Raw genomic sequence first — 121,896 nt, 5'->3', positions numbered from 1 at the left:
GGGTATCGAAAGCGGCTTTGTAGGTATTGATTTGTCCTTTGCGGGTCTTTTCCAGTATTTGGCGCAGTGTGAATATCTTGTCTAGGGTGGATTTACCAGGTCTAAAACCGCATTGATAGGGCCCAATTATCTCATTGACGTTAGATTGTAATCTTTCACACAGTGCGCTCGAGAGTATCTTGTATGCGATGAGGAGGAGACGTATTCCTCTGTAGTTGGTACATTCCGTCTTGTCTCGTTTCTTATGTACTGGACATAGTATGCTGAAGTTCCAAACATCGCTTATGCGTTTTCTAGCTGAAGCATATTCCTTATCAGCATGCCGCCTCCGGTCTTCAGTCAGGTCACTGCTACTTGGTCCTCATTCTGACTAGGAGGTGAACATTCTCACCATCATCAGGGATTGGTTCTGCGGTATCCTCTTCATCGCCATCGTCGGACACTAGCAGTTGGGTAAAATGTACTTTCCATTTTTCCATGATTTGCCACTGCACCATTATATCATCGGAATAAGGAGTGCTTTCAGCAAGCAGTTGGGCCAGCCGAGTGGAGTATACCGTATGTATAAATCTATCAGCCTCAACCCATTACCGGACGTTATCTCGTGGAGGCTAAACTTTCCGACTGTTAAACCAAAGATGTCTTCCTTCCCAATCTTCGCATTGAAATCTTCCAGAACGATTTTAATATCATGGGCGGGGCAGCGGTCATATTCACTCTCTAGGCTCTCGTAGAAAATATCCTTGGTCTGCTCGTCCTTGTCTTCCGTCGGGGCATGAGCACAAATAAGGCTGATGTTAAAGAATTTGGTTTTTATGCGGATTGTGGCCAGCCTATCATCCACCGGAACAAAGCTTGAGACAAGATGTTTCAGTCTCCGACTAACCACAAATCCACAGCCAAATTAATGCCTCGCGTTTTGTTAGCTATAGTATAGTTCGTCACCGTTTTGGTGTTGTAGTGACGCCATTTCCAGTCCATCGCTCTTCCTGTAAGACGGTAATATCTGTCTTGTACTTCTCTAATACATCCGCCAGCGCGTATACTGCACCTTCTCTATAAAGAGTTCGGATATTCCAGGTGCAGATGAGCAAATTATGGTCCTTTTTTCGTTCCATTTTTACTATTCCTCATAGTTTTCCGAGGGCGGGATACTGGCCAAGCGCTACAACCGCATGGGTTTTGTGAGATCGCACAAGTATAACTCGCTGTCGCGAGCCGCTTGCTCCACAATCCGATGTTCGCCTCCAGCCGCCCCTAACCTGGGAACAGACGTTGATGTTGGCCATTGAATATTGGAAGGGCCCGTAATTCGCCTTGTCATCTCGAGTATCAGTATTGGCACTCAGTATTTAATTAAGCACCAGTGCCACATGACTTTTCACTGAGACTCTCCTTTCGAAATCGCTGACTGTCCGCCGCCACATTGGCAGCTACTCGGCATAAAACGAAGCTTTCCACTATCCGCAACCTGTGGACGTGTCTGGTAGCTTTTAACAAAGCTTTCCGTGATAACGATGGACACCATTCAAGTCGGAGCTCAATGTTTCGACTTATAGAAGCTGCTCAAAGTCTAGTCGGCTTTAAAAGCTTCTTTTATTCCTTCGAATGTCCTGTTTTGATTGAATCAATCCAGCATGATACATACATTCAATTTCTATCGATTTCTTCGTTTAGGCAAAATTTCGGGTTTTTGCGTATTCAGAGACAAATACAAATTGCAAATTTTGCCCATGAACATTCCATAAAGGAACAGGGGTTAACTTCTCAGTCCGATTCAAGTTTAAGCTCAATGATAAGGGGTCTCGCCAGGATTCGAACCCAGGTGTTCAGCGTCATAGGCGGACATGCTAACCTCGTATTCAGAGACATATAGAAGAAATTTTTGGCAAAGAATATTGCAGAATAATTAGATCAGCCACAAAACTTTTTTGAAAGTGGGCCTAAAATACCCTATCATTAACTCGATAGAAGGTTCAAGTGTGAAAAACTGCAAACGATACAAATTATCGTAAGCCGAGTATTTACAAACATTTTTTGAAGGGAAGAACTTCATTCCGTTGTTGACTTTGGCGTAGCGTCATTTCGCCCTAAACATTTTCGCCCAAAACGACAAATGACATATTGCTCAAAAGATGTCACAAAGCCCAAAAACGATTTTTTGGAATGACAGAAAGCCCAAATGAAATTTTAGATTTGGATGTTGTGACATTTTAAGATTCCAATTTGTTATGATATCCAAAAACATCTGTTTCACCAATCCAACTTTATTTATGCCATAACACCCAAATTACGAAAATATCATAACACCCAAAAGTTATCCCTTGAATTTTTCGGGCTTTATGACATTTTCTTGAATATAAAGTTTGTTACAAAATTCAGAAAATCTTAAGCCCGGTCGAAGGCTATTTAAATTCCTCCTCTTTAAAGTGCACAGATCATTTTTATATAGAAAAATTTTGACTTTATTTTACTGATGGACCTATGAGAGAGGAGATAACTTTAAGCCCGGCCGAAGGCATTGGTCAACATTTATACTAAACAGAAATGATCTTTGCAAAAAAGGGGGAAATTATCCAAAAGTAAAATAAACTCAACATTGTATTAAATAAGAATGCCTTATGCCTTTTTTTTTAATAAGGAAAAATTCAGCGGCCTTTGACTGAGCTTAAAATTTTGTGTTATGTTATATTTGCATTTTTTTTTAGAAAATACATTAAAAACGTGCCTTACAACCCAAATTATATTGGGTTTAATTTCATTTACTAGTATTCATTTGGGTTTTATGACATTGGGTCTTTGTTAGGTTGGATAGTATGTCATACTATTTTCATTAAAGGTCCAAAATCATTTTCAAAAAATGTCATTGTGCCCAAATCGCCCAAAAGTGTGCAAAAACAACTAAAATTGGCATCGTTTGTGCGATATGGCATTTGTCGTTTTTGGCGAAATGACGCTACACCGTAAACTCTCAAAACGCCAACAGATTAGTTTTCTCTTTATGCCTCTAGTTTTCTCTCGCAGTGTTCATATAAACCAATCTCCCAATTATACTTCTTTAACCTCTAGAGGGCTCAATTCTTTTCGATTTGGTTTAAAGTTGGCACAATGACTTCATAACATCATGTCAAATATGGCTCGAATCGATCCATAGCCACATATCTCAAATTGGTTTCTTGAGCATTTACAGAAAAAAATTCTTATCCAAACATATAAATTTTTTTTTTCATTTTCCTTTTTTTTTGATTTTGCCTTTAAAGAAGATCGTGAAAAGAACTTCTCAAATACGATCGATGGTGGAGAACATATATTATTCGACCGGGCCGAACTTCCCTCGATTACTTGTTTTATAATCTGTTCAGATTCTTCTGTTGTCATTTTGTAATTCCATTTGCAACACATCGAAATATCCATTTCCGACCCTATAAAGTAAATATATTCTTGATCGCCGTAAAAATCTAAGACGATCTAGCCTTAGTCTTTAAAAATAGAGATATTGAGCCGAAACTTTGCACTGATTCTTTTTTTGTCCATAAGCAGGTTAAGTTCGAAGATGGGCTTTATCGGACTATATCTTGATATAACTGTCATATAGACCGATCCGTCGATTTAAGGTGTTAGCCCCATAAAAGCCACATTTATTATCCGATTTTGCTGAAATTTGGGACAATGCGTTGTGTTAAGCCACTCGATATCCTTCTTCAATTTGGCTTGATCGGTTCAGATTTGGATATAGCTGCCATATAGACCGATCTCTCGATTTAAGGTTTTGGGCCCATAAAATCTCTCGATTGAAAGTCTTGGCCCCCTAAAAGGCACATTTATAATCCGATTTCGCTCAAATTTGACATAGTGAATTATGTAAGGCTTTTCGGTATACGTGTCGTATGTGGTTTAGATCGGTCTATATTTGGATATGGCTACCTAAAGACCAATTTTTTTTCTACAAAATTTAACAATGACTTGTACTTATAAGACCACTTAATGCCTGTGTCGAATTTGGTCCAAGTCGGACCATATTTTGATATAGCTGCTATGGGGGCATACGTTTTGCATTTTTCACCGGATTAGGAAGAAAGGTTGTTTACATATACACCCGAGGTGGTGGGTATCCAAAGTTCGTCTGAACTTAAAGTATTTTTACTTGTTTTTTGTTGTGTTTCACATTGTTCTTATTAGTGTTGCCATGTCGTGTCCTTACACCTATCTGCTGAAATCTCGATAGCTGTAGAACAAACCTCGCTATCCGTTTGAAATTTTACAACAATACTTCTTAGATTTGTTAGTTGTTGGGGATTATGTATGGTCCACTTAGGGATATAGTTGCCAAGATAAATACCTAAATAGTCGTTAAAGAACCTTAATTGATTCTACTGGGGTTCTGAATATATAACGATTAGGCGGAATCAGCTAAAGTTAATGTTTATAGTGGACTTAAGGCCTGTAAAACCCATTCTCAATACGGTCGAGATGAACCCATGAATTAGTATAAATCGTTTCATATAAACCGATGCTTCGATTTGTCTTTTTGTATCTATAATAAAATATAGCTCTACTGTAAACTGATCTTCTTATTTCAAAAAGTCAGTCAAATGCGATCCATGATCCATATGTATATAAGATTCGATCCGACTGCCCTTTACGCACCTTTATTTATTTATTACACTGGTCAACATGACATTTGTTTCCTCTGTGTTGTTTGTTTTTACATATTACAAATTGGGGCATTATTTTCTATTCCGACAACAGATTTTCTCCAACAGCTTTTGCTTTAGAGATATAGCTTAGTTTGCCCCTGAACATTCCATCAAGGTATTGGGGCAATGAGTGTTGTACGATTCAAGTTTTAAGCTCAATGATAAGGAACCTCCTGTTTATGGCCGAGCATGAACGGCTTGTCGCTGTCGGACACCTTTTTGGTGAGAAGTTTTACATGGCATAGTACCTCAAAAATGTCGGGATAACCACCGCTGAACATCTTTTTGATGTTCTCGCTTGATCCAAATAATTGTTTCTATTATATTGATCCAAATAGTTGTTTCTATTGTGGTAAATAAATCGGCGGCGTTGATATTTCTTTCTTAGTTTGGAGATATTGAGATGTAAGTTTATTCCACCGTAGCGCAGAGGTTAGCATGTCCGCCTATTACGCCTTGGTTCGAATCCTAGCAAGAATATCCGAAACAATTTTCAGCGGTGGTTATCCCCTCTTTATGCTGGCAACATTTGTGAGGTACCATGTCATGTTAAAACTTCATATTTTTCCACACGCAAGTTCTTAAACGGGTAAAATCGGATGACATTGGGATATAGCTGATTTATAGACTGGCCCTGATTTATTGCCTTAAGCCCATAAAATGTTAGTTTTCGACCCGCACTCAGAAAATGGTCACCATAAAATAAAGTAAAACACTTATTCTAAATAAGTTAGCAAATTTTGATTAAAAAAAGCAAATTTTTTAGTAAGTTTTACTCATCTGTAATTAGTGCCAAATAGTTCACTAACTTGAAATTGGGAAGTTATTTTACTGAATCAAGTATCTTCTCAACGAGTTAAATATTCCTATAGCAAACAGCGTTTTTATTTACCCAATATAAATATATTGTTATGATGAGTTCAACGTTTGCTACATACAAACTCTTTTACTTCAATTTGAATAAATATTCGTTAAAAAAGTTTACGAATTTCTTAAGTTTGAGAACTATTAAAAAAATTTAATTCAACTACAAGTTTTCAATTAAAATTTGGTTTAACTTAGATTGACAGATTCTGTAACAGAGATTAATAAATCCATTAACTTCTTAGTAATACCAAACATAGCTTTAATGCAATAATGTTTGTTTGAAGGAACTTTTTAAAATTGAAATGCGATTATTCTATGACACTTATTACTTCTATGCCACTTATTTGGAAATTTTCAAAGCCATTCAAAACTAAAAGTGTGAACGTTTTTATTTTAATTGTTAATATATACAAAATTTATATTAGCAATGTGTGAATTTGAAATCTATTTGTAGAATATAACAAAGGATTAATATGAGAATAAATAATACATCTACAATTAAATGAATTATTTCATGCACATTGGTTAAAACTGAACGGAATAGAAGCCGAGATTTTGCCAAAATTTTTTTCTGATGTATAACCACATAGTAAATATTTCAAATAATTTATTTAATCAATTTTGTTGATTTCAGTTCAAAATATCTTTCATGATTATTCAACATATGCACTGTATAAAGAATAATTTTGTTCCATTTAGTTAAATACATCTACATTAACCAAAAAACGAATACAAATGTTTTTAGCGCTATATAACTCACCATGGGGTCACTTTTTTTAGCGTGATTTAGACAACATTTGGAACAATGAGTTGCATTAAACTCTCGAAATTCTTGTTGAATGTTGGTATGCCTCTAGCGGCATGTAAGCTAAGTTTTCAGGACCAGGCCCAAAAAACAAGGAATGATAGATGGTCTACCGTCAAGTCTTCTAGACTTGAAAAGGTCTACCGCTTTGCTGCCGCTATCTACAACAGACGTCATTGTATCCTTCATAACAGGTCACTGTCGGATGCAAAAACGTGCTGACAGACTGAAAGTTGCCAGTAACGATTTCTCGTCAGATATGGCCCAGTTTAGACCGTGTTTCGATATAGCTGCCATACAGATGGGTCTACCAATGAAAGATCCTTCACCCATTAAAGGCTTATTTATTCCCTGATTTCATAGGGAGTTATAATTGACACAGGACTTGGCGCATATGATCTGTATCGGGACACATTTGAATATTGCTACCATATGACACATCTCCCGATTTAAATTCTTGGGACTTAAACATGTGTATATCCGAGTATGCAAAGTTAGGCGCTACAGAACTTAATTGGTGTTTACGATTTTGTAAGAAAAATCCAAATTGTTTCTTAATGAAAACTTATTAAAATGAATATATTTACATTGGTTAAATTCAAATAACGATTCTTTACATTGAAGGTGGAATTAAAAATAATGTTTATTCTATCCTATATTGGGACATAAAATTCTAAAATGGTCAACAAATTTGGATGTGGAACAAAACAGCAATTAATTTTTTTTAGAAAATGGGCTATAAACGTCCATTTCTAGGTGAAAAAGTTTTAGAAAATGGGGGGAAGTTTTTTGAAATGAATGAATGGTAACGTAAATTTACAACCATGCTTTTCGGCCCAGTTTTTTGAACAATCGAGGGTCCAACTTGAAGTTCGTTTATCTCAATTGCAAAAAATGGCGTATGGAACAAGATAACATTAGGCCGACGAAATATTAAATAAATAAAGAAACCCTGAATCGGATTTAATCAGCAGTACTTTAAAACTGACCATTCATTGGTTCCTCGTTACATTATGAGATGAGAACTGCACAAAGTCAAACACTCATGGTTGCTTGATTTGCAGTTTTTGGCCAATAGCTCTTGTTTTTTAATCCAACAAGGCGCGCCAAAGTGCGACACCTCTTTGGGGTGAAGTTTTTACATACAGGGTGGCTGATGAAAGCCGCTACCAAAAAAAAATGTAATAACTTTTTTTCTATTTAATAATAATAATTTAATAATTAATTTAATTAATTAATTAATTAATTTAATTAATAATAATTTAATAATTAATTTAATAATTTAATTTAACATGAATAAAAGAAAAATGTATTCCATACACCGAAAAAAAAATGTAGCAATATTCATCATTGTAGCAATATTCATCAGCCACCCTGTAGCTGCCATATGCATAGTTCCTCACAAATGTCGCCAGCATAAGCAGGCGATAACTACCGCTGAAAATTGTTTCTGATATTCTCGCCAGGATTTCAACCCAGGCATTTAGTATCATAGGCGAACTCTTTCTGTACCCACAAGACTTTCATTATGAACGTCAAATACAAATAGAGCGTGCTCTTATCGGCATGTATTCTCTTATGTATTGTAATTTTTTGTAGACATGTCTCTAAATGCATGTTCGCTGAAATAAAAGCTCTGCTTAATGGAGGAGAATTGCATATTTATTCCAAAATTCATTTTTATACCCACCGCCGAAGGATGGGGGTATATTCATTTTGTAATTCCGTTTGCAACACATCGACATATATATATATATATATATATTCTTGATCAGCGTAAAAATCTAAGACGATGTAGCCATGTCCGTCCGTATGTCCGTCTGTCTGTTGAAATCACGCTACAGTTTTTAAAAATAGAAATATTGAACTGAAATTTTGCATCGGACTATATCTTGATATAGCCCTCATATAGACCGATCCGCCGATTTAGGGTCTTAGGCTCATAAAAGCCACATTTATTATCCGATTTTGCTGAAATTTGGGACAGTAAGTTACGTTAGGCCCTTCTATATTCTTCCTCAATTTGGCTCATATCGGTCCAGATTTGAATATAGCTGCCATATAGACCGATCCGACGATTTAGGCCCATAAAAGCCACATTTATTATCCGATTTTGTTAAAATTTGGGACAGTGGGTTGTGTTAGGCCGATTTCGCCGAAATTTGGGACAGTAAGTTGTGTTAGAGTCTTCGATATTTTTCTGGAACTTGGCTCAAATCGGTCCATATTTGGATAAAGGTGTCATATAGACCGAAAACTTGATTTAAAGTCGTGGCCCAATAAAAAGCGCATTTATAATCCGATTTCACTGAAATTTGACACAGTGATTTATATTAGGCTTTTCGACATCCGTGTCGTATATGGTTCAGATCGGTTTATTTTTAGATATAGTTACTTAAACGACCAATATTTTGTTGTACACAATTGAACGATGACTTGTACTTATAAGTATTTGGTCCAAATCGGAACATATTTCGATAAGCTGCTATGAGCATAAGGTATGCATTTTTTACCGGATTTTGACGAAAGGTGGTTTACATGTATACCCGAGGTGGTGGGTATCCAAAGTTCGGCCCGGTCGAACTTAACGTTTTTTTACTTGTTCATATTAAATTGTTCGTACGTATCACACATTTAGCATGTATTTTAATATGAAACATAAGCGAATGAGTTGGCGTATGAAAGCGGACATTGTATCGAAAAGGAATCATACGCACCCAGAATCAATTAATATAATAAATAAATTATTAGTGGTTAAGTGGTTGATGCTGTAACTGAGACACCTCTTTCCAGTATTAGAAGAGGATAATCAACGCTGAACCACTGATGAACCATCGCTCTGGGCTACACATACACACCACCATAGGATGGAGGTATACTAATCTTGTCATTCCGTTTGTAACGCCTCGAAATATTCGTCTAAGACCCCATAAAGAATATATATTCTTGATCGTCTCAACGGTCTGAGTCGATCTAGCCATGTCCGTCTGTCGAAATCATGATAGCGAGAGGACGCGTAAAGCAGGCCGCTTGAAATTTTGCACAGATACTTAATATTGATGTAGGTCGTCGGAGATTGCAAATGGGCTATTTCGGTTCAGATTTAAATATAGCTCCCATATAGTCCGATTTGGCTGAAATTTTGCATGTAGTGTTCTGTTATGACTTCCAACAACTGTGCCTACTACTCACCATGGTGGTGGGTTCCCAAGATTCGGCCCGGCCGAAGTTAGCGCGCTTTTACTTGTTCTAGCATATATTCGTCACATAGTATATTCGCCATGTATTGGGTTGCCCAAAAAGTAATTGCGGATTTTGTAAAAGAAAGTAAATGCATTTTTAATAAAACTTAGAATGAACTTTAATCAAATATACTTTTTTTACACTTTTTTTCTAAAGCAAGCTAAAGGTAACAGCTGATAACTGATAGAAGAAAGAATGCAATTACAGAGTCACAAGCTGTGAAAAAATTTGTCAACGCCGACTATATGAAAAATCTGCAATTACTTTTTGGGCAACCCTATATATGGCATCGATAAATCGGTCCATATGGCAGCCATATCCAAATCTGGACCAAATTGAAGAGGGATGTCGAAGGGCTTGACACAACTGACTTTCCCAAATTTCGGAGACATCGGACAATAAATGCGCCTTTATGTGCCCAAAACATTAAACCAAGAGATCGGTATATGGGCAGCTATATCCAAATCTAGACCGATCTTGGCCAAATTGCAGAAAGGTCTCAAAGATCCTAACACAACTCACTGTCCCAAATTTTCGGCGAAATCGAACAATAAATGCTCCTTTTATGGACCCAAAGCTTAAATCGAGAGATCGGTCTATATGGCAGCTATATACAAATCTGAACCGATCTGGACCAAATTGTAGAAGAATGTCGAAAGGCCTTACACAACTCACTGTCTCAAATTTTGGCGAGATTGGACAATAGAAGCGCCTTTTATGGGCCCAAAACCTTCTTAAATCGAGAGATCGGTCTGTATGGCAGCTATATCCAAATCTAGACCGATCTTGGCCAAATTGCAGAAAGGCGTCGAAGATCCAAACACAACTCATTGTCCCAAATTTCGGCGACATCGAACAATAAATGCACCTTTTATGGGCCCGAAACCTTAAATCGAGAGATCGGTCTATATGCCAGCTATATCCAAATTTGAACCGATCCGGGCCAAATTGAAGAGGGGTGTCGAAGGGCCTAACCCAACTCATGGCTTAAATTAGTGAAAAAAAAAACAAAAAACAAGTAAAAAAAAAACAAAAAACAAGTAAAAAAAAACTAAGTTCGGCCGGTCCAAATCTGGGTTACCCACCACCATTGATTCCGCTAAAAATCTATCCTATTATCTTTTGTATTTGAATTATTTTGGTCTCAAAAAATCATATCGGGGCCTTTATTGCTTGAAAAACTTAAAATGGCCATATCTCCTAAACTAAGCGTCCTACAGCAAAACCAGTGTTTTTATTCGTGATCACTTCCAAAAGTTCAAAATTTTTATAAAAACCGGCTGAAAATGGCGATTTTCAGTTGGAAAACTTAAAATGGCTTTATCACTTCGTGACCACTTCCAAAAATTCAAAATTTTTAGTTGAACTTCAAATGGTCATATCTCCTAAACGAATCCTACAGCAAAACTAAGTTTAATTCGTGATCACTTCTAAAAGTTTGAAATTTTTATGAAAATCCGCTGAAAATTGCGATTTTCAGTTGGAAAACTTAAAATGACCATATCTTCTAAACTAAACGTGCTACAGCAAAACTAAGGTTAATTAGTGGTCACTTGCAAAATATGTAAACTTTATCTAACTCGGCACCGCCGTAACCGAAACGAATGACACCAGTTTTGAAATAAAGCGCAACATAATACTGACAAACAGATGTTACTTTGGATTGAGCAAACAGTTTAGAACAAGGCCACCTCTCGACAGACGAAGATTACGCTATATAAGATATTGATACTACCCGTATTGTTATATGGATCTGAGACATGGGTACTTGTGAAAGCAGACGAAGCAATGGTTGGAGTGTTTGAGAGAAGTATTCTTCGTTAAATATATAGAACAGTTTGCGTTAATGGAGAATGTAGGCGACGTATGAATCACGAGGTGTATGAGCTGTAATAAAACGGCTGGCTAGGTCATTGTGTCAGAATAGATAAAAAAGCAAAGAAGTCTTTTGAAGGCAAACACAGTGGGATTGGCAAACCGGAACGACCAAAAGCCCGATGGAAATATAAAGTGGTGGGAGACACTTTGAAGTTTGGTGTCAAAGATTATATTGGGTTGCCCAAAAAGTAATTGTCAGTAATATATTAGGTTGCCCAAAAAGTAATTGCGGATTTTTCATAGTCGGCGTTGACTAATTTTTTCATAGCTTGTGACTCTGTAATTGCATTCTTTCTTCTGTCAGTTATCAGCTGTTACTTTTAGCTTGCTTTAGAAAAAAAGTTTAAAAAAAGTATATTTGATTAAAGTTCATTCTAAGTTTTATTAGAAATGCATTTACTTTCTTTTTAACAACCGCAATGACTTTTTGGGCAACCCAATAGTAGTAATATAGTCGGCGTTGACAAATTTTTTCACCGGCTTGTGACTCTGTAATTGCATTCTTTCTTCTGTCAGTTATCAGCTGTTACTTTTAGCTTGCTTTAGAAAAAAGTGCGCGAAATTTTGTTTACATTTGTTTGTTTGGCGTCAATTTTAATATGGGTGCCACATGTATTGAAAGAAATTCATTTAACAAACCGAATCAACGCTTGTGATATGCACCTTAAACGCAATGAATTCGATCCGTTTTTAAAACGAATCATAACTGGAGATGAAAAATGGATTGTTTACAACAACGTTAGTCGAAAACGATCATGGTCCAAGCATGGTGAACCAGCTCAAACCACTTCAAAGGCTGATATCCACCAAAAGAAGGTTATGCTGTCTGTTTGGTGGGATTGGAAGGGTGTGGTATATTTGAGCTGCTTCCAAGGAACCAAATGATTAATTCGGATGTTTACTGTCAACAATTGGAAAATTGAATACTGCCATCAAGGAGAAGCGACCAGAATTGGTCAATCGTAAAGGTGTCATATTCCACCAGGACCACGCTAGACCGCACACATCTTTGGTCACTCGCCAAAACTGAGGGAGCTTGGCTGGGAACTTTTGATGCATCCACCATATAGCCCTGACCTTGCACCATCAGACTACCATTTATTTCGATCTTTGCAGAACTCCTTAAATGGTAAACTTTCGGAAATGATGAGGCTATAAAATCGCACTTGGTTCAGTTTTTTGCAGATAAAGGCCAGAAGTTCTATGAGCGTGGAATACTAAATTTGCCAGGAAGATGGCAAAAGGTTATCGAACAAAATGGCAATTATATATTTGATTAAAGTTCATTCTATGTTTTATTAAAAATGCATTTACTTTCTTTTAAAAAATCCGCAATTACTTTTTAGGCAACCCAATAGTAAAAATATTGGATAAAGCTATAACATATTTGTAGTATCTAAAATCTAGGTAAAACTACAAATTGTGCTTAGGATATATCACACATACAGTTCAGCTGATACGAAGTGTTGCATACAAATACAAACGACCACAAGTTTTGTGTGAAGATATCTTTGTATTGATTCAAATGACAAAAATGTGTGGAAAGAATCTAAATTTCAGAATCCGTTCTCTTTTGCGATACGACCACATTTTGCCTTAAAAATCGGCCAAAAAACGGGTAGCAAGCTGCCCGAATGTAATTTGGCCCACTCCCGTACTACGGCTTTCATCAACGCCTCCATACTGGCATATTTTGCAGTCCTTACGTTGCTATCTAAAATGGTCTAAATAGAAAAATCCATATGATTGGCACTTGGCGTATCCACTGCTCCGAAGCAGCTTCAAAAATGATTTCGGGATAATGAGCTGCATTTACTTTAACTCAGGGCTCAGTAAAAACTGTTGAAGAGCGGCCATCGGCGGTAACATATCATCCCTTAAAATGGAAAATTTACTTGGGTGGCCCTCAGTAAGCACAAATTCTCGGTTAAGCAAAGACGATCACTTTCAGAGTTTACGAATTGCCTAATTGGGAAATTTTTCCCGGCAGAGAACACGATGTTCGGAAATTCACCATGTTCGTGCAAGGGCGGCAACTCGTTTGCTCTTTCGGGAGTAACTCTTTTGCTTTAGTGTAGGTAAGATTATTAGAGTGCGGATGTTCGTCAGTCAAGCCAGTGTGTCTTTTGCAAATTGGAAGGCTTTACCTTAAGCTCGTTTTTCATTATTCACGAGATATTTTCAGATCTTTAGCCATTTTATCGAATATTCATTAGCCTAACCATTTCTGGGTTGTTGTAGTTTTTTATATTTAAAGAACAATTTTGGATTATAATGACACTGTTTTATGTTTTAGTTTCCTTTGCCTTTGGTATGCAACTTCGCCATCTATTTTTATACCCACCACCATAGGATAGGGGGTTTATTTATTTAGTCATTCCGTTTGCAACACATAGAAATATAAATTTCCGACCCTACAAATATATATATTTCGGAAAGTCGTAAAAATCTAAGACGATTTAACGATGTCCGTGTGCCTGTCCGTCCGTCTGTTGTTATCACTCTACAGCCTTTAAACATTGAGATATTGAGCTGAAATTCGGCACAGATACGTCTTTTTGATGTACGCTTGTTAAGTTATTGAACGGACCAAATCTTCCGATCTGGGAGAAACGGGTTTAATGCCGATAAATGCTTTATTTATTACCCGATTTGGCTGATTTATGCCACACGCCATCTGACTCAAATATGGTAAAATATGATCGGACTGTATTTAAATATAAATATAACTATTATATAGACCGATATGAGGATTACAAGTCTGAAGCTCATGACAGCTTTATTTATTAGCCGATTCCGTTTGAAATCGAAATAGTCCGACATCCGACCCAAATATAAATCAGATCAGACTATATAGATATAGCTGTCATATAGACCGATCTTCATATTTAGGGCCTTAATTCCATAAAATCTCGGCCCTATAAAAAGTGCATTTATTATCCGATTTCGTTGAAATTTGACGCAGTGGCTTATGTTAGGCTTTTCGACATCCATATCCTTTATGGTTTATATTTGGATATAGCTGCCAAAAAATATTTTGTTCTACGAAATTGAACAGTGATATTTATTTATTAGACCACTCAATGTCCGTGCCGAATTTGGATGCATAAGTGCACGAAAGGGGATTAACATATATAGGTAGTACCTTTTTACTTGTTTATGTTTGCTTGCTCATGCTTATTTTAAGCCCATAAAAATTAGTCTGCTGATATCAGCAAACACTGTCTGCTGAAATTAAATTATAATTTTTAAACTTTTGAATAATTCCATTCAAAATTTTTTAACTTCTAAACATCGACTGAGGCATTTGCTATATATAAATTAAAACTTTGCCAATCTAGCTGTTATTATTTTGTTTTAGAACATATATACATAATGTTAGTAGTTATTTTGTTCGCTGTTATTTAAATTCGATTAAAAAGTATAACATTTTAAAAATTTTACCTAATATGCTTGTAAAACTGAAAGATAAGATGGAATAAAAAAAATTTAGAAATACAGCAGAAAATGTTTACATTTTGCGCAACAAATTACTACTATCACATTTTCAGCAGACTTTCTGCTATTACAGCTAACATTTTTGCTGTTTTTACTAACATATTTCTCTGAGTGAGTATGTCTAAATCAAAATTCTTTTATATTATAGGCTTCTTTAACATGATTTTCCCCGATTTCACATTTGTAAATTTGAGTACAAATATATAAGGACATCACTCCAATTGCTCCAATGTCCTTATCAATGTCACCCACTGTATGATGGACGTCAACCACACAAGCAACCACTTACTCACAGCATTCCAGAAAGTATTACTTTTTAGTATAGAGTGCACAGCTACGGCTCAGCCAACCAATCGACCGAATTCACTCCCCCCATAGTGTGAGTATTGTGGGAACACTGAACGAACAATCAAATTCACGGACAACGTACGAACTGAACCAAAAAGCCAGTAGAACCAACCGATGAACACGAAATGTAATATCCTGCCACTGACGCTTTGCCACTTGATTTCGCCATAAAATACTTTCAGTCTTTTCGAGCAGTTACACGAGAACACAACGCCGCCGAAAGTAGCCGACAAAATTCACCATCCAACCTATCTATTCGGACCGATTGGAAACGAAAGCACACACTTACACACGCTCATACAAAACCTCTCTTTGCCAAAGAAACGAAAAAGTGTAGAAAAATACTTACTTAATATTTTTTGTGGCATAAATCGTTCGGGAGTTTTAAGTGCTTTTACCCACATAAGGAAAATTAATAAATAATTCTTAATAAATGCGTCCAAAAAGAGGGCTTAAATTTGAGTAACGCATTAAAAACACTCCCTGACACACTTACACGCACGGCCTAACACCTTGCAAGTCAAACAGATGTGTTCGTATGTGCGACACGAGTTGTAGGAGACGAGGTAGAAGTGTTTTTGTAATTAACTTTTTTCGGGGGGGACATTCTTCTCTTTGGCACCACCAGTGCCAACGTAAATAACTCTCACTCTCGTGGTCTATCGTAGGCAAAAGAGCTGAAGCTGGAGTCACTTACTGACAACTCACATGTCTACATTGTTAACGTTCGTTCATCACACAACAACAGAAAGTGAAAACATCCTGTGATGCGTTTAATTATAAATAGAACAATAACAAAAACATCGACTACGACTACGACAACACAAACACCAACACCAAAGGCCGTAAAAGCAGCAACAACAGATCTCCTTAACCACAACATCAGACCGGCAGCGCATTTTTAAGGCGATTATTATTAAGTGATTTAAGCTCGAAAAGTAATACCTTTCTTTTAATTCTAAATTAATTTCACATCACATGCACGTTGAAGAAGAACGCTTCAAAATATAAGACAAAGAATGAGTAGCGGTAGCGAAATGTGCTGACTGAGCAATTCGGCAAGTGTAAGAACATCGAAAATAAAACCAACCAAACCGAAAGGAAACGAAACGAAAGTTCCATATCTTAAAAAAAGAATATCTATAAAAAGCCGTCCAAAAGTGTTTTTCGGAAGGGCATTCATTATACGCGCGGTTAAGTGCGAACGGTGTGTTCTTGTTCTTCTACGACGCAACAACAATAGTGGTAATATAAATAACGACGTTACTGAATATCAAATCTCCTGAGGTTTTCCGCAACAGCAAAAGTTTCAAGTAAGTGAATGATTATTCTTAAGGGTCTTTGTGGATTTTCAGTGCAAAAATAGAGAAAAAAATGAACGTTTTCTATCTCCCACCTCCCATTGTAAATAGACAAAAGTGCGTATGACTTTTATGGCGTTGTTGTTTGACTTACTATGTGTGGAGGTAACAACTTCTTAAAATGTTTGTTTTAGATCCCTGAAGAAAAAGGGAGACGATTTTCGCCACCTTAAAAAGATGAAACTGTAAACATATGGCTCTTTTTTCGTTTTACCCATAACACAGTTAGTTGTTGTTGTAGCAGTGTGTTGTACACTGAGGCGGCAGCCCTTGCCAATGAAGAACTTCATCGGGTCAATCCGGTACGTACAACCGGCTGCCATGGGATTGATAACACAGTTAGTAGTTGGTTAAAGTGACAAAACCAGGGAGAATGCAAGGAAATAAATAACCCAGCGGTTAAATACTAGTGAAAAATTACCCTACAACTTCTAGAAACTTGTGTTACAGAAGGCCTTAAACCCCTAGTCATTCTACGACAGCTTCTTAGAGTATGGACAAAAACAATAGATGTAATACATTTATCTCTTTAGTTTGCTATTTATGCCTCAAGATGTTAATCAGAAAATGACATATATGAATTTTAAACCTGCTGTATCTAGCGAATTCCAACATTTATTATATAGTATAGTATATAGATCGGGCCAGATTTACTCTTTAAGTCGATTTTGCCATATCCGCGCATGTCTCTTAATAAATTTTTTATTTCATTTATTATTGAAAAGAGATTGAAAAGAAAGAAGAGAAAGAAGATCGGAAAGGTTGATAAGAGGGTGTGAATATTAATATCACGCCGCACGAACTCGGCATAAAAAAGAGGTCCCTTATCATTGAAGTTAAACTTTAATCGGACTGCACTCATTGATATAATAGAAGTATCACCTGTTTCTTAATGGAATGTTCATGGGAAATTTAGTATTTAGTAAGGGAAGAAGGCTTTTGAAATTGGAAAAGTTAAAAACAGCAGATTTCAATATAGCTCAAATAACTTTACAATCTTATGCACATTTGTATACTTATCTCAGCAAAATATAACCTTATCAATTAAGTCTGTGGAAATTAGTTCATATTTAAATACAATTTCCTTATATTTGTATTGTCCGATTTCCACCCATATTTTGCCATAATATAAACACTTTTGAAAGGAGTTTAAAAGTCCAATAAACAACAAAAACAAAACATGGACATTTTGTCGTTAGAGACAATTAACTTCAAATTTCATTTTTAGAGAAATTCACACACCTTTTTCTTTAGGCCAATTTTAACCACTAAGGTTTATTTGGAAATGTTCTGCAAAAAGACTAGCTGGGCCTGCTTTTTAATGTCGTCCATTCTAAATATTTGGTTTCTTTTTTACCGCTGTTTTGCTTTGACACGTTTCAGTTCATCTTCATCTTCGACTTTTTCCTTATTCCAAAATATAGAAGAAGAATCTGTAAAAAATGTTGTGCAAACGACAACATTAAGTGCGGGGATGCATTCTAGATGTGGGCTGAAGCATATGGTATATATATATTCTTGAGAAATGCAAAATTACAATGCCACCGTAGCGCAAAGGTTAGCATGTCCGCCTATGACGCTGAACGCCTGGGTTCGAATCCTGGCGAGACCATAAAAAAAAATAATTTCAGCGGTGGTTTTTCCCTCCTAATGCTGGCAACATTTGTGAAGTACTATGCCATGTAAAACTTCTCTCCAAAGAGGTGTCGCACTGCGGCCCTCCGTTGGGACTCGGCTATAAAAAGGAGGCCCCTTATCATTGAGCTTAAATTTGAATCGGATTGCACTCATTGATATGTGAGAAGTTTGCCCCTGTTTCTTAGTGGAATGTTCATGAGCAAAATTTGCATTTTGCATTTACAATGCTTTTTTAACGTCCTAGACACGACTATGCCAAATTTAAAAAAAATACTATGAATCTGTTTGTAGTTTTGTAATCTTCTCCCAATGACTTTTTAATATAGTCCCAAATTATCCCTACCATTGAAGAAGAGTTTTCATAGGTGAGGTGACCCTGTTTCACCCGGTCATTCGCCTAGCCCATTTGGGAGTAGGACAGGCACCCGACATTTGGCGCCAATTTTGGATATCAGATTTGTACTCCATTCCCAAAGAAGTTTTATTTATTTGACCCACATGTGCGTTTGGAGGTCGGCTGTCCTCGAGTCACTTACGCTCAATTTGGTTACCAGGTTCGTACTTTACTTAAAAAGCCTTTCATGCAATACCCACATTGTCAAGATCATGTCAGGGACATGATCCCAAATTTTAATTTTCTCAGGGCCTAACACAATATTATCCGAAAATTTGACAAAAACGTAATTAAAAACCAATCATATATGTTTCTATACCCACCACCATAGGATAGGAGGTATATTCATTTAGTTCTTCCATTGCCAAAACATTGGAAAATCCATTTCTGACCCCATAACGATATATATTTTTACTCGTCTTTAAATTCTAAGACGATTTATTGAGCTGAAATACCCTGCATCTTTAAATCAAGAGAATGACTGGACTGAATAACATTTATTTGATTGGATTGATAAGGCTATTGGGCCACTGGTTGATATTTCGTTCCCCTATTATAGTAAAGCCTATGCGGAGATGCGTTTCAGATAAGAATTGTTCTACAAACGCTGTCTGCGATATAGGACAGCAGTAAAACATACAACTGGAGGAACTAGTATACAAGAGAATCGAATAAAGCATTGAACCAGGTTGGTTAAAGAGAAGTAGCAACTAGAACGCCAACAAGAACAAATTTCTCAAAGTGTGTGAAAAATACATAAAAATATCTTAACTATCATAATCGAAAATCCACATTTACTTATTTAGTTGACTTAGATTTTTAGCAGCGAATTTCAAAATCTAATGATTGAAGTCGGAGCTCGAAACCAATTAAACATATGGTTAGCTGACATGAATTGTTGCCAAGTTCACACTGGTATAGCTATCTATATCTACATATCTGTCAAACTACAATAGAAATGACAGCTACATGATATTTGTTTTAATGACAGCTCATTATATCATTTACAAGCCACCAAAAGCTTTTGCTTCTGAATTTGTTTAAAACAGAAAGTTTTTCTGGATAGAGTTCATGCGTTTTAGTGTTATATATGCCTAGAAATCACAACTGGCTATTGTTGATGAACCCAAACACTTAAAAGTGGACAAATCGCAAACCATTAAAATTAACCTGGTAGCGTTGCCAAGCGCCTTGGTGGTGGTACCAAAAACCTGCAACAACACCTGCAAAGTTTCGGCGAGTTGCTGCGTTGCACAAGTATGGTGAATTTCCGTTAGCAAAGTCAAAATGGTCGTGCTTACTTAACCAAGCGCACATTCTAAAATGTGAACCTTCAAACGGCCACCGGAAGTAATTTTCCATTTCAGGTGATGACATCGTCTTCATTGAGGCTGCTTTGGAGCAGTGGATATCCAAACATTTCTGTCGTAGACCATGGACGTACCAAAAAGTCTTGTCACCGTCACATGAAGCAATTGTAAACCAGGAATGGCTAATCATGGTTTACAATTGGGGCGCAAAGCTCGACCTTGTGAGAAAGATGGACATCCCACAGCTCACAAAGGTGACGGTCTTCATCAATGATGTGAGCGGCGAAATCGCGACGGAAGGCAAGTCTTAAACAAGCAAAACCAATATTTGGTCCGGGGGAAATGACAGGTTTTCCACAGGGAGGAGAAGGAGGAAGGAAATCTCCTTGTGGTGAGTATTGATCAAGTCTCCGTGACTAGTTTGGCTAAGACTAAACGCATGGTGTACTACGGTGCCCTGGCCGTCGTTTTCAAGATTGGTAAGACAAGGATAGGCAAATATCTTCATATTGAGTCATCTTCCTCTCAATATTGGCAAGACTAAGCAAATATCCTAATACTAAAACATCAGAAAATGTAGGGGCGAGAGACCCAACGCAGTACAACGGACAAGGACCCGACGACGGAACCATCAACGATTTTCTCGAGACTACAAAGACTAGGATGGATAAACATCCTAATGCTGAAACATCAGGCAGGGAGCCGACGATGAGACCATAACCTACACCCAAGAAGCCCATTTACACAAGATTTGGAAGACTAGTATATACAAAGATCCTAATATTGCAATATCAGGCAGTACAGGGACGGTAGACTCAATACAGCCTAATGAACAGGGACCCGATGATGGAACCATTACGGACTTTATTAAGATTTTGAAGATTAGGATATACAAAGATCCTAATAATTAAACATCAGGCAGTAGCCCACTTTGCTGTTGCAGAGCTTCCTGAAGTATTGCATATCTCTTTGAGTGTTGGGAAACTTTACCCTAACTGCAATTGCCACGTCATCAGCATACGCGACCACTTTTACGCCTTTTTCTTCCAGAAAAATGCGTAAATGTTGTTAATGGCTATATTCCAAAGTAGAGGAGACAGTACACCTCCTTGAGGAGTTCCTCTGCCGACCCATCTGTTTAGATCCACAGATCCCAAGCATGCCGTAAGTTGATGCCCATAAACTCCAACTTTTTCATTATTGACGTCGGTTTTACGTTATTGAAAGCACCTTCAATGCCAAGAAATGCTACCATTGTATATTCCTTGATAACGAGGGAACCCTCTATGTAGCCGACTTATTCGTTAAGGGCTGTTTCAATGGATTTTCCTTTACTATATGCTTGCTGCTGCCGCGATAGGCCATCTCCAGGGATCTTTGCCCTAAGATATGTCTCTATCAACCTCTCAAGAGTCTTCAGCAAAAAGGATGATAGGACGAAAACCTATTACCTTCGTGTGGTGAGGTTTTCCTGCTTTCGGAATGAAGATGGCTGCCACGTTGCCCGTTGGAGAATTTCCCGGGAAATGTGTATCAACGAGTCCATACATTCTCTGACTTCTGGATATACCCCACCGTAATAGATCTCGAGGACAGAATCTTCCTTGGCCTAGAGGCCTCGGATGTATCCTCCACGGAGCTGCAGAATTCTACCCAGGATTTGTTCTGAGCCTTCATAAGCTCACCGTTATATTTTCTAAGCTCAGCCTTATGTCCCAATCGAGTGGTGCTCTTGTGACTTTTGCCCTGTTGAAGAGTATTTTGCAGTCCTTTCATAGACCAACCAGCTCTGCAGTATTTTCTCCAAGGCTGATACTAATATACCGATGATCAGTACAGCGTCTCTCTCCAACACTTCCCAGTCGCATATTCTTCTATCTTCTTCCGATACAAAGGTAATATATGGTACCTCCTGCCTGTTCCTGGTAATAAAGGTCGGTTTATCCCCTTTATTACAAATCGACAGATTGCAACTTATATTATATTCAATAAGCAGCTCACCCCTTTCGTTGACATCCGAACTTCCCCATATCTGGTGATGTGTATTACCATCACTTCCTAAAATGAGGATTTCTTTCCTACAGAAGCGGCTTCAACCACCGACTTAAGGTTTGAAGGCGGCATCTCTGAATCGTGTGCCATATATAGGGAAGCTAGCCAGTAATGAGACTTGTTTATTTCAAGGCTACTACTACTACTACTACTACTAAATTTTCAGTGCTTAGTGATGGAAGAAGATAAACATTACGACCACTCTTTGCAAGAATACAGGCTCTGTGTCTCCCAATCCCCGTAACCTTGAGAATTTTAAATCCCGGAATTCTTAGTCCACGAACCATTACTCCACACACCTATGGTTCCTGGATAAGTACCACGTCAAATCCCCCTGCCATCAGGTGCCGTGGAGATTTATCTGTAGAAACCGGACCATAGTCAGGATTCAGAACTTCCACCACTGTTGTGTTAGTCTCGTCTTGGACGATTTTTCCTTAGATGCTTCACTAACTTCTGCTGTCGAAGTACTTTCTGAGTTCTGTGCCTCCCCGCTGACGAACACTTTGAGCCCAGTCCCACTTTGTGACCCACCCACACAGGGCTTATCGGGTCCCATTTCTATGCCATCCCCTCCTGTCTCGATTGTGGCAGGGGAATTTTCAGTCCCCTGCAATCTGCCAGACTTTTGCGATGTGGTTGTTAGTTCTTTAGGCAAGTGTTCAGCAACAACTTCTGAGTCGTCTCCTGATTCCCCAATTCCACCGCTTCTATAGACCTTCAGTTTCAACTTGCTGAATCCGTAGGACACAACCCTTTCAGACTTGTTGAGGTCTGCGAGACAGCCGGAGTTTAGTACGAATACTGCATGTCTCCGGTCACTATCAGCCTCATCCAGTCTTCCAGTCGGTGCTTGAAAGATTGGGATTACATTCCCTCAGTCTTCCAAGTATCGCTTCAGGATCTGAGGGAATCCTTGATATCCAAGCATGCGCCATCGGTCGAGTATCTTCCTTCTTGACTTAATCTAGCGGACAACGATACATTTTAATTGAGCGTTGGTCGCCGAAGGCAATTAGTCTGTATCGGCCTCGTTACCAGCCTGCATCGTCACAAACTGGAGGAGACCCAGGATATTTCGCAGGGACATCGGAGCATATTGATGACAGTCCATTGACTATCCCACTCTAGTTATTCCTAGGTATGCAGCCCTGTTCTTCTCACTTGTCACTTGTTCTTGGACACATCTTACTGTTGTTCGCCCTATTTCTTTTAGGCGTGGGATGCCCTCCAGGTGACCGCAGCCTTTTGGCTGACTGCGGTGCAGTTTCCAAATCTAGATGTGTTGTCTTTGGAGTAGCCTGTGCAGCGAAATCCCGAGCCCAATTTATGGAGTCTCTCTCCCTATTAGTGAGAGTCTTAGGTTCATTTGCACCACGCCTCTCAATAAACCTGAGAGCGATGCGTCTTCTATTATTCCAACCTCTTAAAGAGCATGTTGGTTTACCGGGGAAGGCCGATGGCTTAAGCAAATTATAGGCATGCGAAGAAAGAATAGGTTCGGCCTTATCCTTGAGACTCGAACCAGGTGTCTTCGCCAAAAGCCCCTGCTGACCAGTCGTTTGTCGGCTAGTGCAGCCTGGAGCAGCCGCTGCACCATTCGAGGTTTCAGTAGCAGACAACATGCAACGGCCTGATACCACCGTTGCTGCTGTTGGGCCTTTGAAGTCCATTCTAAGCCTACTCCCGGAAGAAGAAGAATAAACAGAAGAATCCTTCCATGCCAAGACGCGCACATTGGAGGTTTGCATTGACATCGATGGAGCGTTTAAAAATGTGCGGACCGACACATAGATCCAAACCTTAGACTGGTACCGGCTGGACCAGGACATTAGAGACTGGATAAACGATATGCTAAGGAAAAGGTGGATAAATTGCGGGTCCTATGACATATATATCTGAGAAAGTGGCACTGGGCACGCCACAGGTGGGCATTTCATCGCCACTTCTTTAAGTGACCACCATAAATAACCTATTACGGTTGCTGGCCACGATCGGATAAGAATTTCATCCTCCAGGGGTTCAAGAAGTCAAGATCCATGATAGGTTTATATGGCAGCTATATCAGGTTATGGACCGATTTCGACTGTACTCGGCACAGTTGTTGGATGTTGGATAACAAAACACTTCATGCAAAATTTCAGCCAAATCGGATGAGAATTGCGCCCTTTGTAGCTCATAACGTCAAGACCCAAAATCGGTTTATATGACAGCTGCATTAGGTTATGAACCGATTTGTTTCATACTTAGCACAGTTGCTGAAAGTGATACCAAAACGCCACGTGCAAAATCTCAGCCCAATTGGATAAGAATTGCGCCCTCTAGATGCTCAAGAAGTCAAGACTCAAGATCGGTTTATATGGCAGATATATCAAAAGATGGACCGATTTGGACCATTTACAATCCCAACCGGCCTACACTAATAAGAAGTATTTGTGCAAAATTTCAAGCGGCTAGCTTTATTCCTTCGAAAGTTAGCGTGCTGTTCAGGCGGAGAAATTTTACTTTCGAGACGAGCTTGATGGTCGAAGAATTTTTTCGACTCCGACTCTGAATCCAGCAAAATTCCGACCCCGCAAACCAAACGTACTTTCTCCCGTTTTCAGTACTTTTTGCAAATTTTTTCTTTCTACCCTCTAGGTCTATCATATCGCCCTGTGCGAGTTTAAATTTCCTATTCCATTCTATTATGACCAAGCCCAGGTTAGGTTAGGATGATGCCAAGACCTTAGTCGATTAGACATCCACTTTGGCCGAATTAAGGCCAATTGTGATTCCTCATCATTCCTCTTCCCCTTCCGATGAATACACTTCAGAAAGCCAAACGTCCTTTAACTTACATTCTGGAACCACCCAGATGAAAAAGCAAATGCCTTGCTCCTGCACGGATTTACACCTCTCAGTTCTTCTAGTGCCTGATAGAAAAAAGAATCCACTATATTGTTTCTACTTTGACATAGAGCTGGATGTTGACAAAGAAAGTAAAAGCTGTCCTCCGTGGCGTCGATCTCATGACACCACCGACATAAGGCATCATTTCTTATGCAGATACGAGACATGCTAACTTAACTTATTATGTCCTGTTATAATTCCGATAACCATACTCAGATGTGCCTTTTCCATTGACAAGGACTATCTATGTACAATTTCGAGCATTCATCCAACAAAAGCTGCTGAATTCCAGCGATTTAACCATGTTACTCTATAACGCTCCTTAATTCCATGGGCATTTTCCGATAGTGGTGGGTAGACATCCAATATTGACCCAAGAGCAAGGTCTTCTCATGTCCCATAATATTCTTATGTCCAGGAACCCAGTATAAAGCCAGATTTTGATTAGATCCTAGATCCTATACTCGGACCAACTAAAGCCTTCAATGCTGCTTGACTATCACCGCAGATAGAGATGTCAGATTGTTTTATACCTCTGGATAGCACAATCTCCGCCGCCCTAGTTATTGCAAAACCTCCGCCTGGAAAATGCTGCAGTCATCACGCATTCGCAAAGAGACGTTGATGTGAAGTTCACCGCCATATATGCGACAACCGGTCCCGTTCTCCATCTTATATCCATCTGTAAATATATTGACATCCGTAATCAAAATTCGATCCTTCAGCCGTTCTGTCAGAGTCGGTATTCTAATATATAGTCGGCGATATACTATTGTATTTCCGTTCCTACTTGTTAGTCCGTCTGCAGGTCTTTCAATGTGCTGTCCAGTAAACGGGTATGTCTAACTGGAGTGTTCCTAAGCAGGTCAAGCTGTAAAAGTCTAAACAGAGTCCTCTCCGCCGACTTCTTTATAAGCAAATCGATTGGCTGGATTCCCATCATAACATCTTGGAACCTCCGATTAAGCCAACTTCTTACCACCTGCATCGTGGGTACCTCGAACTCCGGAATGCCAAGCCCAACATTCGTACCAAATTGCATGATTATAACATCAGTCAGTCAGCCAGTCTTTTATTCTCTTCTACACTTGTACGTTGTATGCTTCATTTTACATGGCCAGTACGTTCTGTTCCTGTTCTCAAAAGAAACTTTTTTAAAGTGGGTGTTTAAAAAGAGAATATTTCACGATTTGAATTTTGAATGCTATTGTTCAAGGCATTTTGCCCTAAAACAAACTGGTGTCAAACAATTACGTATATGGTTGTGTGTGTGTGCGCGCGCGCGCCCAATGGCATATGGGATGAGGCAAAGACGTCAGTTTAAATGAAGATATCCCACAATTTAGAGTAAGAGTGTAACATGTGGGTCTGGCGTGGATGTTATTCCATTTAGTCAACCTCTATTTATTTTTGGCTTGATATATTCCTGTATGTACGTTTATTAGACTGGTCCTTTTTAAACATACTCTGTATGGAGATGTTTTATATAAAAAATCGTTCAGTCACTATTTGCCACTCAAAGTTAAGAAATTTAAAATTGCAAAGCTAAATTATTACCAAGTAACGTCTTTAACAAGCAAGAGAAGGTAAAAGTCGGGCGGTGTCGAATATAAAATACCCTACACTTACCATATAAGTGGAAATTGAAAGCTATATCTAATTCTGAACCGAATTTGATAGAATTTGATGGAGGTACAATTATTTAAAAACAAAAATTCAATGACATTTTTTCCATATGAACTTTAATGAATTTTTTCTAAAGACTAAACATCGTAATCATCGTAACATTCTCTAATGACAAAACTTCAGCCAGAGCTGGACCCCCTCGAACATATTTTCTTAGAGACAAAACTTCATTACGATTTAGACAACATTTTAATTAAATTCGTCTGTTTGCGCTTTCTTTATTTGGACTCAAAATCTTGAGATTCCATTGCAGGATATTGTCCGGCTTTAGACCATTTGTTTAATGCTTTCAATTCAAAGAATAGTATAGCAAAAACATTTAAAAGTCAGCAAAAAGTGTGTTGTTGCTAGAAGCATTTGACTGGTTTCCTGTATCACGATTTCATTTTCAACCAAGAAAGATCATCAGCAGGATGTGTCAAATGGATCATGGTGCTTTACAACCACTCCAACTAGAGCAAGTTGTAAAGCACACATCTAAATTTGAACAGGGCTCTTTAAGTCGACTTGTTTCATAAGCGCAATAGAAAACAAATCAAATCTTACTTCCCTTATTCAAACCCAACGTATCTAACGATGCTAATAGCAACAAACAAATTTAATTGCTATTTCTTTGCACAGATTCTTTTTTTGTCCTTAAGCAAGTTAAGTTCGAAGATGGGCTATATCGAACTATATCTTGATATAGCCCCCATATAGACCGATCCTCCGATTTAGGGTCTTAGGCCCATAAAAGCCACATTTATTATCCGATTGTGCTGAAATTTGGAACATTGAATTGTGTTAGGATCTTCGACATTCGTCGTCAATTTAGCTCAGATCGGTCCAGATTTGGATATAGCTGCCATATAGACCGATACGCCGATTTAAGGTCTTAGGCCCAAAAAAGCCACATTTATTATTCAATTTTGCTGAAATTTTGGACAGTGAGTTGTGTAAGGCCCTTCGATATCCTTCGTCAATTTGGCCCAGATCGGTTCAGATTTGAATACAGCTGCCATATAGATCGATCCTCCGATTTAACGTCTTAGGCCCATAAAAGCCACATTTATTATCCGATTTTGCTGAAATTTGGGACAGTGAGTTGTGTTAGGCCCTTCGATATCCTTCGTCAATTTGGCCCTGATCGGATCAGATTTGGATATAGCTGCCATATAGACCGATCCTCCGATTTAGGGTCTTAGGCCAATAAAAGCCACATTTATTATTCGATTTAGCTGAAATTTGGGACAGTGAGTTGTGTTATGCCCTTCGCCACCCCTCTTCAATTTGGCCCAGATCGGTTCGGATTTGGATATAGCTGCCATATAGACCGATCCTCCGATTTGGGGTCTTAGGCCCATAAAAGCCACATTTATTATCCAATTTTGCTGAAATTTTGGACAGTGAGTTGTGTTAAGCCCTTTGACATCCTTCGTCAATTTGGCACAGATCGGTTCAGATTTAGATATATCTGCCATATAGACCGATCCTCCGATTTAGGGTCTTAGGCCCATAAAAGCCACATTTATTATCCGATTTTGGTGAAATTTGGGAAAGTAAGTTGTCTTAGGCCATTGGACACTTTTCATCAATTTGGCCTTGATCGGATCAGATTTGGATATAGCTACCATATAGACCGATCCCACGACTTAAGGTTTTGGGCCCATAAAAGGCGCATTTATTGTCCGATGTCGCCGAAATTTGGGACAGTGAGTTAAGTTAAGCCCCTTGATATACTTCTTCAATATGGCAGAGATCGGTCCAGATTTGGATATAGCTGCCATATAGACATAAGGTATGCAATTTTCACCGGATTTTGATGAAAGGTGGTTTACATATATACCCGAGGTGGTGGGGATCCAAAGTTCGGCTCGGCCGAACTTAATGCCTTTTTATTTTTTTCTTGGAATATCAAATCCGAACAATATTCCTCCAAATGCGGCTTAAAAATTTTTCGGAGTACTTGAAGGAAATTACGATTTGTACTTTAATTATTTTCTTTGGTTAAGAGATCTATTATGATTGTGCGACACAAAAAACCGGCCTGTTGGAAAAAACACACAGGATCGTTAACATTTGAGAACAACACGTGTACACCGTTCTTCCTAAGGCTGATGTACGGTCATGTACACATGGAACAAAAGCGTCTGCCCGTAGGCACTCGCATGTTAGATAAGGTTAGGTTGCAAAGAGGTAGTGCGTCGCCATGCCAATATGAATATACACCTAAGCCAGAAATCGGCTTGTTTTGTCTGTAGTCTGAACATTTTACTCTTTTACATCCAACTGTTTTGTTTGTTTTTGGATAAGCAAAGCAAACACAGAGCCTTGCTGGGAGTATCCGAGAATCTAGGCATAGTACCCAATGAAAATGTAACGTATTTTGCAACTATTTTATTTTGTGGCTGTTTGCAAATGCGATAACGATCAACATTGAAAGACTTTTTGTGAGCTTTAATAAAAAAAAGTTTGCCAACAAATTCATTATAGAGAGATAAACATGTGTGAGAATTCCGACTTGCGCTTAAAAAACAATTCAATATAGAAAAGTATTTGTTATAGAGAAATTCGTTATAGAGAGGATATAATAGGTGAAAATGGATGAAAAAGGTTGTGTTTTCAATCTGGATTCATTATAGAGAACAATTTGTTACAGGGGATTTCGCTATAGAGAAATTCGATTGTATATGGGAGCTATAGTATTTTTTCCAATTTCCAAGCTTTGTCTCTTGGCCGAAAAAATGTCTGTACCAAATTTGAAGACGAAATTGCGGATGAAAATTGCTACCTGTCCTCGTACTTTGTACACAAATTAACATGGACAGACAGACAGACGGGCAGATGGAAGCCCAGACAGAAGAGCGTATCGAAATCGAATAAGAAAGTGTTTCTGAACCGATCGGTATACTTATTATTGGGTCTATCTCTCTTCCTTCTGGGTGTTACAAACAAATTCACCATATACACCAGTAGTGGTTTAAGCTGTAAAATATTTCTAATAGACCTTCCTGAGTTTGTACACTAAGCCTCTACCGTGTTGCTTCAATAGTTGGTAGTGGTCATTATATCAGTAATCATTGCTACTGTTATACAATGCGAACACACGATTTGGTATTTCTTGACGTAGCCCTTGACAAATGGTTTAAGGCTGTTCAGGAATGCAGCCACCTCTCCCGGACAAGAATTTCACTAAAGAAGACCTGAGTTTTTATATGTTTCCAAAGCAGACGAACCAGTACTTTGCATGTTTGAGAGAAGGTTTGATAGACGACACACGGTGGTCGTAACGGCAAAAAATTGGAAAAAGTCCACAACTTCTTATCTGTTAATCTGAGCGATACACACACGTTAAAGACAGTTGTAGAGGTGGACATAGGGTTGCAGGCAAATGCTACAAATGTTTTTGGTCCATATCTTTAACACTAGGTCGACCATTTTTGAATTCTCTAACCTTCTGGCAGTATTTAGCTATTTAAAAATGGCAGCGTTTTAAGTACAACAAGTAAAAGCGTGCTAAGTTTGGCCGGTTTCTCTTTTTGGGCAAACATTTGATAAAAGGAAAGAATTACTATAATATTGGAGCTATAATATCAAGTTATCGCGCGATTCGGATCATTATTGAATTGAATGTTTGAGACCATAGTAGAAATCGTTGTGTAAAATTTCAGCCAATTCGAATAAAAATTGCGCCCTTAAGAAGCTCATGGAGTAAAATAGGGAGATCGGTTTATATGGGAGCTGTATCAGCTCATAATTGACACGTATGTTAAAGTTCATAAGATAATTCGTTTTACAAAATTTCAGCCAAAGCGGATAATAATTGCGACCTCTAGATGCTCAAGAAGTCAAGAACCCAGATCGGCTTATATGGCAGCAATATCAGGTTATGGACCAATTAAAACCATATTTGGCACAGTTGTTGGAAGTCATAAAAAACACTTCTTGCAAAAGTTCAGCCAAATCTAATAAGAATTGCGCTCATTAGTGCTTCAAGAAGTCAAGATTCAAGATCGGTTTATATGGCTGCTATATCAGGTTATAGATCGATTTAAACCATACTTACCATAGTTGTTGGAAGTCATAACAAAACACCTCATGCAGAATTTCAATGAAATCGGATAGGATTTGCGCCCTATAGAGGCTGAAGAAGTCAAGAACTCAGATCGGTTTATATGACAGCTATATCAGGTTATAGACCAATTTGAACCACACTTAATACAGTTGCTGGAAACCATAACAAAACACAACATGCAAAATTTCAACCAAATCGGGCAAAAATTGCGCCCTCTAATGACTCAATAAGTCAAGATCGGTTTATAGGGCAGCTATATCAAAAACTGGACCGATATAGCCCATTTACAATCCCTATCGACCTATGCTAATAAGAAGTATTCGTGCAAAATTTTAAACGGCTAGCTTTACTCCTTCGAAAGTTAGCGTGCTTTCGACAGACAAACGGACGGACATGGCCTGGTCGACTTAAATGACATGACGATCAAGAATATATATACCTTGTTGGGTTTTGAGAGGAATATTTCGAGGAGTTACACACAGAATGACGAAATTAGTATACCCCCATCCTATGGTGGAGAGTATAACAAGTAAAAGCGTGATAAGTTCAGCCGGGCCGAATCTTATATACTCTCCACCATAGATCGCATTTGCCAAGTTTTTTTCGCAGCATCTCTTCTTAGGCAAAATAAGAAGTCAAGATCCCAGATCAGTTTATACCGCAGCTATATCAGGTTATGTACCTATTTGCGTCATACTCATGGTAGTTTTTGGAAGTCATATGAAAACACCTCATGCTAAATTTTAGCCAGATTGGATGAGAATTGCGCCCTATAGCGGCTCAATAAGTTAAGATCTAAGATCGGTTTATATGGCACCTATCATCATGGTATCAAAAAACTACGTGCAAAAGTTCAAGTTAAATCGGGCAAGAATTGCGCCCTCTAGAGGTTCAAGAAGTCAAGAACCCAGATCGGTTTATATGACAGCTATATCAGGTTATAGACCAATTTGAACAACACATAATAAAGTTGTTGGAAACCATAACAAAACACCTCATGCAAAATTTTAGTCAAATCGGATAAGAATTGCGCCCTCTAGATGCTCAAGAAGTCAAGACCCAAGCTCGGTTTATATGGCAGCTATGTCAAAACATGGACAGATTTGGACCATTTACAATCCCAACCGACCTACACTAATAAGAAGTATTTGTGCAAAATTTCCAGCGGCTAGCTTTACAGACGGATGGACATGGTTAGATCGACCAAAAATGACATGATGATCAAGAATTTATGTACTTTGTGGGGTCTCAGAGGAATATTCCGAGGAGTTACAAACAGAATGGCGAAATTAGTATACCCCCATCCTATGGAGGTCACCGTTGCGCAGAGGTTAGCATGTTCGTCTATGACGCTGAACGCCTGGGTTCGAATCCATCAAAAAAATTTTTTCAACGGTGGTTTTCCCCTCCTAATGCTGGAAACATTTGTGAGGTGCTATGTCATGAAAAACTTCTCTCGAAAGAGGTGTCGCACTGCGGCACGTCGTTCGGACTCGGCTATAAAAAGGAGTCCCCTTATCTCTGAGCTTAAACTTGAATCGGACTGCACTCATTGATATGTGAGAAGTTTACCCCCGTTCCTTAGTGGAATGTTCATGGGAAAAATTTCCAATTTGCATCCTATGGTGGAGGGTATAAAAATATTTATTTTTTTTTTCAGAAGAGGAACTTTTATTTCTTTCAACTTTCCGTAAACTTTGGCCGTCGAAAATTATTTCTTTCTTTTATCATGAAGTGCAGGTTTTAAGTTTTATAATAAAAATAGCCTCATTGTGATATCAAACCACTTCGTTATGTTAAGTCTAATGTGATCAATTTTTTGACAAAATTTTAAAAGTTTCACACTGGCATCCGAGACCCATCTAATGTCAGTACAACATACATACATAAACCATCGTCACATATACTTACATATGCAAATGTACAACATATTAATATAAGCCTTAAAATGATAACACTCTACAAGAATTTACACTCATAACAAGTCCCATTATTTGCAGGCGAATGGTCTTTTTAGTGTACTTTGTGAATATGGAAATCGCCTATGGCACAGCATTTAGTCTTTAAATCTTAATCCATATTTGTAATGTTAAAGAGTCACAATTTGTCTATCTTTTGTGCAAAACAAAACAAAAATATGTGCTCAACTAACAAACAAGTGTGCCGACAAAGGAAGAGGAAGAGGACTAGCACAAGACGTATGACAGGGCGTAGTGTTTTTTTTTTTTGGATTGGGGTGAGAGAACTTTTTCCGATCAGATTAAGCCACAAAATTAAGTTGTTTTGGGAATTAAAACACAGCCCAAAAATAACTTTTAAATACCAAACATATCGTATTTCCCTCAAAAGAAGAGAAGGAACAAAATCTGTGTGGGAGTGAATTTAACATTTTGAAATCCTGCTGGGAATCCTCTTCTAGTTTTGTATTAAAAATGATTGGTTTTATTGTTGTGTATTCATATGCCTCCAGGGTAAATGGTATACTAAGTGAACATTGATCTTAATGTCATATAAACCTATTATACTAAATCAAAATTTGCCGTATTTGAATAAATTTTGTAAAAAATTTCATGCACAACATATCATACATAAATGTTGTGGGAAAAGCTATATTTCACCTTGTTGAACTTCTTGAACTCTCAGAAGCCGCAATTTGTATATCCTCCACCATAGGATGCGGGTATACTAATTTCGTCATTCTATTTGTAGCACCTCGAAATATTCGTCTAAGAGCCCATAAAGTATATATATTCTTGATCGACATGACATTTATGTCGATCTAGCCATGTCCGTCCGTCCGTCTGTCTGTCGAAAGCACGCTAACTTTCGAAGGAATAAAGCTAGCCGCTTGAAAATTTGCACAAATACTTCTTATTAGTGTAGGTCGGTTGGGATTGTAAATGGTCCAAATCGGTCCATGTTTTGATATAGCTGCCATAAAAACCGGTCTCGGATCTTGACTTCTTGAGCCTCTACAGGGCACAATTCTTACCTGATTTGAAATTTTGCATTTGGTGTTTTTGTATCACTTCCAACAACTGTGCTACGTATATTCTAAATCGGCGCATAACCTGATATGGCTGTCATATAAACCTATCTGGGGTCTTGACTTCTTCAGCTTTTAGGGGGCACAATTCTTATCCGTTTTGGCTGTAATTTAGCACGTATTGTTTTGGTATCACTTCCAACAACAGTGCCGAGTATGATTCAAATCGGTTTATAATCTGGTATAGCTGTCATATAAACCGATCTTGGATCTTGACTTCTTGAGCCAATAGAGCGCGCAATTCTCATCCGATTTGGCTGAAATTTTGCATGAGGTGTTTTGTTATGACTTCCAAAAACTGTGCTAAGTATGGCGCAAATCGGTACATAACCTGATATAGATGCCATATAAACCGATCTGGGATCTCGACTTCTTGAGCCTCTAGAGGGCCCAATTCTCTTCCGATTTGACTAAAATTTTGTACAACGGCTTCTCTCATGACCTTCAACATACATGTCAAATATGGTGTGAATCGATCTATAGCTTGGTACAGCTCCCATATAAACCTATCTCCCGATTTTGCTTTTGCGACCCTATGAGGCGCACTTCTTATCCCAATTAACTGAAGTATTACACAATGACTTCTACAATGTTCAGCATTCATTTTTGGTCTGAATCGGACTATAACTTGATGTAGCTCCAATAGCATAACAGTTCTTATTCAATATTCTTTGTTTTCCAAAAAAGAGATACCGCGCATAGAAATCGACAAATGCGATCCATGGTGGAGGGACATGTACAAATAAGAAATATAGAAAAGGAATAGGGAGAATAGGTGTCCGCTCACACTCACTCAAGTATTCACTAGCAGAGTGCCAAGCACAGGAAATCCTCGTATGTGCATGCATTATGTCATGTTGAAGATTTTATCGCGTCATTCTACGAAACAAATTCGTCTTATCCACGTATCAGAGAAGGTTCCTCAGAGACACATCTGCAAGTTCGCCGAGAGCGAAGAAAAATCGCCTCTCTAAGATGGAAAGCTTGTGCCCACGTAGACCAGAGCATGAGCAGAGCAAATGTTTGATCGTCTTCTCCTCATCCTCATCAAGCGAACGTCATAAGCCAGAAGCCCCTTCAGGGCCTCCAGACACATCGCCACGCACTTCGACATCATCATTGGCGAATTCAAAGCCTTGAGGGCCACTATACTGTGAACATCTTTAGTTTCTATGGTGATAGGTCCATCCTCCGGATCTCTTTGCGGCCAACGTAATGACACAGGCCTCTGCCTGATAAACCTAACACTCGTCTGGCAGTCTAACTGGCATACCGATGTCGAGTGTCTCTGAGTAGACTGTCAATCCCGTCCCTGACTCCATCCTAGAGCCGGCAGTAAAGACCAAGGTCTCATTCAACTCCTCACTTCCGGCAAAGCGAATCCGGAACAACCTTTTTCGAATCGGTCTCGACGACAGGTAGTCGAAAACACTCCTCATCCTGCCACTGCATCCATGGCATGGAGCAGTGGCAGTGTTCCCCTTCTCTTAGCATTACAAGTTCCCTCAGCCTAAGCGCTATCTTAGCTGCTCAACCCCAAATATATTCCTCAACACATTGTAAAATCAGCATCGCCTCCAGACCCGCCTGCGTTGTGGATCATAACACCACAGGCCAGTTTTAGAACCCTTCGAAGTTTCCTGGTTCATATACACTTCTCCTCAGCCTTCCAGCATACTAGTGCTCCATATGCCAGCACTGGCCTCACAACGACCGTGTACATCCAGTATATCATCTTCGGGCTGACTCTCTGCCCACTATCTACCAAACATCCTTCTGCAGCAGTTGAAGATCCTTATCGCCAAACAACAACTTTCCTCTATATTCCTTTTCCAGGACAGTTTCGAATTGAGGACAAGGTCCAGCTATTTCGCCTCCTTTGACAACTGCAGAGTGGTCCCTTCCAAAGACGAGAGTCTGAAATCCAGTATCTTATATCTCCGAGTGAAGAGCACAATAATCGTCGCCAGACGTCGTCCGCCTATGCAATAATTTTCAGCGAAGACGTTCCAGAGAATCAGCGAGAACTCCGCAAGGCCTTCTAACCACACTTTTAACCGCCTTCTAACCACATTTCCTCCCAAGTCCGCATCCTACAGCGAAGCATTTTATGCGTTCACCAGAACGGATAATATGCGGTTCAGGGCGGTGGACTATCGACCCTATCTCCACGTTGTTAGATGCCTCTCAATATCGAGGAAGGCCGCCATCGTATACTACTTCCGTTGGAGAGACATCTTGACCTCTAGTACCCCTTTTATGTAGAAGCGTCTCCAGCGTACTTCCCTAGAGGTATGCATGTTGTGCCCCAAGTTCTACGATGTCAGTCCCTCCCTCACCTTCAGGGATTTGCAGCAGTGCCGGGATGATCCCCTCTGGGCTGGAGGGTGCCAACCGCCCTCACTATCTTCTCCTCGTCAACGTTGTCACTGATGAGATCTTCCATGAATTCAGTCCTTGTGAGTATTACGATGTCCTGATCGTCGTCCTCTACCTGGCTGCCTGGAAAATGTGTCCCCATTAGTAGTTAGACTGTCTCTTGGTTGTTCTCGGTGTGAGTTCCGTCTTCTCTGCTCAGAGAGCTCGACGTTCTTGGATATCACTTTGTAAAATGTATATGCTTCACTAGTGCCTTCTAATTTTTCGCAGAATTTCGCCCGCCTCGTCTCCTTTTTGAACCAGCCCAGTGTCTCAAGATATTCGTCCCAGCCCTCTACCATGTTCTTGGATCGTCTTACGTGACGATACCCGTTCTGGACATGCTTTCCGAGAGGTCTCATTCAGGATCGCGCTAACAAGATCCATTGCGTCCTGTAGTTCCCTTTCGTCCGACAAAGATGTTCCAAGGGACGCAAGCCTCCGCATATGTTTCCTTAAACTATTCTAGTCCGTCCTCTTCGGATGCCTTTTCCTCCTCTCTTGTGCTCAATCTAAAAGCCTATTCTGTAGTGACCCGAAAAGGGGCACTGGGTAGAGACCTTCCAATCTGAGACTTCATCCAAGTCAATGGTCGTTGCAAGTGTTCTGTCTATAACCTTGTCCCTGGTTCGGTTGTAGAACGTTGGTGCAGGGCAAACTGTTGCAGATAACCAAGTTTATGGATAAAATGTTCGTAACCGTGATTTCCCATAGATCGTTTAGTGCGTTTGCTTCGACTCCAAGTATAAGGTCGTGCCCCTTGGCCTCACATGGATGCCATGACCCGTAGTGATTTCTCTGACCACTACAGGGTTACTACCATTAAATCTTCTTTGTTGTAACGAGATATCGGGGTTAGATTTAGATCCCTACGTACTTTCACATAACATCTAAACTTAAAAATAATTTAAAATGATCAAATGTCACGATCTGTATGATTGATGACAAAGCAGATATATACTCTTTGCCCTGCGAAAATATTGAAAGTAGTAGCAAATGATGTCAAAGGTTCGCACAGAATTATCAGGACTGGATAGTCCCCAGATGTTCAAGGTAATTGTTTTCAGAAGAAACCTCTAGCAATTGATGAGTCTCTGTAGCGAATTCCAGCAGCATTTATCTCTTAAGCCCGAGTTCTCAAACCAGCTAATTTCCCAGCGTGTTTTAAATAACGAACACTACCCCAAACAATGCAAGAATGGTAAAAACTAAAACATCAGCATCAGTCAATTGCAAACTCGCAATAGAAATAAAACTCAAATCGGTTCAGTTCTTTCAAAGTCATAGTCTCCAGAAGTTGGAAGAGGTCCAGAGGAACTCTGTCTTTCAGCCTGTTTTCTGAAAGCTTTTCTCTACAAAACTTAGTACTGCTCAGATTAATAGTTAAAAAATGTATGAGTTTAGTGCGTCTTTGACCGTCGAACTTCTGCAGAAAAGAGTTTGAAAACATTTAAACAAAATGTTGCAAAATTTTTTTATAAAATGTTTTTTGGCCTTTTTTTACAACACTTGATAATTGTGGCAAATTTTTTTAACTTTGACAAAAAGTCACTATGAATGAATATGGTGAACACGGGTGTATTTTTTTGTTTGGCAAACTCTCCTCAATAATCGCACATTCAAAACGTATGATGAATATTTCCCGCTTCTATGAATGACGCTGCTTATACGACACCACGGCCACACTAAAGACGGAGATTGAAGGTAATGCAAGCAATTTCACACAACTGAGATTTGTGGAAAACGGTTACCTCATGATCATTATATTTTATGGACTAATCAAATGTAGATTGAACAGTTTCCTCACATCTGATGATAGTAAAGAATGGCCATGGTTAGGAATTTTTGTTAGGAAAACTGAACCCCACACAATACTGTTATCATGTTCTAGGCAAAGAAAAAATACTCGGTTAGAATCACATGTGAGCTGCCAGAGGATATATTATTAACACAATTCACACTATTCTTAAGAAGCATTTCCAGACAAGCATTTGCTTCTTACATAGTCCATACCATACACAGGGTACATTCATACGTACTATGTTACGTGTTTTAGCACCTCAGAAGAAGTCGGCAATAAAATCATGTTTATGGAGCCAAAATAATGGCATGTTGCCCATTGAGAGTACTATCCATGCTTGGCCTAAACATAAAATGCCTTATGTTCAGTACAGTAGCAGCAGCATTAACCAGGCATAATTTGAAAAAACTAATGTTTTATTCATGACAATGATGATGAATTACAAATAAAATGAACGTACGAGCGTTTGTAACAATTTCAGTTGCAAAGTGTTGAGCATAGGATTTCATCAACCGTGCACAGTTGGATATGTATTCCAAAAATTGCAAATTTATGACGATGATAATAAAGGATAAAGCTAACTGCACTTTTAGTAACAGAAGTGTGCAATGCATATTCCAAAGACAATGCCCAGTGCCAAAGGATCAAAATTTCAGCCCACCAACTACAAACCTGGATAGCATACGGCGTAATTCCAAACATTGGCAACCCTAGCTTAGGTTTATGTTTCAGTCTCACTTAGACATACCAACAACTTGCGAATGTTCACATCCTCTCAATCAGACAAGTTCTCAAAGAAAGGAGAACCTAAAATGGAACTCCTTGGCGGATCTTCGTCCCTGAATTCCCTGAAAACGCAGATTGAGCTTTTTTCTGGGTAAGCATTGAGACCCCTAGGTCGAGCCCATTCGTAAGCCATATGCCCCCCTGTGGCGTGCCTTGTGCCACTTTCCCCTTATATTTATTTCAAGGGATTCGCAATTTATCCACTTGTTCCTTAGCATATGGTTTATCCAGTCTCTAATGACCCGGTTCACCCGGTAATGGTCTAAGGATTGGATCAATGTGTCTATCCGCACATTATTAAACGCCCCCTCGATGTCAATGCGAACCGCCAATGTGTATGTCTTGGAATCGCAGGATTCTTCTATTTTATGCGCAACCTCGTGCTGTACAGTCTCCACCGACCTTTCCTTCACATAGGCATGCTGTTTGTATTTGAGCAGTTCGCTGGATGCCCTTCTCTTCATCATGGTATCCACAATGCATTCCATGCTTTCGAGTAGAAAACGTGAGGTTTATAGGCCTGTAGGCCTTTGGCGTCGCATAACTTGCTTTGCCGGGCATAGGTATAAACACCACCCTTGCCTCCTGCCAGGCTTTCGGAGTATAAGCAAGTCTTAGGCACGCTGTGAAAATACAGGCCAGATGGGGCACCAGATAGAAGTAACGCCGACTTAAATAGCTTGAAGCTCCTCAAGGCTTCCTTTATCATAAATTCTGAAATGATAAGCCCTCTATCAACCTCATTATTCCAAAATTCTGGTGTCTCCGTGAGTCCCGTCGTGTCCTGGGGAAAGTGCGTTTTTATCAAAAGCCTCAACTTGTCCTCCGTTGTCTCTGCTCTCATTCCCATGTCGTCTACTAATGTTTTAGTTGGGACATGGGTTTTTGAGAGAAACTTTCTCATCTTGGCGGCCTTATTAACTCAATTGATCTGTTTGCAGAAAAGCTTTCAGCAGACACTTTTCGCCAATCCTTGATCTGTGTGTAATACACATCCCAATAAACTTCCGCTTTTTTACGTTGTGCTCTGTTATAAAGTCTGCAAATCTCTTTCCCAATGTTGCGAATCATCCCGGTCACCCAGGGGTTTTCTTGGGCGCATTTTCTTTCTCGAAGAGGACAACTATCTTAAAAGATGTCAACATTTAAAGGAAACATATCCTTCGGTAAAAGATATTTTATTTGGTATTGGGAAATCTTTATTGTAATTGGATAGATTTTAAATTTTGCATAATCTTTTAATCAACCATCGTTGAAGGTTAGAATATGGTTTTCGGGAAAATGACAACATTTTATAAGGTAGCGGAAACGAAGTGTTATCAACTCAAACGACCAAATGACAAAAATATTTGGAAAAAATATAAATTTCAGAATATATTAACTTTCAGCTCGATATGCCCCCCTTTTGCTTAGACTGAGTTGTTCAAAAAACGAGATGCAATTAGCACGAATTTAATCTGCCTGTATTTTGGCCCATACCCATAGAATGGGTTTCTTCGGTGCATCCACACTGGCATATTTTTTAAGTCCTCTTACCTTACTCTCTAAAATAGAACAAATAGGAAAGTCCGGGTTGGGTTGGCATCTAACAAATTGTACAGGCACTGTGTTGACGAAATGAAGTGCGGAACATGATTTATTAGCCATTCTTGTTTTACTTGTGCTTTGTTTGACGGTGACGAGTCTTGTTGTTACGTTCATGGTCTACAACCGAAATGTTTGCATATCTACGGCTCCAAAACAGCTTCCAAAATGTTTTCCCGATAATATGTCGCACATTTTGTCACTTTGAGGTGTTGGAGTTCTCCAACAAAAGCCAGTAGTGATTTTTCATCCAAATATACCGCAATCAAACAATTCACGAGGAAAAGCTCTCTTTTTAAATAAACTCAGAATTCCAGATTCCAACGCAGTCACGTATGCACTGGGACTGACCTAGATTTGTTCTTAATTTACGGATACAACAACATTTTGACCATAACGTTTTTCTTGGTGCGAACTATTAACCGCCCCATGCTACAATATTATGGACATGCAGCTAATGCAGCAATCGGTTTGTTGTGCGCTGCAAAACTCGAAAAGTAACCCCCGAAGAACTCCATGTCAGTTGGTTCCAATGCTTCAACGTCTCATCATATACCCCACATGCGCTACAACTTTTAACTCTAACAAAATAATATTCAAACCACTGTTTAATAGTAACTCTACATCTCAAGGTGACTGATATAAAATATACAAAAAAAAAAAAAAAAACAAGTAAAAGCGTGCTAAGTTCGGCCGAGCAGAGACTTATGAACCCTCCACCATGGATCGCATTTGTCGAGTTATATTCCCGGTGTCTCTTTTTAGGCAAACAAAGGAAAGGAAAGGGAAGGATAAAAGAAAAGAATTGCTATGCTGCTGGAGCTAAATCAAGTTATGGTCCGATTCGGACCATAATGGAATGAATATTGGAGACCACAGTAGAAGTCATTGTGTAAAATTTCAGCCAAATCGAATAAGGATTTCGCTCTTTAGGGGCTCAAAAAATAAAATAGGGAGATCGTTTCATAGGGGAGATGTATTAAGTTATACCCCGTTTCAGACCATATTTGACACGTATGTTGAAAGGCAAGGGAGAAGCCGTTGTACAAAATTTCACCCAAATCAGATAATAATTGGGTCCTATAGAGGCTCAAGAAGTCAAGATCCCAGATCTGTTTATATGGCAGCTATGTCAGGTTATGCACCGAATTGAACCATACTTTGCACAGTTGTTGAAAGTCATAACGAAACTCGTCGTGCAAAATTTAAGCGAAATCGGATAGGCTTACGAAAGTAAGACCCCAGATCGGTTTCTATGACAGCTATGTCAGGTAATGCATAGATTTCACCCGTACTTGGCACAGTTGTTGGAAATCATACAAAATTTCAGCCAAATCGGATAAAAATTGCGCCTGTAGATGCTCAAGAAGTCAAGATCCAAGATCGGTTTATATGGCAGCTATATCAAAACATGGACCGATATGGCCCAAAATTTCAAGCGGCTAGCTTTACTCCTTCGAAAGTTAGCGTGCTTTCGACAGATGGATGGACATGGCTAGATCGATATAAAATGTCATGACGATCAAGAATTTATATACTTTATGGGGAGACGAATATTTCGAGGAGTTACAAACAGAATGACGAAATTTGTAAACGCCCATCCTATGATAGAGGTTGGATAAGGCGTTAAGTTCGGCCGGCCAGAACTTTGGATATCCACCACCTCGGTTACATACGTAATCCACCTTTCGTCATAATCCGGTGAAAAGTGCATAATTTATGCCACCATAGCAACTTTACCGCAATATGGCCCGATTTGGACCAAATTCGATACGGATATTGAGAGGTCTAATAAGTACAAGTAATTGTTCAATTTTGTAAAACAAAATATTGATCTTTTTAGTAGCCCTATCCAAATATAGACCGATCTGAACCATATACGACACGGATGCCGAAAAGCCTTACATAAGTCACCGTGTCAAGTTTCAGCGAAATCGGATTATAAATGTGCCTTTTATGGGGCCAAGACTTTAAATCGAGAGATCGGTCTATATGGCACCTATATCAAAATCTGAACCAATCTGGACCAAATTGAAGAGGGATGTCGAAGGGAATAACACAACTCAATGTCCCAAATTTCGGCGAAATCGGACAATAAATGCGCCTTTTATGGGCTCAAAATCTTAACTTGAGAGATCGGCCTATATGACAGCTATATCTAAACCTGGACCGATCTGGGCCAAATTGTTGAAAGTTGTCAAAGAGCCTAACGCAACTCATTGTTCCAAATTTCGGCGAAAGCGGACAATAAATCCTCCGAAATCAGGCAATACATGCTTCCTTTATGGCCCCAAGATCTTTTATCGAGAGATCTGTCTATATGGCAGCTATATGCAAATCTGCACCTATCTGTACCATATTCCAGGAAGATGTCGATGGGCCTAATTTAACTCACTATCCCAAATTTTTTGCGAAATCGGACAATAAATGCGCCTTTTATGGGCCGAAAACCTGCAATCGAGAGATCGGTCTGTATGACAGCTATATCCAAATCTGGACCGATCTGGGCCAAATTGAAAAGGATGTCGAAGGGCCTAACACTACTCACTGTCTAAATTTTGGCAAAATCGTACAATAAATGCGCCTTTTATGAGCCCAAGACCTTAAATCGAGAGATCGGTCTATATGGCAGCTATATCCAAATATGAACCGATCTGGGTCAAATTGAAGACGGATGTCGAGTGGTTAACACAACTCACTGTCCCGAATTTCCGCAAAATCTGATAATTAATGTGGCTTTTAGGGGCCTAAGTCCCTAATCGGCGGATCGCTGTATATGGGGGCTATATCAAGATATAGTCCGATACAGCCCATCTTCGGAATTAACCTGCCTATGGACAAAATAAAAAGAATCTGTGCAAAATTTCAGCTCAATATCTCTATTTTTAAAGACTGTAGCGTGATTTCAACAGACGGACGGACATGGCTAGATCGTTTTAGAATTTTGCGCTGATCAAGAATATATATACTTTATGGGGTTGGAAATGGATATTTCGATGTGTTGCAAACGGAATGTCAAAATGAATATACCACCATCCTTCGGTGGTGGGTATAATAAAGCTTCGATGATTTTTTTCGTCAACATAGTGTCTTCAGATATTCCTAAAATAAATTTAGCACAACATTATTATTCAGTAGGCGCCCAGAAATCTATTAAGTTGGTAGAAAACTAGAATTTTAAACGGAGCTTTGATATGTCACACTGTGGTATGACAATGAAAAAATAGTCTTAGTTTATCGATTTCGAACTACCGCAAGAACTTTGTTCTTTTCCCAAATGAACTTGGCGGTTTTTTTATCTCTTACCACTGTTAAAAACAAACGATGGTAGGCCAGTCAATAAAGTCAAAGTCAAATTTGGCAACTTGGTCGCTGAGGGAATGTACCAATCTTTGGCTTTCCTTCTCACTGTCTGCTCATAAGTGGCACATCAATGTGGTTTTATGTGCAATGAAAAGTGTAATTTACAATGCATGAAAGTTAAACGTAATCGATGACCATAACGTCAACGAGCTTCAGCCACAACCACATCCACCACAATTACCACTATGTGGATACAACAAGGACCACAACAAAGTCCTTGGATGTTTTCTTGGTATTTAGCCCAAAACTTATTTCAACAATTTGGCTTAAGTTTGACCATCATCAATCAAGAAACTCTTTAAAAGTGTTTTCTTATTCATATGGAAAACAAATTGCCAACGAAGCCTGTGGGCTGGAATTCCTGGCTACCTGGCATTCCACTCGAGGATATACGCATATTTATACAACATCATTTTGAGAACTCCATATTTTGCCATTGCATTTTGTGATTCCATTAAAAATGAATAATTTGACTAAATGCCTTAGAGGATAGGTAAATATGGCAACAAGAAGATTTCCATAAGGTTATGTGTTGGAATCTACAGGGAGCTGATTTGGCTTTCAACGGTCCATGAAAAATGAGATTAAACGTTAGATGACCTGTTGGCTGTTGAAATTTATATGCCACAAAAAAATCCCATCAATAGGACCAGCCGGGTAACAAACATTACACACGCCAACCAACCGATGCTATGTTATTGGCTTTGAATTGCAATCTGAAGCCTAGTTGATATCGATCCAAAGATAGTCCTCATTGTACTTAACAAGAATTGCGGTGGAACTTTAATAACTTATCACTCCGAAAACATCGAAATTTAATGACAATAAAAAACATTGAAAGATCTGTATACATGGAAGCTAAATTTGCTTCGATGCCGGAGGTTAATTAAACTCGTGTGGAATCATGCCCTTTGTATTCTCATGGAGGTAATTATGCAAAAAACCAAAAATGGTGCCTCCTGACATTCAAATTTGGGATATTTTATAAACATTTGGCACTTTTGCTGATGCTGCATGTTTTTTAAGTAAAGGAATTGGATTTAGGATTAAGGATGACTTTCAAGAAGAAGTAACCTTTAGAGCCAACACATCATACTCCAAAGCCATGATTTTACCTTTACCTTGAGAATTTTCAAAAGGTCACGCAAAAACTTGAAATTTCTTAAAAAGGTTACACAAAGAAACGGTGGGGTTGGCAGTCAGGGGACGGGGAATGGGAGACTAAGAGCATGTATTCTTGCTAAGAAGTGTTGAATGCCACAGATTCTCTGATTGTTTTTAATTAGCTTCAGCCTTCAGGAAAATACCATAGAAGTCATCCCTCGCCCAAACAGAAGAAAGACGGATTGGGATAAATTGCAACACACATTCTGCACGACAAACATCTCTTGACTTGAAAAGGAGAGGAAATTGTGGTGGACATTCATATAATGGTCGCTCGGATCAGGAAGACCCTGAATGACTTGCTTATGTCAGCATGTGCTTGAGCCAAACCAAAGAGCAAACAGCGACCGTCATGGTGGACACAAAACTGGTTTGTCTAAGAAACGGTTGCAGAAAAGTCTTCAACAGTGCGAAAGCCACAAGGGCACCACACGACTGGGGGTCAATGAGGCTGAGCCTAGGGAATATATAAGGCGAGCTGAAAAAAGCCTGCGTGGAATTCTGCAGCTCCGTGGAGGAAACACTAGAACTACTAGCGGACACACATTTCCTGGGAAACTCTCCAACGGACAACGTGGCGTCTTTGTTGTCTTTGTCTTTGTTCTTGAAATTGTGTATGAATCGAAAATCCTTTGGGCGATAAAAAGTTTTTAAGCCGCGTATCATGCTCTGGCTGTATACTGCAGTTGTCAGAACTCAGATAGTATCAGTGTCTTGTATCTTCGTCTGTCGAGAGGTGGCCTTGCTTCTAAATTGCCAACTTCATCCAAAGTAGCATGTGTTTGCCAGTATTATACTTCGCTTTATTTCAAAACTAATGTCGTTCGTTTCGGTTACGGCCTAGGTAGATAAAGTTACTGACTATCTTAAAGTTGTGGTTCCCAACTTTCTCCATTTTCTTTATCTGATCGGTTGTACAAGATGTTTTGGGAGTTGAAACCATCAATTTCGTCTTATCTCCATTTACTGCCAGACACATTTTTACTCACCCTCTTTCGATTCTTTCAAAGGCTGCAGTTACTGTGTTACACGTGTTCTCTTGTGATTAGGGTGTGTCATATCTATTCACATCTGCATCACTTATAATATTCTCCAGCAGGATATTAAAGAGATAACACAATAAGCTATCTGCTTGCCTAAAATCTCGTTTGGTATTGAATGGTTCGGAGAGATTCTTTCCTGTTCTTACTGAGGAACGTGTTTCAGCAATTGTCATCCTACAAAGTCTTACTAATTTAGCAGGGAAACTAAACTCAGACATGGCTTGAAATACCTTTGAACGTATAGGAGTATCGAAGGCAGCTTTGTAGCCAACAAAGAGATGGTAGGTGTGGATATGTCCTTCTCGGGTCTTTTCCAGGATTTGGCTCAGTGTGAATATATGGTTCAGGGTGGATTTACCAGGTCAAAAGCCGCATTCATAGGGCCCAATTATCTCATTGACGTTAGGTTTAAATCTTTCACACAGTACGCTCGAGAGTATCTTGTATGCGATGGGGAGGAGACTTATTCCTCTGTAGTTGGCACATTCCGTCTTGTCTCCTTTCTTGTGTACGGGACATAGTATGCTGAGGTTCCAATCATCGGGTATGCGTTCTTCTAGCCAGATTGCGCAGATAAGCTGATGCATACGCCTTATCAGCGTGTCGCCTCCGGCCTTAAATAGTTCAGCGGGTAACCCGTCGGCTCCTGCTGCCTTCTTGTTCTTTAGTCGGGTCACTGCTACTTGGACCTCATTGACCGGAACCAACCTGGGAATAGACGCTGATGTTGGTTATTGGTTATTTAAATACGCCAATAACTCGCCTTGTCATTTCGAATTTCATTGGCATTCAGTATTTAATTAAGAGTCAGTGCCACCTGAACACCCACTGAGACTCTCTTCTCGAAATCGGCGACTGCCCGCGTCTGCAATTGCAGCTATTCCGTATAAAGTTTTCCATTATCCGCAACCTATGGATGAGCCCGGTAGCTTTAGCTTAGCTTCCCGTGATAACGATGAACATCACACAAGTCGGAGCTCAAACTTCCAGCTTGTGTAGTGCTCCTGCTGCCTTGTTGTTCTTTAGTCGGATCACTGCTACTTGGACCTCATTGACCGGAATTAACCTGGGTACAGACGCTGATGTTGGTTATTGGTTATTTAAATACGCCAATAACTCGTCTTGTCAGTTCGAGTTTCATTGGCACTCAGTATTTAAGTAAGAGTCAGTCGGCGTGTCGGTCGGGCATTTATCTTCTATCCTCTCAATATCTTTTTTAATGACATCCACTATGTATATGTAATTTGCTTGAAACCGGTTCTCTCCTACTAATCAGCTATGTAACTTCTTTTCTAAGTGGCGTTCGGACCCGGCTATTGAAAGGAGGTCGCTGAGGTCATTGAGCTTAAACTTGTATCCGAAAGTACTGATTGATATAAGAAAAGTATGTCCGCTGTTTCTTAATGAAATCTTCATGGGAAAATTTGCATTTTGAGTCGATCTATTGCGTTGACATATTTAGTAGGTCCCGAACACCATTTTTCCATAATATCATTTGGAATTCATTATATTAAAGAATTTTCTACTTTAGCCTGGCATATCAGCCTTAACTTGACTGCAGCAAACTTTTCTTTCTCATTTATTATCCATAATGGACCGACCTTTTAGGACATTTGATAGTCGTCATAATCCACATGTATTGTAGTTCGCACTGCATTACGTTGCACAAAACCTCCGCACAACCCTATAACGTATGCATGTACGTAAGTAGGTATACAAGGTACATGTTTTCTCCATTTAAAAAGTTCAAACTGAAAGCGAAGGTAGTGCAAAATGCAACAAAATGTTGGCAATTTTGCGGAAACAATGTCAAGCAAAACAAAAACATACAAGTAAAACAGTTTTGCAGAAAATTGTAAATTTTAAAGTTCAAATACTTTGACGTCATAATTGAATGGACCACATGCTTGTGTTTGTTCCAAGTGAAATAGTATTCGTTGTTTCTTTGCCATGGGTCAAGTTAAACCCCAGCATTCGATCGGGTCGGAGGTATAGGATACAATTCCCGTTTGAAATTCTTCCAACTTTAAAGATGTAGATGTTGTCTTAGATCCTCCACTACAACTGATCCTATTTATATTCAATACATAATGTACGTTTGAAGGCGAGAGATAAATGCTGTTTTATTTTAGAACAGTATAGATAAGTCGTGAAAGGCAAAAATAAAACGCAAAAAATTTTCCAGTGCAAGTCTGTTTGTTTTTCATGAAATGGTAACGCAAATGGTAATGGGTACGTTAATAAGCAGAATTGTCGATTTTGAATGTTGATAATGCATTCAGAAAAAGTCAGTTTGATGCAGTTTATGAGCTGGTGGCATCATTGGACCGTACTTCTTCAAAGATGATGCGAATCGTAACGTAACTGTGAATGGTGAGCGCTATCGTAAGATGATATCAAACTTTTTTTTCCCAAAATGCAAGAGCTTGACTTGCATAATATGTGGTTTCAACAAGATGGTGCCACATGCCACACAGCACGCGTAACAATGGGCTTATTGAGAGGCGAGTTTTGTGAACATTTTATCTCACGTTCGGGAGACCGTGATCGTGCGATTTAACGCCTTTCGGCTATGTTAAAGCTCACATATATACAGACAATCCTGCTTTAGTTGACACATTGGAAGACAACATTGAAATATTTATTCGGGAGATTCGGGCCGAAATGTTGGAAAGAGTGTGCCAAAATTGGACTAAGCGGATGGACCATTTGAGGCGCAGTCACGGTCAATACTTGCATGAAATAATTTTCAATCATTGAATTATATGGACCGTAATATCGATACAAATAAAGATTTCATGCATTTTTCTTTTAAACTTTCCTATAGCTCTTAAAAAATCACCCTTTATATATATATATATATTCATGCATCACAAATGGAACAAAGTGGATTGATTAACCCTCCTGTTGATCATAAAGATCCTAATGAAAGTTTTAAATTTGTTTAGTTATAACTTGTAAATTGGTTGACTTACGATTTCGAGGCCATTGGTATTTCTACAAGCAACTCCTTTGAAAAAATCAAGACCGAGGTTACTATTGCAGTTGTATCTCTGTTTTAAAAATCTCTCAGTATTTGAATCCGTCTACTATGCAGATAATGTTCCCAGTTTTAGGAGTATGAATCAGCTATGCAGGAGGCCCAAACTGCCTTGGTGATAGAACAGAGAACACTGAAATCTGCAGTATACGAGAAAGAAGGTGGCCCAATTCTAGGCGCGAGCTTACCTCAACAGATTTCCATATCCGACAATGTTAAAAACGAGGGTTGCCTTTTATATTTCGAGATTAAAAAACACAAACACAAATATTTACCATCGAAAATCGCTTTATTGTTTTCCAAAATATTCCCACTTAAGGTTTACACACTTTTGCATGCGTTTGAACCAATTGTTGAAGCACTTTTGCCATTCTGACTGAGTAATCTCCAAAACATGCATTCTGAACGCATCAACCGCTTCTTCAGGTGTCAAAAAACCTTGACCTCTCATTTTATTTTTTACGTACGGGAATAAAAGAAGTCATTTGGCGGAAGACTCATCAAATCGATGTTTTGAGTGCTGAAAAGTTCAGTTATTTGAGCCGATGTGTAAGAGTTCGCATTGTCGTGGTGAAGAGTGATCCGTCTTCGGCAGTTGGTTTACCTGATTTCTTCGAAGACAACTGGCAACAAATGGTTGTGTACCACTCAGAATTGACTGTTCTGCGTTGTTCTAGTGATTGCGAGATGTCCAGTTATTCCGAAAAAACAGGCGATCATTTGCTTGGAAGTGCCATGCGCGCGAGCAACTTTTATTGGATTTGGTTCATCTTGAAACATCCATATAGTCGACTGCTGCTTATTTTCGGGCTCAATCGTGTAAATCCACGATTCATCATCCGTCACAATGTCATAGACGTGTTTCGAAGCACCGCGATTGTATTTTTGGAGCATTTATTTCGACCAATCGACACGAGCCTTATTTTAAGCGATTGAAAAATTGTGTGGGATGCAATGCGAAATTTTTTTTACGGTCAAATGTTCATGCAATTTTGAGTGTATGTTGGTCCCATTAATGGCTAGGGTTGTCTCAATCTCACGATAGGTCACATGACGATCTTGCAATATTAGTTGGCGCACAACCACAATGTTTTTTGGAACAACAATGTTTTTTGGAGTGAACTACGACCTGGGTCGATTTCACCATACCATCGATAAACACTGGTCCTTGATGGAGCTTAAACGCCAAAAATTTAATTAAGTTCATCGATACGCTGTTTTTGAGTTAATTCACGTCGAATCATTTGGGTGCCGGGCCATAACGGAGTAAGAGGGATTGAAAAGGTTGACGATTTGGCGGAAAAGGCCAGAGGAATTCCGTCAATAAACATGGTTAACCCAAAGCCTATCGGGTCGACGCTGTTCGAATTAAGGGCGTGGGTGACGAATGCGCATGCAACACTGTGGAACAGCGAACGCTCGGTAGGGCGTCGAAAATCCTATGGGGGGATTCAGGTCGTGAGTAGTAAGAAGGAGGTCAGTATAGCTATTGGTATCATGACGGGACACATAGGACTATGAGCTCACTTATATAAAATCGGTAAGCAAGGGATAACATGTGTGGAAGATGATGAGACGTTGGAGCATTTCCTTTGTCATTGCCCGGCTTTCGCGTCTAACAGATACCGGCATTTAGGTAAGGACTCTATACCAAACATGAACCAACTTAGCGGAGTGGCATGGAAAGCAATTAAGGATTTTGTAGGCAGCACGGAAATCCTAACATAGATTATCTTTTCGAGGTTACCTTTTTTGTATTTAGAGCGCACAAGAAGCCGATTACTGGCTTAGGGTATGTATATAGTGGCATGGGGCGGATTAATATCTGCACCCTCTTTTCAACCTAACCTATCCTAACATAACCTAATCCACATCGAAAGTTGTAAAAATAAATCGCACGAAAATGTTCACGTTTTTTTTGGGCGAGATGAATCTTTTAAGTTACTGTAAACAACACAAATAGCGCTAGTACATCAAAACGTTCTGAGTACGTATATCCTCAAAAATGGCAAGCTTTACGATAGAGCTTTCAGTTGGCAGATTGCAACACAATAATTGGCCAATCCCAAAATATAAAAGGCAACCCTCTTATCTCTAACTCAAAAAGAACTTCTAGCATCAGCAACACACACAATACCAAAAATCTGTTACTCAGCAATCTTCGTTTGCCAAAGAGTAACCTTTTAATGTGTGTATACACATTTGTCGGTGTGCTTCACGGTTCATTCATCTGTTTTTCCGCTGCTCTATTTTGGTTGTTTAATTTTTTGTTGGATTTATTTGTCCAGCGAAAACCAATATAAAATTTAGGCAAAATGTTTTAGCGATTTATGCATTGTGCAGGCTACAGAGATCGCGATTTCGAAGCTAAACAAACTCCATCATTAGTCTGCTGAGATTATAGTTCAATAAATTATATTTTACGGAGAGATATAAAATAAGTAAAAGCGTGCTAAGGTCGGCAGGGCCTATATGCTATATACCCTCCACCATGTATCGCATTTGTCGAGTTATTTTTCCTGTGTCTCTTTTTAGGTAAATAGAGGAAAGGAAAGGATAAAAGAAAATAATTGCTATGCTATTGGAGCTATATCAAGTTATGGTCCGATTCGGACCATAATTGAATGAATGTTGGAGACCACATAAGAAGTCATTGTGTAATATTTTAGCCAGATCGAATAAGGATTTCGCCCTTAAGGGTCTAAAAAAGTAAAATAGGGAGATCGTTTTATAGGGGAGCTGTATTAGGTTATAGACCGATTCAGACCATATTTGGCAAGTATATTTAAGGTCATGAGAAGCCGTTCTACAAAAGTTCAGATAATAACTGCGCCCAATAGAGGCTCAAAAAGTCAAGATCGCAGATCGGTTTGTATGGCAGCTATATCAGGTTATGGACCGATTTGAACCATACTTTGTACATTTGTTGAAAGTCATAACGGAACACGTCGTGCAAAATTTTAGGGAAATCGGATAGGATTTGCGCCCTCTAAAGGCTCAAGAAGTCAAGACCCCAGATCGGATTATATGACAGCTATATCAGGTTATGCATCGATTTCACCCGTATTTGGCACAGCTGTTGGAAATCATAACAAAACACCTCATGCAAAATTTCAGCCAAATCGGATAAGAATTGCGTCCTCTTGTGGCTCAAGAAGGCAATATTCAATATCGGATTATATGGCAGCTATATCAGGTTATAGACCGATTTGAACCATACTTGGCACAGTTGTTGAAAGTAACAACGAAAAACGTCGTGCAAACTTTCAGCCAAATAGGAATCGCGTCCTCTAGAGGCCGAAGAAGTCAAGACCCCAGATCGGTTTATATGACAGATATATCAGGTTATGGACCGATTACAACCATACTCAGCACAGTTGATGAAAATCATCAAAATGAAAATCATGCAAAAGTTCAACCAAATCGGATGGAAATTGCGCTTTGTAGTGGCTCAAGAAGTCAAGATCCAAGACCGGTTTATGTGGCAGCTATATCAAAACATGGGCCGATATGGTCCATTTACAATCCCAACCAACATACATCTATTAGAAGTATTTATGAAATATTTCAAGCGGCTAGCTTTACTCCTCGAAAGTTAGCGTGCTTTCGACAGACAGACGGGTGGACGGACGGACATGGCTATGGGGTCTGAGACGAATATTTCGAGGAGTTACAAACAGAATGACGAAATTAGTATACCCCCATCCTTTGGTGGAGGATATAATAATACACTCTATTTTTCTTGTTCTGGATATATTTTTGTCTAGCTAAGCTACTTTGTGTCTGTATATGTGTATATGATAGACGCGAGACATATATTTGACTCACTCTCATTTCTTTTCGCATTACATATGTGTGAAAGGGAACGCAATATAATCTTGATTTATACTATTAAATAACAATTTAATTCGTACAATTAAAAATATGTTCAACGTATGAATTTCTATGTCAAATCGAATTTCTATGTCAAAAAATACTAAAGCAATTAACACCTTATTTGAAAAGATTAATCGGTCAAATTTATGTCTACATTTTTCTTGATTAACCCGAAGCCTTTTGGGTCGACGTAGTCCGAGATAAGGGCGTGGACTATGAATGCGGTTGCAACACTGTGGAATAGCGAAACGGTCGGTACGACGTCAAAAATCCTATGGGGGGATCCAGATCGTGAGAAGACGAGGCTATGGCTGAAAGGAAGTAAGAAGGAGGTCAATATAGCTTTTGGTGTCATAACGGGACACATAGGACTGCGAGCTCGCATCTGAAAAATCGGTGCGGCAAGTGAGAGCATTTGTAGGGCATGTGGAGAAAATGATGAGACGTTGGATCACTTCCTATGTCATTGCCCGGAGTTCGCGGCTAACAGACACCGGTACTTAGTTGGGAACACAATACCTGACATGAACCATCTTAGGGGCCTGGAATGGAAAACAATTAGGAATTTTTTCTTTTTCGAAGCCACTTTTTATACCCTCCTCCATAGGATCACTTCGTCATTCTGTTTGTAACACCTAAGACCCCTTAAAGTATATATATTCTTGATCGTCGTGACGTTTTATGTCGATCTAGCCTTGTCCGTCTGATCTAGCCATGTTTGTCTGTCTGTCGAAAGCACGCTAAGCAAGACGCTTGAATTTGCACAAATACTTCTTGTAGGTGTAAGTCGGTTGGGATTGTAAATGGGTCATGTTTTGATATAGCTGCCATATAAACCGATCTTGGGTCGTCACTTCTCAAGCCTCTGGAGGGCGCAATTCCCATCTGATTTGACTGAAATGTTGCACATGGTGTTTTAGTATCACTTTCAACAACTGTGCCAAGCATGGTCTAAATCGGTTAATAACCTGGTATAGATGCCATATAAACCGATCTTGGATCTTGACTTCTTGAGCCTCTAGAGGGCGCAATTCTTATACGATTTGGCTGAAATTTTCCATGAGGTGTTTTGCTATGACTTTCAACAACTGCGCTAAGTATGGCGCAAATCAATACATAACCTGATATAGCTGCCATATAAACCCATCTGGGATCGTGACTTCTTGAGCCTCTAGAGGGCGCAGTTAATATCCAATTTGGCTGAAATTTTGAACATTGGTTTCTCCCATGACCTCCAACATACATGTTACACCGATCTTCCGATGTTGCTTCTTGAGCCCGTACAAGGTGCAATTCTTATCCGAATGAACTGAAATATTACCCAATGACTTCTGCAATGTTTAGAATTCAATTCTTTTAGGGTCCGAATCGGACTACAACTTGATATATTTAGCTCCAATAGCATAACAGTTATAATACACTATTTTTTGTTTACCTATAAAGAGATGCCACGCAAAGAACTCGACAAATGCTATCCATGCCCTCCACCATTTATAAGATTCGGCCCGGCCGAACTTAGCTCGCTTTTACTTGTTTGCACTTAGAGTGCACAACAAGCCGATTACTGGCTTAGATGTATTTCCATTTTGGCATGGGGCAGATTAATATACGCACCCTCTTTTCAACCTAACCGAACCCAATAGCCTTTTCAAGCACCGGACTTTAATCCCATTGGAACTTTTGGAAAATTGGAAAAATCAACCTTAACAATTGAAAAACCGAAGAAAATTTACTTGAAGCCACAAAAACAGCCTGGGAAGCAATATCACCCCTAATAATATCTAAAAGTGCGTGTGTCATCAAAACTAAAGAATTTGCAGCGAAATATTAATTGAAATATTTTTTTTTGCCTCGGAATGAGAGGTGCTTAAATTTTGACCGCTTATATTTCCGTCTTAAAATGTTTTTTTTTTTTTTATTTTAACTTTTTTTATTGAGTTATACATTGCTTAAGTTGGTATTTGTCAATAACAAAGATATATATAAAATAAAAAAATATTAAAAAAATTATGATAACTTTGTTTTTTTTTAAAAATTATTATTTAAAAAAATGTACGTGTTTAGGTTTTGGCCGTTATGGTATGTATGTTACAGGAATTCATGCATAATTATGTATTAACGCATGTTCTTACTATCATACATGTACATATGTACAATTATCCAAACAACCACATAAGAATTATCATTCACACTAAACTGATTTTCTGTACTTTTATCTTTACATTTTCATATTTTTTGCACGCAACTCTCACACTTTACACCGTGCACATGTATAGCATGATTTTGGGAGCATTTCCGATTAGCTCGAAGAACTCATCAGCCACGTCCTCCAACAAAAACGGAAGATGTCGGTTTTGCTTTTTATGCGGCGGTTACATCCTGTTTCTCGTCCTGGGTGCAGCCATGTTTTCAGCCATCGAAGCGCCAAAAATTGATGTAATATCGCAGCGAGTGGAAACATTTCGCAATCAATTCCTGGACAAACATGCGTGCTTAAACGGTAAGTGAAATCATCCAACATTCCTGTCTATGAATCGAAGTGAAAAGGAAATACACAAATGATTCGACGTTTATAACATATCGAAGGTAATTCTTTATGGTTTCGATTTGGAATACATATTTGCAAACAACAGATATACCTCGATGGTTTTTAACTAAAGACAATCTATAGGAACATTTGATAAGAACAGCTTGACCCCCAAAAAGCCCTGTTTATAAACAAAAGACAAATTAACCCCTATTTTCATTTGTTTTTTTATGCATTTAGTACAACTATAAACAACGTACTATGTTCGGTCGGGCCGAATCTGGGGACCCCACACCATGGATTCTGCTAACAACTTTCACAAAATAACCAAGTTGAGGGATATAGAAGTACTTTACGTACCAAATTTCTGCCAAAGCAGGCGAAATTAACCCATTAACGCCTGACCCTCGAATCCCTTGTCCGATTTTGATAGAACATTTGTTCCACTAGCCAAACCTAGAATAGCTATTCAAGCGCCTTGATCTTCTGCGCTCATTCTTAAATCTCTGACACCAAGTATCGAGGTGTCTCCCACCACTTGATGACAACATGACCTAGCCAACGCAGTCATTGTATTTTGATGCGTGTAACTATGATATCGTCGTCATACAGCTCATACAGCTAGTGGTTCATACGTCGCCTACATTCTCCATAAACGCAAACTGGTCCATAAATTTTACGAAGAATCTTTCTCTCAAATACTCCAAGCACTACCTCATCGGCTTTTACAAGTAACCATGCCTCAGGACCATATAACAACACGGGTAGTATCAGTGTCTTGTATAGTGTAATCTTCGTCTGTTGAGAGGTGACCTTGTTTCTAAACTGCCAACTTAGTCCAAAGTAGCATCTGTTTGCCTTTACTACTTTTCGTTTTATCTCAAAACTGATGTCATTCGTTTCGGTCAGGGCGGTACCGAGGTAGATAAATTTGGTGACTATCTCGAAGTTGTGGTTCCCAACTTTCTCCATTTTCTTTATCTGCTCGCTGGTACAAGGCGTTTTGGGTGATGAAACCATCCATTTCGTCTCATCTCCATTTACTGCCTGACCCATTTTCACTGACTCTCTTTCGATTCTTTCAAAGGCTGCAGTTACCACTTCCGGTGACCGACGTAAGATATCGATGTCGTCGGCATAGGCGAGTAGCATGTGTTCTCTTGTGATTATTGTGCCATATCTATTAACATGTGCATCTTGTATAATCTTCTCCAGCAGAATATTAAAGAGATCACACGATAGGCTATCTCCTTGCCTGAAATCTCGTTTGGTATTGAATGGTTCGGAGAGATTCTTTCCTGTTCTTACTGAGGAACGTGTTTCAGCAATTGTCATTCTGCAGAGTCTTATTAATTTTGCAGGGATACCATGGCTTGAAATACCTTTGAGCGTAAAGGGGTATCGAAAGCGGCTTTGTAGTCAACAAAGAGATGGTAGGTGTTGATTTGTTCTTCTCGGGTCTTTTCCAGGATTTGGCTCAGTGTGAATATCTGGTCCAGGGTGGATTTGCCAGGTCTAAAGCCGCTTTGATAGGGCCCAATTATCTCATTGACTTAAGGTTTAAATCTTTCACACAGTACGCTCAAGAGTATCTTGTATGCGATGGGGAGGAGACTAATTCCTCTGTAGTTCGCGCATTCCATCTTTTCTCCTTTCTTGTGTGTGGAACATAGTATTCTATGAGGTTCCAATCATCAAGTATGCATTCTTCTAGCCAGATTGCACAAATAAGATAATGCATACGCTTTATTAGCATGTCGCCTCCGGTTTTAAATAGTTCAGCGGGTAACCCGTCGGCTCCTGCTGCCTTGTTGTTCTTTAGTCGGGTCACTGCTACTTGGACCTCATTCTGACTAGAAGGTAAAGATTCTATACCATCATCAATGATTGGTTCTGCGGTATCCTCTTCGCCGCCAACATCGGACACTAGCAATTCGGTAAATGTTCTTTCCATATCCTCAGCATGTTATTTGTGTCAGTTACCAGATTTCCTTCTTTGTCTCTGCATGAGGATGTGCCTGCACCAAAGCCATCGGTTTGATGTTTAATTCTTTGGTAGAATTTCCGGACTTCATTCAGACTCCTGTACATTTCAATTCGCTCACACTCACGTCTTTCTATTTACTTTTTCTTTCTGCGGAATAGACGTTTCTTCTCTCCCCATACCTCTCTTTCGTCTGGCGCGTTGCTACTGATTGCACGGTTGCTCATATGCCCCATTCTTGGCTTCAGTAGCATCTCGACACTCTTGATAGTACCATGGGTTTCTTGGAGGAGGCTTCCGGTACCCAAGTACGGATTTCGCGGCATTTTCCATGGAGTGGCAATAGTTTGCCACTGCGCCATTATATCGTCGGAGCAAGGAGTGCTTTCATTAAACAATTGGGTCAGTCGAGTGGAGTATGTCGCTGCCATTTGTTGTGTTTGCAGCTTTTCAATGTCCAGCTTACTTTCCTTGCCATGTTCAAAAGGGTGCGAACCGTTACTGTAACAAGGTAATTATCCGAATTTCCATTCGCTCCACTGATCGATCGTACACTGGATGAATGCCTTTCATTGGTTCTTCGTGTTTTGATCTGGTGACAGCCATGTGGCTATGTGATAATTTTTATGTTGAAATCTGGTGCTGCTTTGTTTTTATGTGTATTGTGGCTAGCCTCTCATCCACCGGAGTAAAGCTGGAGACAATGTGTTTCAGTCTCCGAGTAACCACAAATCCACAGCCAAATTCATGTCTCGTGTTATGGCAGCTATAGTATAGTTCGTACAACACCAAATGGTGGGTGTTGTAGTGACGCCATTCCCAGTCCATCGCACTTCCTGTAAGGCGGTAATACCTGCCTGGTACTTCTCTAATACCCCCGCCAGCGTATACCGTTCCTTCTCTATAAAGAGTGCGGACATTCCAGGTGCAGATCCGCAAATTATGGTCCTTTTTTCGTTTGCGTGTGTTGTCAAAGATAGGGGGTCAGTTTTTACTATTCCTCATAGTGACTCTCATAGTTTTGCGAGAGCGGGTTACTGGCCAGGCGCTACAACCGCATGGGTTTTGTGAGATCGCGCAAGTATAACTCGCTGTCCACAATCCGACCCTCGCCTCCAGCCGCCTCTAACCTGGGAACAGACGCTGATATTGCCCAGTGGTTATTTAAAGGCGCCAATAACTCGCCTTGTTATCTCGAGTATCATTGGCACTCAGTATTAATTTAAGCGCCTGTGCCACCTGACTCCTCACTGAGACTCTCCTCTCGAGTAGCTTTCAGCTAAGCTTCCAGTGATAACGATGGCCAGCATACAAGTCGGAGCCCAAAGTTCCAGCCTGTGTGGTGCTCATAGTTATTCCGTATCGCTTAGGGTATGGTAACGAATATTTGACAGAGGTGCCCGTCAAAAGGAACTAAAGAATAGCAAATCGTGAAGTGGTTTAAGTAAAATCTTGTTTCACCCTTTAACAAATAATCCGATAAAAAATTCCATACTGCGATCATGAAAGTATGAGTCTCAAATGGTAGATATTTAGGGGTAGGCAGAAATGTGTGATGTTGTTTAAGCATTTCACTGGCTACTTGGATAGCAATTCTTGACCAAGAATTTCAACCAACGAGATATGTGAAATGGATCATCGTGTTTTGCATACACTGAAAAATTGTTTGTCCTACTTCTGAAGATTCGAGCCAAAGATAAGCAAACTTAATTTAAAGATGACCAATTTTCTAACATTTTAAGGAAACATTTCCTTTTGTGAAAGACACTTTCCTTAATATAAAGAATTTTTTATTTTAAATGAAAGGCTAATAAATCCTTAACTTTACGTCTTGTTTTTAAAGACAAAAATCTAAAATGGGGATCAAACTATCGTTGAAAGTTAGGAAATTGAAATTGGGACACGACAACAATGTGTCTTAGTAAAAGACGCAAATAACGTTACAAATAGCAGCGTCTTACAGTGCTTGGTTTGTTTAAGTTAAGATACCAAGTTTAAACAAGCTATAGATCGATTCAGACCATATTGCACACGTATGTTGAAGGCCATGGGAGAAGCCGTTGTACAAAATCTGTGCCAAACCGGATGAGAATTGCGCTATCTAGAGGCTCAAGAACTCAAGATCCCAGATCGGTTTATATGGCAGCTATATCAGGGTATGGACCGATTTGAACCATACTTCGCATAAATGTTGGAAGTGATATCAGAACACTATGTGCAAAATTTCAGTCAAATCGGATAAGAATTCCGCCTTCTAAAAGCTCAAGAAGTCACGACCCATTCAAAAGTTAGCGCGCTTTCGACAGACAGACTCACGGACGGACATGCCTAGTTCGACTTAAAATGTCACGACGATCAAGAATATATATACTTTATGCGGTCTTAGACGCATATTTCGAGGTGTTACAAACAGAATGACGAAATTAGTATACCCCATCCTATGGTGGAGGGTATAAAAAGAATTTTCAAAAAATAAACAATATCCTGCAATGGAATCTAAATAAAATAAACAAGTAAGAGCGTGCTAAGTTCGGTCGGGCCGAATCTTATATACCCTCCACCATTGATCGCATTTGTCGAGTTCTATGCGCGGTCTCTTTTTAGACAAACAAAGAATATTGAATAAGAACTGTTATGCTATGGAGCTAAATCAAGTTATGGTCAATGTAGAAGTCATGGTGTAATATTTCAGTTCATTCGGATAAGAATTGCGCCTCGTAGGGGCTCAAGAAGCACAATCGGAGATAGGTTTATATGGGAGCTGTATCAAGCTTTTGATCGATTCAGATCATTTTAGACAAGTATGTTGAAGGTCATGAGAGAAGCCGTTGTACAAAATTTCAGCCAAATCGGATGAGAATTACGCCCTCTAGAGGTTCAAGAAGTCAAGATCCCATATCGGCTTATATGGCAGCTATATAAGGTTCTATACCGATTTACGCCATACTTAGCACAGTTATTGAAAGTCATAACAAAACACCTCATGCTAAATTTCAGCCAAATCGGATGAGAATTGCGCGCTCTCTTGGCTCAAGAAGTCAAGATTCAATTCAATTATACCATACTTAGCGCTGTTGTTGGAAGTGCTAGCAAAACACTACGTGCAAAATTTCAGTAAAATCGGTTAAGAATTGCGCCCTTTAGAGGCTTAAGATGTCAAGACCCAAGATCGGTTTACATGGCAGCTATATCAAAACATGGACCGATTTGGCCCATTTACAATACTAACCGACCTACACTAATAAAAAGTATTTGTGCAAAATTTCAAGCGGCTAGCTTTACCCCTTCGAAAGTTAGCGTGCTTTCGACAGACAGAGGGACGGACGGACATGGCTGAATCGACTTAAAATGACATGACGATCAAGAGTATATATACTTTATGGGGTCTTAGACGTATATTGCGAGGTGTTACAAACGGAATGTCGAAATTAGTATACCACCATCCTATGGTGCAGGGTATAAAAAATAATAATAAAAATGAATAGGTTGTAAAACACATAAAAATTTACCTACATCTCAGGCGCAGTAAAAGCCAAGCAAAAAACGTACTACCCAACTTATTCAGCAATGTCTAAACAACGAACACAACAATTTGTCAAACTTATTTTTTTTTATATCATACACCCATACAAAGTAGGTTTGCTGATATCAGCAAACACTGTCTGCTGACTTTTATAGTTAAAAAGTTTGAACCTTTTAAGGAAAATGTTTGAAAAATGTTTACATCTAATCGATAGCTACAGACATTTTTTTGGTCTAGAAACGAAGCCTACTAAAGTTGGAAACAATTGGTTCGAATTTGGATATAGTTCCCACAAATATTTTCGTCCGATTTTGACTACTACTGCAATAGACCATCTTCGCGAAATTGGGCACGAAGGATTCTCCTATTGGTCTTACGTTACTGGCATATTTCATCAAAATCGGTTCTGATTAAGAAATAGCTCCTTTGCTCGATTATACATTTCAGAGCGTTTGTCAGCACAACACTTTCTTCTACGACTATCACAAGATATACGTATTTTCGTTGGAATCAGTTTAGATTTAGATATAGCTTCCATTATATATTAGTCCGATTTTAATAAATACTGCAATAATTTGATGATTTGTTAGTTGATCCCCACGAAATTTGGAACGAAGGTTTCCCTTATGATTCTTCCCTGGATAATTTCATAGAAATTGGTTCAGATTTAGATATAGCTCCCATATATATGTACCTTGCGATTTTCACCTTGGCAATGACATTTATGAACCAATCTTCTCAAGATTTTGCTGAGCGATTTGCAACCTGACTCCCACATCATATCCCGATTTTAGTCGAAATTCTTCATTTCAAATTTCAAATACCCAATGTGGTATCAAATGTTGGCTTTGCCCGGCAGAAAATGTTTGCTTACATTATCAAACTTATGGGTATGGCCCATAAACTGTTTGCATCCGGACTGTTTACATTTCAAACGAAACGATAGCAAAGCTGGGCAGTTGAACTGCCACACATGCTGGCACACACATTTTGCACTTTGGCATAAATCCTTGCTCTTTAAAAGTTGAGGCGGCTCCATCTGCCAGATTGTTATTCAGCTAGAACTACTCTAGTTTGCTGTGGGAGGTCAATTTTTTCAAGTACAATGGGCAGGAGATCGTTCTCAAAGAGAAAGCTGGCTATTCACCGCATCTGCTACCATGTCTGCATGAATGTTCTCTCTTGTAGGGCTGAACATCTCACTCTAAATCATGTAGATCCACATTAGGACTTCTGGGCGGTGGATACCCATCCACAAGATGATGATAAAGATGGTCCCTGCGATAACAGCCCAGAAGATATTGCTTCGTCAGCATGATGGTGTTTCTTCGCACGAATGATCTGTCACCTAAGAGAGGGGGTCCACGTGAGAGCAGAAGCGACAGCCCGTCGCAGTTTGAAGAGTGGCATTCTGACAGATCCGAATATTATTCCACTACGTGTCACATAGTTGACGAGACCGTACTGTCGCTGCATAACTTACCACAGACCGGCCAATTGCTTTATAAGTGGGTAGCATGGTTTCTTTGTCAGCACCCCAAGTGCTGCCCGTAAGTGACTTGAGGACCTTGTTCCTACTTTTGACACAATCGCAAATTGCTTTGGCATGTGAAGAGAATGCGTAAGAGCTGTCATATATTTGACCAAACACTTGGTGTCACATATGTGACCTTTTCAGACTTTAGTAGCGTGATCACTCTGCCCATCTTCGACTCCATGTAGATCCAGAGTCTTCAGCATCAGTGTAGAGATTCCATCGGGGCTTCTTACGTGCCAATTCAAAAATTATTTTAGGGCAAACATGTTTTGTTCACAGCAAAAGATACGTTGTTTCACCAAAAATTGATTCATTTACTTTATGTATTTATAGGAAAGTGTACGTTCAAAAGACTTTATTTTGCTTTTTTGGTAGCGCCAATACATGAAATGAAGTTATTTGCAAATAAAAAGATTAAGTTTAGTACATATGTACTTTGTTAGCCAAAAATGATTAAAATTTTGCCAAAATTATAAATCGATGTTTATCGCCGTCTTGTATTCTACACAACTATTTTTAAGTGGCGTCGCTGGTGCGATCAGAAATAAATGACATTATTTTGGGCAACAAAACTGTATATTCGTCCACTCTCTTTCCTTAATTTATCATAAAAGATCTTTCAATTTTATCGTAAAAAAAGTCTAAGGTTTTCCATAAAATATGTTTACTTGTCGAAAATTTCTATTATGGCCATTTTAGTCCATTGTATTACCACGGAAACAGAAGAAGGAAGATGCCTTCTAGTTGCAACCGAAGAAACAGACAGATCGCTTAAAAAGAGAGAAATAATAACCTATTGTGGAATAACTTCTGCTTACCAGTGTTTCCTTTAGTTTCCTTTATCAGTAACTTCTATTACTAAGGATATTGTAGTTTCAATTGGCTCTATCATGTATAGTGTTCCAATACTGTTTATCAAATAGCAACTCAGGCGATAATCAATCCACACCGCCATGACTATGGGACCTTGTGCTAAGGATGACACAGTGATAGTAACCACTGCTTGGCTTGGCTTGTACTTCCTTGTTCAGTACAAACATGAAACATTATATTCTGCCGAGGAAATATGTGCAACCGCGGGTTCCTTGTGTCTTTTGTTTGATGACTTGCGGCTGCCCACTTCGCTATCATACGTAGAGCTTCCTGAAGGTTGTCTCTAAGATTGCCGATAAACTTTCCTCATACGCAAGAGCAAAGTCATCGGATACTATAATTTTATTGGCTGTATTTCAAGGAAGTGGAGACAATACATCTTCTTGAGATGTACGTCCACTGACGCATCCGCGATTCCCATAATAACGATGAAGACCACATAAATTGGAGCTGAAAGTTCCAACCTGTGGGTGCTCAATGTTATCCCGGGTCGAAATTTGGAGTTTCCCCCTTTGTTTGTTTTTCCCTACTTCTTTTGAAAAACTTGGTTTTTTGATTTCCTTCGAAAGTATTTGCTTTACGTCATAAATAGAGATTTACAAATTTCCCACTCAAAGCTGATTCCCAGGTTCGATTCTTAATAGTTGTGCCACCTAGGAAAATTAAAGCCAAAGGAGGAACAAAATTTTGTTTCATACAATTGTTGTTATAGGCGACATTTGAAAAAAATTCTATTAAGTTTAATTTTTGAGCACTTTTTAATTTCTTCATACAACATCTGCAATGTAACTCCTATTACAAAGTGTTATCGCACATTATTCACACTTGGATGCCAAGTGCTGTACTATCTCAAGGTATGTCATAATGTTGCAGATAAAAAGATTGTACCAACACAAAATTTTTCTCGCCATATTTAATTTGTATGTTTTAAACTTTTATCATAAAGTCAATGCATTCTGACTTGGATGACATTCACCCAATTTACTTTGCAATGAGCTTTGCCCCTAATGGTGTGCTTTAAATTCTTGCGCTAGAATGCTTGTTGCCAATTAAGCCGAGTCCGTTCACACCAATGGAATGTGTTGTTCAAATATTCACATTTGAATGGAGCAGCTGTTTAAATCAGATTAAATTCTTCAAATGATTTTTACGTGTGCCCATTGCAAGTTAAAACTTCCAAACATTGAATTTATGATGACACCAAAGCATGTATAAATCATAGTGACAACAAAGACTTTTTGACATTGTCACAAAGTCTGGTCAGGGTAAACCGACTGTTAAAGCTATCAGTAATTGTGTGAAATTGTGCGAAATTGTGCTTGTTTGTCTTAGCCGCAATACGTAGTACATAAATGAAAAAAAAATCTGGCTAGATTTTAAAGATTTTCAAACGTATGTCTCAAACAAGAAAAAAAACAATGTACAGTGGTCAAAGTGATGAATCTAGCCGCACTATATTTATATCCCCAACACTAACAACACTAAACAGACAAATATATCACGAAAACTTTTGTACCCTCCACCATAGGGTGGGGGTATACTAATTTCGTCATTCTGTTTGTAACACCTCGAAATATGGGTCTGAGACCCCATAAGGTATATATATTCTTGATCGTCATGTAATTTTTAAGTCGATCTAGCCATGTCCGTGCTTTTGTCTGTCGAAAGCACGCTTATATTAGTGTAGGTCGGTTGGGATTGTAAATGGGCCAAATCGGTCCACGTTTTGATATAGCTGTCATATAAACCGATCTTGGGTCTCGACTTCTGGAGCCTCTAGAGGGCGCAATTCTCACCCGATTTGGCAGAAGTTTTGTACAACGGCTTCTATTATGACCTTCAACATACGTGTCTAATATGGTCTGAATCGATCAATAGCTTGATACAGCTCCAATAGAAATCTATCTCCCGAGTTTGTTTCTTGAGCCCCTACAAGGCGCAATTTTTATCCGAATGAACTGAAATATTACACAATGACATCTACAATGTTCAGCATTCATTTATGGTCCGAATCGGACTATAACTTGACATAGCTCCAATAGCATAACAGTTCTTATTCAATATTCTTTGTTTGCCTAGGAAGAGATACCGCGCATAGAACTCGACAAATGCGATCCATGGTGGAGGGTATATAAGATTCGGCCCGGCCGAACTTAGCACGTTCTTACCTGTTTTAATTACAATTTTAATTGAAAATAAAAATCAATTAAATTTTAAACGTCAATTGAATCAATCATTTCTATACCCTCCACCATAGGATGGGGGTATACTAATTTCGACATTTTGTTTGTAACTCCTCGAAATATACGTCTCAGACCCCATAAAGTATATATATTCTTGATCGTCATGACATTTTATGTCGATCTAGCAATGTCCGTCCGTCTGTCTGTCGAAAGCATGTTAACTTTTGAAGGAGTAAAGCTTGCCCCTTGAAATTTGCACAAATACTTCTTATAGGTATAGGGCGGTTGGGATTGTAAATGGGCCATATCGGTCCATGTTTTGATATAGCTGCCATACAAACCGATCTTGGATCTTGACTTCTTAATCCACAACAGGGAGCCATTTTTATCCGATTTGGCTGAAATTTAGCATGAGGTGTTTTGTTATGATTTCCAACTGTGCTAAGTATGGTTGATATAAACCGATCTTGAATCTTGACTTCTTGAGCCACTAGAGCACGCAATCCTTAACCGATTTGGCTAATATTTGGCATTAGATGTTTTTTCATGATTTCCAAGAACTGTGCCAAGTATGGGTGAAATCGGTGCATAACCTGATATAGCTAACATATAAACCGATCGGGGTCTTGACTTTTTGTGCCTTTAGAGGTCGCAAATTCCATCCGATTTCGTTAGAATTTAGCATGACGTGTTTCGTTATGACTTTCAACCACTGTGCAAAGTATGGTTTAAATTGGTCCATGACCTGATATAGCTGCCATGTAAACCGATTACTTGTTTTTGGTATTTAGAGCCTAACCTAACCTAACCCAAATTTTATAAAGAACGAACCAAAATTGTGGCGACTACATCCTTAAAAGGCCATATCGGATGAATAATATATATGGGAGCTATATTTAAATCTGAACCGATTTTATTCAAAGTCAATAGCGTTCGTCCTCGGACCAAAGAAGGTTCTTGGCAAAATTTCATGAAAATCGGACAACAAATGCGACCTTGATCACAAGATTACATGGACAGACAGAAAGACGGACATAGCTTAATCGAAACAGAAAGTGGTTCTATGCTGATCGGAATAATTATCTAGCTATTCCCCTTCTAAGCGTTGCAAACAAATGCACAAAGTTGTAATACCCTGTACCACAGGGGTGATGTGTCCAGATTAGGTTAATGCGCTTTGTTTTTTTTCGATTTAGTCAAGACCGTCCGTCTGTCGAAAGCACGCTTATTTTCAAAGGAATGAAGCTAGGTGCTAGAAATTTTGCACAAATACTTCTTATTAGTGTAGGTCGGTTGGGATTTTTTAATGGGCCATATCGGTCCATGTTTTGATATAGCTGCCATATAAACCGATTTCGGATCTTGACCCTCTAGAGTGCGCAAATATTATCTGATCCTCATAAGCTCCCATGTAAACCGATCTCCCATTCTGATTTGATTTGGCGGAAATTTGTACTACGACTTCTCCTTTACCCTTAAATATGCGTGCCAAATATGGTCTGAATCGGTCCATAACTTTATATACAATAGAAGCCATATAAACTAATCTCCCGATCACTGATAAACTTCTTGAGTACCCATTGGGTGCAATTCTTATCCGATTTGGCTGAAATGCTGCATAATGACTTTTACTATGGTCTTCAACATACAAACTAAGTATAGTCCGAATCAGTCCATAACCTGATACGGCTCTTATAGCTTGGCAATTTGTTTTCGGGCAAAAAACTTGACAGATGCGATCCACGATGGAGGGTATATAAGATTCGGCCCTGCCGAAATTAGCACGCTTTTACTTGTTTTAATTGAGAGCGAATTTTTTCAATAACTATCGGGATTAAAATTTAAGCAATTTTTATTAAAAAATTAATTGTTTCAAATAATTGATTTAATTGAATCTGAACTTTATTGAATAACGATTGTGATTAATATTTTTGTCATTTTCAATCAAAAAGTTAATTGATTCCATTATTTTTTTAAATTGAATCTGATTTTTTTCAATTACGAGTGTGATTGAAATTTTTGCCATTTTTAATTAAGAAATTAATTGATTGATTCAATCTGTTTTTCAAATGAATCTTAAACAAATTTCAATATAAAATGTAATTGAAAATTTTATCGTTTTCAATTAAACAACAACGGCATAGGCCATTAACTTCTTTTTCTTTTTTGCGACTAGATTCGTTCGCCAATTCATTGAAAGCAGCTGATTTTACAAAGGGAAAAGAGCTCTCATTGAATTGACGAATGAATCAAGTGACAACAAGAAAAAAAATTGAGTGAAGTCTTAAAATAGGTTTTTTTGACAGTTCTATACACAAAATCTGTCAAATAAACCTATTTCAAAACTACATTAAGCTTTGTGAATACCGGTGTTAACATAAATAGGCCAGGTCAGTTTATTTCCTAAAAGTTTCTACACTTAAAAAAAGTATGCTGATAATAACAAACATTGTCTGGTGACCGTTCGTAGTTAATTTTGCTACTATTACAGCAGTAGTTTTGCTATTATAGCAAATTGTTTGCAATTTCAGAACAGAGTGCTGAATAGTTTGTTATCGCTAAAACCGTCTGCAGCTAAATTACATTAGAAACAATTAGGGTCATCTCAATAGACGAATCTATGATAGAATCGTAAAAACACAATTTTCTTCTCACTACATATGGCCAAAATATGTGAGTTGTAATTTAATCCTCCAACAATGTCAAATGCTCACCACAGCAAAGAGACTTTTTGAATATTGATCAGTGGTGTTGAAGAAATTCAGCCGAATTCCATGTTAAGTCCCTAAGCACAAAAAGAAGAAGTTGTACCTGGACTGATTCAACCTATCTGAATATCACTTGTAGAATGGGTTATAAACCACACAACCGTCTTCCAATGTAGGCCGGACTAAGCTTGTAATCAAACGCTTGGTCACATAATGATCATCAAACTCCTTGGCGCACCAAAAACGACTTCGCCTTATTGATGCACGAGTTAATGTGCAAATTAAAATGTAATCTACCACCACCAGGTCAGGTTAGGTTAGGTTGTACAGAGGGTGCAGATATTAATCCGCCCCATGGACATACACCTAAGCCAGTAGTCGGCTTGTTGCCCACTCAAAAAAAATACAAAAAGTAACCTCGAAAATGCAAATATTAATTTAGAAATTCCGTGCTACTTTCAAAATCCTAAATTGTTTTCCATACCACTGCTCTAAGTTGGTTCATGTCTGGTATCGTGTCCCCACCTAAGAGCCGGTATAACTGTCCGTGAAGATGTTCTCACTCGATGTCCTCGCGTGAACACCACACCACCTCACGCATTCCGTGATCGCCCGGATCTCCGCCTGCTGGACCGTATAATGTTTAGGCAGTCGAACACAGATCTCAGTCCCTGGGTTCTTAATGTAGACCCCCAGGACCACTTTGTCCTCTAGCTTTGATCCACCCGTGTAACATGGTCTTTCAGATGGCAATACTAGGGTTCCGTCAATCCAAGACTCAGGTATCCGATCCGAAACCTCTTCCCTTCCTCCTAGGTTTCCTATCGTCGTCTCGATTATACCGCGATGGTATGAGCTGCTCCCATCCTCAATCCATTCTCCAATCGCCTTAAGTCATAGGTCACAGTGGCTGCCTCACATTTAATCTGTATGTCAATGGATCGGATATCTAGAATTGTCTCTAGTGCCCTAGTGGGCACATCGCACCGCCCGCCCATGCCTGTTCTCTGAACTTGTTGTATAGTCCTTATGTTGCACTTTTTCTTCATAGCAGTCCGCCAAACTACTGAGGCGTAAGTAAGTATTGGTCTAACCACGCTCCTATAAAGCCAGTGGACTATCATCGGATTCAGGCCCCATTCCGAGCCTATGGCCTGTCTACATAGTGCCCAACATCTGTGAGCTTTCTCAGTACGCTCCTGAATCCTAAGTATTTGACCTTGTCAGATATCGAAATCGTTCTATTAAGAAAAAGTGGTTTTTAAAATTGACCCACCTTCATCTTCCTCGCGAATAGGCATATTTCAGCCTTCTCTGGTTTAATATGACTGGGTCTAGCCCAGTCATATGCAAGACCCTTTCGGCCCTTCTGCATAGCTGGTTCGGAACCTTACCCCTTATAAGTATTATAACATCGTTATATTATAACAAACGGGTTCAAACTCCTCCTCATTCAGCATTCGTAATAGGTTATTTATGGTGGTCCCAAGCCCATAAGCTTGGCGATATTTTTATGTCATGAGACCAACAATTTATCCACATGTTCCTTAGCATATGGTTTATCTAGTCTCTAAGGACCCTGTCCATTACGTATTGGTGTAAGGATTGGATCAATGTATCGATCCGCTCTTTGTTAAACGCCCCCTCGTTGTCAATGCATACCGCCAATGTGTACGTCTTCTTCTATTTTATGCACAACCTCGTGCAGGGCAGTCCTCACTGACCTTCCCTTGATATAGGTATTCTGTTTGTATTTGAGCAGTTCGCTAAATGTCCTATTCTTTATTATGGTATCCACAATACGTTCCATGGCTTTTAGTAGATAGGACGTAAGGCTTATAGGACTGTCGGCCATTGGTGTCGCATAACTTGCCTTGCCGGGCTGGGGTATAGATACCACCCTTTTCTCCTGCCAATAGTGAAAATAGTCAACCTCCTTCTGTAGTAACGCCGGATAGATTCCATCCGGGTTACTTAAATGGTTTGGAGCTTCTCAAGGCTTCCTTTTCCATAATTTCGTTATGATAAGCCTTCGACCAAGCTCATTAGATTCCAACCAAGATTCCGTTGTCTCCATGAGTCCCGGGAAAATGCGTTTTCATCAAAAGCGGCGTCATTAACGATATCAACATGTTAGCAGAAAAGCTTCCAGGAGGCACGTTTTGCCGGTCTGGTAATTTTATTGCATTCATTGAACTGTGTGTAGTACACATCCCAGTAAACTTTTTCTTTTTACGACGCGATCTGTTGTAGTCTTCGGTCCTCTTTCCAAATGTTGCGAATCTCCCCGGTCATACAGAGCCGGGCTGATTTCCCTCCTCGAACAGGACAACTATCTTCGAAAGACCCCACCATTGCAGTCGCAGTTTATTTATCCTAATGAGGACCTCAGAAGCGAAATCTTCAAAGCTAGAGTCGTCCCAATTTTCCGCTAGACAATGCTTAGTCTGCATCTGCATCAGCTAGAGAATATCATCGTCCTCCAATACAGGAGGGGGAATCCACACTTACAACGTCGTCCAGCGCACAGTAGAATAGAACCGAAAACAACTAGTAAAAACTATGCCGTGTAAGAATGGGTAGAGATATCTCTTTGGGTTACATCTGAGATGTTAGCGAGATCGTGTGCAAAAATTTAAGACCAACTTTAGAGGCCTTTTGGTAGGCCCATAAAGTTGGTCATCTCGGTATTTCAAACATTTATTGGGGCTGCCAAATCTACGTTTGTGCCCACCATCATGCTAATCTAGTCATTCCGTTTATAACACCTCGAAATATTCGTCTAAGACCCCATAAAGTATATATATTCTGGATAGCCTCGTCGTTCTGAATCGATCTAGCCATGCCCGTCCGTCCGTCTGCAGAAATCACAATAGAAGTCGAACTCGTAAAGCTAGCCACTTGAAATTTTGCACAGATATCTATTATCTATGTAGGTCGTTGGGGATTAGAAATGACCCATATCGGTTCAGATTTAGATATAAATCGATCTCTAGATTTGACTTATTGAGCCCCTGGAAGCCACGATTTTCATCCGATTTGGCTTAAAGTTTGCATGTAGTGTTCTGTTATGACTTCAAATAACTGTGCTAAGTACAGTTAAAATCGGTATATAACCTGATATAGATCCCATATAAAACAATCTCCCGATTTCACTTTTCAGCCCCTGGAAGCCGCAATTTTTATCCAATTGGGCTGACATTCTGCATGTAGTGTTCTGTTTTGACTTTCAAAAATTGTGCCAATTTCGGTTCAAATCTGACTATAAACTGATATAGCTCCCATATAAACCGATCGCCCGAATCGACTTCTTAAGCCCTAACAAGCCGTAATTTTTGTCCGATTTGGCACGTAGTGTTTTGTTTTGACTTCCAACAACTGTGCTTACCACGGCCCAAATCGGTCGATAACCTTGTATAGCTCCCATACAAACCGATTGCCCGATTTTACTTCCTGAGTCTTTAGAAGACGCAATTTTTGTACGATTTGGCTAAAATTTTGTTCGGTTATGTCTTCCAAGAACTGTGCCAAGTACGGTCCAAATCGGTCTATAACCTGGTACAGTTCTCATATAAACCGATCGCCCTGTTCGACTTCCTTAGCCTTTACAAGCCGCAATTTTTGTCCGTTTTAGTTAAAATTTTACATGTAGTGTTTTGTTTTGACTTCCAACAACTGTGCTTACTGCGGTCCAAACCGGTCTATAACCTGGTATAGCTCCCATCTAAACCGATTTCTCAGCTTGACATCTGCCCGATTTGGCTGAAATTTTGCATGTTGTTTTGTTGTGACTTACAAGAACTGTGCCAGGTACGGCCAAAATCAGTCTTCAACCTGATATAGCTCCCATGTAAACCGGTCTCTCGATCATCCTTGTTCGGTTCCTAGAAGCCATAATTTTTGCTGGTTTGGCAGAAGTGTGATATGTAGGAAAAATTATGCCCTACAACCTATTTTATTTTGTATTTATTTTGTGGGTTCCCGAGATTCGGCCCGGCCGAACATAGCACGCTTTTATTTTTTAGTTTTTAGAGCGCAAAACAAGCCCCTTACTGACTTAGGTGTACCCGTATGCCCATAGTGGCATGGGGCGGATTAATATCCACACCCTCTTTTCAACCTAACCTAACTTATTTCGTTAAAGTTGTCCGTCGTTTAGATGACAATTTTTTTTAATGAAAACAGATGATTTTAATTATGTCGACTATCGTTGAAAGCGGCTACTAATTCCAAATTTATTAACTTTTCTGTTATTGAGTTTTAACCAAACGATTTTCGTTAGAACATGTTACAGAATCGCACTACAGCTCTGTTATCAAAGCCGCTGTTGCAGGTAGAGAGAAGGTTTGATGGCTTCTCATTATCGCCACGAATTAACTTGACGCACTTCTGTGTTCATGGAATTCTGCGAAGAAGTCCTCCTCAACTTTTCTTTCGGATTACCAATGCAAATGTATTAATTGCTGTACAATTTAAAATATAATATAACCATTTCGCAATTTCGCAAGATATATATATATATAGCCCAAGATATAGTTAAAGGGTTATTTTTAAGAGCAGTACTTTTTCCAACATTTTGGCCGGAATCTCACGAATAGTCTAAAGGCGTTACATCGCATGATCTAGGGGGCCAATTTACCGGTCCCGAACGTGAAAAAAATGTTCAGCGAACTCGCCTCTCAATAAGTCCATTGTTACGCGTGCTATGTGGCATGTAGCAACTTCTTGTTGAAATCCCATGTCATGCAAGTCAAGCTCTTGCAGTTTCAATAAAAAAAGTTGGATATCATCTCACGGTATCGCTTACCATTCACAGTTACGTTACGATTCGCATCATCTTTGAAGAAGTACGGTCCAATGATGCCACCAGCCTAAACTATTGTATGATTTTTTCTGGATGCATTGGTAGCTCTTGCAATGCTTATGGCTGATCTTCACTCCTAAATCGACAATTCTGCTTATTTACGTACCCATTGATCCAAAAATGAGCTTCGTCGTAAAATGGAAGAAGCGCGCGATGAAATTTCTTAACAGAGCACTCATATCTTATATATAAAATTCAATTTGTGTTTGTTTGTTTGTTCCGTATAGACTCAAAAACGGCTGAAACGATTACCATGAAATTTTCACAGATTGTGTAGGTTGGTCTGGAAGGAAACATAGGCTATATAATTTTTTTTTATATCGGGAGGGGGCGGACCCTCCCCCTTACCACAAAATACTACTAAAATAGGTTTATTAGACGATAATGACAATGTGGGACTCAAATGAAAGGTATTCGGGAGTAGATTACGATTATGGTCAGGAAGTAGGAATAGGCTTTTTAATTTATTGATAACGAAAGGGGGCGGACCGTCCACCGTTACCCCAAAAACAACACCCAATATCAAAAGTGGACCGATAAGGACAATATGGGTATCAAATGAAAAGAATGCGGGAGTAGATAACGAACCTGGCATGCAAATTCATGTCGAAGTATAAAAGTATACAAAATGGGCACATTAGCCTCTGACGGATATATTGGACTCGGTTTGTTTGTTCCATATAGACTGAACAAGCAAAAGCGTGCTAAGTTCGGCAGGGCCGAATCTTATATACCCTTCACCATGGATCGCATTGGTCGAGCTCTTTCCACGGTTTCTCTTTTTAGGCAAACAAAGGATAAAAGAAAAGAATTGCTATGTTATTGGAACAATATCAAGTTATGGTTCATTTCGGACCATTCGGCCAAATCTAGTAAGAATTGCGCACTTTAGGGGCCGAAGAAGTAAAATAGGGATCGGTTTATATGGCAGCTATATCAGGTTATAGACCGATTTGAAATATTTTTAGCACAGTTGTTGAAAGTCATAACAGAACACCTCATGCAAAATTTCAGCTAAATCGGATAATAATTGCGCCCTCTACTGGCTCAAGAAATCAAGACCCCAGATCGGTTTATATGGCAGCTATATTAGGTTATGGACCGATTTGAACCATTCTTAATACAGTTGTTGGAAGTTATAACAAAATACGCCACGCAATATTTTAGCCAAATCAGATAGGAATTGCTCCCTGTAGAGGCTTAAGAAGTCAAGACACCAGATCGATTTATATGGCAGCTATATCAGATTATGGATCGATTTTAACTATTCTTAGCACAGTTGTTGAAAGTCATAACAAAACACCTCATGCAAAATGTCAGCCAAATTGGATAATAATTGGGTCCTCTATTGGCTCAAGAAGTCAAGACCCCAGATCGATTTATATGGCAGCTATATCAGATTATGGACCGATTTGAACTATTCTTAGCACAGTTGTTGAAAGTCATAACAAAACACCTCATGCAAAATTTCAGCCAAATCGGATAATGATAGTGTCCTCTAGTGGCTCAAGAAGTCAAGACCCTAGATAGGTTTATATTACAACAATATCAGGTTATGAACCGATTTCAACCATACTCAGCACAGTTGTTGGAAGTCATAACGAAACACGTCGTGCAAAATTTCAGCCAAATCGGATAAGAATTGTGCCCTCTAGAGGCTCAAGAAGTCAAGACCCCATATCGGTTTATATGGCAGCTATATCAGATTACGGACTGAAATCTGTTTGAAAGTCTTAACAAAACACCTCATGCAAAATTTCAGCCAAATCGGATAATGATTGTGTCCTCTAGTGGCTCAAGAAGTCAAGATCCCAGATCTGTTTATATGGCAGCTATATCAAAACGTGGACCGACATAGCCCATTTGCAATCCCAACCGACCTACACTAATAAGAGGTATTTGTGCAAAATTTCAAGCGGCTAGCTTTACTCCTTCGAAAGTTAGCGTGCTTTCGACAGACAGACGGACAGACATGGTTAGTTTGACTTAAAATGTCATGACGAACAAGAATATATATACTTTGTGGGGTCTTAGACGAATATTTGGAGGAGTTACAAACAGAATGACGAAATTAGTATACCCCCATCCTATGGTGGAGGGTATAAAAACGGCAGAACCGATTTTCTCGAATTTTTCGCATGTTGTGTAGGTTGGTCTGGAAGGAAACCCCTTATGGCAAAAACACAACCCAAAATCAAAAGTGGACCGATCGGGACAATATAGCTATCAAATGAAAGGTATTCGAGAGTACAATACGAATATGGTATTAAAATTTGAGTCTAAATACCCATCGGGCCACCCCAACCCCAAAACTCCAACAAACAGACATATTGGACGTTCATTTAAATAAGGGGCTCAAATGAAAGGTATTCGGGAGTAGATTTCGAATCTGGCATACAAAATCAGATCGAAGTATAGGGGGTCACACCATCCCTCAAAAACGCCATTAGACCCATTATGACTATATGATACTTGACTGAAACGATTATCTTAAAATTTTCGTAAGATTGTGTACTTTTGTCTGGAATAAAACATAGTCTATAAAATTTTTAGATATCGGTTGGGGGCGGACCCTCCCCCTTACCCCAAAAACGTCACCCATATCCGAAAACGGTTCGATGGGCACAACAAGGGTATCAAATGAAAGGTATTGGAAACCAGAAACGAAAATTGTATTAAAATTTGTGTCCAAGCGGGCCCTGAACTTCATTTCCGTTGGGAATAAAGAACGAATTTGATATCTATTTTCAGTGCAAAGTGCCGTGGCCGCCCCAGCTCCAAAGCACCCTCTACACGGTTCATATTTACCGGCCATGGTAAAATGGGGCTCATATTAAAGGGATTTGGAAGTGCAGTACGAACTTGATATCCATATTTGAGTCGAAAAGTCTGAGGTGCCATCCCGCCCCTAATGAGAACATTATCCTAAGGAAGAACATTACCACCAGAAACCGAGAAGGGGCCGCAGTGCGACACCTCTTTGCGGGGATTTTTTTAAATAACCATGCCAGGCATTCTACCTCCCAAATTTCACCAACATTAAGAGGGGATAAACACCGCTTTGTCCGATGTTCTCGCCATGATTCGAACGCATTCAGCGTCATAGGCTACAATGACAAGAATTCGATATCCGCATTGAGGGCGAAGTATCCCCACCCTAAAAAGATATTAGAGAAGACGCAGCGGAACGGGCCCAGTTCGGCTGTGTTGATAATAAAATTCAATAATTTTCAAACGTTGTTCGTTTGTGAGACGATTCGTGGTTAAATTATTGACCAAACTGAAGATGTTTGACGGTGAAACAAAGCACAAAACTTGCGTGAGCTGTTTAAACCAACGTTGCCACAAAGATAATAGCAAAAAAATCGCCCTTTATATCTTATGCCAGATATAATTATATATCTATTTGAATATAATTATATATAGCAGATATAATTATATCTGTCCCCAAATCCAATTATATCTACCACATACCAGGCATAGTTATACATATCATCAGATGTGATTACATATAATTGGATATGGCAGATCCATTTGGATCTAATTAGATCCAACTTTATCTTATTCCAGATATATTTGGATCTGACCATATACATTTTTATACCCTCCACCATAGGATGGGGGTAACTAATTTCGTCAATCTGTTTGTAACACCTCGAAATATGCGTCTGAGACCCCTTAAAGTATATATATTCTTGATCGTCATGTCATTTTAAATCGATCTAGCCATGTCCGTCCGTCCTTCTTTCGAAGGAGTAAAGCTAGCCTCTTGAAATTTTGCACAAATACTTCTTATTAGTGTAGGTCGGTTGGGGTTGTAAATGGGTCAAATTGGTCCATGTTTTGACACAGCTGCCATATAAACCGATCTTGGGTCTTGACTTCTTCAGCCTCTAGAGGGCGCAATTCTCGTCCGATTTGACTGAAATTTTGCACGTTGTGTTTTAGTATCACTTCCAACAACTGCGCTAAGTATGGTTCAAATTGGTTCATAACCTGATATAGCTGTCATATAAACCGATCTTGGGTCTTGACTATTTGAGCCTCTAGTGGGCGCAATTCTCTTCCGATTTGACTGAAATTTTGCACGTAGTATTTTGGTATCACTTTCAACAGCTGTGTTACGTAAAATTCAAATCGGTTCATAATCTGGTATAGCTGTCAATAAACCGATTTTGGATCTTGACTTCTTGAGCCAATAGAGCGCGCAATGCTCATCCGATTTGGCTGAAATTTTGTACAACGGCTTCTCTCATGACCTTCAACATACGTGTATAATATAGTCTGAATCGATCAATAGCTTGATACAGCTGCAATATACATCTTTCTCCCGATTTTACTTCTTGAGCCCCTACAAGCCGCAATTCTTATCCGAATGAACCGAAATATTACACAATGACTTCTACAATGTTCAGCATTCATTTATGGTCCGAATCGGACTATAACTTGATATAACTCCAATAGCATAACAGTTCTTATTCAATATTCTTTGTTTGCCTAAAAAGAGATACCTCGCATAGACACGACAAATGCCATCTATGGTGGAGAGTATATAAGATTCGGCACGGCCGAACTTAGCACGATTTTACTTGTTTTAGTAAGGTTTAGGTAGGTTAATTTAATCAATTAATTTCATAATATAACAAAAATTTCTATGAGCAAGCCTATCAACCTCAGTTCACACTTTATTAGATCCTTACGAAAGCTTCTGAAAAAACCCATTGTAACAATTGTTCTATCGGCCATCCCTGCGCACCCATGATCTTTAGCCAACAGTTATTGCCAACTATTATTGCTATGGGGGTTTCCTTATCCCAATGATTAACGTTCCATTTCAGCTAAACTCTCAGCTAAACGTTATCTTAAAAATTCACATTAAAAAAGAAAACAATGAGATTGCCGGCTGAATATGCCCCCATCCGTTATGAGCGATCATTACGCTAACTACAGCAACTATACTTAATTATTTTTTGTTTTTTTTTTTTTTAAGTGAGAAAATAGTTGATTCTTTTCTTAAACCACTACAACAATAATAAAAATAAACAAAAACAATCGAAAATGATGCATAGGAGGAACACCACAATCAGAATCTTTCTTTGTAGCAATTCTGAGGAATTACTGTTGCAATGCCCCAATCACTTGCCAGGGGTAGACCGAGAGAGCTGGGCAGACAGACATACGTCTCCATACGTAACAGCAACTGACGAAATGCTAACGAATTCGAAATATGAACCACTAGCAGTCGTCTCGAAATAAAAAAAAAATATAACGACAACAAGCGAGCGAAAGCGAAATAATAAACTGAGATATGTAGTACGGAAAATGAAACTGAAATTAAAAATAAAATTTCAGTCTCTTCTTGGACACTCACAAAAGCGGATTTTTAGAAAACGTAGCTTAGAGAAAAAAATCGGAAAGAAAAATTCGAAAACGCGAGCCAAGTGATCACAACAACAACAAAAAAATAATTACCCGATATTTATAAAACACAAAACTCGCCAAGCAGTGTTGTGCTAACAAAAATTTTGATTAAAACAAAAACCTTGTAAAATGTCACATAAAGAAGGCTATGATGATGCGAATCGCATTCCCCGCGTCCCAACATTACCCATACACAACCCGCCTCTGCCCTCCTTCGATCGTCTTATCTCCATGTCCGATCCCAATATTTACAATAAGTCGCAGAAATATTTAAATAACAAATCGAATATAAGTCTCAGCAATGGTATAAGCATCGGCTCCATATGCCTGATACGTCCCTCATCGATACAGTCGGACGATGGGACAACGGCCAGATTGGTTCCTGGTTCAACAAGCCAGTGTTGTGCATTAAAACACCATAAAGAACGTTATTTTTTGGTACTTTTTGTGATATTTTATATCGCGTACTTGGTAACGGGTAGTCTTCTATTCCAAGACATTGAGCATCCGGTGGAATTGGAAGAACGTGCCACTATTCTAGCGCGGAGAAATCAATTCCTAGTGAAGTATCCCCAGGTGAAAGGTAAGGCGGCCGGGCAAGTAGCATTTTTTATGTAAACAAATAATAGGAAACCAGTAAAAAAGCTTTGGTTTCAGCCTTTTTTTGTTCATTTAACCAACACGCATGCAAATGCCTTGTGTTGGCGGAAGAAAATTTAGGAATGGGAGGGAGGAAAGAGGGAGTAGCAAATACTGACATTTGTCTTGATTTTCTGGATGTCGTAGTCGGTGGGAAAGATATTTGCCGGAAGTCGATTCCACATACGAACATTTCGGGCGAAAAAGGAAGTATCTCTGCAGTGCATTGTTCGCTCAGCTGGCCAATCAATCACAAACGGGTATGAATTCCTGGAGAGTCTGACGAACGTCTCAACGTCAGGTACACGAAGGCGGATATCAGTGGAACACACAACATTAAAGTAACGATAGAATAGTGCCACGCAACACACGTTTCGATAGTGTTCAAGTGGGACAATAGAGTTGGATACTGTACTGTCCCCTGTCAACACTATCGACCTCCTCTGGACAAGGTCGTGTAGCTCCAAGGATGTCTTCGGAGCTCCGGCCCATACAAACGAGTTGTATTTCATATACGGCCTGATGTAGGTAGTATAGATATTAAGAAGATCAGATGAAGTGAAGTATTTCTTGTACCGCTTAAGAAAGCCCAAGCACTTGAATGCTTCTTTCGATGCTTCGAATACATATTGTGCCCAACGGGTATCACACTGTATTCTCATAACCAGAACATCAAGAGTGTTTGATTACCCAATATCCATACAGTCGATAGTTATTGACGATTGTAAAGAGTCAGCAAATCGTTTGTGATACAACAAACGGCAACATTCGACCCCACTCAGAAATGGTCCTGACAGAGTGTATCATCCATAATCCGCCTCCTCTCTCCAATCTCACGGAGACTCGGCCTATGGTCGAATGAATATGATTGACAGAGATTAGTGTCATCCGCAAAGGAGTAGATTAGATTCGAAGTCTTACTCAGAAGATCGTCAATGAAAATAAGAACAAGTAAAAGCGTGCTAAGTTCGGCCGGGCCGAATCTTATATACCCTCCACCATGGAGCGCATTTGTCGAGTTCTTTTCCCGACATCTCTTCTTAGGCAAAAAATAATATAAGAAAAGATTTACTCTGCTATTAGAGCGATATCAAGATATGATCCGGTTTAGACCACAATTAAATTATATGTTGGAGACCTGTGTAAAATGCCAGCCAATTCGAATAAGAATTGCGCCCTTTGGGGGCTCAAAAAGTTAAATAGAGAAATCGATTTATATGGGAGCTGTATCAGGCTATAGACCGATTCAGACCATAATAAACACGTATGTTGATGGTCATGAGACGATCCGTCGTGCAAAATTTCATTCCAATCGGGAAAGAATTGCGCTCTCTAGAGGCTCAAGAAGTCTAGATCCCAGATCGGTTTATATGGCAGCTATACCAGGTTATGGACCATACTTGGCATAGTTGTTAGAATTTATACTAAAACACTATATGCAAAATTTAAGTCCAATCGGATGAGAATTGCGCTCTTTAGAGGCTCAAGAAGTCAAGACCCAAGATCGGTTTATATGGCAGCTATATCAAAACATGGACCGATATGGCCCATTTACAATACCAACCGACCTACACTAATAAAAAGTAATTGTGCAAAATTTCAAGCGGCTAGCTTTACTCCTTCGGAAGTTAGCGTGCTTTCGACAGACAGACGGACGGACATGGCTAGATCGACATAAAATGTCGCGACGATCAAGAATATATATACTTTTTGGGGTCTCAGACGAATATTTCGAGTAGTTACAAACGGAATGACGAAATTAGTATACCCCCCATTCTATGGTGGAGTGTATAAAAAGAGAGGGAGAAAGGCCAGAGCCTGGTGGTTAGGTTAGGTTGAAAAGAGGCTGCAGCTAAGCCAGTAATCGGCTTGTTGTGCGCTCAAGCCGATTACTGGCTTGTGGTACACCTGCGGTTAATTTGTATTCATCAGAAGAGCCGCAAGAACCCTTTTGACTTCACGTGTTCGAAAGAATATCTGAGGCATCAAACTCGATACGCTCTTAATCGTTGGGAGTGGTTGATCGCTTTCCGACAAGGAAGAATTTCCCTCAAACATCTCAGCCAGTAGGTTAGCCTTATCAACCGGGTCAGTGAATATTTAGTCATCTTTGACGAGAGCCGGGATAGCCGATGAGTTCCCCCTAACTCTTTTCACAAATGACCAAAAGCACTTTCTGCCCCTTGGAGAAGCAATAACTTCGGCACGTAGACGTGTTCGTGAAGAAATTTCTCATGTCTAAGTACCCTAGCACACGAAGTTCTTGCCTGGTTGTCTGGTTAAACAAACTTTTGTCGTATAAATGCCTTCCTTCCCATTGATATTATGCGTTCAATCATCTCAGCTGCAGCATTTATATTGTCATCAAGAAAGCAAAGTGCTGGAAGAATGCGTTGAGCTCAGCCCAACGTGATTTCTTTTATTTAAAAACTGACCGCTTCGGGACTGGAGCGGAAGTGGTACGAAGAGCTGAATACGAACAAGTAAGAGCGTGCTTAGTTCGGCCGGGCTGAATCTTATATACCCTCCACCATGGTCGCATCTGTCGAGTTCTTTGCGCAGTATCTGTTTTTAGTCAAACAAAGTATAATGAATAAGGACGGAGGAGCAGCTATATCAAGTTATAGTCCGATTCGGGACACAAGAAGCGAAATCGGGAGATCGGTTTATATGGAAGCTGTATCAAGCCATAGATCGATTCTGATTATATTGCGCACGTATGTTGAAGCCCATGGGAGGAGCCGTTGTACAAAATTTGTGCCAAATCGGATGATAATTGCGCTCTCTAGAGGCTCAAGAAGTCAAGTCCCAAGATCGGTTTATATGGCAGCTATACCAAAACATGAACCGATGTAAACCATACTTAGCGTAGTTATTTGAAGTGATACCAAAACACTACGTGCAAAATTTCAATAAAATCGGATAAGAATTGCGCCTTCTAGAGGCTCAAGAAGTCAAGACCCAAGATCGGTTTATATGGCAGCTATATCAGGTTATGGACCGATTTGGCCTATTTACAATCCCAATCTTTGCACAGTTGTTGAAAGCGATATCAAAACACTATGTGCAAAATTTCAGTCAAATCGGACGAGAATTGCGCCCTCTAGAGGCTCAAGAAGTCAAGACCCAAGATCGGTTTATATGGCAGCTATATCAAAACATGGACCGATGTAAACCATACTTAGCGTAGTTATTTGAAGTGATACCAAAACACTACGTGCAAAATTTCAATAAAATCGGATAAGAATTGCGCCTTCTAGAGGCTCAAGAAGTCAAGACCCAAGATCGGTTTATATGACAGCTATATCAGGTTATGGACCGATTTGGCCCATTTACAATCCCAATCTTCGCACAGTTGTTGAAAGCGATATCAAAACACTATGTGCAAAATTTCAGTCAAATCGGACGAGAATTGCGCCCTCTAGAGGCTCAAGAAGTCAAGACCCAAGATCGGTTTATATGGCAGCTATATCAAAACATGGACCGATTTGGCCCATTTACAATCCCAACCGACCTACACTGATAAGAAGTATTTGTGCAAAATTTCAAGTGGCTAACTCTACTCCTTCAAAAGTTAGCGTGCTTTCGACAGACAGACGGACTGACATTGCTAGTTCAACTATGGTGGAGGGTATAAAAAGAAGCCGAAACAATGCTGTTATCCGAGTTACCAAGAGGTGCAAGAACATTGACTTCATACTTTTCACGGTGTGAAGATAAGAAAAGGTTAAGAACTTTATGCCCTTGTGCAAAAATGCTGTTATGCCTTTTTTCTACCCACCACCATAGGATGGGGGTGTTCTAATCAAGTCATTTCGTTTTTAACACCTCGAAATATTTATCTTCAAACCCATAAAATATATATTCTTGATTATCTTGATATTCTAAACCCATCTAGCCATATCCGTCCGTCTGTCGAAATCACGATAGCGGTCGAACGACGAAGCTATCCGCTTGAAATTTTGCACAAATCCTTCAATTAGTGTGGGTTGTTGGGGAAAGCAAATGGGTCATATCACTTCAGATTTGGATATAGCTCTCATATAAAGTGGTCCTTCGATTTGACTTCTTCAGCCCCTAGAAGCCTTAGTTTTTATCCGATTTTGTTTAAAGACGATTGATCGATGTCAAAAAGCGAATCCAGGCAAATGGAAGAGAGTCCCTGGCAAATTGGACAAGCACTGTATGGACGAAATGAAATGCGGAACATGATTTTTGGTTTACACGTACTGTATGTGACCGTGACGGTACCGAGCCTTGTTAGCACGTTCGTGGTCTACGCTACCTAAATGTTTGAGTGCACACATTTCCACAGCTTCCAAAATGTGTTCCCAATATGTCGCATTTACTTCGACGCCAGACTCGATGAAATCGATTTGAGAGCGGACATCGGCGGTCACAGCTGTCTAAACCATCAGCTGAGATGGAAATGTACTTCAGGTGGCCGTTCGTAGACTCAAATTTTCGTGCGCTCCATCATTTTGGGAGTTAACGAATTGCTCAATTGGGAATATTGTTTTTTATTTTGGGAACACTAAGTTCGGAAATTCACCACATTCCACAGAGGTCTAGCTTATAATAAAGCTATCGATCCGATATAGGTATAGCCCCCATATAGGTGTACCGCCCGATATTACCTATTTTGAAGGGTTTGGTCGTATTGCCCAGCAAATGTGGCTGTAATTTGGCATTTTGACTTCTCAAAGATCAAAAAATATGCGAACCAAAAATGATCAATATAGGTCCATGCTTTGATATAGCCCCATATAGCGGTACAGCCCGATTTCACTTATTTTGATAGGTTTGACGGTTTTTTTTCTGCAGTTAATGCGGTAATTTGGCATTTTGGATTCTCAGAGGACAGCAAATGTGCAAACCAAATTTATCAGGATAGGTTCATGTTTTGACATAGCAAACACATAGCGGTATCGTCCGAATTCCAGTTCCAGCTCTACCAAGGACTATTTTGGACACCAAATTTTCAAAATTACACATTTGTGAAAGAAATGTTCATAGTTTGCACTTAAAAAATTTTCATTAAGGAACGAACAAATTAAAAAGGCATTAAGTTTAGCAGGGCTGAAGTTTGGCAACGTACCACCTCGGGTATATATTAACCACATTTCGTCAAAATTGTGTGAAAAATGTAATGTATCGAGCAATAAAAAGGGTTCAAGAACGTAGGGATGTAGTGGTTAAATCGGGAAATCGGCTTATATCACAGCTTTATCCAAATATGAATCCCCTTAAGATAAACTCAACAAGAACATCGAGGGGCCTAATACAACTCACAGTGACAAATTTCGGACAAATCGAGCGATAAATGCGACTTTTATATGCTTAAGACCTTAAATCGAGAGATCGTTCTATATGGGGCCTATGTAAAGATATAGTCCGATATATCCCAACTTCGATGGTGGGTATAAAAAACAAACACGGAATACTTTCAAACACTCAAAAACAATACAGTTTGGACAAATTTCATAAATTTGGACCAGAGATAAGATTCTTTTTTTCAAGTTTCATAATGTCGGGAAGAAACGGGCAGGTAATACATATACGACCTAAACTGCACATTCTTACCAACATTTCAAATTAATCAACAAGACGTTCTGTAAAGTGGAATTTGTTAAAAGTGAAATTTTTATACCCACCACCGAAGGTTGGAGATGTATTCATTTTGTCATTCCGTTTGCAAAACATCGAAATATCTATTTCCAATTCTATAAAATATATATATAAATATATATTCCGGATCGTCGTAAAAATCTAAGACGATCGAGCCATGCTCTTCTCTCCGTCTGTCTGTTGAGATCACACTACAGTCTTTAAAAATAGAGATATTGAGCTGAAACTTTGCACAGATATTTTTTTGTTCATAGGCAGGCAGAGTTCAAAGATGGCCTACATCAGACTATATCTTGATATAGCGCCCATATAGACCGATCTGCCGATTTAAGGTCGTAGTCCCATAAAAGCCACATTTATTGTCCGATTTGTGTTAGGTCACTCGACTTATTACCTTTATTTGGCTCAGATCGGTCCAGATTTGGATGTAGCTGCCATATAGACCGATCTCTCGATTTAAAGTCTTGGGCCATAAAAAGCGCATTTTTCATCTGATTTTGCTGAAATTTGGGACAGTGGGTTGTGTAAGGCCCTTCGACATTCTTCTTCAATTTGGCCCAGATCGGATATAGCTGCCCATAAAAGGCGCATTTATTGTCCGATTTCGCCGAAATTCGGGACAGTGAATCGCTTCGACAGATCGGTCCAGATTGAATTTAGCTGCGATATATACCGATCTGCCGATTTAAGGTCTTGGACTCATAAATGGAGCATTTATTGTCCGATTTCACTGAAATTTGGGACAGTGAGTTCTGTTAAGCCCTTTGACATCCTCTTTTAATTTGGCCCAGATCTGTCCAGATTTGGATATGGCTTCCATATAGACCTCTCTCGATTTGAAGTTTTGGCCCATTTATTATCCGATTTCGCTGAAATTTTACACATGTTTGACTTATGTTAGGCTTTTCGACATCCGTGTCCTATATGGTTTAGAGCGGTTTATATTTAGATAAAGCTGACAAAAAGACCAATATTTTGTTCCATTAAATTGAACAGTGATTGGTATTTAATACACCAAGCAATGTCCGTGTCGAATTTGGTTCAAATCGAACCATATATCGATATAGTTGCAATGGGTGCATAAATTATGCATTTTTTACCGGTTTATGACGAACAATGATTTACACATTTACCCGAGGTGATGGGTGTCCGTCCGTTCGCCCGTCCGTCTGTCGAAATAACAATAGTAGTCGAACGCGTAAAGCGAGCCGCTTGAAATTTTGCACAGATATTTTATATTGATGTAAGTCATTGGGGATTGCAAATGAGCCATATCGAAATATTGCACATAATGTTCAGTTATGACTTCCAACAACTGTGCCAAGTACGTTCCAAATCGGGTAAGAACCTTATATAGCTCCTATATAAACCGATCTCTCGATTTGACTTCTTGAGCTCCTGGAAGCCTCAATTTTCATCAGTTTTGCATGAAATTTTGTACATACTGTTCTGTCATGATTCCCAACAACTGTGCCAAGTACGGTTCAAAGCGGTCAAGAACATGATATAGCTCCCATATAAATCGATCTCCCGATTTGACTTCTTGCGCCTTTACCAGCTGCGATTTTTATCCGATTTGGCTGAAATTTTGCATATAGTGCTCTGTTATGACTCTCACTAACTGTGTCAAGTACGGTCCAGTTCGGTCTATAACTAGATAAAGCTCCCATATTTTTGCTTCGTTCTTGCAAGTACCGTTACAAATCACAAAGACAATGTTGGCCTGGCACGGGATAGCTGTGAGCACCACACAGGCTGGAGCATTGAGGTCCAATCTGCTACCGGGCACGTCCACAGGTTGCGATTAGTGGAATGCTCCATACGGAGTAGCTGCAACCGCAGTCGCAGACAATCAACGGTAGCGGACAATCAAAGTGAATGGATTCTGAAATTTAGATTACTTATATAAAAAATATTTTACACCCAAAAAAAGTGGTAATTAAAAATGGTAACGCTTTTCATATCAGCTACACTGTAATAAAAGAATTTTGGTGCACTATTTGTACATACGCCCTTGATGCTTTGCTTTTCATAAAAAAATGTATATCTCGGAAGCATTTTACAAGCATTTACAGGAGTAACTGGTAAAATTATAAGAAAAAGCCTGTTCTGTCAATTGGTAAGAATATTATATGGTAATTGTAATTGACCCTTTGTCAAAATACAATACAAAATTATTCATAGAATTTTATTCTAGTCCTACCAGCTGCTCAAATATTGAAAGGCATGAACATTTAACTGAAGCTATTTAAGCAACTGTTTAAGCTTATTGTTGTCGCAATAATGGGCTGGTTGATTGCAAATATAAAGCGTGGAAGTTTTAATTGAACGCAAATATGATAACGTGTTTCTAATAATAATTACAAAATTAGATTCGTTAAGAAAACAAAAGGAGTTGGTTTTCTTCACATTAACCACCATTAAAAAATATGGAATTTTTGATTAATCGAAAAAAATGCAATCAACTAATTTGATAAATAAATTACATTAATCCAACCAATCTTCTTATAGATAAAAATCAATTTGTGTTTGTTTGTAGGTTTGTTTGTTTGTATGTTTGTGTGTTCCTTATAGACTCAGCTGAACCGATTTTCTTGAAAGTTTCACAGATGGTGCATAATGACCCCGTGGTGAAAATAGGGTACTACATTTTTTGATATCTGAAGGGGGACGGACCCTCTCCCTTACCCCAATTTTCAGAAACGCCAGAATTTTGTGTGCTCTCATATTATTCCCTAAAAATAACAATTTGGTATCCAAATTTCGGATGGGGTACCTAGGGGGGCTGCCCTACCCTAAAACCTACCAAACATATATTTAGACCAATCACGACAATATGGGACTCAAATGAAAGGTATTTATTTATAAGAAAACGTATCTGATATCCAATTGTCGGACCAAGTGTTAGGGGGACCACCCCAAGCCCTAAAACACCCCTAAATGGGACATATTTACCGACCATGGCAATATGGGTCTCAAATGAAAGGTATTAGCGAGTAAAATACGAATCTGATATTCAAATGTGGGACAAAACACCCCCAAACAAGACTTATTTACTGACCATGGGAATATGGGGCTGAAATAAAAGGTATTTGAATGTAAAATACGAATCTGATATCCAAATATGGGACCAAGTGTTTGGGGGGCCGCCTCTCACCAAAACATCCCCCAAAGGGGACACATTTACGACCACAGCCACATGGGGCTCAAATGAAAGGTCTTTGGGAGTAAAACACAAATCTTATATCAATATTCGGGAAATGTGTCTATGGGGCCACCCCACCGCCACAACACCACCCAAATAGTAAATATTTGCTGACTATTGCAATATGAGGTTCAAGTAAGAGGGTTTTTAAAGTGGAACACGAATCCGATATATATTTTCAAGGCCAACTCACTGAGTGGCCGCCCATCCCCCAAAACACTCCCCAAGACGATCATGTTTGCCGACTATGGAAATATGAGGCTCAAATTAAAGGTATGTGGGAGTAGACCACGTATATGATATCAACATTAGCTGACGTCCCACCACCATAACAACCCCCAAATATGACGTATTTGCTCACCAAGACAATTTGGGTCTTAAAGAGAGTGGAACTAAATATGCATAGTTTTTAGGGCCAATACCCCATACATATTTGCTGACTTTTGCAATAAGGAGTTTAAATGAGTTTAGAAAAAAGAATTTGGTATCCAATTTTGAGGGCAATGGCAATATGGGGTTCAAATAAATGATATATAGATATATGAGAATAGAGTACGTTGCTGATATATTTTCCGGGCCTTAGTGTTTGGGGGGACCACCCTAATCACCAAAAAATTGGGGGGTAGAGCATTAATTGATACCCATTTTCGCAAAAATTGATACCCAAAATACCCCACAAACAAGAATTTTTTTAGTGACCATCGCAATATGGGCCTCAAATAAAGGTATTTGGGAGTAGAATACGAATTTGATATCCAAATGTAGGGCCATGTATTTAGGGCATCACCCCTTTCCCAAAATACCCCCAAAGGGAAAAAAATTTTCAACCATGCCAATATGTGGCTCAAATGAAAGGTATTTGAGATTAGGAAACGAATTTGATAACCTATTTTGGGGCCATGTGTTTGGGGGAGCCTCATCCTGTAAACTTCTCTTAAGCCAATGGCAATATGGATTTAAACCCCATATTGCCATTGGCTTAAGAGAAGTTTACAGGATGGCATTTGAGAATGGTATTTGAGAGAAGAGCACGAGGCTGACACTTTTTTAGGGCCAAGTATCTAGGTGGTCCCCCAGATACACCCCCATAAACACCACTAAATCAGACATCATGAGAATATCTGGCTGAAATGAAGTATTTAAAGAATGGAGTACACCTTACACCCAAACTTACATTCGTAGACCAATAAAGATCATATGGGATTCAGATAAAGGCAAATATATTGTTAAACTGTTAGTCAAGAGATATATATTTTCGTAGCATGGTATTTCACTAAAAGATCTTTAATTGTCGAAAATAAATATTCCAAGGAAACTTTTGTTCCATATAAATTAAAAGAAGGCGGAGCGGGCCCGGGTCAGCTAGTCTTATATATAAAATTCAATTTGTGTTTGTTTGTTTGTTTGTCGGTTGTGTGTTTCTTCCGTATAGACTCAAAAACGGCTGAACCGATTACCTTGAAATTTTCACAGATTGTGTTGGTTGGTCTGAAAGGAAACATAGGATATATAATTTTTTGATATCGGGAGGGGGCGGACCCTCCCCCTTACCCCAAAATACTACCCAAAAATAAAAGTGGACCGACCGGGACTATATGGGATTCAAATGAAAGGTATTCAAGAGTAGAATACGAATTTCATAATAAAAGTTAGGTCCAAGTACCTGGGAGGCCGCCCCAGCCCCAAAACCCCTTAAAATAGGTTTATTTGACGATAATGACAATATGGGACTCAAATGAAAGGTATTCGGAAGTAAATTATGAATATGGTCAGGAAGTAGGAATAGGCTTTATAATTTATTGATAACGAAGGAGACGGACCCTCCACCGTTACCCCAAAAACACCAACCAAAATCAAAAGTGGACCGATAAGGACAATATGGGTACCAAATGAAAAGTATGCGAGAGTAGGTAACGAATCTGGCATACAAAATCATGTCGAAGTATAGGGAGTCACCCCACCCCAACAAAAACTCCCAAGATGGACACATTAGGAAACATAGACTATATAATTTTTCCGTATCAGAAGGGGTACAGACCCTCCCGCTTATGCGAAAAACGCAACCCAAAATCAAAAGTGGACCGATCGGGGCAATATAGGTATCAAATGAAAGGTATTCGACAGTAGAATACAAATATGGTATTAAAATTTGAGTCTAAGTACCCATCGGGCCGATCCAACCCCCAAACTCCCCCAAACAGACATATTGGACGTTCATTTCAATATGGAGCTCAAATGAAAGTTATTCGGGAGTACATTTCGAATCTGGCATACAGAATCAGATCGAAGTAAAGGGGGTTACACCGCCCCTCAAAAACGCCATTAGACCCATTATTATTATATATGATACTTGAGTGAACCGATTTTCTTAAAATTGTCATAGATTGTGTACTTTTGTCTGGAATTATAATTTTTAGATATACCGTGGGGGCGGACCCTCCCCCTTACCCCCAAAACGCCACCCATATCCGAAAGTGGTCCGATGGGCACAAGGGTATAAAATGAAAAGTATTGGAAACCAGACTCGAAAATGTTATTAAAATTTGGGTGCAAGTACCCAGCGGGTACTTTCAGTGCAAAGTGCCGATGTCAGCCCCAGCCCCAAAACACCCTCCAAAGGGTTCATTTTATTGTCCATGTCAATATGGGGCTCAAGTTAAAGGGATTTGGAAGTGCAGTACGCATTTGATATACATATTTGAGTCGAAAAGTCTGAGGTGCCATCCCTCCTCTAATGAGAACATTACCCTAAGGAAGAACATTACCACCAGGAACCGAGAAGGGGCAAATTCTGACACATCAATGAGTGCTTTCCGATTCAAGTTTAAACTCAATGATAAGGGACATTTTTTTAAAGCCGAGTCCGAACGGCGTCCCGCAGTGCGACACCTCTTTGCGGGAAATTTTTTAAATAACTATGCCTGGCATTCTACCTCGCAAATGTCGCCAACATTAAGAGGGGATAAACAACGTTTTGTCCGATGTTCTTGCCATGATTCGAACGCGTTCAGCGTCATAGGCTACAATGGCAAGAATTCGATATCCGCATTCAGGGCGAAGTGTCCCCAACCCAAAAAGATATTAGAGAGTTAAAGAAGGCGCAGCGGAGCGGGCCTGGTTCGGCTAGTCATTTATATAAAAATCAATTTGTGTTGGATTGTGTGCTTATAACTACGGAACATATAAACACAGACCAGTTGTGCACAAAAAAAAATTAAATTGTAGGAGTGCGTTACTCTCTATGATTTATTATAATTCTCTCTATGAATGGAAATTCATTTATCAGACAGAAAGATTTATACCTTTTAAAATAAAACAATATTAAAGAAAATAATTCTACTTTCCTTTCGTATAAAGCGTTTAATTAGAAATAAACATTGTTTTTAAAATGTTCGTTGCTGTACACAGAAAAAAAAAATACAAATTGGTTTCAATCGCGAAATTATTTAATCCAATTAATTTTTTAATTGAAACGACTTAATTCACGAAAATGATAATATCAACTGCAGTTTTTGAAAAAGGTGATTGCAAAAATTTCAATTAAAAAAATTGCAATTCATTAGAAATAGGATTGAATAATTTTGAAATTTCCAATTAATTTTTTAATTGATCCAACTACACCAATGATTGAAAATTGCGAAATATCCAATTAATTATTTAATTGGATCAATTAAAAATTTGATTAAAAATGTGCATATATTATATTAAAAAATTTGCGGAAAGCGCGCTTTGTAAAGCTCATCCCCATTTTCCATGCAACATGGTTCACATATGTATTACTCATGGAACACGAATTTGGATCCCGATTTTGCTTCTTGAGCCCCTACAAGGCGCAATTCTTTTCCGAATGAACTGAAATATTACACAATGACTTCTACAATGTCAATCAGCATTCATTTATGGACCATAACTTGATATAGCTCCAAAAGCATAACAGTTCTTATTCAATATTCTATGTTTCTCTAAATACCGCGCATAGAACTCGACAAATGCGATCAATGGTGGAGGGTATATAAGATTCGGCCCGGCCGAACTTAGCTAGATTTTACTTGTTGTTACTCGTTTCGTCTGCTAATTCAATAAAAACAGCTGTTTTCAATGAACTGGTAAATGAATGGATTAAAAAAAAGAAAAAAAGCTAGTGAACTAGGCCGTTATTGTTTAATTGAAAAAGATAAAAATTTTTAATCACATTTTATAGCAAAATATTTGAGGATTCAATTAAAAAAAATATTGAATCAATTAATTTTTTAATTGAAAACTTCAATTCTCTAGCTCATCGCCGCTGAACGTTCTAGGAGTTGAGAGTCTTTACATTTCAGAGATGAACCGACACCCGTATCATCCACAACTTCCTCAGGTTGTTGGCGGTCGAACGCGAAAAGCTAGCCGCTAGAAATTGTGCTCAGGTACTTCGTATTTATGTAGTTCGTTGTGGATTGCAAATGGGCCATATCGGTTCAGATTTGGATATAGCTCCTATATAAACCGATCTCCCGATTCGACTTCTTGAGCCCCTGGAAGCCACAACTTTTGGCCGACTTGGCTGAAATTATGAATGTAGTGTCTGTTATGACTTCCAACAACTGTGCTAAGTACGGTTTAAATCGGTCTATAACCTGATATAGCTCCCATATAAACCGATACCCCGATTTGACTTCTTTAGCCCCTGGAAGCCCCAATTTTTGTCCGATTTGGCTAAAATTTTGTATATAGTGTTCTGTTATAACTTCCAACAACTGTGCCAAGAACGGCCCAAATCGGTTTGGAATCTGATATAGCTCCCATATAAACCGATCTACCGAATTGATTTCTTGAATCCTTAGAAGCCGTGATTTTAATCCGATTTGGCTGAAATTGTGCATATAATTTTCTGTTATAGCTTTCAATAACTATGTCGAGTAAAGCCCAAATTGGTCTGTAACCTGATATAGCCCCCATATAAACCGATGTCCTGATTTGAATTCTTGAGTCCTTATAAGCCTCAATTTTTGTCCGATTTTGCACATAGTGCTCTCTTACGACTTCCAATAACTGCGCCAAATACGGTCCAAATCGGTCTATAACCAGATATAGCTCCCACATTCTATCAGAATCCATGGTGGTGGGTTCCCAAGATTCGACCCGGCCTAACTTAGCACGTTTTTACTTGTTCTAATTTTTTTTTGATGTTTCGAATAGGTCAAGTTCATTTGAATTCGATGCTTTGTATTCAAAGAATAGCATAGCAAAGAACTTATAAAATTTTAGGGTTTCTTCTATTTTGCTGGGCAAACGATTGTTCGATTAGCATATGTGACAAAACTAAAAGATAATTTCAATTAAAAATTGTTATTTGTATAAAATATTTTTTCTTTTTGCTGGGCAAACAAAACTAAAGATAATTTTAATTAAAATTATGGCAATTTTTATTGCAGATGAAGATTTGGAAGAGTTCCTGAAAGCCGTTATAACAGCCAACGATCGTGGCATATCTCCACTTCGCAATGCCACAAACGAAATGAACTGGAGCTTCGGACAGGCATTGTTCTTCTCCAGCACCGTCATCACAACAATTGGTAGGTTCTAGTTATGATCTAATTTTCAGCATATGATAATTGTAGTGTTTCTCCCAAATAATTCACACAGGCTATGGTCATGTAACCCCTCTCAGTCAGACGGGAAAAATCTTCTGCATGATCTATGCGGCCATTGGTATCCCCTTGACTTTGGTCCTGCTCAGTGCCATGGTAGAGAAGCTATTAATTCCTGCCAATTGGCTTTTGGGAAAACTCAACTCTCGTTTGGGACATTTGTATCAGCCGTTCAATATTCGTGTGATACACTTGAGTATTGTGGGTAAGTTGTAGAGAGCGGTGGAGAGAGTGGTATGTCTTACTAATTGATACCTTCTTTTATCATGTATTTCAGTTATAATTGTGGCTAGTTTGTTCTTTGCCATACCTACTGCTGTTTTTGCATATTTGGAACCTTCATGGGGAATATTGGATGCTTTCTACTACTGTTTCATATCCTTAACTACAATTGGCTTGGGCGACTATATACCCGGCGATGGGGTGTCCATCGACAATCGTTCGCTATACAAAATGCTTATTACGGCTTATTTAGTGCTTGGTAAGTGGTTAATACAATGAAATAATGCCTATCATTTAAGCACACATTTATTTCTTAGCATACAATTAATTTCTTCTCATACATTAGTTTAGGTTAGATTTTTTTTTAAATCGTTTTTGGCCATTGTGATATCACAGAAACAGGAGAAGGAAGATGTCTTCTAGCTCTAAACGCTCGCTCAACCGTCCAGATCCACTAAATCAGACATGAGAACCTAAAATGGGACTCTTTCTGACTGCCAATGCGAGACACACACAGCATATGTGTTATAGTCTCTTCTTCCTCGACGTTCTCACAGCTTCTGCAAAAGTCGTTACTTGCAACCTTCGTCCAATCAGTGACGGACACAATGACTAAGATGTCTGTTCTAGCCAGCGTAGCTCAGCGGTAGATCTCTTCAAATCTAAATTGGGCCACATAATTTTTGAGTGTTCACAACCCCCAGTTTGTGACCAGCTGTAATCCTGGAGACTTAGCTAACATGTCGCTAGAGGCTTACCCACAGATTCCAGTTCCCCTGGAATGTGTAAGCTAGTACCTGGACTCGCAAACTCGTCTACTTTACAATTCCCTGGGATATTCCTCTGTGGAACAAGGGAACTTTGAACTATTCAGCCATCTCGTTTAGAGATCTGTGGTAGTCTCATACATTAAGATATATCGTGATTTGCCACAATTGCCGAACAGCACCGAAGCCTATAATATTCCGAACTAAGACCAAAACCAAATGGACAAATTTCGGAAGGCTACTCACAGGAAGTCTTGGAAAAGAAGCATTTAATTGTCCAAGTATTGAAGACATTGACGGCATGTCAATAAGATTACGACTGCAATAGTAAGTCCTTTCGAAGATATTTGCCCACTTCGAGAAAGGAAATAAACCCAAGAAAACTTCTGGATAGTGGTGAAAATTCTTAACATTGCAAATAAAGTCTTTCTAATAAAAAAATCATGGAGCATATAGCAGACACAATGATAAGGAGTACGATGCCCAACAAATTTCTCAACATATCAAAAGAAGATGGGTGGTAACCGCCCTGCACAAGGTGCCGCATAAATAATAAGAATTCTTCGATGCCAAGATGTACACTTTGGCGGTATGCATTGACATCGAAGTTGCTTTTGACAATGTAAGGACCGATAAGCTGCTCCAATCCTTAGACCTCTAACGGGTGGGAATGGATAAGTTATATGCTAAGAAACTGGAGAATAATTTGTGGGTCCCATGACATAAGGATACGCCCAGAAAGCATTTTATCGTCACTCCTTCGGGTGACCACCATAAATAGTCTTATACGGATCCTGATTGAAGAGGATTTTGAACCCACCCGTGGTAGAAGTCTGAATCAGCTATGCAAATTGGGCGAATGGGTCTTGGAAATGGCATTCGACTTTGTTCTGAAAAGACTGTAACCCAATTTGATACTACCTACATTTCCTCACCTTTCCTCAAGGCGACAAAGAAGGATAATTGCTTGGTAGTGATCTTGGATAGGAAACTGAACTGGATCATATGTTGGGCATAGGCTCGAATGTGGCCTTAATACAAAAATAATCTGGCTCTACATAATTATTACGTCCCAATTGTTTGGTGAACGGCGACGGTAATGAAGTGCAATGCAAGGTTGTTGTTGTAGCCACATGTCAATATGTGGAGGTGGCGATCCTCGTGTATCTCCTATAGGTAAGCAAGCTCGTTCCGCTATAAAGGACCGATCGCCGCGGGAACAGGGCTACTCCGTATATAGCATTCCACTATCCACAACCTCGCCCGGTAGCTCCAGCTAAGCTTTTCGTGATAACAATGAACACTAGACAAAGGAGCTCAAAGTTCCAGCCTATGTACTGCTCATAGTTATCCCGTGTCGGAAACGTAAGGTAATTACATTAGGTTGAGAGAACATGTTTTCTTTCCAAGTTGGGGCGTTGTGAACCCCTCTTACTAAGGCACTGGAGACTATTGAAGAAGTCCGACCCATTGACATGCAGATTAGGTATGAGACAGCCACTGCGGCTATGATACATAGGAGGAGCAGATTATACAACAGTGGGATAGCATCCATCTAGCGCCTCAAAACGCTTGGGTATTGGTTGAGAATAGATTAAGCTACAATAAAAACTAAAACAAAAAATTAAAAAAATTTTTCAAATGAAGAATTACAAATAAGAACAAACCTGGAACAAACTATCTATATATATATATATATATATATATATATATATATATATATATATATATATATATATATATATATATATATATATATATATATATATATATATATATATATATACACATATTCCAAAATCCACTCCATAACCAGATTCTCCACTTGGGACCGATGATCTGGTAGAATCCTACTGGATGTACCTCTGGTATCGATGACTGCATACGTCAGCTTGCCTCTGTTGAGCTTCCTGTTCACTCTGGCGTAAGAGGGCAGCTGCTTACCTTTTTCAGCAACCATCTTGCCCTATCTCGATGGGTGTGGCCTTGGTCTTCCCAAGTTACTTGAAAACGGGGAGCTTTTTTCTTATTCAGCGTTTTCGGGGTGTTTTGATCTTCGGGAAACCTGATCGTACTTCCAGCTTCAACAGAAGTGGTTTTAATATCAGTTCTATCCCTACCAGCATTCTGCACTTTCGACCGATTGCGCTGCCGGTACAAATTACTCAGTTTTCTTCGTCGTGCCCCGAATTGCTTTCTCGGTCTTCTTGTAGCTTAGCAAAGCCCTAGTTCACTATTACCATCACGTGTCTGGATTCGGCTGCGATGACTGTTTCATTGGTCCTGTCGCTGACTGAGTCTGAATCTGAAACACCACTTTTACTTAAAGGCTGGGTACAAACTGTGCATCCCTCTGGATTATCCCTCTCTTTCTCATTCGTCAGTCTGACAACTGGTTGTTCGGTTGAAGCAATACTCTTGACTACATGACTACAGGTGCCAATGCACCCACATCTGTAAGAAGTGTAGTCAACATGATACTGTCTAATGCCACCACAGCAGCTGTTGGCTCTTTAGAGTCCATTCTGAGCCTATCCCTCGCCTTTAGATCTACCGCTCCACTGGTAACAGACCCAGACCACCAACCGCCTAATGGAAAATCCAATCATAGCTATCCTTGGAAGGCTTTTAAAATTTTTGCGTAAAAGGTTATCCTATTCCGAGATAAAGATATGGTTTTTTTAGGGGAAAGAAACTGCACCATGAAAAAGTAAAACGGTCAGCGAAAATCATATGGGAAAATCCGGATCATGAGACGACGAGGCTAATGCTGAAAGGAAATAAGAAGATGATAATAAGCATAGGACTACGGGCTCACTTGTACAAAAAAGATGTGTGATAACGTGTATAGGGCATGTGGAGAAGATGATTATTGCGTTGGAGCGGTTTCTACGTCACTTCGCCCGGCTTATGCGGCTAACAGACTTCGGCAATGAAGTGGGGAAAAAATCTCAGACTTGAACTAACATAGGGCCGTGGAATGACTGTTCTTCATTCCATTTGTGAGCAGCATGGAATTCCTGACCTAAATTTTTTTGGAGGTTTATACTTAAAAGAGCTTTAGTACTTAAAGCGCATAACAAGCCGATTGCTGGATTAGGTGTATGTCCATAATATCTCGAGCGGTTTATAAGATACACCCTCTTCTTTAACCTAACCTTATCTTAACCAAACCTAGAATATCAATTTGGGGTTTTTTCACAAAAAATATACCTTTACAAAAAAAAAATTGCCTTGATCGAATGACTTTTATAGTGATTGAGAGCCAATAGGTAAGGTAAGGTTGGGTTTAAGTGGCAATCTGCCGTCAGATTCATTTGGGCATTTTCTCCATTGTGATACAACAGCAAAAGGAGAAGGAAGATACCTTCTAGCTCTAACCGTCCGTTCAACCATCCAGATCGCTTAAAAAGCCCAACATCTTGCGAATGTTCACATCCGCTAAATCAGACAGGTTCTCAAAGAAATGAGAACCTAAAGTGGAACTCCTTCTGACTGCCAGTTCGGGTCACACACACAGAATATGTTCTCTAGCCTCTTCTTCCTTGACGTCCTCACAACTTCTGCAGAAGTCATTACTTGCAACCTTCACCTAAGAATTTGGTACCTTAAATAGTTAGAAAATTGGGCATCTCATTATATTAGTTGTCTTTGGGTCAAATCTTTAAGTCCCAAAAACTCGACAAATAATTTGTCAAACTCTCTCGTAAAATCGTACCCTCGTTTTCGCTCATGTATTCTTGGGTAAAATTTTTTCAAATTTGTTGTAGATTTCCAATTTGGCAACCGTTTCATTCATCCATCCATGAACTTGAAATTGCTCAACTTCTCTCAATTAATAAGTTCTCACATTTTTCTTTTCTCTCCAGGTCTCATTGCCATGATGTTGGTCTTGACAATTTTCTATGATATTCCTCAACTAAATCTGGGTCAACTCTTCACTGAAAGCACACACGGAGAAACTGAGAAGCTACGCTTATCGGGCAACAACGTCACATGCTATTCTGGACCATCTGGCCTCTACATGCCACAGCGCAATGAAGATACCCGACGAGCTGTTGTACGCATACGTCCGCATGGTGATGATTCACCAAGTCCAGATGAGGCACCCTCATCATCATCGCACAGTAGAGATTTACGCCTGCCGTAAGAAAACGAAAAGCATTGAAGGAGATTATAAACGTCTAGTAAAACAACAACGGCAAGAATGATAATGAATTTTGTAGGGGCTGTTGAAGCTGCAACGCTCCTACATCCACAGACATACTGGTCTCGATCACAAATCAAATTGGAGTATAGACAGACACCATACGATATCTTTTAAGAATCATATAGTATAGTAATCTACAAAAAAACAAACACAAACAGGACGCAAACACACATACATATGTACGTATTAAAATACTATTGCAAAAAACTAGATCAAATGTTAAAATAGTGATCTCTGCTCACGATGTGTTTTCTTTACAATTTCCTTGAAACAAATGGCATCAGCATTTAAACACTTTTTTTGGGCACAAGCTGGTTGCCTCCCTTTTTAGGTTTTCACTACATCGTACATATGCACATCGTGTAAAGATTTCTTCAACTGAAAAGAGAAGCCATATCTACGAAATGATCACATAATCACTAACGCATGCAATTATTCATAAAATTCATTACAACTATATACACCTTAGACAAAAAACCTTGCTATTACTTCATACAAACTAAGGTTAATCGCAAGATGATCGTACATAACTAGTAATAATAAAAGTGCTTCTACCAGCATATCTACCTGCATAAGTATCTATACCGTAGATCGAACTGAATTTAGGTGTCTCAGCCCACTTATCCTACACATACTCATACATATATGTCAAGGATCCTTCCTCCTTTTTTCCTAAAATAAAACATTGCTATAGATGTTAAACAATCAGCAACAGAAAAGTTAAGTTCCAGTATACTTATAAAACTTGAGCACAACATGGCCTGTAACTTAGACAAATTGCGTGTAGTACGTCAGTGTCCTTTGTAAATACTAACGCAGTATTACCGTCCTTTCCGTTTCACTAACTTGGCAGATAAATCTTGTCAGCGTTCCCCTTCAATCCCAACAGGATTAATTAATACGTTCGGATGTTATCGTTCTCCAAAACAACAGATGGATGGAAAAAGGAAAACTATTTGAAATGTTGCAATAATTAGAATTCTTTGAGGATTCCTTAATCAATACATTGTTTTTTCGAAACAAAGTGTCCAAGACCACTACCGTTAAGGAACGGATGGAATATTTGTCAATGATTGTTATTCGATTCAAGTATAAGCTCAATGATACAGGACCTCAATTTTACAGCTTAATCCGAGTAGACCCCTGCTTAGGAAGAATTTTTTACATCGCTGTCATACCATTGTCTTCAAATGACAGAGTACCTCACAATGTCGCCTGTGAGGGAGGAGAAAATTTTTTTTCGGATGTTTGTCATAGGCGGACAGACTAACCCCCGCTCCACCGTGGTAAATAAGGTAAATAAGGTTTAGTCAAAAGCACATATCTTGGATGGAGGTTGTTACTCTTTACTCAACTCAAACAACTTACTCGGCTTTACATTTTTTTATTGCTAAAAGTTTTCTGTACTAACTTTTTTGTCCAAATGATCTTATCACAAGAGAATTTCAACTCATTTGCAATCCATTTAAATTCCAAGTTCAATCAATGTAGAATTTGATATTCACTTGGATTTGGTGTCGTTTAGGTAAATATGCCGTCATGTGTTGTAATATATTCAGATTAATTTCACAATTCAAAATAATATGAACTTGTAACAAAATTCACATTTGGCATTTATTATTATTATCCTGATCAATAGTCCATGTTGAAGCTCAAGCTTTAAAAGTCATTTTGTGAAAATGCATCAAATTAGTCAAATAGTAACGTAATAAATGTCTGAGTAGTGAATAAGGCACTGTTTAATATGAATCCGTACACCAAGTAGTGTGCACCAGAATCCGCCCTTTAGGTCAAGCTTTGTGTATCCTTGGATTGTCCTAAATATGAAAGCTTAGAGCTTTGAATCTTCTTGTTTTCACAATAAATCTATTGATATTATTTTTAAGCTGCATATGGAAAGAACACTGTTATTATATATTGTATTTTGTTGATATTAATAATAATGTTAATGTTCATAACTATTATGAATTAAAATTCGAAAAGTTTTATAAAGGACAACAAAAATTTATATATGTTAAATAAAAAAAAGAAAAAAAAATCAATTTTATTGGTAACTTTTGTTGCTCGGGAACGATTAAAACAAAAAAACGCTGTATTAAAAATCTTATAAATAAAATGAATTTGTGTTGGTTTGTTTGTTTATATTGTATGTTCCGTACAGACTCAAAATGGCTGAACTGTTTTTCTTGAAATTTTCACATATGGTGCAGAATGGACCCATGGCGAAATTAGGGCACATAATTTTTGATATATAAAGGAGCAGGAGGACGGACCATCCCTTTACCTTAATTTTCAGATCGCCCCATATCGGACATGGGTGGTTTTAAACGAAATTTTGTTCTTACTCTGATAATAAACTAAAACCTAAAAATTGGTATACAAATGTAGGGTGGAGTGCCTAAGGAGACCGCCCTACCCCAACACTAACGAAATATATATAGATACCAATCACCACAATATGGGATACAAATAGAAGGTATTTGAGGGTAGAAAACGAATCAAGTATCTAATCTTGGGAATAAGTTTTTGGAGGACCGCCCCACTCCTAAAACACCCCCCAAACAGGTCTTATTTGCGGGCCATGGCAATATGGGACTAAAATGAAAGATATTTCATACATATTTGCCGACCACGGCAATATGGGAGTAGGGCACGAAACTGATATCAATATTCGTGACCACTACCATAACACCAACCAAATAGGACGTATTTGATGACCTTGACATTATGGGGCTGAAAAAAATCGTTATCCAGCACGATGCTGATATTATTTCAGGGTCCGTCCCCTAAACTCCCTCCAAACCGGCCATATTTGCCTACCATGGCAATAAGGGCCCAAATTTGGTATTTGATAGTAGAATTGGTATTTAATAGTAGAAAAAGAATTTGATATCCAATTTTGAGGCCAAGTGTTTGGGGGTCGTCTCACCCCATACGGCCTAAACCAATGACAATTGGGACTCAAATAAAAGGAATTTGACCACCCACGCACTAAGCCGTTTTCAGGGCTTAGACTGGATATATTTGAGGACTAAGGCAAAAAGGAACTTTAATCTGGTATCTGTTTTATGGCCAAATGTTTCAGGGACGCCTCACCTCATAAACTCCCCCTAAACCAGACACATACCGACTATAGCAATATGTAACTCAAATGTGGTTTTTGGGCGTAGATTATGAATCTGATATTCACTTTCGCGGCAAAGGGTTTAGCTACTCCAATCCACCTCCAAAACCAAGAGAATGAAGTTTATTTAACATCCAAACATTAAATGACGGACACTCTCCTTATCCTATTTTCAAAAAACGTCATATCTTGGAGATTGGTGGGGCGATTTAAGCGAAATTTGGTTTGCTTATAATAGCCCAAAAACAGAAATCTGGTATCCTAATTAAGAGTGAGATATCTAGGGGGGTCATCCCACGTCCAAAGCTCGCCAAATGGAAATATAGACCAAAACTAACAATATGGTGCTCAAATGAAAGGTATTTGAGATTAGAGTACATATCTGAAAAATACCCCCATACCGGATATATTTACCGACCATAGCAATACGAGGGTTGCCTTTTCTATTTCGGGATTGGACAACCCATGTGTTGCAATCTTCCAACTGACAGCTCTTTTGTAAAGCTTGACATTTTTATACGTTCACAGAACGTTTTGACAAACGACCGCTATTTGTGTTGTTTACAGCAAGTTAAAAGTTTCATCTCGCCTGAAATATTAGATTAAATTGTGAACATTTTCATCCCTCTTTTTTACAACTTTCGACGTGGATTTACTAACAGTGAACTTAATTAAATTTTTGGCTATAAAGCTCCATCAAGGACCAGTATTTATCGATAGTATGATGAATTCAACCGAAGTCGTAGTTCACTCCAAGACGAATTTCGTGAGGGTCGTCCAAAATCGTATAAGGTTCAAATGAAAGGTATTTGAAAGTAGAGCACCAATATGATATCCACATTGGGGGCGAAATATCTGAAAGGCCGTACCATCATCCCCCCACACAGGACTTATTTACTGACCGTACCACTATAGGGCTCAGATAAAATAAAAGAGTGAAAGAAGGCAAATTTTTTTTAAATTTTCGCAGAGTCTAGGCTCTTATTTTGTTACTTGTGAAAGCATTTCTGAACCGATTTCAAATCTTTTAACTGATTTGGAAAGCTAATTTACTATTTTTTTGTCGCGATATATGCTAAGGTCTGATTCTTCAGTAAAAAGATATGCGAGTTACAAATTAAAAAAAAAATGTGAAAAAAGTAAATTTTTGGCATTTTTTCGTAAAAATAGGTTATTTTATTGTTTCGTCTCTATACAGAAAACTTGGCCCAGCACTATCAATTTTACTGTACTGTAAAGAAGACTGAATGTAGATGCGTTTTAAGTGTAATTTTTATAAATTGTGTTAACTCTAATGGAAATCTATGGAGTACAATATTGGCATTTTTTAACAAAAAAAAACTGTGAAAACCCTTCAAGTTCTCAAAATACAAGGCTGAGACCCCCAACTTTATTACATATTTTCATTGCCAAAATAAAAACTAATTGCATTAATAAATTTTTTTGTGCCATCCTAGGATTGAATTTTTTTTTGCAATTTTGCCAACATGTTTCCACAGTGTGGTGATCTTGGGTGTTTTCATAAAGAAATGTGGCCAAAATTTTTACTCATTTTTTTAAAAACATATTCATCTACAAATTTGTGAAAAATTAAAACGATATCTTCAGTAGTTTTGGTTTTATAATATTTTCAATTTGAATTTTATTTTTCACAAAAGTGTATCTCTGTCCGTTCCAAAATGACAAACTAATTTCCACCTATTTTTTCCCGTCCCATTGTGCAGCGGTCGAAATTTGAAACGGTTGATTGTGTTCGTTAGAATATAACGGCATAAATTTAAAGATATCATCTTTGTTTTGAAGATTCGCTTCTTTGGCTCGAAATCATTACCAAAATCCTTATATCTTGAAATAAACCTTTTTTGCAAATTGCAAATTTTGCCCATGAACATTTCACTAAGGAACAGGGGCAAACTTCTCACATATCAATGAGTACAGTCCGATTCAAATTTAAGCTCATTGATAAGGCCTTTCATAGCCGAGTCCGAATGGCGTGCCGCAGTGCGACACTTCTTTGGAGAGAAGTTTTACATGGCACAGTACCTCACAAATGTCGCCAGCATTAGGAAAATTTTTTCTGATGGTCTCGCCAGGATTCGAACCCAGGCATCAGCATCATATGCGGACATGTTAACCTCTGCGCTACGGTGGCCTCCTTAAATACGAATATAAGAAATAAACCTTTAGCTTTGAATAATATTTTTTTGTGTGCCGAGTTAGAGATTTTTATTAGAAATCAAAATGAACTCAGGAAACACAGAGTGTTAATAAGAACGACAGTCATATTAGCAGCTGATGCATACACATTTCTTAGTAACACATTCCCTTCGATACTTGTTTAACAAAAAGTAACAGATTAAAATGCGCTCCACAGAAGTTCAACCGATCCTAACCTATGTTAACCACCACCATGTTTAGTATATACATAGGTGAATTATAGTTTGAAGAAAACAAATCGGCAAGTGAATGAGGCTTTTGCGGGATTTATATATCTGTTTTTACATACATCCAGAGAAAAAATGCATTCGCTTTATTTAATACAAAATTAAAAATAGATGTTAAATAAAAGGTTTCTAAAATGTTTATGACATTTTTAGGCTACAGTCAACTTTTAAGCATCTGAAAACAGCAGAAAATGCTAACTGTTTGAGCAAAAACCTCAGACTTTGTGTTGGTTCAGCAAACAATTTTTCTATTTTGGAGGAACTTAGAGAACTCTTCATACATGGTTTTATACATTATTCAAAATGGCAAAAACGGTTTGCTGTAACAGCAGCTGTCAACAGCTGTCAAAAATGGAAAGCAGACATGGCGGATGCGTAAGCAAAATACGCTCTGTTACTGTATCCAACACAATTTGCTGTTTTATTTTGATTTCTAGGGAAAATAGGGCCAATACTCTTGGATTAGGTGTGATTTAACAGAAAGCATATACCTACACTGCTGTTTACTGTAGAACGTATCTCCCGAAATGAGAAATACTAATACTAAATTTCCCATGAACAATCCATTAAGAATCCGGGGATACTTCTCTCATATCAGTAAGTGCAGTCCGATTAAAATTTCAGCTCAGTTATAAGAGGCCTCTTTATTTATGCCGAGTTCGAATGGCGTGTCGTGCGTAGCGACATCACTTGGTAGAGAAGTTTTACAATGCAGCATACCTTACAAATGTAGCCAGCATTTGTAGTGGCATAACCACCGCTGAAAATTTTTGTTGATTTTCACGTCGGGATTTGAACCCAGGCGTTCGGTGTCATAGCGTATGCTCCACGGGGGACTCCAGATGAGAGATTGTACATGAATATATACATAGGCTTTAGTCCATCATACTAAAGCTGAAAATGTCAATATAAGGTGGCTAAGGTTACGGCATCCAAAATACTAAGATAACTTTTTATATCCACCACCATAAGACGGGGGTATACTAATCTAGTCATTCCATTTGTAACACCTTGTTATATTGATGTACGACACAATAAAGTCTATATATTCTTGATGGTCTCGACATTTTAAGTCGATCCATCCATTCCCGTCCCTCCCTCGCTCCGTCGAAATCACGATAATAGTTGAACGAATGAAGCTATATCCTAGAAATGTTGGGTCACTTGCAAATGGGCCATATCGGTTCAGATTTCGGTATAGCTCCCATATAAAGTGGTCTTCCGACTTGACTTCTAAGTCCCCAGACACTGCAATTATTATCCGATTGGGATGAAATGCACGTAGTCTTCTGTTGCAATTTATAACAATGAATAAAGCTTACATATCGTAAGCCGCAATTGTTATCGGCTGAAACTTTGCACGTAGTTTTTTTTTATTGCCCACAATGACAAAATTAAAATGCACCAATCCTTTGTTTGAGGACATAAAACTAACTTTTTTATAAAAACAAAAAAAAATTATCAGCACTTTTTTTTCTTAGGGGTCGTTCTTAAGGAGGAAAACATGTTAATTGGGGATTTTTTTTAAAGAAATTCGATTGCAATTTAAGGGATCTGTCTAAAAATCTGACAACCATGCTCCCACATCTTTAATTCTCCGCAAATATTCTCATATTTGCTAGAGACTTTAAGGCACCCTTTCGATGTCCTCTAAGTGATCCTCTGCTGTCTCTGAATAGACGATAACATCGTCGAGATAGATATAGCAGGACTTCCAAATTTGCTCACTGAAAACATCACCGATTGCCCTTTGGCAAATACTCGGGTATTGTTTTAGTTACAGAACAAGCTGTTGTATTCTGTCTTTTTCTGCTAACTCTATTTGGTTGAACCCTGACTTAAAATTGATGGTGGAAAATTATGATGCATCGCAAAGATTAGACAATATTATGGTGACTACAATTAGTTTTCCAAAGTCAATCACTTACTGTGCTGCCAGATGAGACGATTTTACGTCATTATGACGAATCTTCGTCATCAGGTCGATATTGGAAAACTGAAATACGTTTATGGTAGGACAGACGGGTTATTTCTATCTCGGTTTTTTTTTTTGCCAAAAATGGTCGGTCTTTATACCCTACACCACTACTGTGGTACAAGGTATTATAACTTAGTGAATTAGTTTGTAACACCTAAAAGGAACAGAGATAGACCCATTGATAAGTATACCGATCGACTCAGAATCAGTTTCTGATTCGATTTAGCTATGTCCGTCAGTCTGTTTGTCCGTCCGTCTGTCCATGTTAATTTGTGTACAAACTACTGGTCGCAATTTTCATCCGATCGTCATCAAATTTAGTATAGACATGTTTTTCGGCCTAGAGACGAAGCCTATTGAAATTGGAAAAAATCGGTTCAGATTTGGATATAGCTCCCATATAGATTATTAGTCCGATTTGCAGTAATACCGCAATAAAATGGTCATTTGTTAAGCGATTCTCTCGAAATTTGGCAGGAAGAATTTTCTTATTGCTCCCGACATTTGTTAACCTATTCTCTCGAAGTTTATATAGCTCTCATGTATATATGTCCCCCGATTTTCGCTACTAGAGCCACTGCAAGCGATTTTATTGACCAATCTTCCCAAAATTTTGTACAACGCTTTCCTCGACGACAAAGTTTGCTCGAAATTAGTTCAGATTTAGACATAGCTCCCATATATATGTTCGTCCGATTTATAGTAATATTGCAATCAAATGGTCATTTGTTAATCGATTCTCTCGAAATATGGCAGGAAGGATTTTTTCTTGACTCTCGACATTATAGATGAATTTCATAGAAATTGGTTCATATTTATATATAGCTGTCATATATGTATATCGCCCGATTTCACTTCTAGAGCCATTGCAATCGCATTTTTTGACCAATCTTGTTCATCAAATTTTGAGTAATTGGCAATAATGTTGTCATTTGTGAAACGTAATTATTACAGTTTGAACTTATTTGCTCAAAATGTGATACGGATTGTTTAATAACCCATCTGAAAACTTCCGGCGAGTTCCATCATAATTGTTTCAGAATTAGACATAGCTCGCACTTTGTACCTTAGGGTAGGTGTAGGGTATTATAAGTCGGCACCGCCCGACTTTAGCCTTTCCTTACTGATTTTTAAGATGTATTATTAAATGTTCTTGGGTCAGTATTGGAAGAAAAGGTTCTGCAAAAAAATCGAAACTTCAAAAAGTTTTAGAGTTTATTAGGCTTTCCATTCCGAAAGATTACCTTTAGTCAACATTTCATTGAAAAATGTATCCTTAAAGAAATTGTTATAAAATATTATTAAAGATTTCATTGAAATTATGTGTTTTAGGAAAATTTTAGTTAAACTTTGTCTTTGGAGATTTTTTTTTTTAATATTTTAAATTTCTGGCGAATCTAATTTGAATATTTTTTAACTTAAAACACTAAACTACTAAGAGTCTCTAAACCTCTCTAGATGGGTGAGAACATCAAATTAAAAATTGTTTGTGTAACGAAAACTTCTGTTTTTTTATTAGAAATATATTCCGTAAACCATTAACACAAAAAATTACTCACAACTTGTTTTGCTACACCAATAAATTACAATAACTGAAATATTTAAACTACAATTGAGACATATTTAAGGAATTCTACAATAACAAATATAATTAATAATCATTACATATACACACAAATGCGCGTGTAAACCAATAATAATGACAACAACATACACGTAAATGTTTACATAGTATACCAACTACAATATAAAATATAAGAAAACAAAAAGTCAAATATATACATAAATATTTACAAAAACAACAAAGATATTTTATTTATACAAGAAAGCAATGGATTCGTTTCAATAAAACCCTATTTAATATTCAAAATTCTACTAAATATATAATTAAAGGTAAATTCCTTTTTTAAGATGAAAATTCACCATGAAACTCCACTCGCTTCTTATAAACTGAATCGGAGTAATTTTTTACTTAAAGCATCATTACCGAATCTGAAATATACATAATACCAGATACACCAATCCCTATTACGCTTTTTGGCACTTATTGTTAAATGTTATAAACACAAGAAAGAAAAACTACTACCATATTACACGAATACATTGTTCAAATTGTTAATTCACCCATAGATAATAAATCCATCCATTCAAATATTATGGTTTCACTATTACAACGTTCACTGTTATATACTCCACCGACCACAAGAGCATTATCGGCTCTTACAATGAAAATATCATAACATCGTGAAATATAAATATTTATGCAATTGTATCATTGTTAAGTAGGATCTGCAGCAAAAATGTGAGCAGGCTAATATTCCACAGAATACTTTTTTTTTATTTACAACAATTTATTGTCTTAATAATATTTTTTAATAAGTTATTGGTAATATGTAAGTGTGTCTGTCCGTCGTGATCAGTTGTAACAAGGATTATATTTTGTTCCTCTGAGTTTTAGTTGAACTACAGTAAATACGGCTAAGCAACCGCCATTACAGCTTATCTCCGCTTGAGTATATAACTCTAAACCCTGTCATTCCGTTTTTTGGGCAAAGTCAAGTAAACTTAAAGTGTAAAGTTATTAGGCATGAGAGATTGAGAATAAATACCTTGGTTTTGTGATTTCATAAATCAGAGCATGTGGAATTTATTTTGAAGAAGAACATTGTGTATGCATTAGGTTAGGTTAGGTTGAATGGGTTGCCCACCATAGGTGAGTTCACCCGGAGGCCAATTTGGCCCATTGCGATACCCTACAAAGAAAGAAGATGTGAGACCTCGGAGCATATCCAGAGGTTATACATGAAAAAAAGAAATAGGAAGAATGGAGAACCATAACGGGGGAGTTAAAACGCCTTTCCCTCACGCAAGCACGTATGTTCCCTCGTCGGTTCCTATCGCACCCTCCGTCGGAACCGTTTCGTTCACAAATCTCAGGAGACCACCCAGAAGAACGTTCGTAAAATCACCCATATCGCAGAAGAACAATCTCTCCAGGAAGAAGAGACTCCGTCCCTGCAGACTCGGATATGAACAGGACAAGTGCTCGACAGTCTCATCCTCATCAAAACAACTTCTGCAGAAGTCATTGTGCCGTGTTGCCTATGGCACAAAGTCCGTTTATGACCTCTTTCAATGTGCTCAGCGAACTCTTTTCGAACGCCTGTAACTCCTTCGTTCTCTTCCGGTCGATGGCAGGCCGGAGCGCTCAGCGGTTCCCTTACGGCTTCTGTAATGGCACAGACCTATGTCTGAAAGACCTTACACTCGTCCGGTAGTCTTAGACATATACCGATATTGAGTGCGTCGGAGTTACCCCCAATCCAATCCTTGACTCCATCTTAGAGCCATTAGTGAAGATCGCAGTCTCATCTCCATCCAACACAGCATACGCCCTCCATTCGTCCCTCCCGGGAAAATGAATTCTAAATGTTCTAATCCCAATCGATACCGGTGCCAGATAGTCGGAGATCCTCCTGAGTCTACACTCCGCATCACTAGCATCCATAATGGAACTGTGGCCGCACCCTCAGCCTAAGAGCGACCATGACGTACCAGTTCCGAATAAAGGACTCAAGATGCGCATTGCAGTGCTCCTGTGACTCCGATGCAGGCCAGTCTCTGGACTAGCTCCCTCGTACGAGTCCACTTATCCATGGCCCTCCACCATACCAGTGCTCTAAAGATCAATTCTGGTCTCACAATGGCCGTGTACATCCAATAAATCACCTTGGGGGTTATCCACACTTCCAACCGAATATCCTCCTGCAGGAGTAAAAAGCGCACATTGCCTTACGTCTCCTCTCCTCCGAGAGAGGATTAAGCCAAGTTACTTCGCCTCCTTCGACAGCTGTAGGGTGATTTCGTCCAATGACGGATGTCTGAACTCCGGTATCTTATATCTGCTAGTAAAGAGCACCAGCTCCATCTTCATTGTCCTCAATGACCGTTCCATGATCTCGCTAATCCTTTTTTCAACCAACACGCGGGGGATGTCCCCTATGAATGCAGTGCATTGCGCTGGCAAGGGAAAAGTCGAGGATCGGAGGGGGGAAAGAGAAAGTAGTGTTTGTTTACATTAGTTTTAAATTTCTGGATGTAATAGTCAAGTGGAAAGACATTGGCATGAAGCCTGTTCCACATACGAACTGTTCGGGCAAAAAAAAAGAATTCTATCTATAATGCATGACCCAGTGAGCTGGCCAATTAAAAACAAACGGGTGTGAGTTCCTAGAAAGTCCAATATTCCTAACGAACATCCTTACTTCAGGCATAAGAAGGCTAATATCTGTGGAGCACACATCATGGAAGCATCAATAGAACAGCGTCACACAACCCACATTACGGCGATGCTCAATCGAAACAATAGATTTAAATACCCTACTGTCGCCAATCAACACCAGTGCTCTTCTCTGAACGCCAATACATGTTAATTATATTCCATTTTCGTCCTGACGTAGGCAGTATTGATATTGAGAAGGTCAGAGGGAGTGAAGTAATTCTTGCAACGCTTAAGAAAGCCTAAACACTTGGATGCTTCTTTCGACACTTCAAATACATGGTTTGACCAACGGACATCACATTTTATCTTTATGTCTAGAACATCAAGAGAATCTGAATGTTCAACATCTATACCGTCGATAGATATTGACGATTGGATTGAGTCAGCAAATCGTTTGTGTGATAAATCATTACACTGCGTCTTGCGTGCATTAAAGTCTACTCTGTTCATTCGACCCCACTTGGAAATGGCCAGCGAGGGCAGGGTGACTCCAAAAGATGCCTGCAGCAGTGCCGCGGTAATACCGTCCGGCCGATTTAAATGGACTGCCAACACTATCTTCTCCTCATCAACGATGTCCCCAATGAGGTCGTCCGCCAAGGTCCCACATACAGGTATTACGATATATTGGCGTCACTTTCTAGCATAAGGTTATGTCTCTTATACTCGCACCAGCTGACCAGAACCCAAACTGTGTCCGTAGGAGCATTGTCCTCAATGTAGGTAGGTATATGGAGGCCAGGAGCAGTATTAGTGTGCGCGGCCTCTCCACGGACTCTACCGTTTAGTCTTCATCGGTAGAACGAAGAAATTTTTACATGGTATAGTACCTCATAAATGTCGGCAACATTAAGAGGGTATTATCACCGCTGAACATTTTTTTATGTTCTCACCAGGATTCGAAACCAAGCATTCAGCGTCATGGGCATTCGTATTAACTTCTGTGGTACAGTGGCCTGCTCTAAAGCTCAGCTCAGCTTACAAAGGTCAAAACATCAGTTATTAATATAATAATTTTTTGGTACATAGTACATTTTTACTTGGCCATATATGCAAATGTTACGTTCCTTTCTGCTTATGTTTTTTTTTCACTGTAGAAAATAATTGTAAATATATTATTGTCTATTAAAGGCAAAGCGCATATCCTCCTATCCCATTCCCATTACAATTCCACCCGTGCGCCTTTCTAAATCAAACTAAATGTATTATAAAACAAAAACTCAAGAAATGCATACAAAGCCTCACATACACAAATAAATTATAAGGTATTCGTGAAAAATCAACATGAAATTAATACTTAATATACATATATTACATTTCATGAACAATTTTATTCAAAACGATGACAAAAATGACGATGTTGAAAATAACATTAAAGACAAAACTACCAAAAACAGAGCATTGGCATTTGTGAAAAAACGACATTGATACAATATAAAAAAAAATAAAAAAAACGATGATAACACTGATAATGATATACATACTCGTACTATACAGGCATATATGCACTAAACTATATATGTATTTATGTAAAATAAAGGAATATCGAATTGTAGAAAGTAGAAAAAACATTATTGTCTTTCAACTTTAGTTATAGAAGCACCTACGACTTAAAGGTAAGTTCTTTAATCGTGTAAGTCGGTTCTCAATAAAAAACTGAGTAGAGCTTAATGAAGAAACTATAGAACACCTTCTGAGTGTGTCCCGTGCTGGCTGTCAGAAGGAGTTCCACTTTAGGTTCTCATTTCATTGAGAACCTGTCTGATTTAGCAAATGTGAACATTCGCAAGTTGTTGGGCTTTTTATAGTGATCTGGAAGGCATCTAGAAGGCATCTTCCTTCTTCTGTTCCTGTGGTATCACAGGGTGAAAAGTCTAAGTGAGTCTGATGGCAGACCGCCGCTTAAACCTAACCTAACCTAACCTAACCTAACCTAAGAGCTAAACATTGGTTGGACCATCGCATTGTGGTTCAGAAATGAATTTTGCTAGTTAGGTTAGGTTGAAAAGAGGGTGCAGATATTAATCCGCCCCATGCCACTATGGACATACACCTAAGCCAGCAATCGGCTTGTAATGCGCTCTAAAAACTATAAAGTAACCTATAAAAATAAAATTTTAAGTTAGGAATTTCGTGCTACTTACAATTCCTTAATTGTTTTCAATACCACTCCCCTAAGTTGGTTCATGTCTGGTATTGTGTCTCCACCTAAGTGCCGGTATTTGTTAGACACGAAAGCCGGGCAATGCTCCAAAGTCTCGTCATCTTCCCCACATGACATACATATGCTATCACTTGCCGCGCCGATTTTACATAAGTGAGCTCGTAGTCCTATGTGTCCCGTTATGATGCAATGCAAAATTTGCCCATGAACATTTCATTAAGGAACAAGGGCAAACTTCTCACATATCAATGAGTGCAGTCCGATTCAAATTTAAGCTCAATGCGACACCTCTTTGGAGAGAAGTTGTACATGGCATAGTACCTCACAAAAGTTACCAGCATTAGGAGGGGAAAACCACATGCTAACCTCTGCGCTACGGTGGCCTCCGTCCCGCTATGATACCAATAGCTATATTGACCTACTTCTTGCTTCCTTGAAGTAAAAGCCTCGTCTTCTCACGATCTGGATCCCACCATAGGATTTTCGCCGTCCTACCGACAGTTTCGCTGTTCCACAATGTTGTATGTGCATTCGTCGGCCACTCCCTTAACTCGGACTGCGTCGACCCGAAAGGCTTCGGGTTAACCAAGTTTATTGACGGCAGGCCTTCATCGCCAAATCGTCTGCCCTTTCATTTCCCCTTACTCCGTTATGGCCCGGCCCCCAAACGATGCAGATTTTGCCATCCTCAGAGAAGGCGTTAATCTCCTTCTTACACTGCAAGACTGTTCGTGACCTTACCGTCCTGGTTGTTATTGCCCTTATGGCAATTTTACTGTCGGTAAAGATGTCCACACTCGACGTCCTCGCGTAAGCACCACACCACTTCACGCATTCCGTGATCGCCAGGACCGTATTATGGTCAGATAGTCTAAAACAGATCTCAGTCCCTGGGTTCTCAATGTAAACCACCAGGCCCGCTCTGTCCTCTAGCTTTGATCCATCCGTGTAATGTGTTCTTCCAGATGGCAATACTAGGGTTCCGTCAATCCAAGACTGCCGATGGCAGCAGTGCCTTGCATTCGACTTCAAGGTTTATCTCTGGTATCCGGAAAACTGGAAGGAAGGGAATAGGTTTCCGCTCTTCCCTTCCTTCCAGGTTTCCTATCGTCGCCTCGATTATACCGCGTTGGTATGAGCTGCTCCCAACCTCAATCCATTCTCCCATCGCCTTAAGTCTCATAGCCGCAGTGGCTGCCTCACACTTAATCTGTATGTCAGTGGGTCAGATATCTAGAATAGTCTCCAGTGCCCTAGTGGACGTGGTCCTCATCGCTCCGCCTATGCCAAGACAACACTTTTTCTCCATAGCAGTCCACCAAGCTACTGAGGCGTAAGTAAGTATTGGTATAATCACGTTCCTGTAGAGCCAGTGGACTATCCTCAGATTCAGGCCCCATTTCGAGCCTACGGCCCGTCTACATAGTGCCCAACATCTGTGAGCCTTCTCATTACGCTTCTGAATGTGACACTTCCAATTCAGTTTCCTGTCCAAGATCACACCTAAGTATTAGACTTTGTCAGATATCAAAATCGTCTTATTGAGGAAACGTGGTGCGTTAAATTGGCCCACCTTCGTCTTCCTCGTGAACAGGCATATCTCAGTCTTCTCTAGACCTCTGGGTCTAGCCCATTCATATGCCATATGCAAGACTCTTTCGGCCCTTCTGCATAGCTTGTTCGGATCCTTACCCCTTAGAAGTATTATAACATCGTCTGCGTAGCAGACGGGTTCAAATCCCTCCTCAGACAGCATCCGTAATAGGTAATCTATAGTGGTCACCCATAGGAGTGACGATAAAATGCCCCCCCTATGGCGTGCCCTGTACTACTTTCTCCCATATATTTATGCTATGAGACACATAATTTATGCACCTGTTCCTTAGCATATGGTTTATCCAGTCTCTAAGGACCGGGTCCAACCGGTACTGGTCTAAGGATTGGATCAGAGTGTCGGTCCGCACATTGTTAAAAGCCCCCTCGGTGTCAATACATACCGCCAGTGTGTACGTTTTGGCATCGAAGGATTCTTCTATTTAAGCACAACCTCGTGCAGGGCAGTCTCCACTGGCCTTCCCTGACATACGCATGCTGTTTGTATTTGAGCAGTTCGCTGGATGTCCTAGTTTGCTAGTTAAAACCTCTACGTTTTATTCAACAGCAAACACATTTAAACTAAAGAGGCGAACAAATTAGATCAAAATATTAGCTATAGTGGGCTTAGGTGCTGATAAAACAAACATTTTAAAACATTTTTGAATAAGTATGGGAGATATTAAAAAGAATGCTTTAGTACCAACCAGAAATCCATCAGAGAAAGCCCAGGAAGAAAGTGGGATTACAGATTTCATTAAGGACAAAGTATCGGAAAAATATTACGAATTCAAAGAAACGAAGATCTAGATAATAATGGCCATGACAAACCTTCTTTGAGGAAGCCAAAGGGCACTATCATACAGAATAAAGTACGGCATATTTAGGGGACTTTTTTGACGGCATGAATAAAAATTGTGATAGGCAACATTTCCAAGTCGAATTAGCGGACTTTTTTGTTGCGATTTTTGGTTAAAATAGGTTTATAAAAAATTAACAATTAATTGTATTGTTATTATGTTACCAGGGAATGAATTCCAAATTCACTTCAATAAAACAGTTAAATCTAATAAGTTATGGGCCCAGCAAGCTTGAAAAGAAAATTCTGTGAGATCGGACTAGCCTTTTTGGAAGCGGAAGGTCAAGGTTCTTGTAAATTTCTACGAAGGAAATAAAATCTGTGATGCGATTACTGCTAAACTACCAACAATTACGCTAAAATTCTGATCAAGAAATTTGATGAAATTTTCACGAAGATAATGGATAAAGAATCTGCTTATGATGTCTATCAGACTCTGCATCAACAATATGAAGCAACATCATAAGATCAATTATTGAAAAATGTCGTTCCTAACGAACTTATTGAATGAAATTTGTTGAAAAAAGAATAAAAGGAACTTCGAGAACTTTAAAATGTTTAAGTCAAGTAGGATGAAGCTAATGAAGTTGAATGATAAAGACAAATCATATGGCGAATTATATGGGACTATGAAGCTTTTCAAGAAACAAAATAAATACAGATGCATTGGGAAAGAACAGCCAGAAGACAGGGTTGTCGAGCGTGGGTAATGTGGTATTTATATCAAGAAGGCGTTTTCGCAATAAATACGATATAAGCACAACATACCAACGTAAGACCCTTGAAGCCTTCACACCTAATATGTTCGATGAGCTATTCTAATCAAATGACGAAACGCTTCCCACAGTGGTTGGTGTGTATGGTGATCTCTGGCTTTCCTTTTCCATTGCAAAAACAATCTCCGATCATGGAGCTCGTCTCGAAGGGAAACAAACGAAATTGTAATTGATCTTCGCCCTAACAGAGAAAAAACAAGTAAAAAGGCGTTAAGTTCGGCCGGGCCAAACTTTAGATACCCACCACCTCGGGTATATATGTAAACCACGTTTCATAAAAATCCGGTGAAAATTGCATACCTTATGTCCCATAGCAGTTATATCGAAATTTGATCCGATTTGGACCAAATACTAATAAGTACAAACCATTGTTCAATTGTATATACAATAACAATATATTGGTCCTTTAAGTAGCTATATTTAAAAATAAACCGATCAGAACCATATACAACATTGATGTCGAAAAGCCTAACATACGTCATTGTGTCAAATTTCAGTTTAATCGGATTATAAATGCCCCTTTTTGGGGGCCAAGACTTTAAATCGAGATATTGGTCTATATGGCAACTATATGCAAATCTTCATCAATCTAAACCAAATAGCAGAAGCGTGTGGAGGGGCTTAACTTAACTCTCTGTCCAAAATTTCGGCAACATCGGACAATAAATGCCCCTTTTATGGGCCCAAAACCATAAATCGAGAGATCGCTCTATATGGCAGCTATATTCAAAACTGGACCGATCTGAGTGAAATTGAAGAAGGATGTCGAAGGGCCTATCACAACTCACTGTCCCAAATTGTGGCGACATCGGACAATAAATGCGCTATATTCAAATCTGGACCGATCTGTGCCATAATGCAGAAGTATGTCAATGGGGCTTAACTCATTGTCCCAAATTTCGGCGACATCGGACAATAAATGCGCCTTTTATGGGCCTAAGACCCTAAATCGGCGGATCGGTCTATATGGCAGCTATATTCAAACCTGGATCGATCTGGGCCAAATTGACGGAGGATGTCGAAGGGCCTAAGACAACTCACTCGGCGGATCGGTCTATATGGGGGCTATATCAAGATATAGTCCGATATAGCCCATCTGCGAACTTAAGCTGCTTATGGACAAAAAAAGAATCTGTGCAAAATTTCAGCTCAATATCTCTGTAGCGTGATTTCAACAGACAGACATGTCTAGATCGTCTTAGATTTTTACGCTGATCAAGAATATATATACTTTATAGGGTCGGAAATGAATATTTCAAAGTGTTGCAAACGGAATGACAAAATGAATATACCCCCATCCTTCGGTGGTGGGTATAAAAACTTGAAAATTAATAAAAGTAGCACCAAAAGAGACATTAGATGAAATCGGCAAAGGTACAATTGAAGTTTTGTGAAAAGTAAACAATGTCAAGGGACAGTTAAGCTACATCAAGTGTGGTATGTACCTGGAATATCGGGAAATGTTTGTTTCCCGTATTGGCCTCACATGATAGGAACTCCTCAAATATGTTTTGTTCTACGTCCTTTTTTTCAAAATCAAAAAATTGCCAACATTTTTCTGTTTCTGTGAAATTCTTAAGGGTAAAATTATTAAACCAATTACCAATTTATTAAAATTGGTAGTCGTTACTGTCTGATAGAACTGATGAACTGGTAGAACTGGTGACATTCAGAGTCACAAAGTCAGAGCTTGATTTTGTACTGCTTGCTTACAGTCTATTTATAGGACGATCCTTATCTTTCAAATCCTTCAAAATGTGCTTCTCTTTGCGAATACCTAAGTCTTATACTGTTAGTTTCAGCGAATCAGCTTCAGTATTTTGATAAAATTTTTTCGTTTGGTCTCTTTTTAATTTGCACTTAAACTCGTTTTATGATTACAAGAAGTTATTGTTTGTGTTGGTCAATTGGTTTTAAATGACTTTTATTTCCATAAAATGTTACGCAAACAAACTGAAAACATAAAGCAACTTTAAATCTTAAATGATTAAAAAAAAATACCAATTTGTACGAAGAGCAATTGCAGGCCACTGTAGCGCAGAGGTAAGCATGTCCGCCTATGACGCTGAACGCCTGGGTTCGAATCTTGGCGAGAACAGCAATAAAAATTTTCAGCGGTGGTTAACCCCCCCTAATGCAGGCGACATTTGTGAGGTACTATGTCATTTGAAACAAGAACAAGTAAAAGCATGCCGTTTATATGGCAGCTATATCAGGTTATGGACCGATTCAGACCATACTTAGCACATTTGTTGTCATGGCGAAACACGTTTTGCAAAATTTCAGCCAAATCGGATAGGAATTGCGCCTTCTAGACGCTCAAGAAGTCAAGACCCCATATAGGTTTATATGACAGCTATATCAGGTTATAGACCGATTTCAAAAATGCTAAGCACAGTTGTTGGAAGTCATAATAAAACACCTCATGCAAAATTTCAGCCAAATCGGATAAGAATTGTGCACTCTAGTGGCTCAAGAAGTCAAGATCCAAGATCGGTTTATATGGCAGTTATATCAAAACATGGACCGATATAGCCCATTTACAATCCCAACCGACCTACACTAATAGGAAGTATTTGTGCAATACTTCAAGCAGCTAGCTTTACTCCTTCGAAAGTTCGCGTGCTTTCGACAGACAGATGGACGGACATGGCTAGATCGACTTTAAATATCATGACGATCAAGCATAAATATACTTTTTGGGGTCTTAGAAAAATTTTTCGAGGAGTTACAAACAGAAGGACAAAATAAGTATACCCCCATCCTATGATGGAGGGTATAAAAAGGCGTTAAGTTCGGCCGTGCCGAACATTGGATACTCACCACCGGGTGTATATATGTAAACCACCTTTCGTCATAATCCGAAAAAAATGCATAATTTATGTCCCGATAACAGTTTTATAGAAATATGGTCCGATTTGGACCACATTCGTACATTGAGTGGTCTAATAAGTACACCCCTTGTTCAACTTTGTAGTACAAAATATTGTCTTTTGGTAGCCATATTCAAATATAGACCGATCTGAAACATATACGACATGCATGTTGAAAAGCCTAACATACAGGGTGGCTGATGAATATTGCTACAATGATGAATATTGCTACATTTTTTTTTCGGTGTATGGAATACATTTTTCTTTTATTCATGTTAAATTAAATTATTAAATTAATTATTAAATTATTATTAATTAAATTAATTAATTAATTAATTAAATTAATTATTAAATTATTATTATTAAATAGAAAAAAAGTTATTACATTTTTTTTTGGTAGCGGCTTTCATCAGCCACCCTGTAAGTCACTGTGTCAAATTTCAGCGAAATCGGATTTCTTGGCCATTGACCTTAAATCGAGAGATTGGCCTTCTATGTGGCAGCTATATTCAAATCTGGACCGATCTGGTCCAAATTTCGGCGACATCGGACAATAAATGCGCCTTTTATGGGCCCAAAACCTTAAATCGGGTGATCGGTCTATGTGGCAGCTATATCAAAATCTGGACCGATCTGGGCTAAATTTAAGAATGATATGGAAGGGCCTAGCACAACTTACTGTCGTAAATTTTGGGGCCCAAGATCTTTAATCGGGATATCGACCAGGCCAAATTGAAGATGGATGTTGAGTGGCCCAAGATCTGAAATCGGGAGATCGGTCTATATGGCACCTATATTCAAATCTTGACCGATCTGGTTCAAAATCTGATGCAGAAAGATGTCGAGAGGCCTAACACAACTCACTGTCTCAAATTTCTGTCAACAATTTCGGATAATAAATGCGCCTTTTATGGACATATATCGAGAGATTGGTCTATATGGCAGCCATTTCCAAATCTGGAACGATCTGGGCTAAATTGAAGAAGGATGTCGAAGGGCCTAGCACAACTCACTGCTGTAAATTTTGGCAAAATCGGATAATAAATGCGCCTTTTATGGGGCCAAGACCTTAAATCGGCGGATCGGTCTATATGGGGGCTATATCAAGATATAGTCCGATATAGCCCATCTTCGAACTTAACCTGCTTATAGACAAAAAACGAATTAATAACTTTATTTTTAAAGACTGTAGCGTGATTTCAATAGACAGATGGACGGACAGGGCAATATCGTCTTCTATTTTTACGACGATCAAGAATATACATACTTTATAGGGTCGGAAATAGATATTTCGATGTGTTGCAAATGGAATGACAAAATGAATATACCCCCATCCTTCGGTGGTGGCTACACAAATTTTATATGTTAATGAAAATTTTATCTTTTTCAATTAAACAATATCTAGCCGCTCAAAATTTTGATAAAAACTTTTTATAAATAGAAGATAATCAAACACAAACAGTCTTTCGACTTCCTTTTTAAATTTCCAGATGCAATTCTAATCTTATTTATCATCAAAATATACATATTAATGGCATTACGGCTTCTTTAGAATCGATCTAATTAAAATATATTCTATATAAATGTTTTTCTGTAGGGTTTTTGAAGAGGTTTAAAAAAAAAATTCAATTAAAACAATTGCATATTCAATTAAAAAAATATTTGAAAATTTTTAAAATTTGCTATTAATTTTTAAGTTGATCCAAATAAAAAACTGATTGAAATTTTTTAAATTTTAGATTAAAATATGATTGAAATTTTCGTAGTATCCAATTAATTTTTTGATTGGATCAATTAAAAATTTAATTAAAAATATGTAATTGTGTTATTTGAGGTTATGTTTGGGTCCATGATCACTGCTTAGAAACAAACTCCTCCGGGGATTTCTCCAAAAATGCTGCGAAAAATATTGTTTTCCGAATTAAAAATGAAAGAGTAGCAAGGCGGATTTAGGTCTAGCTACCGACATAGAATAACAGAAATTAATATATTTTTATTGTTGTAACTTTATGATTTACATACATTGGGGAAGTAAACCCAACAGATATAAATTTATCTATAACATGTTATGATTAGATCGGTGCTAAAGAAGCCGCTATGCCATTAATATGCATCTTTTGTTCATAAATAAGGTTAGAATTGAATCTAGAAATTTAAAAAGGTCGTCGAAAGACTGTTTTTAGGCGAGCTTTTTCTTCTTTATGTAGAGTCTTTTTAAAAATTTTGAGCGGCCAAACTTTTTCAAAAACGGACAATCATAACAGTGCTGTTAGATCTAAAAAAGTTTGCGATTCAATTAAAAAATTATGGAAAAAACTTAATAAATAGACCACTAAAATTTTATTCTTTCTGTCACTCGATTCGTTTGCCAATTTAATGTTTTCCCTTTATAGTTTCAGCTGTTTTCAATGAATTGGTAATGAATCGAGAAAAATGAAAAAATGAATGAAAAAGTTAGTGGTCTAGGCCGATATTGTTTAATTGAAAAATATAAAATTTTCAATCACATTTTATACCCAAATTCTTTTTCAGATTCAATTAAAAAAAATATTGAACCAATTAATTTTGTAATTGAAAATTTTAAAAATTTCCAATTTACCAAATTTTAAAAAATATTATTTGATATCTCAATCAGATGTGGCTCCCATTTATATCTGTCATCCTATATATTCTTATTTGGTAAAAGATGCTCTATTTTATGGCTCAATACTTCTACCAAATTTCATCAAAATCGGTTCAGATTTGGATATTGCTCCCATATATATCTTTCATCCGATATGGCAGTGCAAACCAAAATTTTAATCTTAGCATTTCCAAATTTGGTAAAATATGCTCTATTATTTCCAATTATTTCAAGATTTTGAGTGAGATGTTTTATTTAATATCCCTACATGTGCACAAATTTATTTTAAAATTGGTTCTTATTTAGATATAGTTCCCATATATATTTTTCTCCTGATATACATGTTTATGGCTGAAACCGGCGTAATTTTGGTATGATCTTCACAAAATTTAGCATGGGACATTAGAGGTAT

The 121,896-nt window shown here is 38.8% G+C and overlaps 1 protein-coding gene across 2 annotated transcripts; it reads left to right on the top strand.

Moving 5' to 3' along the window:
• The first annotated feature begins 16,047 nt into the window (after positions 1-16,047).
• Positions 16,048-112,165, top strand: LOC106092835 (potassium channel subfamily K member 1). 2 transcript variants are annotated; one of them, XM_059366684.1, is made up of 6 exons: positions 16,048-16,649; positions 55,121-55,344; positions 93,354-93,494; positions 93,565-93,774; positions 93,847-94,050; positions 98,428-112,165. In XM_059366684.1, exons 2-6 carry the CDS (start codon positions 55,122-55,124, stop codon positions 98,706-98,708), a joined length of 1,059 nt encoding a protein of 352 aa, XP_059222667.1. In that variant the 5' UTR covers positions 16,048-16,649; position 55,121; the 3' UTR covers positions 98,709-112,165. The 2 variants fall into 2 exon arrangements, with proteins under 2 accessions (XP_059222667.1, XP_013115217.2); XM_013259763.2 differs by lacking the exons at positions 16,048-16,649; positions 55,121-55,344 and adding an exon at positions 78,353-79,047.
• Positions 112,166-121,896: the final 9,731 nt, after the last annotated feature.

This window comes from Stomoxys calcitrans, chromosome 4, assembly GCF_963082655.1.
Source record: "Stomoxys calcitrans chromosome 4, idStoCalc2.1, whole genome shotgun sequence".
NCBI lineage: Eukaryota > Metazoa > Arthropoda > Insecta > Diptera > Muscidae > Stomoxys > Stomoxys calcitrans.
The sequence above is the reverse complement of the archived record's forward strand: the minus strand, read 5'-3'. Positions and strand labels throughout refer to the sequence as shown.

Bases quoted from the DNA above. Each gene is read 5' to 3' on its own strand.
- LOC106092835 (XM_013259763.2), top strand. From the start codon at position 78,594: ATGTCACATAAAGAAGGCTATGATGATGCGAATCGCATTCCCCGCGTC. The intron at 79,048-93,353 runs GTAAGGCGGCCG...TTTTTATTGCAG, and splicing joins GAAGTATCCCCAGGTGAAAG to ATGAAGATTTGGAAGAGTTC. The intron at 93,775-93,846 runs GTAAGTTGTAGA...CATGTATTTCAG, and splicing joins GATACACTTGAGTATTGTGG to TTATAATTGTGGCTAGTTTG.